At 31.8% G+C, this 112,056-nt stretch overlaps 9 protein-coding genes and 2 long non-coding RNA genes across 22 annotated transcripts; 5 read left to right on the forward strand and 6 right to left on the reverse strand.

Moving 5' to 3' along the window:
• Positions 1-12,644: 12,644 nt before the first annotated feature.
• LOC112788892 (uncharacterized) lies at positions 12,645-16,389 on the reverse strand. Of its 8 annotated transcripts, none has more exons than XM_025830567.3 (7): positions 16,004-16,389; positions 15,547-15,678; positions 15,343-15,414; positions 15,181-15,214; positions 13,489-15,094; positions 13,151-13,235; positions 12,645-12,993 (listed from the first exon to the last, which is right to left on the reverse strand). In XM_025830567.3, exons 2-7 carry the CDS (start codon positions 15,624-15,626, stop codon positions 12,960-12,962), a joined length of 1,911 nt encoding a protein of 636 aa, XP_025686352.1. In that variant the 5' UTR covers positions 15,627-15,678; positions 16,004-16,389; the 3' UTR covers positions 12,645-12,959. The 8 variants fall into 8 exon arrangements, with proteins under 8 accessions (XP_025686352.1, XP_029151185.1, XP_072088349.1 ...); XM_029295352.2 differs by having other exon boundaries at positions 15,547-15,690; positions 16,004-16,388; XM_072232248.1 differs by having other exon boundaries at positions 13,489-15,078; positions 16,004-16,387.
• A 3,157-nt stretch (positions 16,390-19,546) lies between these two features.
• LOC112788894 (uncharacterized) lies at positions 19,547-27,800 on the reverse strand. Its single transcript, XM_025830568.2, is given in 18 exon segments — positions 19,547-20,053; positions 20,550-20,753; positions 20,860-21,129; positions 21,240-21,449; positions 21,569-21,636; positions 21,639-21,807; positions 22,225-22,443; positions 22,518-22,617; positions 23,023-23,372; positions 23,662-23,861; positions 23,988-24,114; positions 24,386-24,813; positions 25,094-25,334; positions 25,952-26,162; positions 26,308-26,498; positions 26,646-26,764; positions 26,903-26,993; positions 27,367-27,800. Coding segments are annotated over 18 exon segments (3,651 nt in total). The 5' UTR covers positions 27,658-27,800; the 3' UTR covers positions 19,547-19,891.
• Positions 27,801-33,657: 5,857 nt separating this feature from the next.
• Positions 33,658-37,802, forward strand: LOC112788895 (uncharacterized). 2 transcript variants are annotated; one of them, XM_025830571.3, is made up of 11 exons: positions 33,658-33,928; positions 34,630-34,786; positions 34,872-35,040; positions 35,287-35,357; positions 35,702-35,839; positions 35,923-36,014; positions 36,097-36,368; positions 36,748-36,833; positions 36,935-37,036; positions 37,358-37,532; positions 37,671-37,802. In XM_025830571.3, exons 1-10 carry the CDS (start codon positions 33,846-33,848, stop codon positions 37,517-37,519), a joined length of 1,332 nt encoding a protein of 443 aa, XP_025686356.1. In that variant the 5' UTR covers positions 33,658-33,845; the 3' UTR covers positions 37,520-37,532; positions 37,671-37,802. The 2 variants fall into 2 exon arrangements, with proteins under 2 accessions (XP_025686356.1, XP_025686355.1); XM_025830570.3 differs by having other exon boundaries at positions 37,358-37,802.
• Positions 37,803-37,989: 187 nt separating this feature from the next.
• Positions 37,990-41,365, reverse strand: LOC112788896 (peptidyl-prolyl cis-trans isomerase FKBP16-3, chloroplastic). The gene is made up of 7 exons (XM_025830572.2): positions 41,184-41,365; positions 40,249-40,529; positions 39,691-39,774; positions 39,319-39,368; positions 38,902-38,950; positions 38,691-38,765; positions 37,990-38,317 (listed from the first exon to the last, which is right to left on the reverse strand). The coding sequence occupies exons 1-7, from the start codon at positions 41,266-41,268 to the stop codon at positions 38,198-38,200; spliced, it is 744 nt and encodes a 247-aa protein (XP_025686357.1). The 5' UTR covers positions 41,269-41,365; the 3' UTR covers positions 37,990-38,197.
• A 638-nt stretch (positions 41,366-42,003) lies between these two features.
• Positions 42,004-44,832, forward strand: LOC112788897 (DNA-directed RNA polymerases II, IV and V subunit 8B). The gene is made up of 4 exons (XM_025830573.2): positions 42,004-42,145; positions 42,472-42,629; positions 43,967-44,055; positions 44,552-44,832. Exons 1-4 carry the CDS (start codon positions 42,070-42,072, stop codon positions 44,661-44,663), a joined length of 435 nt encoding a protein of 144 aa, XP_025686358.1. The 5' UTR covers positions 42,004-42,069; the 3' UTR covers positions 44,664-44,832.
• Positions 44,833-62,894: 18,062 nt separating this feature from the next.
• On the forward strand, positions 62,895-67,884 carry LOC112788898 (membrane-associated protein VIPP1, chloroplastic). 3 transcript variants are annotated; one of them, XM_025830574.2, is made up of 11 exons: positions 62,895-63,176; positions 63,253-63,371; positions 63,484-63,594; positions 63,849-63,913; positions 63,997-64,078; positions 64,631-64,705; positions 65,629-65,699; positions 65,792-65,874; positions 66,458-66,522; positions 67,148-67,222; positions 67,360-67,884. In XM_025830574.2, exons 1-11 carry the CDS (start codon positions 63,056-63,058, stop codon positions 67,477-67,479), a joined length of 987 nt encoding a protein of 328 aa, XP_025686359.1. In that variant the 5' UTR covers positions 62,895-63,055; the 3' UTR covers positions 67,480-67,884. The 3 variants fall into 3 exon arrangements, with proteins under 3 accessions (XP_025686359.1, XP_025686360.1, XP_025686361.1); XM_025830575.3 differs by having other exon boundaries at positions 62,918-63,176; positions 63,476-63,594; XM_025830576.3 differs by lacking the exon at positions 62,895-63,176 and having other exon boundaries at positions 63,461-63,594.
• A 581-nt stretch (positions 67,885-68,465) lies between these two features.
• Positions 68,466-69,607, reverse strand: LOC140183695 (uncharacterized). Its single transcript, XR_011879465.1, has 2 exons — positions 69,552-69,607; positions 68,466-68,852 (listed from the first exon to the last, which is right to left on the reverse strand). It is a non-coding gene; the product is annotated as an uncharacterized lncRNA (long non-coding RNA).
• A 3,851-nt stretch (positions 69,608-73,458) lies between these two features.
• Positions 73,459-75,554, reverse strand: LOC112788899 (endochitinase EP3). Its single transcript, XM_025830577.3, has 2 exons — positions 75,179-75,554; positions 73,459-74,011 (listed from the first exon to the last, which is right to left on the reverse strand). The coding sequence occupies exons 1-2, from the start codon at positions 75,450-75,452 to the stop codon at positions 73,605-73,607; spliced, it is 681 nt and encodes a 226-aa protein (XP_025686362.1). The 5' UTR covers positions 75,453-75,554; the 3' UTR covers positions 73,459-73,604.
• Positions 75,555-77,429: 1,875 nt separating this feature from the next.
• Positions 77,430-79,589, reverse strand: LOC112788906 (uncharacterized). Of its 2 annotated transcripts, XM_072232253.1 has the most exons (4): positions 79,476-79,589; positions 78,667-79,044; positions 78,462-78,569; positions 77,430-77,938 (listed from the first exon to the last, which is right to left on the reverse strand). In XM_072232253.1, exons 2-4 carry the CDS (start codon positions 79,036-79,038, stop codon positions 77,633-77,635), a joined length of 786 nt encoding a protein of 261 aa, XP_072088354.1. In that variant the 5' UTR covers positions 79,039-79,044; positions 79,476-79,589; the 3' UTR covers positions 77,430-77,632. The 2 variants fall into 2 exon arrangements, with proteins under 2 accessions (XP_072088354.1, XP_025686370.1); XM_025830585.3 differs by lacking the exon at positions 79,476-79,589 and having other exon boundaries at positions 78,667-79,241.
• A 10,117-nt stretch (positions 79,590-89,706) lies between these two features.
• Positions 89,707-90,264, forward strand: LOC112769636 (uncharacterized). Its single transcript, XM_025814125.1, has one exon. The coding sequence runs from the start codon at positions 89,707-89,709 to the stop codon at positions 90,262-90,264; it is 558 nt and encodes a 185-aa protein (XP_025669910.1).
• Positions 90,265-96,278: 6,014 nt separating this feature from the next.
• LOC112788909 (uncharacterized) lies at positions 96,279-98,780 on the forward strand. Its single transcript, XR_003196131.3, has 4 exons — positions 96,279-96,474; positions 97,638-97,743; positions 97,898-98,242; positions 98,558-98,780. It is a non-coding gene; the product is annotated as an uncharacterized lncRNA (long non-coding RNA).
• Positions 98,781-112,056: the final 13,276 nt, after the last annotated feature.

A 112,056-nucleotide genomic window follows, 5' to 3' on the forward strand; every position in this document is an offset into this window, starting at 1 on the left:
ATCGGACCGTCCGACCGCTTTCTTGGTGATTCGAATTTTTTTGAACATTAAAATCAGACAGTCCGATTAGTAAACGACCTACCAAAAAATTTGGATACCCAGAAATCGATGGGTCCAATTTCAGTTCCCTGCAAAATTTTTGTCCATAAGCCTTAAAATCGGTGGGTCCGATTTCTTTGGATAAAAAAAAATTTCATCATCCATGCATGAAATCAATGGGTCCGATTTCTTTGCACACAGCCATCCATCAACCACAAATCGAACTACGGTCCGATTTGTGTTCCCTCTCACCTACAAGAAATTGGATCGTTCGATTTTTCTCCGTCACTTAACCGCCATTACAACAGTGTAAAAATCTTTTCTATGTTCCATAACCGGCGTTACACCAAAGTGTGTGTCATATGCAAAAAAATTAGCCGACTTACGTAGCCCATTGATTGATTTTTTATTTTTTTGAAATCGATTATAAAATGAGAGAAAGAAAATAAATGAGAAATGAGTTCTTGATTATTTTTTTAAGATACCTATGTTGTAGCAAAACCTAATTATCTATAAATTTCTATGAGATTCATAAATTTTTTTTTATTAAAGTATATAACTTGTCTTAAGTTTTCAATAGTTAAAAACCTATGAATGATTCATTTTAATTCGAATTTATATGCTTTGATAGAAAAATATTTAAAAATCTATTATTTGTTTTTATATTTAATTATATAATATCATATTAATATAATATCAATATACATAATTATATTAAAAAGAATGATTCAATTAAATAAAAATATAAATATATTTGATACTAAAATAACATAATAAAATTAAACTCATGATATTTGTATGTTTAATTAGACATGTTATGGCAATTAATAAAAAAATAACAATAAAATGATTTTTGAGACTTATTTTGGATTGTATCTTTACATATAAAATAAAAAAAAGGACAAAAAGTACTTAAAATGAGAAACAGAGAGATAAATACATCAAAAAAAGTTTCAAAAAAAATTATCGTTCCAAAAATTAGGACAAAAAACTCAATCAAAAAGAAAAAATTTTTGTTAACTTTTCTTTTTCTTTTGTTCTCATAAAAATTGACAAATTTGTAAATTTTAACTCTCTCTTTTTTTTAAGAAAACAAAAACTGATTTCATGTTTTATTCAAATTGATAGTTAAATAGTTACGGTCAAGAGTGAGATAAATAATTCTAGGTTATTTTTATCCCAATTTTTGTATAAAATCATCAATAATTTAAAATAGATATTGTAAATAAGTTTTCATATAATTTTATTGTTTTTATTTTCACAGGATAATCTAATTAATAATAGAATTGAATACCGTGTATAATAAATATTATTTCTACTATTTTTAGTGTACTATTTATCCAAAAACTTGTACAACACAAAAAAATAATAAATAAAAGCAAAAAAATATAATAGAGATATTTTACTAGGTACAAAGAAAGATTCTTCAGATAATTATATTATCTTCTCAAAATCTATCTATCTATTAGTAATATATTATAATAGAGCTAAAGGTAACTTCTGTATTTATTCTTAACTTTTTAAGTTTTTAACATGATACCATGTCAATTTTAACTGGCTCTAGATTCATTCTTAATTTTCTAGAATTTTATTATTTTTTTCTATGATTCTACAAAACTGATGAGATAATTCAGGATCTGCCATACAACTAATGTAGTTTTTTAAGCATTTGATATTGTCTAAAATTTGTTTCTTTTTCAAAGAAATTTTTGAATTGTTTTAATCTCGATGTGTGTTTCTTTAAAACTGTTATACAACTAATATAGTTTTTTAAGCTTTCAATGCTGTCCAAAAATCTTTTCTTTTTCAAAAAGTTTTTAATTTTTTTTTTGGATCTCGATATGTGTTTTTTGAAACTGCCACACAACTAATATAATTTTTTAAACTTTCAATGTGTCCAAAAACCTTTTTTTTTTCAAAGAGCTTTTTTTTTATTTCAAGGTGTGTTTCTTTAAAACTGCCATATAACTAATATAGTTTTTTAAGTTTTTCCGTTTTTTTTTTTAAACAGTTTTTTGGATCTTTTACAAATTATTACTTAAATTCATCACTTTATTAGATCTAAATGTAAAAATTATAAAAAAATACATTAACTATTCATTTATATCGAAGTTGTTCGATTTATTCAAATTCAGAGATAAAAAAAAAATTTGCTTGAAGACAATTTTACATAGACTCTGAGAAATTCACAATGCATAGATCATATATTCGAAAATCAGTTAACAACTTATTCTATAGTTTTGTGTATGAGAATGAGAAACACCGTGGAATTGGTTATGAGTTGTTAGAGTTTTATGAAAGTGTGATTAGTGGGTTCACTTTGCCATTAAAGGAAGAACACAAGATATTTTTGTGGAGAGTTTTGATCAATAAATTTTCATATAATTTTATTGTTTTTATTCTCATAAAATAATTTAATTAATAATAGAAATTAATATCATTTTTAGTGTTTATTAACTATTATCTCTATTGTTTTTGGTTTACTATTTATCCAAAAATTTAAACAGCAAAAAAAAGTTGATAAAAACAAAAAAAATATAGTAGAGACATTATATGAGATACAAAGAAAGATCTCTGAATAATTAAATTATTTTTTTATAATTTATTTATCTATTAATAATATATTATAATAGAACTAAAGGTAACTTTCGTATTTATTTTTAATTTTTTAAATTTTTAATATAGTGTCTCGTCAGTTTTAAGTAGCTCTAGATTTATTCTTAACTTTTTAGAATTCTACTATTCTTTTCTAAGATTCTACAATACTGACGAAGTGACTCAGGAGGTCAAATTGAGCACTATTACTTAATTATTTCATTGTCATTCTCAATATAATAAAAATGGAATCATACTCGGTAAGATTTTAGAGACTCACGTTCTATCGAATTGGACTAAGAGTGCTTATTATTTATTTTTTTAATAACATAATAATATTATATTAAAAAATATTATTAAATTTTAAGTGACTCCAATACATCTTGTCTGCATATACCATATACTATACATAAATATTGATATATATATATATATATATATATATATATATATATATATATGTATATATGTATGTATGTATGTATCTTCGATTTGAATTGGTCTCAATTGATCCCTTATTACTTCTCCTACGATAAGTATTAGTTCGAGATAAGGATGACAGGATTTAAAATTCATAATTTTATTATTTTTGGATCACCAATTTAGTATTTCATTCAAAAAAAATTTTATTATAAAATAAATAGATTTCAAAATAGATATTTATATGAGTTATAAGTTAAAATTTTATTTAATAGAATTATTTTTATTTAAAGATTCTATTAAAATTAAATAAAAATAATTCTAAAATTTTGTTTTTTTATTTTATTAAAAATATAACTATTTGAAACTATTTTAGTTAATATTATATACAAATTCTATATTTTATTAGAGAATAGAATCCAACTAATTCAGAATATTTCAACATTTATATTTTTATACAATTTTTTTAAAAATTTCTCGTAGAAATTGATTGCGCTAATGAATAAGCCTTCAATGCTGTTTAAAAATATTTTCTTTTCCAAAGAGTTTTTTGGATTTTTTTTGGATCTCGAGGTGCGTTCTTTTGGAACTGTCATGCAACTAATATAGTTTTTTATCGTCCTACAAAAAAGATCGTTTGGATTTAAGAAAGAATTGCTTAAATTTATCCATGATTTGTTTATTCCTATCCCGAGAATTCTATAGTGTCGGTTCTTTTGAGTAAAGGCATGCGTCTTCTCCTTGGCAAAGAGAAATTTTACCATTCGATTATATCCGCATTTTTTAATTGTATTTTATCATGCTCCTCTTCTTTCCATCTCCAAACATTATGAAAAAGTTGTAAACAGGTTGTTCATTTTAAACGTGTAAGCTTCTTCTGCACTCAACACACTATCAAAGGTCAGGAGTGCTTTATATACTCCTAGTTCTCGTACTTACATAACTTGAGGCAAATTCTTCCCAATCATGGACCTTAAAGAATTATAGTCGATAGCCTTTGTCGTCCCGCCTATGATGTTCCTCTGTAACAAATCCAGATTCTCTTTTGCCACAGGAACTTTCATTTTCTTCGTCCACCCATTGCCATGTGGATCTTCTTTTTTCCCCTGTTTCCTCAGCTCTTTCACATTCTTCCCTGACAATCTTGGGTTCTCTTCATGTTGGGGTTGTATCTGAACAATATTCTGAACGTCACGCGCTTCATGATGTCTTTTTACATTCTCTACTTCATTCGTGCGTCGATACCTGACTTCTCTTATTAAAACAATCTTTTCTCGTAACCTCATTTTATTCATCTCCGCAATAGCCTTCACAGCTCCACCCTTCATTGTATACCGGATGAACGTAAAAATGTATATATTACTATTTTTTTATTTTCGTGAGAGATAGATATCATTTATACGTCCAGTCCATTTGAACAAGTGGTATAGTTCCGTCTTTGATATGTCTTCAAGAAGATGATCTACAAAGATAGAAAATAATTCGTTTTTCAATCGACAATACTCTTCTCGATTCCAAACCCTCGGATCTCCACTGAAATGCCTAGTTCTACCTCTCCCAGTATTTCCAAAATATTTGTTTTGACTTCTAAAATTATTGATCTATAAAATTTCAGCCAACCTTTCTATAATTTTTATAGGAGTGTTATTGTTGAAAAATATATAAAATTTATCTAGATTTACCGCTTAATTACTAATTTCACGATAGTTTTGTAGTATGTTCAACATGTTGAAGCATTTTGTCTCCTTACTTTATAAAATAAAATTGAATTATTCGTAAAAAAAAAGTGACTTACCTTCTAACGCTTATAATTCAATCTCATTCGAGTAATCTCTTCTATTCTTTTTAGTATAAAAGATTTATAAATAACTAATCTTATATTATTATATTAGTAAAAATAATTACTTTTCACAATCATTACTAAAAAGACATATAAGTGCATGGATTTAATTATTAGCTAGATAATTATACAAAAGAATATTTTAAAATTAAACTCATATATATGTAATAAATAACAAAATAAAATATAAATATTATTAAGTTTTTACAAAGATCAAAATTGACAAATGTAATATTTATTTAAATTGATAATAATAATAATAATAATTAATTTCAGTCTTATATGAATAAATATTTATTTGATCACTCATTAATTTAAAAACTTAGCTATACACAAATACACATAAACTATATAATAACTAAAAAAAATATCTGACAAAAATCGAATAAAATAAGAGAAAGAAGACAAGAATTTTAATCTTCTCCTTGCTGGGTATCCCTTTTTCAAGATTACAACCTTACCAGATTAATATCCACGCAAAGAATTGCAGTCTTATATGAACAAATATTTTATTTGATCACTCACTAATTTAAAAACTTAGCTATACACAGATACACATAAACTATATAATAACTAAAAAATTATATGACAAAAATCGAATAAAATAAGAAAAAGGAGACAAGAATTTCAATCTTCTCCTTACGGGGCATCCTTTTTTAAGATTACAACCTTATCAGATTAATATCCACACAAAGACAAAACTTACTACGTATCTCACAGATTAATTTTTTGTTTCTTGAAATTGATTATAAAATAGAGAAAGAAAATAAATGAGAAATGAGTTCTTGATTTTTTTAAGGTGCCTATATTCTAGCAAAACTTAATTATCTATAAATCTCTATGAGATTCATAAATTTTCCTATTAAGGTATATAAGTTGTCTTAAGTTTTCAAAATAGTTAAAGACCTATGAATAATTCATTTTAATTCGAATTTATATGTTTTTATAAAAAATAGTTAAAAACCTATTATTTGTTTTTATATTTAATTATATAATATCATATTAATATAATATTAATATACATAATTATATTAAAAAAATGATTTAATTAAATAATAATATAAATATGATACTAAAATAACATAATAAAATTAAACACATGATATTTGTATGTTTAATTAGATGTTATGGTAATTAATAAAAAAATTGTGAAAATGATTTTTAAGATTTTTTTGGACTGCATCTTCAGATATAGATTTAAAAAATGAGACAGAAAGTGCTTAAAGCTATGATATATAGACGTGAACATGGATATGAAATACAATATGAAATAAGACACACAAATTTAAAATTTTTATAAGACATGAGATATAGCATATAATAATAATAATAATAATAATAATAATAATAATAGAAAAATAATCTCAATAACACATCTAAAAAATTCTATAAAAATATCTTCATCTGATTTGTATAATTAAAAAGTAATGGTAATAAAATATTATTGACGGATGAATTCAATGTGTCAACAATATTTTATTAGTATTGTCTTTTAACCACACAAATCAGACTTTTCATTCTATAAATTTTTTTAAATGTGCCATCAAGGTTATTTGAACAAAGATTTTTTATAGTTCAATCTTCAAAGAGGAAAGGACCTTAAAGCATGATCATGCTTTTTCAAAGTGTCTATTTTCAAAAGGTAGGATAATAAAATCACAAGTAAGCACTAAAATGTTAAATACATATATAGTTCTATACATGATAGATGCAATTTATAGAGTTTTAAAGTTAAATAGTTATAATCAAGAGTGAGATAAATAACTTTAGATTGCTTTTATCCCAATATTTATATAAAATCATCAATAATTTAGGATAAATATTATAAATAAGTTTTTCTATAATTTTTTTGATTTTATTCTCATAGGATAATCTAATTAATAATAGAAATTAATATCGTTTTCAGTGCATAATAACTATTATCTTTACTATTTTTGGTGTACTATTTATCCAAAAAATTACACAACAAAAAAAGGTAACAAATAAAAGTAAGAAAATATAATAGACATTTTACTAGATACAAAGAAAGATTTTTTGGATAATTACATTATCTTTTCATAATTTATCTATTTATTAGTAATATATTATAATAGAGCTAAAAGTAACTTCTGTATTTATTTTTAACTTCTTAGGCTTTTAACGTGATGCCACGTCAATTTTAAGTGGCTCTAAATTCATTCTTAACTTTTTAGAATTTCACAATTCTTTTTTAGAATTCTATAATATTGACGAGATGATTCAAGAACTGCCATACAACTAATATAATTTTTTAAGCATTCAATATTCTCCAAAAGCCTTTCCTTTTTCAAAGAATTTTTTAGATTTTTTGGATCTCAAGGTACGTTTCTTTGAAACTGTCATACAACTAATATAGTTTTTTAAGCTTTCAATGCTGTCCAAAAACCTTTCCTTTTCTAAAGAGTTTTTTGGATTTTTTTTATCTCCAAGTACATTTCTTTGGAACCGCCATACAACTAATATAATTTTTTAAGCTTTTAATGCTGTCCAAAAACCTTTCCTTTTCTAAAGAATTTTTTAGTTTTTTTTATTTTCAGTTGCGTTTCTTTGCAATTGCCATACAATTTTTTTGATCTCAAGGTGCATTTTTTTGGAACTGTTATACAATTAATATAGTTTTTTTGGACGGATAGTGGAATCAAACCCGTGTCTTCTCCTTGACAAAGAGAAATTTTACCCTAGGACATTTGGACTATATCCGCATTTTTTAATTGTATTTGATATGTAATATATTAATTTTATTTGTGTTTTAATTTTATATAGATTACTCTATACTTTCAATGTTAATAGGATTTTTAAATATTATTTTTTATATTTTCTTATTTTTTAATTTTATATAGATTACTATATCCTTTCAAGGTTAATAAATTTTTTTAATAGGTATAAATTGAGATAATTCTAATTCATTCTCACATTTTATATTTACTCTTTGTTATATCACTATATAAATCAACATTTACTTTTTTTTTAAACAAAAAAAGCTCAACACAGTAAAGTGGAAAAACACATAACAAAAAAAGAAACAAAAGGATCAACTCCTATCATCTCCGACATTACCATCAACAACCAAAATAATTAACACATGTTCACTCTTTGTAGCTCAAAAATGTCCTTCCTTAAATGTCCTCAACACTTGCTTTTTTATTGTTAAAAATTCTGACATTTCGTTCTAATCAGATATTTCAGATCACTACAAAAAATTCAGTTAGTAATATTTTCTATTCCTCTCTACTTTATACAATTTTTTTATTCCTCCTCACATAATCTCATATCTCTTTTTTTTTTGTTCCCTATACACTTTTGCTAAATATATGAAAACTATCATCCTTGCCATGCGTGGAATGTTTGCCATAAACCTATTTAGGGTTTTTCCACCGAATTATAATGACGAACCTATATTTGATTTAGCCTGATCTCATCTCCAATTTGTTTATGAATTATTGTTTAAATTTATTACTTCACCGGGTCTAGATGTAAAAATTGCAAAAAAGTACATTGATTATTCGTTTATATCGAAGTTGCTTAATTTATTCGAATTCGGAGATCTAAGAGAAAGAGATTGTTTGAAGACAATTCTACATAAGCTTTATAGAAAATTCACAATGCATAAATCATATATTCGAAAATCAGTTAACAACTTATTTTACAGTTTTGTGTATGAGAATGAGAAACACCGTAGGATTGGTGAGTTGTTAAGAGTTTTATGGAAGTGTGATTAGTGGGTTCACTTTGCCATTGAAGGAGGAACACAAGATATTTTTGTGGAGAGTTTTGATCAATAAGTTTTCATATGATTTTGTTGTTTTATTTTCACTAGATAATCTAATTAATAATAGAAATTAATACTTTTTTTAGTGCATATTAATTATTATCTCTACTATTTTTGATGTACTATTTATCCAAAAATTTGCATAACAAAAAAAGTTGATAAAAACAAGAAAATATAGTAAAAATATTTTACTAGATATAAAGAAAGATCTCTCAAATAATTACATTATTTTCTCACAATTTATTTATCTATTAATAATATATTATAATAGAATTAAAGATAACTTTTATATTTATTCTTAACTTCTTAATTTTTTAATATGATGTCACGTTAGTTTTAAATGGCTCTAGATAGTTCTAGATTTATTCTTAATTTTTTAAAATTTTACTATTCACTATTTTCTAAAATTCTACAATACTAAGAAGTGATTCAAGAGGTTAAATTCAGCACTATTACTTAATTATTTCATTGTAATTCTCAATAAAACAAGAATAAAATCACTCTTGGTAAAATTTTGGAGACCCACGTTCTACCAAGCTGAACTAAAAGCGCTTATTATTTATTTTTTTAATAACATAATAATATTATATTAATAAAATATTATTAAATTTTAAGTGACACCAATACATCTTTTATATATATATATATATATATATATATATATATATATATAGTATCTCCGATTTGAATATGTCTCAATTGATCCCTTATTACGTCTCTTATGATAAGTATTAGTTCAAGATATAGATGACATGATTTAAAATTAAAAAATTTACTATTTTTGGATCACCAATTTAATATTCTATTCAAAATATTTTTTCTCTATAAAAAAAATAAATTCCAAAATAAATATTTAGATGAGTTATAAGTAAAAGTTTTTATTTAATAGAATTATTTTTATTTAAAGATTCTATTAAAATTAAATAAAAAAATTCTAAAATTTGATTTCTTTGATTTTATTAAAAAATATAACTATTTGAAACTATTTTAGTTAATATTATATACAAATTCTATATTCTATTAGAGAATGAAATCCAACTAATTCAGAGTATTTCAACGTTTGTATCTTTTATACAATTTTTTTTAAAAATTTTTCGTAGAAATTGATTGCGCTAATGAATAAACTTTTAATGTTGTCCAAAAACCTTTCCTTTTTCAAAGGATTTTTCGAATTTTTTATTTATTTCGAAGTACATGTCTTTAGAACTAATATAGTTTTTTATTGCCCTACGAAAAAATCGTTTGGGTTTAAGAAAGAGTCCGTTTGAATTTTTTTTATGTATACTTATACAATGAAATTTAAATAAGATTATATATAAATTAGAAAATGGATTTTTATGTATTGCATGGATTCTCCTTAACAAAGAGAAATTTTACCATTCGACTATATCCGTATTTTTGAATTGTATTTGATACGTAATATATCAATTTTATTTGTGTTTTAATTTTATATAGATTACTCTATATACTTTCAATGTTAATAGAATTTTTTAAATATTATTTTTCATATTTTTTTATTTTTTAATTTTATATCGGTTACTATATCTTTTCAATGTTAATAAATTCTTTTTAATAGGTATAAATTGAGTTAAATTTTAATTTATTCTCACATTTTATATTTACTCTTTGTTATATCACTATATAAATCAACATTCATTTTTCTCAATTTTTTTATCCCTCCTCACATAATCTCATATCTCTTTTTTTTTCTTACCACTTTTGCTAAATATATGTAGTAAGTGACTATGTAATTGTATTTATTAGGAAGAAAGTAAAAAAGAAAATAATAGTAACTCAACCAACCATAAAAAAAAGACTTGACTTAAATTATTTTTTAATCCTTTTATTTTTAATTGAATTACTTTTAACTATTTTATTTTTACTTCTCATGTGCCTTATTATTATAGCTTAAAATTTTTTTTTCTTCTCATGACATTTATTTTTCTTTAAATTACTCTATAATTTTATATTCTCCTATTCTCTACTTTTATTTAAGATAATATATATCTTCAATATTAATATTATTTCTCTTTATTAGCTATAAACATAATTCATCCTCTTTTATGCTCCTCTTTCTTATGATTATTATATAGTATTACAACTTAGGATTCTTCTTTATTTTTCTTCTCACTCTTATGTCATTTATTTTCTTTTAGGTTACTTTATACTTTTTATAGTGTCTTACTATTTATTTTTATATAAGATATTATATAGTTTTAATGTTAATGTTATTTCTCTTTAATAGATATAAATTGAGTAATAAAACATAATTCCTCCTCTTCATTCATACTTACTTGTTCTTATGTTTTCTATATAAATCAACATTTATTTGTCACCTCTTCTTTATCTTCTCTTTTCACATAATATTATGCCACTTATTCTTTTTCCTCCATTCTTACTAAATATTTTACACAAGTATTTGAAAATTTTGATTGATGGCCACAACTCTTTTTTTTTTAGTTTGATAAAAATATGTATTTAGATAATAAATTCTTAAAATACTAGATCTTTACAAAATTTTTTTATTTTTGGTATAATTGTATTTACTAGTTATCTCATCCATATATTATTTCATTTTCTTTCAATAATTTATATTTTTTAATATCATTTAATTTTAATATGTTAAAATATATAGTATTATCGTGCATCATGGAAAATAAAATTAAAAAATTAAATGTTAATTTTAATTATATATAATGTCTTTTACAATTTTTTTTAGTTTTTCTATTTTTAATTTAATTATATTCATTAATTATATTATTCATGTATTACGTCTTTTTTCTTTCAACCATTTACATCTTATAATATCATTTAGTTTTAACATTATTAAAAATATATAGTATTATCGTGAGTCATAAAAAAAATTAAAAAATTTATTTATTACTTATCTAATTGAATTACTTTTTAATTTTTTTTATTTCTAATTGAATTACTTTTAAATATTGTATTTCTACTTCTCATTTGCCTTATTATTATAGTTTAGGATTTTTTTCATTTTTCTTCCCACTCTCATGATATTTATTTTTCTTTAAGTTATTCTATAATTTTTATATTCTCTTACTTTTTCCTCTTATATGGATACTATATGCCTTCAATGTTAATATATTTTTTCTTTATTAGGTATAAACATAATTCATCCTCTTTTATACTCACTCTTTCTTATGATTATTATATAGCATTACAACACATTTTTCTTCATTTTTTTTCTCATTCTTATATCATTTATTTTTTTTAGGTTATTTTATACTTTTATATTCTCTTACTCTTTAATTTTATATAAGATACTAGATGATTTCAATGTTAATATTATTTCTCTTTAATATGTATAAATTAAATAATAAAACATAATTTATCATCTTCTTTCATACTTATTCTTTTTTATGTTTCCATATAAATCAATTTCACTTCACATCTCTTTTTTATCTCCTCTTTTTATATAATATCATGCTATTTATTCTTTTTCCTTCATTCTTACTAATATTTGACACAAGTACTGAAAAAATTCGGTTGTTGACCATAACTCCTTTTTTAGTTTGCTAAACATATATTAGGTAATAAATTCCTAAAATTCTATACTTTTATAATTTATTAAGTTTTTTTTTTAATTTTTAGTCTAATTATATTCATTAGTTATATCTATATATCATTTTTTTTCTTTCAACAATTTAATTAGATTTTTTTAATATCATTTAACTATGATATGTTTAAAATATATGGTACTATTGTGACTCGGGAAAAAAAAATTAAAAAATTAAATGTTAATTTTAATTATATATCATATCCTTTATAATTTCTTTTTAATTTTTCTTTTTTTAGTCTAATTATATTCATTAATTATATTATCCATATATCACTTCTTTTTCCTTTCAACCATTTACATTTTTAATATCATTTCGTTCTAATATTATTGAAAATGCATAGTCTTATTGTGAATCATGAAAAATAAAATAAAAAAATTGAATGTTAATTTCAACCATTGCAATATTATATTTAAAATTATATTTCATCTATCAGTTTTATATTTGTACTATAATACTTAAATATAATTAAAAAAATAAAAATTACTACTTAAGTGAATAAAAATAAAAATAATATAAAATCAAATAAATATGCTGCTTGCAGTTAATTGCAGGGCCATATGTAGAAAACACTAGACAAAGTGGTAAATCTCATGCTAAACAAACTCAGAAGTTGAGTTATTGAGTAAAGCTTGATCCAAATGAGAAACCATTTCAGAATGCTTTTGTTGAGTAGAAGCTTTTAGTCTGTGAAACAGTATCAGCTCATCAATATCTTCAGTTTTTCCATGGCACTGCAGTTCACATATCATTAGTTAACAAAAAATACACAAATTCGGCTTGTTAGAAGTTTGCAACAAGAGGATCGTCTAGGTGAAAAATATCACATTGTTTACAACACTTAAAATAATGCCATCAATACATCATAAACGAGGGACGGAAAAAAAATACCTATCTGGAAGGGCTGGAACCAGCTCTTTAACTACTTGAATGACAGCTAAACTTTCTGTGTTCCGAGATGAGGAATGTTCCGTTTCTGTATGAAACAGAAAAGAGAAAATCAATATTGACTACACAATTCCCACAGCAGGATGCAAACACTAATCAAATGTGTTAGATAGTAATGGATGAAAAATTGAAAATTACATATTCTAAAATGGAGTAATATGGTCGCCAAATTAGCAAAAATAATAGCGAAGTTATTTTCATCATCATAACAGGTAAAATGCAGAAGTCTTACTTATTTTTCTTTTCCTCTTAAGAAAAGAAAAAGCAGGCAGTTTTAATACCTTGAACATCTTCAATTGGATTATCACTGCTGAGGTATAATCTCTGGTTTGCTTTTATATCTAGGCCTTCAATTATGGCAAATTCCTTCAATAAATGACCTACAAGATTATATGCAAGCATACTTGTCTTATCACAAGCATCTTGGATGGCTAGGTATTGGTTCCTCTCGATGCTTTGCTTAGTGGAGGTGGGTTCGATGCTTTGCTTAGTGGAGGTGGGTTCTGTTTCCTCACAAGACATGCAAGATGAGTCTCTCATAACTACGTCGGTACCTGATTCATGTAAGGCAGGTTTGTTGACAATATATTCTCTGTCGGGTGAAGCACCACAAAACCTCCCACTGGTTGTAGATGGACAGAATGAAACATCTTCCTCTTTAATGGAAGTAGAGGGTTGAAACAAAACTGGTGCAAAATCCCCAATACTTTCTGCTTCATAGTTTGAATATATTCTATCCTCATTAAGTTTATCATGATCATCATCATCAACACCACTGTCACTATCATCACTTTCTTCCAATTCCTCCCCATATGCATCTTTAAAGTCTTGATCAAATCCATGGTCAGGCAACAAATCCAAAACAATCTGTTTTGTCTGGGCACTTATACCTAGTATGTAGTCAACTTCTTTGTCAATATACTTCCTACTGAATACTACATTGTCTGTGATCTTTGAATTCTTATGAATAACAGCAATGATATGTGATAGAGACTTTGGGATGCTATCCATATCAACACACTCAAATAGAAACTCGGTTAAAAGATTAACAAAAGCTGTCCTTAAGCTCCTATTTGATATTTTGGCCTCGGGTTCTATCAGAAGCTGTAAATTTCTTAGCACTGGTAATGTAACTTCATTTTTAACAGACCATATAGCATTCATTATATTAGTCTGCAATGATTTTATATCAGGTGGGAATTGGTAAAATTCTCTTGCAAATATTTTGTCCCGACCAAGTGTCAGTTTTAGGGATAAGTCTGCTACTGCCATGGCTTTGGCTACTGGCTCTTGTAGATCACCTTTACTATCAAGTTGAAAAAACATCTCCCTACAGGTTTTGTTCACTAGCTTGATAAGTTTTTTTCGTCCCCAACCGTGTTTACAGGGTTGTAACTGATGTGTGCATTTCACTCCCTTAAGTTTGTTATACATTGCAATCAAGGTTTTAGAAGGAAAACTCTCAAGCCGACGCAGTACCTTCACTGCAGCAGCATAACAAGATTCAGATTTTAACACAGAAAAAGGTTCACACCTATTTCGGAATTGCTGTGGATTGCTGAGAAGATGAAAAATCTGTTTACGACTTTCCAGCTGACGGTGATTAAGCCTTTTGCTACCAAGAGCACTTGAGAGAGAACCCTTGACAGTTTGCTTCAAATTGTGACGAGTTTTCTCACACTTGACTGAGCCATCCGCAACAATCTTTGCAAGAAGGTATAGTCCCTTGGTGGACAAATTATCAAGGACCGATAATATCAACCTTTTCAGTTTCACTTTGGGCATGTTAATCAAATGCATATCGTCCAAAAGAATATCATCATCTATTCCGACATCGGATACTCCAAAGGCACTTTCAACACGAGCTCTTACTGTATCATAAAATAACTGAAATTGACATTAAAATGTCAATTCATCATTCAAATAGCAATGCAAGTAAGCTGTAAACAATAGATAACCGAGGGCACACTTACATCATCTTCCCTGAGTAAAGACTCGGACAAAAACCTGCAGACAAAATGATAATAATAATAATAATAATAATAATAATAATAATAATAAAAATAAATTATTAAAACCTACAATTGAACCTGATACTGTAAAAAAGAAGTAATTAATAAAATAGAGGCACTCACTCCTTTTGGAAAAATTCGGACTTCTTCAATTTTCTTCTCTCAGATTTGGTGGGTGGAAAGGCCAACAAAAACCTGCAATATTTTTATATTAATTTAACTAATATTAACATTAACAAAGCTGAATTCAATCTAATTGGAAACTAAAATCACAATTAACACGGGAAGGATGAAGGGAGGGGGAAGTTGAGAAATTAATGTAACTACCTCCTCTTAAGCTTAATATGCTTGTGTTGCTTCTTAATTTCAGAAAAAATTGAGAGTGCGTCGGTTTTATCAAACTTCATTGTTGTATTAGCAGTAATCACTGCTCCAATATGCCGTCGCTGCTTTTGAACCCTAACAAGAAAACTTCAGCAGAAATTTTACAAACCGAGAATACGGGATCCGAATATGGATAATTTTTACACCATTTAAAAAAATAAAGAAAAAGAAGAACGAAAGAGAACAAAAATACAGCAACTTTATTGAATTTTTGTGGTTGCAGCAGCTATCTTAATTAACAAAAGGAAACAGCACAGCACATCACTATGCAAAAATCAAATAATCAATTAATCATTAAATAAAATCACAAAACATTCAATAATCAACATCCTGCGATTTGATTTCCAGAGCATTAAAAAAAATTAAAAAAACGAAGAACAAGTGAGCAGTCAGCACTGACCTTCGGTCTGAGACGGCGAGCACGAGGGCGAGCGGAGTCAGCAGACAAAGACGACGGCGAGAAGAGAGCAGACGAAGACGACGGCGAGCAGACGAAGAAGCTGCGCGCTTGCGATTGGTGAGTCGGAGAGCTAACAGGGGTTGGAGACTTCGAGAACGCCGACAGGAGGAAGAGAGAAGCCCCTGAGTGGGACTCCCTGCAGCAATGGATCACTCCCTGCGGCGGCGGTGGAGGCTAGGGTTGCAGGGGCACAGGCTCACTCCGCCGAGTGCTTTCTGAAATCTGAAGGAAGGGGCTAGGGGCGGGGGTACAACTGCTAAAGGCTGTTTTTTTTTTTTCTTGTTTTTTCGGAAAAGAATCGAAACAGCATCGTTTTAGTTAGGGCTGGACAAAAATATTCAGATTTTGGATTTTAAACCAAATCCAATCCAAATCATTTATAAAAATCGATTTTAAATAAAAAATTTTTAGATTTTTTTTATAATTTGATTTTCTAATCCAAAGCATCGTTTTAGTTAGGGCTGGACAGATTTTAGATTTTAAACTAAATCCAATCCAAATCATTTATAAAAGTTGATTTTAAATAAAAAATTCAAACCAAATTAAATTTTTTTTATAATTTAATTTTTTAATCTAAACCATTTAAATAGTTTAAATTCATATTTAAATTCATATCCAAATTAAAATTTAAATTAAAAAAAATCCTAATCTAAGACTAAATTGATTTGGATTTAAATATTAAAATCGACTTAAAATCAGTTTTTATTTTTTCAAATCAACTTAGAATCGATTTCTCTTTTTAATCTAGTTCTAATTTAATTTCTTGAACCATAATACTGATTTTAAAGTAGATGTAGTTTGAATTTTTTATTTTAAAGTAGATGTAGTTTGAATTTTTGAAAATCCAAACTATACGTACCCCTACGTTTTAGTAAAATCGGCTGATTTCAAATCCGATTCAACCCGCCAATTCATAAGCTCACATCTGATTTTCAATTGAATGGTTTAAAACGATAAACCAAACCATTAATACTACTGGTTCAGGGTTGGACCGGTCCAGTTTTCTGTGAAGGGGACGCGTACGGGTGTGTTTACAAGCTAGGAAGACGCGAGGGAACAAATTTGTATAACTACCAACAACCACACATTTTACAACACGCTTTAATTCACTAGAACAAGTGTTTGGATTACAATTTTTAAATTGGAGTTTGAATAAAATTGATTTTACAAATTTGATTATGATGAAAAGTAAATACATGTTTGGATTCCACTATTTTGTTAAAAATTTTGTTTTTAATAAAAAAATATCTTTTTTAATTTTTTTAACGTATTTGGCAAATTTTTAGTAGTAAAAGTAAAAGCACTAGTAAAATAAAAAAAATTAAAAAGTGATAATTTACATTTTTTTTAAAAGATCTTTTTTTCTTAAAAAAAATGTTTTTCATGTAATAAATAAACAAAAAAGTACTTTTATATTATTATATCCAAACATAATTGATAGATAAAAAAATCTTTTTACATGAGATATCCAAACATAAAATTACTTTTACTTCTCTATAAGATCTTTTAAAAAAAGATAACTCGAAAAAATATCTTGTTAAAGTGATTTATGTTTGGCAATCTTTGCATCAAAATGAATTATAGCAAAATAAATGTTGTTTGGATTATACTACTCAAAATCACTTCTAGATAAAAATTTACTAAAATAGACACCAACTTAAATAATTTTTGTATATTATCTTATCATTTTAATTAGATATTTGAATAGATCTTATTAATTAATTCTATAATAAAATTAATATTTATACACTAAAATAAAAATAATATATAAAAATTGGCAAAATATATTTTTAATTAAAACTAACAAAATATAAATTTACTAAGAATAATAAAAAAATTAAATATTTATCTTTGTAGTAATTGAAATAAATCAAAAAAAATTATGATATTTTTTATATAGTATATTTGTAGTACTCTTAGTGCTCTTTTTTATTATGCTATAATTTATTATTGTTATTTACAATTAATTTTTTGTTTAATTTACTTTATCTAGTAGAATCAATAAATCATATTATAAAAATATAATAAAAATAATACAAAAAATTACAATTATAAAAATGTATAATATCAAATAAATAATTAATAAAAAATAAAAATAATAATTAATAGAAAAAGAGAGTTCATTTAAACAAAAATTATAAAAATTCTATAAATAATATAGTAATATGCATAAAGGATAAAGTTGGTAAAAAGTAAATAAAGATAGAGTATTGATGGCTAAAAACCCGTTAGTAAAACGTAGAAGCTCAAAAGTGTAGCTTCTTGTAAACGTGATTTTGAAAACAAAATCACTTCTGCGTTCATGAATCAAAAATTTGGTAAACCAAAAATTAAAACTTTCAAAAAGGATAAATGTACTTCTTCTCTTATAACGCGTTTGCCAAACACACCCGCATCAACTATAGAAAGCACTACGAAACATTCTTGCCATCAGAAACTGATCTTCGGTACTAAAAATGCTTTAGAGTTTATCTTCTCCCATGCATGCAATATGACCGCATCAAGCCCCTAGATTGGAAACCATAACTTCAGCTACTTGGGGATCTGACTTTTTTGGAAACTCACTTTGAGACGTTGGAATATTAAAGAAAATGAAAAGAGAGAATAAACACCCAACCCAACCTTTTTTCATTTTTACTGGGAGACAAAGTGATTATTGTCTAAAAAAAATGTTTGGCTTTTAACCTTTTCATTTTAGAACAAAAATAAAAATTAATTTTTATTATTATTTAACAGATTTTTTAACAAAATAATAGTATTATCTTAAAATAAAAAATTGAGAATTGAAGTGTTCTTTTTTTAGACAAAAGAATTGGATCTTTAAAAAAAAAAGAAACAAGATAATATTAAAAATAATAATTGCTAGTGAGTTAAGTGTTATGTTGGCAGCATACACTACATTTTGTAAACAGATTTGTATCCTAAAGGAAGCCAAATCACAATGTGATTTTTTTTTGTGATTACCGCCATACAAGGCTATATATATATATATATATATATATATATATATATATATATATATATATATATATATATATATACAAGTGTTTTGCTTGAAATTTAGGATGTCAAAAGAAGAGTAGCAAGAATCAAATATAATTAATGAGTGTGGCAAGTGTAATTAGAGAGAGAAAAACTTAGGTATCTTCTTATTTGGTTTTGTTATTATGCGTATAATTCACAGAATAAACAAATATTAAGATTTTCTCTTTGTAATGAGAGTTTGTAATTTTTTCACTTAGTCATATTATTCTTATTATTGCCTAAAAATAAATTATCGTGTATAGTTTTACTTTTTTTCTTCTTCACCTAGACGATTCTCTTATTGGAAACTTCTAACGAGGGTTAATATGGGTTAATTTTCTCGTAATAACAAGTTAAAGCATCAAGTATGACTACGTGATTATAAGTTTATAACAATGCAATATAAAGTATAAACAGAACCATAAAATTAAACCGCTTAAACAGCTCGTTAACAAAACATTCAGGTAAAAATAATAATTCCATTTAGATAACAAATAATAAATTTCCTTTTCAATATTTTTTACACTGTAATTGCATAAGCAAAGTTGGGGATCAAAATTGATATCATGTAAAAATTGAGTAGTACAAGCTGCACCATATAAATAATGTGATCTAGACCAAGCTTAACTATCAGCAGGTTGATTTTAGAACCATTTTTACGGACCAAAAAGCTGCTTCTCCTTTGACTAATCAGTAACACCACTTCCAACACAATCTCCGTGATGCTGAAATTGTCAATTCTTTTGGAGATGGCTTTCCATGAACACTCGTTAACCTTGACAAGGCAGAATCAACTTCATCTTATCAGGCTTCGGCTCTCCGCATTCTCTTGTTCTGCTTGTCTTGTGCACGGTATCTCACTCGTCTTTCCTCTCTCTGGCGCTTTCTCGTCAGAAGTTCATCCTTCGCTCTCTCCTTCTCGAGCTCTTTCCTCTTCTTTTCTGCATTAATCTTTCGCTTCTTTTCCTGGATGAGGTTCAGACAAAACACGGGAAGAAAAGACACAAATGAGTTTGACATAATGTAAGAAAAAGAAAAGAAAGAAACTATAGCATGATTTTAAATATATTCAAATTACAGAATAATTCAAAGCTTTCCTTTTTGGTTATGATAAGGTTCCATCTAAGACCTTATAAATGCAGAGGAGAAACACATGACTAAATGTGAACCCTGACACTGAGATTAAAATTGTAGTATTGGACAGAAGATCAAATGCTTCCTGATGCCACTGGCAAGGCCATGGTGCTCTTTGAAAAGGTCGGAGCAGAAATAGAAGGCAAAAATTGTGTTGAAGCTAAGCTGTACTAATTTTTAGAAAACCTATAGAAAACCTATGCAGTGGAGCGGCTGGGAAATATGAGATGCAACAAAACCCCTACCAATTTCTTAATAAGTATGAAATTTTTGGATATAGATTCATAAGAACATGTCAAGCAAACCAACTATTAGCTGAGGTGCATACCGAATTATTTGCGATAAGTCGATAATGCTGATAAAGACGACAAATTTTACGTTCAGCACTTTCCATGACGACAGCCCTTTTCTGATCAAGTGACTTCCTCTTCTGCTTAGGTGTATTCTTGGGTTTTGATTCAAAGGGAAGCTTTTCCTGTAGAGACTTCGGAATCACCAGTGGATTATACTTCTTTCTTTTTCTTTCAACTTTCTGCCAAAGAAAAAGGAAATAGGCATAAACATGACTGAAAATAAGGATTAAATCTCAGTGAATTAGGGGAAGTCTACGACAACAGAACCATTAAACCATTGCATACCTTGTAAAATGAATCTTTATTTAAAGGTATAGGAAGGTTGTGTTCTCTTCTCAATTCTGCAACAGTGCGCATTCCTAACCAGGTCTTGTCACGAGGCTGCAATGCTGTTGTCAATGGATTATAAAAATCTGGGACTTCAACTTGAGTCCATGCACGCAGGAAAACAATGTCACTCATCAGAATCTTGTCTTCAAATGTGCACCGAGCAATTCCTTCTTTGGTTTGCCCACCCTTCCTTTTTGGTTGGTTACCTATCTCTTCTTTTGCAGCCTGACAATTGACAAATAGTATAAACTCAGCACAAAATATACAGCAAACAGCTCAAACCAACGGCAAATCAATTCTCATGAAGAATGCAATAATCTACCAGACCCACATACCTTCTTGACCTGCCCCCTGATCCCACTGACAGTTCGAATGGCTGCACCTTCGAACCGAGCTACTTCAAGATCTGAAGTAAACATATCCTTGATAAATGCTGTTTTCTTGAATATCTTGCATGGGTAACCAACCAATTTGATTTTCTTCACTATCCTAGCTGCATGATTATATTCGAGTACAACGGCAGTTGCAGTAATCCTAAACGTTGCCTGATAAATAGCCAGATGGAATGTAAATAGAAGGATGAAAGTGCAACATTAGCATTCAGCCATGTGTAAAAATCTTTAAGGAAAACCATTCAGCAAAAGTAAAGAATGCCTGCACAGACCTGATTGTTTGATAAATTCTGAACAGCCACTATCCCAGTGTTGGGAGGGGCAAGAGGCCCCCAAAAAAGGCAAAGCAATGTGCATGTTCTGGAGTATATTTTAGCATTCGCAGTCTTCCATTGAGATCCTCAGTAGCATATACTGGTGTTGTTTGGTAACGCCTCCATCCAACGGAAACTATAATTGGATCTCTGGTCTTCAGCACTTTCTTATGGAACCTGTGCCTCTTTAGCTTAGCCTGGAAGGATAAAGAAAGTGAAAAGAGGAATATATGCAAAAAGAAATGACAAAATAAACCAGGCAGCAAGAAAGATTAAACTAGGAATTTAGAAAGATGAAATGTCCAAGAAAGTTTCATTCTCATCACACTAATTAGTACTACTACTAAGCATGTCATAATATGTTTTTGAACCAAGTGTTTTCATCATGTATACAAGCTGCTCAATATGTTTTTTTACTTCCATGTTGATGGTCCATGTCACATTGACACCATTCATAAAACAAAGATGGAAGTTATTCCATATCTGCAACATCAAAAGGAAGTACTACCCTATACATCCTAGTATATAGCTCAAAGCAGTATTCCAAACCATATTAATAGATATAATTCTTTTAAATTTATACGGAACTATGCTTTTTAAAAAAACACACCAACCTGCATGTATCCAACATTTTCCTCCCCTAGACCGATCCCTCCCACCAATATGGGATGGTAGGGATCAAAGTACTCAACCATCTCACAAGGAACGTCATGAACCTCTAATCTTAGGTATGTCCCAGTTCGGAAGCCTTCTATCTCTAACCTGGTATCTTCATCGAGATCATTGAGTTCCGCTATATTCATTTGTTTCCGAAGCTCAATTTCTTCTTTCAACTAGCAAAGCACAAGAGTCAGCAACAGTTGTATAGCATCGTACGAAATATTAAATGATAGCCAAGCAGTTTTACCTTATCAAAATAACTACTTTCATTGGCTTGACCATGAGGTTTGGACTTCTCATCATTGCCCGCATCTTTCTCTGGTGTCTCAACTTCGTCGTCATCATACGTGGATCAAAATTAAGGTCAAACAGAATGCCATATTACGTCCCCAAAGGAAAACTAAAAATAAAAAGAAAACAATATTACACCCTTTTTCCCTCCCTTAACCCCCATCTCCAAACCCAATAGAATTTGTTTTAACTGAAACCATTCAGACCCAAAATAAATGAATAAATAAATGGTTTCTTTCCACATTGATATCATACCCAAAAGACTGATGAGAACAAGGTCATAGACTAAGAAGATAGCATCAGAAAACATATTGTAGGGAAATGAGATTTGAGAATCTAGCAATACCATGTTGGAAACTTGGTATCATCTGTTTTTACTCTTATAAACGATAATTTGAAATATAGGGAGGGAGTACCCCGACTTAATAATAATGGTGGCCAAAGAGGGGGAAAAAGGATATTGTGAATCAAATTTTGCACGTAGGGCAAGTTTCTTGAGCCTCCTCTGCTCAGCCTCCGCATCGTCTCCTTTGTGTACTGTTGTGGCAACTGCATCATCTGTCTGGTAATTGTCATATTTCTCTCCTGTTTCTAGATCTTCAAAATCTCCGTAGACTTCATCATTTTCCTCTTTAGTATTACCATTTGACAGAGAATTTCTGAGAGCAGCTTTTGCCAAATTTCCAGTGACAAAACGATTGCGGATTCCCTCGTTATCTTTCTCATCCCATCTCTGATCCACAGAAGGTTCACACTTGGAACAATCCTCAGTGTTGACCATTCCATCATTCAGTCCATTTTTCATGCTTTGCTAGAATTCAAAATATGGAAGCAAACCATCAAAATAATTAGGTTATAAAGTAAACAAACATATTCTGAAGGCAAACAAATATAAAAGGTGATATCTGCAATATGCTAACATGTAAATTTCAGAAGTTTCTTTATAATTTGTCAATGATAAAAGAAAGCATCATTGCAAAGCAATAATTACGATTCATTTCATAGAACTTCACACAAAAAAAGGAATTGTAATCATTAAGCAAGCAAATGCAATAAATTAAGTAATGAAAAAATAAGTTACAAGTACTGCAAGAACCAACCTTTTTTACTTCTTCAATAGGCTTAAAAAAGTCATCGTCACTTTCCTCATCCTCACTACTATCATTCTTTTTGTTTATAGGGATCATATTAACAGTAGATTCACCATACACAAGTTGCATCAAACTAGGAGTTTTCCGTGAGAGTGTCCTTTCCGCTAAAGATTCTTTCCACTTTGAAACATTCCCCATGTCGTCATCATCTGTTTAAAAAAAGAGGTAAAAAATTACCTCAAGCTTCGAGTATCAAGCCAAGTCCCATTTAAAGCAATTAGAAATAAGAACAGACAAGATACAAGTCTTAAGAATCAAGAGAGAAAAAACTGCACCATCTGTGTCATCCTCATTGTCGTCATCATTGTCCTCATCATCATCATCATCATCGTCCTCTTTAAAAGATTCTGAATCAGAAGAAGCCGCATCATCACTAGCAGCATCATTCTCCTCTTTTGAATCCTACAAATGAAACGTCAAGAACTTATAAGCATTTTATACACAAACTGATCCACATATCGTATGGAGCAAACATATTCACGTTGAGTCAGTAACTTCAGTGAAGCATGGATAACAATTCAAAGATCACCATGTTTTGCAGCTAGCTTGCTTTGGTCATGCCTTCAAATACGTTCAGATCCTTAATCCTATATAAACTTAATTCCTGAACATATTTGAAGGGATGGCCACAAAGAAAGCTAGCTTCTTTTCTATATGGTAACTCAAAGCTCACCATCATATCACTTTGATCAACATCATTTCCAAATATTGCTTTCCTCCTTCGTCTCCCGTCTTTAAATTCAACATGTTCTTTCAAGTCTCCAGGAATGGCTTTCATATCAGTTGCATCATCATCTCTGTCATCAGAAGAACTGGCTTCACCCATCATGGCACCAGCTTCATCCTGATCAGACGATTCTGAACCATCACTATCTTCACCAGTTTCAGTAGCCTTCCCATGCTGATCTCTATCTGAAGCATCTTCTTCGCTATCATGCTTGTTATCTTTGTGTGTAGCCAATGCATCAGCTACAGCTTCTGATGACATTTCCGGCTTTTGACCAAAAATATTGATAAAGCTATTTTCTAGCTTTTCATTGATCGAGTATTTGGTATTTTGAAGAGATTTCACCAAAACCTCCCCCACATCTCTGTCCTTACCTGTCAAAAGCATGAGAATGCAAATTTTAATGGAGGAGCATATTGGAATGAGAAATAAATACGGAAAGTCATTACAGTAAGCATGATCTAACCTGAAACCTGGTATATACTGCAATTATACAGGTAACATAAAGAAGTAGCAAAGAGAACTCATAGTATTTCTAGGAAAACATAACCAACAGATTTTACTTAAAAAACAACCATAATGTCACCATATGATCATAATATGATTTCACAATAAAATAAAATAAAACAGAATGCAAGAAAATGGGGAAACAACCTTTGCTTGCCATGGCTGAGTTTTCATCATCAACTTTTGAAAACTGCACAAGGTGATCATTAATATTTATGTATACAGCATCTTTGTCATACAAAAGATCCCCGACGCCAGACATGGGAGCATAGAACAACTTTTCCTTATCACGCAGTCCTTTCTTTTTAGCAGCAGATGGAAGAGGACAAGGATCAGGTAAAGCAGTAACAGCAGTTAAACTATAATCACCCACCCCAGCAATATGTACCTGATTTCAAAATACAGGTTAGATAATCATCATGTGGTGGAAAAAAGACAAAGACAGAGCACAAAGTATCACTGATCACCATTATCACTCAAAGCAGATAGTCAAAGCTACACCCTTTGCCAAGCATCAAGCTAAAACAGTGGAACAAACCATAACTAAATTCGTTTCATCCAATATACCACAAATCCTTAAGTATAACGAAATAGTTCTTCCATCCTTGGACAATTAAGAGGGAAATGGTTATTTGAATGTATAGAATATAAGTAGTTAAGTACAGAGTACACTCAGAGTTGATAAACATACAATTCATACATATAAACATGGAACAATTTTTTGGAATTAAGTTTAGGCAGAAATCTTATGCGAATCCAAATTAGAAAATATCAACATTTGAGATTCAAATTGCAATTATCTCTGAAGCGGGTTAGAAACATATATACTTTAAATTATAAGTACAAGTATCGCAGAAGAGTGAGGAAGACAAAGTTCTCCTATCCATTTCAAGTATCAAATTGTACTACACCTTATTTACTCCACCAACAAGCTCTACAGGATGAATTTTCAGGTAATTTAATTCAGATAAAGACACTCATATACAAAGGAATTGCTGAACAAACCTTATTTCCCTTTTTTAAATTACACCCTCTAAGATAACCATAAAGTGTGATTTTTCTGTCACACTTGTTATTTGCATGCACTTTTTCAGGAGGTGTGATATCTTCAAAACGATCCACCAAAACATACGGATGAGAAGTTCGCCAAGATAGAGGATGAAACTTCATGACGGAAATAAACCGCGCGAGATTGTGAACTTCACGCTTGACATACCTGTTCAATCAGGAAAAGCAATATATTTAACCATTAAGGACAACTTACAAGCAGAAGCACAGACATAAAACACTTGCCAAACACTAGTAACCAAGTGTAGAAGAACAAAATTTAAAACCATAACACATTTCTAGTAGTTCCTTACTTTCCATGAATAAGACCTGATAAATAAAACAATTTAGCTCCGTCATATATTTCAGTCCAAAATCTGCGTTTTAATTCTTGTTTTCTTTTCCTCAACTTTTTAGCATCCTTGAATTTGTCAAGATGAGTAAGAACACCCATGACCTTTGGAAACCCATGTGTTTGCAATATATTAAGGAATTCAAATGTTTCCTGCAAGCAAAGAAAAACATGAGGAAACAGGGATTTTATTTTGTATGATCAAAACTGAAAACTTTAGCTAATTATTATATAGTATCCCTGTGACATAATACATAAACTAATACACACAAAACCCTATCTTATTCGTTAATGACTGACCATTTCAAAACCATAGGATCCATCTATAAGCAGCAGCGCTAGATCAGCAAACTTTGCCGCATCTATCATACCATTAATATCATTTGGGCATTCAACAAACTGAACCCTCCTTTGCTTTCCTGACATGCAATCAAAGAATTATTCATCAACAAAAGCTCAATTCAAAGCCAAAGCACCAAAAGAATATTTTCAAAATTGAAATAAGCAAACTAAACACACACACAAGGAACTTGATGTGGTAACAAAATAAAAAGCACCTGAAACGATAGTAATTGGGCCTCGTACATCAGGCAAATTATGCTTTGTGTAATGCTTGACCAAAGACTTTATCAACAGGGACTTCCCAACCTGAAATTACAGCTTGCAAAGATTACTCCACACTTCCTAAATCGCATTCGAATATTCGATCATGTACCCAAGTAGTTACTTAGAAAGTAAGTGATATTAATTATTCCACTACTGATGAATGTGAATGTGCAAATAAGCTCTGCAACTTTTCAATACAAAATCCAATCATTTTTCACTGGTCAATAGCCAACAGGACATTCGCTCAAATAGGAAGCAAACCCAGTATATGCAAACACCCACTAAGTAATCAGCTAGAATAGTTTGGAATTATACTAAATTTTATAGTTCTATTATAAGCTGTGAATTAACTAGAATAGTTTTAACCCAGATCCCAAAAGTTGAATCTTGGAAGAGAAACTAAGGGAAGACGAACCTGCGGTGGACCTTGCACAACGACGACATAAGGTGGGGGCTCGCCATAGGAGCGGTCGACGATGGGAACATGGAGGCGGCGCTGCTCCTTCTCGACGGAGCGTGATTGCAAGCGCTTGGCCTTGTTGGTGGAAGAGAACGCGAACGCCTTAGGGTTTTGCCTCTTCTCATCTCCTCCATCGTCGTTTTGGCGCTGCTGCTTCTTCTTCTTCTTGTCGGATTTGGCCTTCTTGGCACCGGAATGGCGCGACCTGTGAGGCCTGTTTGATTGGTCAGCATCGTTGACGGCCATTGACGACGACGATGGATAACAAAAGAAGCTCAACTCAGCTTAGTGTAGTTGGTTGTAAAGGGTTTAGGGTTTCGTTAGGTTTACAGTTTCAGAAGCGGCTATGGCGGTTACAATTTTTCAATAGAAAGTTAAAAAGGTTCCAAGCAATCGGCTAATTACAAAAAAAGACATTATTAACGTGCTATAGTAAAAATAATACTTTTTATTAACGTGCTATAGTAAAAATTATCTTTTTAATTATAATAAAATAAACTGTGAAGTCACCAAAAAAAAAATCAAATAAAATAAACTGTGTTGATTTAATGGTTAATTCATTAGTTCGTTTAAATAAGTGTAACAAAAAAATTAAACATTAAATTTAAATTTTAAAATTTTAATAAATTTAAATTAGATCTCAAAAGTTATAATTATAACTCAAATATCTATTAATTTTATGTGATCAAAATTTATTAAAATTTTAGAAATTTAATTATTATTTTTAGAGTCACAAAATTTTTAAATTACACTTATTATTTATCTTATTTATAAAAATATTGAAGAGCTAATCAAATTTTAAAAAATTTAGTAAATTTTAATTACGTAAAATTTAAGTAAAAAATTCAAATTTTGGTAAATTAACTTATAAAATTAACATATTATTTATGAAAATCAGTTCAAAAGTTAATATAAATTATTATTATAAATTTTAAAGTCGAACTAAGTCAATTATGATTTTAAAAATTAATTTATATTTAATTTTAAATTTCAAATATTAAATTGAATGTTAATCCAGTATAACCTAAAAAAAGTAAATTAAGAAACAATATTCTTGGACTTTCTTCAGGGCTTTGTGGGCATCCAAAGGCTTCGGCCTCATGGGCAATATAAAAATATAAATTTTTTTTTAAGCATGATCAATATAAAAATATGTTTACGTAAATAATCAAATTTATTTATCATAATTAGTGAATTAATTGACACGTTTCTTTATATATTGATTCACTTATATTTTATAAGGGTGTTCATGGATCGAATTCGATTCTTAGTGACGGGCAAAAAATTTTGATAGTGGAGATAAAATATATATATATATATATAATATAATATAATAATAATTTTACAATAAAAATATTATGTATACATAAAAATTAGTTATCAAATTATTTATTAATTATTATGTATTCGTATATAAATATATGTATTATTTAATTTATTTTTAATGTGTATTATACAGATAGTTATTTTTGATGTAAATATAACATGATTAGTTTTTATAATATCTCATTATACAGATTAAAACACTATAATAATCATTTATAAATAGGGTAAAGTATATTTTTTGTCCTTAAAGTTTGACAAAAGTTTCAAAAATATCCCTAAGTTTTATTTTGTTTCAATTTTTTCTCAAAAATTTTCGATTTGTATCAAATATACCCCTGACAACTAATTATTCAAAAAATGTAAGATCGATTCAACAACAATTTCATAAGAACAACTCCTCAACACGAGTAAATCAAGCATAATTTTTATGCATTGTTGTTATATTGGTCTTAAATTTTTTGAAAATTTAGCTTCCGATGGTATATTTGATACAAATTGAAAACTTGTGACAAAATTGAAACAAAATAAAACTTAGGGTATTTTTAAAATTTTTGCCAAATTTCGAGGATAAAAATTATACTTTACTCTTATAAATATCTGTCTTTTTATATGGGATAATACTATATATTGATATATTTTTATTAACCAAATCCAATCAAATTTATTTAAAACAACAAAAATCAGTTATGACTAATATTATTTTAAATTTTATTATTTAACTTGGTTATACTTAGTTCATAAAAAGATTTAGATGTGTAGTATTTCTTTTACATATATATAAGTAAATACTTATTTAGAAATTTACTTCTTATACAATTAGAAATAAATTCTTATTGAGATTTATAGTTGAAAAAGTTCTTTAAATTAATGTAGTTGTAACAGAAAAAAATTAAAACTAATATAAAAAAAATAAATAACACTCTTTCAAGTTGATTTCTAAGAAAAAACACAAATTTCATTTATATTGAGAATTGGTCATTCTAATGATATCTAATATAAATTTTTTAAATTGACTATAAAGTACCAAAAATTGAATAAAAAATTATTGTGGAGTCAAATTTAATAATTAAGTGGGAGTAAATAAATATTATTATCATATACTACTCAAAAAAATTTCAAATCGTAGTGGGGCGATTGCCCCCACACTCATGTACATACATCCGTCCCTGATTTATCCGAATTCGATCTAAAAATTGTGGATATGGATCGATTGCATATCGAATCCGCAGACTAATCGGATCGAATTATTGATTTTATGTTGGTATCCGTATATCCGATCCGCGTATCTGCAAAAATAAAGAAATAAATAAGTAAATATTTTTTTATATTTTATTTCAACTAATAATTATCATATATGTTGTATTATTTTAATTTATTATTTAAGAAAAGTATTCTTATTATTATTTTAAGGGTAAACATATTTAAAAGAATAGAAAAAATGAATTTTATTGATATTTTTAATAAAAATAAGCTTTTAAAAATATTTTTGTACTTTGCGGATATATCCGATACCCGATCCAATCTGATCCGCACAACCTTGAAAACTGCAGATATTGGATCCGATCCGATCCGATTATTTTAGTGCAGATCGGATCGAAATTTTGGCCATATCCAATCCGATCTTCACCCCTACTATTTTATTTAAAAAACATATCAAAATAATAAATAATATATTAGTTTAGATGGTAAATATTTTATAATTTAATTAAAAGTTTTAGCTTTAAATTTTAAAAGAGTATTTACCAATTTTGGTTCTCAAAGAATATCGAACTAAACACTTTATTCTTCAACTAAAATTAATTATCGATTGGTCTCTAACAATAATTCCATCAGTCACTTTGGTCCTTAATTCCGTTAACTATAACGGAAGACGAAATGGTTTCTGACAACTCTAAAATAAAACAAAATGATTCCTGACAATTCTAATAGTGGACAAAATTATTCCTGACCCTTTGTTCGAAAGTGACATCGTTCTTCCCCAATTTTCATCATATCTCGCATAACCATAACATTCGTACTCTCCTTCTTCACATTCACAATCTTCTTTTCCATCTTTTTCTTCATCCTCTTCAGTTTTATGATCAAGTCATGGTGTAACTGCCACACGTGTTGGACCTACCTCAACATGTGATGAACCACATATTTTCTAAATCTCTGTTATTGGTACACTCATCTTCTCCGCACTTCACCCATTAAAAGCATCAACTTCCATGTTCTTGATAACAGTATCACCTCCAACCCTAACATCCTCAAGAATAAGTTTCACAACTACCCTAAGGACACGTCTTTCTTCACTCTTTGGCAAGCAATATAAATCGTTGGACATTAGAATATCATGAGAAGATTTTCCTTCGATATCATATGCAAATTCTCATTTGAAATAGACCCCGAGTGCTTTATTCCTTCTTTTCCGTAGTCCAAATTGGCAAACAGTTTCGACCTCGCATCCAAGCTATCAGTACAGCGAACAATGTTGCCGTTGCTGCTCATATGGAAACTAAAGCAATTACTGAACATTGGTTCGAAAAAGAAGTTGAAGGAAGCGATCGGAGTGGTGGACAATGTGGTCATAGAGATGATAGGCAGAGGAAGAGGGAGATGGCAACGACGACGACGATCTTAACAAATAAGACTTGTTGTCTAGATTCATGGGATCCATCGGAGATGACAAGTACTTGAGAGACATAATCATTAGTTTTTTTAGTATAAATTAGTTGAGAACAAGTTGAAGATTTTTTTCTTCTGAACATTGAAGTTGAAGAGTATGCATTGTGTAGGTTGAAGTTACAGTATTAGACTGTTAGCGTTATGCGAGATATAATGAAAATTGGGAGAGAGCAGTATCGTTTTCGAGCAGAGGAGGTCAGGAATCATTTTGTCTCTTGTTAGAATTGTCACGGACTATTTTGTCTTCCGTTAGAGTTGACGGAACAAAAGACCTAAGTGACAAATGAAATTAATTGTTAGAAACCAATTGAGTAATTAATTTTTGATGGGGACTAAAGTGTTTAGTCTAAAATTCTTTGAAGACCAAAATTGGTAAATACTCAAAAAATAACAATTTTTATGAATTATGTATAATAAAAAAATATTTAAAAAAATTAAACATTAATCTTTTTAGTATCTTTATTATATATACTTATATAGTATAAAAGTATGATATAGGATATTTTAAAAATAAAGTTAAACACTAATCTTTTATATATAGTATAAATATAATATAAATATAGATACATAATAAAATAATTAATTTTAAAATTCAATACTTGATAAATTATATAAATACGTAAATCTAATTAAGTAGTCGTATAAAAATTTTTATAAGGTAAATGCATCCAAATTAAATTTTAAAAACTTGTTTGGGTGAGTTTTTAATAAAATATCTTTTTTTGAGTTATCCTTTTGTAAAAGATATTATAAAAAAAAGTAAAGGAAAAACTACCATTTGTACCCATGAATTTTGCGAACGCTGACAAAAGTACCCATCAAACATGAAAACTAACCTTATACCCATGAAAGATGGGTTCCGTGTGACAATAGTACCCAAACCGTGATTTTTCGTTAACTTTTTAATAAAATTCCCAAATTACCCCTTCTATCTTCTTCCCCAAATTCCAAATTTCACAACCCTCACCCCTCGTCTTTCTCCTCTGCTGCTGCCAGCCACCAGGCATGAAGAATATAAAATTAATTTCCTTTCATTTAATTCTTCAGCTATCACACAATTCCCAGTCATCCTCCTTCCAAAGATCCCATTTTCTGAAGTATTAAAATTCATGAGATTTCAAAGACAACACAAACTTAAAAACCCGGAGGACAAAACACAAAATAGATTGAACTTCATCAAAACTCGAATAAACAATAATAGATATTAAAGCTGTCAAACACACCAGAAGATAAGAGAACAACACAATAAAGAACCACCTTTAACAAACCACCACCCCCAGAAAATCTTCTCAATCCAAAGCAACAACATCATCTTTCCGCTGACTCCAAATCTAAAAAGATAAAATTGATAGCTAAGACACAAAGAGAAAAAGGGAGAAACAACACATACGATCGGCTCTGGACAAGGCTGCATGTGTACTGATTGAGAACGATGATAGAATCTCTCTGCAACTTGCCAGAATGAATCAAATCGTTCTTCTGCGTAGCGAGCATGCTTTGCTGGTAATGGGAGCCATAAGAGAAAACCAAACGGAATCTCTTGGTATTGTTCTGTTGCGACTGCATAAGTTTGAAGTCCATTACTTGCAAAATCGGCTTCAGATTGCGTTGAAGCGTTTTGGAGAGAGAGAGAGAGAGAGAGAGAGAGAGAGAGAGAGAGAGAGAGAGAGAGAGGAGAGAGAGAGAGAGAGAGAGAGAGAGAGAGAGAGAGAGAGAGAGAGAGAGAGAGAGAGAGAGAGAGAGAGGTGGTGAGTTGAGAAAAGAAGAGTGAGAAATTTGGAATTTGGGGAAGAAGATAGAAAGGGTAATTTGGGAATTTTATTAAAAAGTCAACGAAAAATCACGGTTTGGGTACTATTGTCACACGGAACCTATCTTTCATGGGTATACCGTTAGTTTTCATGTTTGATGGGTACTTTTGTCAGCGTTCGCAAAATTCATGGGTACAAGTGGTAGTTTTTCCAAAAGTAAAAGTAATTTTATATTTAGATATTCATATAAAAAGATATTTTTATCTATTAATTATGTTTGAGTATAACAATATAAAAATATTTATTTACTTATTTATTATATGAAAACATCTTTTTTTAAGAAAAAAAATCTTTTAAAAAAAGATATAAATTTTAAAAAAAATAATTTTTATTTTTTAAATATTTTTATTTTTACTACTAAAAATTTACTAAACACACTAAAAAATAAAAAAAACTAAATAATAATGTCCAAATAAATACATGTTTCTACTTCTTACAAATTAGTTATCGTTATGTAAAATAATTAAGCACTTGGAGAAGGGTATTATACCATTATTTTGGCGCTAATTAGATCGATGAATCTAAATTTGTTGGTGCATTCATTTGTGATTTTACGTGTCCGTAAGCAAAGAAATCATCTTTGAACTCGGAACTCGGAACTCAGAAGTGGAAGCTAGTAAGAAAGGAAGCATGAGCAACCACCATAACCAACAAGATCAGCGTAACGGCATTCTCGATTCCACCTTCAATCAAACCCTTAGAACTGTTCAAGGGTACATCCTCTCCTCCTTCTTCTTCTTCTTCTTCTTTGCGGTTTTATTCGCCTCAGATTTCATGAAGTTCAACATCCCCATCAATTGCAGTCCCCAGATTTGTCGGATTTTCCGAAAACCCAGTTCTCAAAATCCGACTTTTCTCGATTTTCTATTTTTAAACCTTTTTCTTTTAATTTCCTCTGGGTTGCGTTGATTTGAGATCAGGAATTGTGATGGGTGAAGTTCTATCGCACGAATTGGGTTTATAATAATTGTTTGGAAATGTAATCCGTGCAATCACTTCAGTAGTGTGCTGTTCTCACTGATTCCTGAAAAATTAGAAGAGGGTAATTGGAGCTGCGATGTGGATTATTATTGATTGAGCGAATTTTTTTTTCTTAGATCGTTATGTGTATACTCGCGCCCGATTTGAATGCTGATTTGTTCCAATTGAACATGATGTAGGAACAGAGTCACAGACTTTATATAGTTGATTTTTACCAAATTTCATAGCTAACCTACGCAATTGTGTTTTTCTTCAGAACTACAACTACCCTTTTCAACTGGGAATTTATGATTTATTTGTTGATGGTATTGGTGGATTGATGAATTGACCAATTTCTCTTTGTTCATCTAGTTTTGTATTTGGTGTTACTTATAACTGTAAGCATATAGCTTACTGTCGGAGTTGAGATTTGTAGTATTCTTTTTTGTTTAAGGTTACTTAAAGGTCGTAGCATGCCTGGGAAAATATTATTGAGCCCGAGATCAGACCCAGTAGATGGCTCGAACACGAAGGACTCATCGCCAAGTTACAGGAGGAGCTTCTCACACAATGATGCTGGCACTAGTGACCATACATATGGGGCAGATGAGGTGATTTTAGTATTCATTTACTTATATGCGTCTATGTGATTGATTTGTATCACTTTGTCAAGTGGGACTTGTACTCTCAATACAGGAAGAAGTTCAGAGTCCAACTATTATTGCCAATTTGAATCGGTTATCAATCTCGCATGTAGAGAGATCATCCAAAGAATTCTCCAAGTCTACCATTGGTGCCAGATCTACAGATTCTGCAAGAGTTATGAAGTTCACTAAGGTTCTTTCAGGGACAACAGTTATATTAGGTATTTTGTTTTTTCTATTTCTATTATTTTATTTTATTTTATTTTATTTTTATGATTATAATTTTTTGTATTACTCATTAACTTTTCCATGTTGCTCTATGATGTTGTCCAGTCATTTAAATATCATAAATAAACAATTCTGAACTATATGTTTAGATAAACACACCTATCATGATGTTTACCTTGCTTGTACATATTTTTCGCAGTATCATGAGGTTAACTATTTCCTTGAAATCTATTCTGTAGACAAGTTGCGTGAGCTAGCCTGGAGTGGTGTTCCAGATGACATGCGCCCTACTGTGTGGAGGCTTCTCTTGGTACACTATTTGACCTTACTCTAGCTCTCGGATATGGGAAACATGAGAATATGAAACTTTTAGAGTTCATATTCCGAGTTTTAGGATTTTATTTTTATCAGGTTTCAAAGTTAAGTTTTGTTTGCTTAGGTTGAGCTATGGAATTATTTTAAAGAGATTTCAACGCTGCTTACATGAAAAATGTTCTCCATTGAGACTAAAAGAAGAATTTAGGAATGAAAAATGAAAAGTATTTACACTATAAAGAATCATGTTGAGTAAGGAGTCAATCTTAGTGATCCCCAATCACACATGTTAATGGATAGCTTTATCTTGCTGGAAATTTAAAAATAAACTGACAACAGGGATATGCACCACCTAATTCAGATAGAAGGGAGGTGGTTCTACGAAGAAAGCGCCTCGAGTATCTTGAGTGTATTTCTCAGTATTATGATATTCCTGATACTGATCGTTCCGATGATGAGATCAACATGCGTCGCCAGGTACTCTAGGTTATAATATGTTATCGTCTTGATTTTTGTAGCGATTTTCTGATTGTTGATTATTGTCCTTGTATGTTTGTCAGATTGTTGTTGATTGTCCAAGAACTGTACCTGATGTTCCATTCTACCAGCAACAGCAAGTTCAGAAATCATTGGAGCGCATTCTTTATGCATGGTTAGACAAAACAATTTGTCGTTGTTGACTTGATATTATTCTTAGCTTAGTGATCTTATATGATTTCCAAATATATTCACAGGGCCATTCGACATCCTGCAAGTGGATATGTTCAGGGGATAAATGATCTTGTTACACCATTTTTAGTTGTTTTCCTTTCAGAATACTTAGAAGGGTCTATAGATAATTGGTCAATGTCTGATTTATCCTCAGACCAGATCAACAATGTAGAGGCTGATTGCTATTGGTGCTTGTCGAAGTTGCTTGATGGTATGCAAGATCATTACACATTTGCTCAACCAGGGATTCAGAGGCTTGTTTTTAAGTTGAAGGAATTGGTCAGGAGGATTGATGGTAACCTTCTCAGGCTTTGTTTTCCTTCAAGCATTGCTATATTTATGATCTTAAATGCTTCATCACTTTTTATAGTTTTGATGGCTCCTCTACTACGTAGGCTTGTTTAGTTTAACAAACTGCTCTCTTTTCATTCTTAGTTATAAAGATTCCACAATGTTTTCATCATCTTTTTCTGTTTTCAAGTATGAAAAAGGGGGGCAGGAGAAAAGAAGAATATTTCTGTCAATTTTGCTCCCAAAAACAGGATAAAAGAGATGGTTTATTTTCTTGGCACAAACATGTCGAAATTTCATCCCTTTTTTTCCTGGTAATATGTATTATTATATCTACAAATATAACATGATGTTCCCTAATTGAAAATTGTGTGCTGCCCCAGAACCTGTTTCACGACATGTGGAGGATCAAGGTCTTGAATTTCTTCAATTTGCTTTCCGCTGGTTCAACTGTCTTCTAATCCGCGAGGTCTGCTCAGACATGTTATTTTCCTTATAAGTTGGATAGTTTTCTGAATAAAAGATTGACATAAACGGTCACCAATGCTGATCTCTGATTTTTATGATCAGATACCCTTCCATCTCATCACACGCCTTTGGGACACGTACCTTGCTGAAGGAGATGCTTTACCAGACTTCCTTGTGTATATATTTGCCAGTTTCCTTCTAACAGTAAGCAAGCTTGTTTTGGCCCCTTCACTAATATGATATATTTTAATTTAATTATAATTTTTCCAATGTAAGTAGAAACAATTAATTAGGAATAATTTAGCTTTTGCACCATTTTTGCCATTGAATTACTTAATGAAGAATGCAATTCTAGGATTCCTGGCAATGCTTTGAAGCAACGTTAGACAAATGCAATAGAAAACAAAGGGATGCATACCTATATTATATGCTTCTAATTTGCTTAGATTATATACACATTCTCCTTACTTTTAGCAATGATCAATATAGTAGATAATGAATTTTTTCATGTGCTGCTTTTTTTAGTGGTCAGACAATCTCCAGAAGCTAGATTTCCAAGAATTGGTGATATTCCTTCAACATCTTCCAACTCAGAACTGGACTCACCAAGAGCTGGAAATGGTACTTTCCAGGGCATTTATGTGGCACAGCATGTTCAACAACTCTCCCAGCCATTTAGCCAGCTGAATTGGCAATTCTGGTTTTCTGAATTCAGCTCTTGTTCATTTTCTTTTTTTTTTTTCAAAAACTTTTTCATCAGGCTTTTGGCTACATTATATATGGTGTTGTTTCTTGTGTAAAAGGATTAATTGTTTTTCACAACCATTTTTCCATGTAGGTTACCTTGTAATATTTTGTAAAGGAGAGAGTGAGAGGAAGGGGAGAAAAGAAAAAAACAATACAGACAGAGAGCCTATTTTTATTGTATTAACTTCATAACATTTCAGAATAGCAACAGATGTGTCAGCAAGAGTATTTCTATTTTTCATTCTGCTACAATAGTTAACTTCGTGAGAATAATACTTATACCACAGATAAACATAATGCTGTTGCTAAGAGTGATCCACATTTTCAACATCCCCAAAGTGGAACAAATGAAGATCTTGTATTCCTTATCTAATATAAACTATCAATATGTAGATACAACAAAACACAAATGCAAGGGAGCTTCTTTTAATATATATTGAACATCAAAATATGTAGCTCTGCATAGCTATAAAATTATAGACTTGTTTTTCAAAAGAATTAACAATTGTATACAATGGGGGGAAGTGGAAATAGATAAATAGAAATTGGGTTTGCATAATTCCCAAAAAAAAAAAAAGAGATAAAGAAAATTTGGGTTATTGCATCTAGTTTTATAGTTTATTCCTCATCCACTTCAAGCCCTGGTATATATTCCAAACTAACATCAAATATGACTGGACTATTTGGAGCCACCCTTGGTCTCCCTGGAGCTGATGTAAGGCCTTTTGGGAATGCCAACTGCCAAATAAATAATAAAGAACTTTGTAGCCAACACATTTAGAATTTAATATTCAGTTTTAAGGAAAATTAATCATGATTTAGTCAATGTTCATTAGCATGCATCCTTTTTATGTATTTTCATCATTTTGTGCTCAATATATATATTTTAGGCACAGATGTCCATAGACACTGATAAACCAAGAATATGTCATGGAAGCAGAGTCTATAAAATAGTTATATGATAGATTCACATGATTAAAAGATCACAGTTTCTCTGGTATAAGCTATTAAGGCAAAGCGAGTGGATTCCTCTTAATTGGAAAATCCACATTTGAAATGTTCAAATGAAATTTTCAATTGAGAGGATCCATTCCCGGAGGCAAAAGCTTACTGGTCCAGGTATGTACAGTCGACGCTTCCCTCCTACTTTCATGCTCAGAAGACCTTCATCAAGACCCTTTATCACCTGTTGTACTCATTCGGATTAGTGTCGGACAATCTTTAACACAGTCCCTAAAGCTACTGGTTTTCAATCTTGAACAATGATCACCATGAAGGGAAAGTTCTTGAAAACAACAAAAAAGTTAAAATCCAGAGTGTACCTGACCAGAACCGACACGGAAAATGTAAATCTGGCCTTTCTCCAATGAACTGCATGATTGAAAATGGGGGAAATGAGCAACACATTTGTCTTGGTCATACTAATATACTTGTATATTGATTTATTATCCACAAAAAGAATATCATTGAACATTGTCATCAAGATTTTCTCAAAGAGATCATCCAGAAAACCAAATTGAAAGGAGACAATACAGCTGAAAAAGGAATAAACAGTTTGATATTCTAAAACATTCATGTAACATTTTATTTTAGCTAAAATTGGCCAATATTATTCTGTTAATCACACACTTAGATGAAGTATCTGGTATACACAACAACAAACGTTAAACATCATTCTAAATATTGCAATTCATGAAGATGAGTTGAGATTGATATAGTTTTGTAATCAGTGGATTTACCTATCAAATACTTGTCCGGAAGGAACCATTGCTACATAATTAGCTGCTACCTGTAATTACAATTATAGATACATTACATAAGGTATATTACCAAAGGAGTGCCTATAGAAATGAAGTTGCATTTGGTTAGATACAAATATGTCTGATTACACTGAGACAGAGATATAGAGAGACACGCCGACACGGCATGACCAAACCATTGTCTCCGTGTCCTATCCATTATTCCAAACGCAGCCTTACATGTTGCTTAAAATGTGGAAGTGTTATAGTTTTATATTTCCTTTTTCAACGGTTAACTTCGAGCAGAATAGACATTATCTATCTTGTATTGCATATAGAAAAGAACTGAACAAATTAGAAGAAATTCCACACCTGAAATCCAACTGGGGGACTAGGACCTTGTCCAACTTTAATATCCTTGTATTGCAAACCTGATTCAGTAGTTACCATAGGCACCTTCATTGCATAAAATGTTCAAAGTCAAGATTAGTCATTTAGCTACGGATATTCCAAGTAAATCCATTGATACCGTGGTGGTCATTGATCAAGGGTCTTAAAAATGTGAATATTAAAACTTAAATGCATTCACATAGATTGGTTATTAACAGATTCTTTGCATGGTGCACAAATTCTTTGAAAATATAAGAATGTCTGCTATTTCCTTTAAGAATGATAGATTCTATTATCAGGAAAGAATAGCTTAGATACTAATAATGCTTTGATTTCCCAAAATTTATTTGAAGAATTTCTCTTAAAAAATAACTGACATTTGAGAAAGGTGCTGACTAACATTAGTAGAAACAGGAGATGCAATGCAATTACATCAAATATCAAAGCATTATTAGCAATTTACAACAACCATTTGTAATGTCTTAGCAGAGAAAAACAACGAAAGGAGGCAGAGAAGGGAACAATGTATTCTCACCATACATTTTCAAGCTCCTTCTCACAAGCTTCATCACATAGTTTCGGCTTATCTTCCGGGGGCAAACCAGCTCCTTTGGCTTCCAATGAACCAACAAAGAGGCTTGAGATTCCCAAAGCCAATCCAAGAAAGTCTCTGCGTGAATTGGTATTAACCATAGCAGCACATTCAGTTGTATATGAGGCCTTTGCTTTTACCACGGATCTTCGGTATTGCAGAACCAAGCATCGAAGCCTGTCAGCCGCAATGCCTTGAGGATTGCAGCTCAAACTTTTACAAGTAGAACCTACCCCAAAAACAAAATTATATACTTTAGAAAACAATTGTAACAGTTAAACCCATGAAAATAATTTCTATGCACCAACACTTTAAAAGCAATGTGAAACTTTCAGCCAATATAAATTCAAAAAGGCATGAAGTCATGGTGGATAGTTGTGATGATTTGGCACTTTCTTGAATTTCTATTAGATGACAGGGAGAAATTGTTTTAGCTCACCATCAATGTCTAGAAATCAAATCCTAAATTAGTGAAATTGAAGAATGGAAGCTGGGGGCAGTGATAATAGTTGAGAAATTTCAATTTTGCAGAAACAGAAGTGGATTACAAAGTGACAATGAATTCACCTTTACTATCCTGTAAATACAATGCATGAACTCATTAACTCAACATAATTCGTTATTACTTATTACTTTCCTCTTAGAAAAAAACAACTTTTTGGCACCACTATCATTCATCTAAGAACATGACACAACAGATTATTGAGTTAAACAATAATTAGTAGTGCTCCTCAAACTAAAACCTATGCAAGAGTGGAAGCAATAACAATCTGAAGTTGTGAACAAAACAGAAACAAGAAGCAATGACAATGTAACATTGTTTGAGTTGTGAAATGAAGAAAACAATTGGAAAAGTTAAGGAAGCAGCACATAGAATAGATACCTAGTGGAAGAAGGAGAGAGGAGAGAGAAGCAGCCATTGTTGGCATATCATATCCAAGGTTGAAGGTTGTAATATTAGATGTCATTTGATGTGGATAAACCAAATCCACTTAAACACATCACCTGTCAGAAACTGTCCTTTTATCTTTTTCTTTTCTTTTATTCTTTTTCCTTTTCCTCCCCTACAGATAACATAAAATCTTAATCCTTAATAAATCTTGTAGTAGTATAAAATAATTTATATAACTCAAATTTTTTATTTAATATAAATATATAATTGATATGTCTCATTTATACTAAATAGAATAAAGATTTCATGAAGTTTTATATTTTTATTATTTTAGTTTAAAAACATAAATATATTTCTTTTGAAATACTCTTTATTATATATAATTTATAAAAAAATATATTTTTGCTATTTTAAATAGTCAAACTCAAAATATCTTAATTAAAATATTAAATACTTACCATCTTAAGTAACTTTATTATTATTATTCTTATTCTTATTCTTATTATTATTATACTACACATCTAATTTATATTGTTATGACATTCTTATAATCTTATTATTATGAAATACAATGTAACTTTCATTTAATATATACAAAATGAATTATCTTATAATAATAAATGCATGTAAAGCTAACAATAATTAATCACACAAATATTTAAAAAAAAAATTATCCTGAGAATTTTTATTACATTGATAAAAATTTAGAGACAAAATATTTTAAAATATTCAATTTTTCAATTAAAACTTCTCATTTTGAAACATAAAAACATTTTAGGGTATTAGTAGTTAGTATAAAAGGCCCCAAAATTTTACGTAGCTACAGTACCCAGAAGTTTCTTACTGAGTGCGGTGAAAAGGAAGAAGAAATTGCGAAATGGTGGACGTTCTTTTTGATGATATCTTTAGAGTGGAAAAACTCAACCCCGATGACAAGAAATACTTCGATAAAGGTAGCTTTTTTTCTTTCTCCTCATTTTCTTCATACCCATATATTCAATTATCTCTGTTTATGATCTTTGAAGCTTTTCGCCTTCCTATGATGTTTTTCTTACACTATCTGTAAATGGGTCCTCGTTTTCATTTCAAAGTTAGCTTCTCTCTCTCTCTCTCTCTCTCTCTCTCTCTCTCTCTCTCTCTCTCTCTCTCTGTGTTGCTATATTATGTGCTTTCTGATGAGTGTGCGTTTTCTTGTTTGTTGTTGGAGACATTAAGCTTTGGGTTTTGGCGTGTGTATCTGATTCTGATGGTTCAATGTTTGTTTTTGTGTTAATTGAAGTAACACGCATTGAAGCAAGAAGTGAGAGGTTTGACATGTTCATGCACCTAGACATCAATTCTGAGGTGTATCCTTTGAAGGTTGGACAGAAATGTGCCCTTTTACTTGTTCCAACTCTTAATCTTGATGGAACACCAGACACTGGCTATTATATTGGGGTGATTATATCTCTTTCTCTCTATACAAGATGCCTTTGTTTTCTGATAAATGATTGTTATGATTGTCAAGTGAACCATGGTAAAATAGAACACTTACCCATTTAGAATATGAGTTTTTGCCCCGGTATATTCAATAGTTTGTATGTCAATCTTTGTTCTTTTTTCGCTAGTAACCATTAGTATAAGTTAGTTAAGAGTGTGTTATCTAGTTGGTTAGTTAGAGCTAATTAGTAGAGTGTATAAGGTAGAAATAAAGCATTTAATATGGTTTTTGGGGAGCTTTTGTTCTTCATGTTTTTGGGACTTGAATCATACTTGGGGGGAAGACACATAAACATGTGGATGATGCAGTGAAAGTGGTTTGTTTTCTGCCAAATATTCTGTTGGGAAGGTGTTCCGGTCGCTCAATCTATATAGATTTTTGGATTTGCTAGAATATGTGAAGAATAATCAACGCGATCTGTTGATTAAAAAAAAGGAACCAAGATCAGTTTAGACATAATAATTGCCAGTGATAAAGTTAAGTGTTAAGTTGGAAGCATAAACTACATCTGTCAGCAGATTTGTGTCCTAAAGGAAGCCAAAATCATCATGTATCATAAAGAGTAATAATGTAATGGTCACAATGTGATTTTTTCTGGTCATTACTGCCATATATATATATATAAGAAGTCGAGAGAAGTGTAGGAAGAATCAAATTCAATTGGTGAGTGTAATTATAGAAAGACATTATTAGGTCTCTCCTAATTTGGTTTTGTTAGTATGAGTATAATTTTCACACATTAAAAAGTAGTGTTAATTTTCTCCTTGTATTTGAGAGTGTCTAATTTTTCCACTCAGTCATATTCTCTTCAGTATTGTCTAAAGATAAATGATAGTGTTTAGTTCCACTCTTTTCTCATCTTCAAATTTTAGTTGTTATTCTGTTCCATTTAACTCTGGTATCCAACAGAATATGGGCATGAATATATTATATGATGGAGAATCTTTGAACCTTAGTATTTAGGTACTGTGACTGATGCAAAGAACTTGACCTCAGACATGCAAGGACTTTAAAAGAGTTTCATTGCTCATCTATAACCTGTTAATGATCTAGTGTCACATGACTAATCACATTTTACAAACCTCAAACCACTTTATATCCTTCTTAGAAAACAAATTCTAGCGCTTAGAATGAAGTAAGGTTGTATGAGAAAATTGTTGTCATAAACCAATTTACAACCGTTACTCCCCTTGCCCCTTGTTAGTTTTGTTCTTCTTCCTACTCGTCAATTCGGTAGTCCATAATTTCCCTCACAGAAGTTCTTCATTTTTCTTTTTCCCGTTTCTATTTTCAGGGCAATCGGCACTCACTCGCTGACAATTTTGAATACGTCATGCATGGGAAGCTCTACAAGATAACAGAGGATTCAACACGTGAAAATGTGTATGTCCCTTACCAGTTTTAAAGTATAAGATTATGAAGAAAGGAATTGCTTGTTAACATTTAATTTAGTTTCTATGTAACCTTTGTTAATTGCTAATTAGCCATTTGGATGCTAGTGACCTCTTAACTATAGACACCTCTTCCTTTCGAATTGGGGAGATGAAGAAGCGAACGACTGGAAGAGTAAACTAGAATATACTTAACTCATCAAGCTATTCGGCTATTCGCCTGCCCTCTTCCTTTAAGATCCCAACTCATGATCACAGCGTTACCTGAATTTGTTTTGAAATAGTTAGGAACATGAACTTGTATGATTCCTGATTGACGCATATTGTCTCGATATAACTGCTCGGTAATTGAAAGTTGAAAACCAAATGATTGTGAGATTACTTTTTACCATGAGCATAAATTATTGATATATACATGACTATTAGATTATAATTTAATTGTGGTATTAACAATGGTAATTTGATTTGTTGCATTGTATTATTTGCAGGGAGGTTCTTATTTCATTTGGTGGGCTTCTGATGATGATGAAGGGAGATCCCTCTCATTGCAACAAGTTTGAGCTTGATCAGAAGCTTTATCTTCTCATGAGGAAAGTATGATGAGAACTAGTGAAGGAAAAACAAATTAAGGGATCTGAAAATTTTGGTTATCGGCACCTTTTTGTAATTACATGTTAGAAGAATTCATATACTGTTAATCTTCTTGCAAACTAGATATTAATCTTACTCTAACCAAATTGTTTAAGGAGAGTAAATTTCTTTTAGCTTATTCTTCTTCCTTAATGAAATTCTTAGAAAAATAATTCTTCTACATGTACAAAACTCAACAAAGAATTTTTGTGATAGAAGGGAAGTCACTTTATCATATAAATTTGAAATATATTTATATATTTGAAAATCTCTTTATCATATAAATTATATTTTTATTTTTTAAAACATTTTGTTGGATAACTATTACGTAGTTAATAAAAAATATAGTTATTTTTGCTAATGATAAAATACTATTTTCTTCCTAACATGTGGATCAAATCTTAATTTAGTTTCTAATATTTTAAATATTTAATTTTCGGATCAGTTCAATGTTGTTTTATTATTAAACTTAACATGAATAATTAACGGAAAAAGGCGTCGTGGACGTTTAACATTATTTGTTGATAAGTCATATTTTTTTTTGGTTAGAAAAATAGGGCCAAAATCTTATTGTAATACTATGTTGTCTAATTCTCTTTCTCATACAAAATTTCAAATTTTAGTAATTAATTATTAATGCACCAAAATTAATGAGAAAGCTTTTATATTAGTAGGTTTATTTATGTATTAAAATTAACTGTTTAAAATACTAAATTATTTGTGTCAAATTTAATAATGAGATAATATTGAATCTATTTAAAATATTTTAGAACTAAAATATGAAGTTTGCCACATTAAGAATTAAATTAAGACTAGACTCAAATATTGAAAATCAAAATAATACTTTGGGCTTATTTGAGTAAGCTTTTAAGAAAATATTTTTTTTAAACTATCGTTTTTTAAAAGATTTTATAAAAAAATAAAAATAATTTTTTGTTTGGATATGTGATGCAAAAAGATCTTTTTATTTATCAATTATGTTTGAGAATAACTATATAAAAGTATTTTTTTGTTTATTTATTACGTGAAAAATATCTTTTTTTAAGAAAAAAATATCTTTTAAAAAAAATATAAATTGTAACTTCTCAAAAAAGATATATTTTTATTTTTTTAGTACTTTTACTTTTATTATTAGAAATTTATCAAACACACTAAAATATAAAAAATATATTTTTTATCAATTTAATAGTGTCCAAATAAATACTTTATTTTTTTTGTTAACGTAACAATATATAATTCGATGCATGTGTAAGATCTGCATCATAATTCTTTTTATTCTAATAATATGTTAAAATAAAACTCTGCAACAAAATAATAAAGACATATATATACTCACCAAAAAAAATTATAAAGACATATAATTTGTACGGAACATTTTTTTTTTCCTTTTTCTTGCGGTACATTATTTAAACTCAGTCTATCAAGTTTTAAGTAAGCATTTATTTTAGATAAAATTGATACATTAAAAGTTTAATATATTGAAATATAAGAATTCAAATTAATATTTATAATTGATGGATAAATTAAGTAACATGATATTAGGAATTTAGGATTCAACTCCAACAATTTGAATTCTATTTTCTGTTTTATTAGAAACAAACAATTATTAGAAAATAAAAAAAGTTAAGAGTGAATATTTTAGTTAGCTCTAATTTTTTTATGACTAAAGCTTGGTTTAGTAGAATTTTTTTAAAAAAATGTGCTTTTCAAAAGCACAAATTTATTTGTGTTAGTAAATAGAAAAATTATGTATTTATGTTTATAGTTTTTAAAAATTAAAAGTATTTTTGAAAGTATATAAAGATATACTTTTTAAAATTAATTTGTGTTTATTAAAATTAAAAAAATTAATAAAATTTCATATATTAGATATATGAGATTATAATTTGATTCACTAAAGATAAGTACTATAAAGCAACAATTTTTGAAAAAAAAATTAAAAAATCAACTTTAATAAACTATTTCAAAAAGTAAAAGCTTTATTAAATCGGCCCTAAATATTGGATTGACTAAAAAACATATTTTTGTATGCGTTTAACAGAAAGAATATAAACATTGTTCGTTTCTTAATAAAAAAAATATATTAAAAATCTCAACAATTATTGAAAAACTAACTTTCAGATCATAAATTGTATTTTATGAACTATTGGTTCATTAAGAAAATGGAACCAACACTGTTGGAATTTCTTATTAATAGGAAATTCTAAGAATAGATATCTAATGGATTAGATAATTTTTTAAAAAATAGTTATAATTTTATCGGTAAAATTATTTTAGGATATTGTTAAAATATAATTATTAGAAAATATTAATTTAATTCAAAATTTCTATTATTTATATTATCATCAATTCATGTTATCTTAATTTTTTAACTAAAAAAAGGTTAAGAGTGAGTAATATTTTCCTCATCTCTAAATATTTTACTAAATATATCATCAGTTATTCTTATATTTGACTCTGTCACCAAGTTTAACTAACTTCTCTTCTGATTGGAGGAAAAAGAGCTTTTATTTGCATATAACAGGAAGGAGATAAACATGGTTTGTTTCTTAAAAAAATAGTAAAATAAAAATATTAAAAATGACGATCATTATTGAAAAAAACTAACTTTTTGGATTATAAATGAGGTTTTATAAAAGAGTTAATATTTAAAGTGGTTTTTGAATTTGTAGTAAAGTTTTAGTATCATCTGTGAAATTAAAATCGTCCTAATTTTATTTTTGAACTTAATAATAGCTATTTCTAAAATACTTTTCGATAATAAAATGATGATTTGATTGGACAAAAGTCATGCCAAGATTGAAGTTACGTTAGACTAATAAAATATTGTTGTTTTAAGATATCGTTTATATTCTATTAGGGCACAAAAAATAAAATAATGATATTTTATCAAAATAACAGTTTTTAGCGTGGCCTCTGTCCAACGTCATTGTTGTTAATTTCAAAGACAAATTTAAAATAATTTTAAATTCAGAAACAACATAAAAATTCAAATACAAATTCATAACCACTTTACATATTAACTCTTTATAAACTATTAGTCCATTAATTAACAAACCCAAAATGCTAACACCAATAAAACCCCCACTTTTGGAATTTTCTCTTCAGGGGACTCCAGATCTTTGTATGCAGCAAAGAGCCCAAGCAATTACCAGGAGATGATCTTTTTCACATATATAACAGGAATAAAATCCACATCTACGTTATTAATTTATTCCACATCAAAATAATGCATACTACATAAACTAAAATAATATTCACTAAAAAAATTAATTTATTATTATTTTTTGATATATAAATATATGAACTACATATTTTTTCAATTTTTTTTTCATACAACATCAAAATTAAATTTTAAAATAAAAATTCCAATCAAGCTTCTTATAGCTAATAATCCTAAAAATCAAATCCTCAAAAATCTACCAAATTAAAATGGTAAAAATTTACATACAACTATTTTTATATCAAGTTAATAAATAAATATTTTAAAATAATTATTTAATCAAAATTATTAAATTATTTAATAATTTTTAAATATCAACTTTACATAAATATCACTAATTAAAATATAATTAGTTCCAACCAAATCCAATAAAATCCTCAATCAAATACTAACAAATTCACAAGTCAAACTTTAAAACATTTTATTCGTTCAAACACAACTAAACCACCCATTAAAATCCGGTAAACCCAAAAATCAAGTAAATTCACAAATAAATTTTTTGAAAACCTACCATCAAACTAAGAAATATGTAGATACTAATAACTAATAAGAATTGATAAAAGAAAAAAAAATTAAAGAAGCGTCACACTTAATTATACCTGCAATGAATAAAAATTACATCCATCAATTCGCTCAACCCAGTAAGAACAATGAGAACATTTACGCCATTATTTCTTGCGAACAAGTTTCGCAAACTTTACATCGTTACTGTGCAAACCATAATCGTAACAGCTTTTATTATGATGCCAAAGAATCTGACACTTGAAGCGAAACTCCTTCTTACAATTAGGACACTCTACTCTCCTCACAGGCTTATTTTTACACTCATTGATGACTAAATCGGAGAGAGTGTCGATTTGACTGTTGTATCCAAACATTTATCGAAGATGTCTTCGAAGATGAGAGTCTTGAATGTCATTAAATCTAACTTTACGGTGCAGTTCAAGTCAGGACAAGAAATGTTCTGTGCGGTGAAAAATCGGGCGCGGTAGACGAAGTAGCGGCTGATGCAGTTATGACAGTAATAGAAAGAGTGTATGCAACGGTCGTTGTTGTTGTTGAAGACCTTACCGACGGACACAGGGAGGGTGCATATACTGCATGTTGGTGGTAGTGGCTTCATCTCTTCTTTGTCGTTAACTTTGTTTTCATTAATGCCAATGTTAATGGCATTCGCATTATTATTCTTTCTTTGAGGCCGAAACCTTAATTTCGACTTCAACATTTTGGAGATTGTCATGTTTATGTTTAATCTCTGAACAGATTAACTATATTCACAGAATTTAAGTATAGTGAGGTTTTATATAGAAGATGAGGTGATAATGGATTGGATTTTTTTTGGTGACTCTAATGGATTGGATTTGGATATATTATATTTGGATGGACTTTTATTTTTTAAATATTTTAAAAAAAATAATTATAAAATTTGCGTAAACTACAAAAAAAATACACTCGAATAATTTTTTTGTTGACAAAACATATTCAAATTTTTTTATCGACAAAAATACCTTCAAATAATTTTAAAATGCGATAACATATTCAATATTAAATATGTATTTATTAAAAAATATTTTAATTTAGTTTTTAATATTTTAAATATCTTGGCTAAAAAATTTTCGGATCAGTCCAATATTGTTTTATTATTAAACTTAACATGAATAATTAATGGAAAAACGTGTTATGGACGTTTAACATTATTTGTTATTAAGTCATTTTTTTTTCAGTTAGAAAAATAGGGCCAAAATCTTATTGTAATACTATGTTCGCTGTCTAATTCTCTTTTTCATGCGAAATTTCAAATTTTAGTAATCGAATTATTAATGCACTAAAATTAATGAGAACATTTTTATATTAGTAATCATTAATGGTTCATTTATGTACTAAAATTAATTGTTTAAAATATTAATTATTTGTATCAAATTTAATAGTAAGATAATATTGAATCTATTTAAAATATTTTAGAACTAAAATATGAAGTTTGACATATTAAGAATTAAATTAAGACTAAACTTAAATATTGAGGATTAAAATAATACTTTAGATTTATTTGAGTGAGTTTCTAAGAAAAGATTTTTTTTAATTTATTTTTTAAAAGATCTTATAGAAAAGTAAAAGTAATTTTATGTTTGGATATCTTATGCAAAAAAATCTGTTTATTTATCAATTATGTTTAGGAATAATTATATAAAAATATTTTTATTTATTTATTACATGAAAAATATCTTTTTTTAAGAAAAAAATCTTTTAAAAAAATATAAATTATAGCTTTTTAAAAAAAATATTTCTTTTTATTTTTTTAAAACTTTTATTTTTACTACTAAAAATTTATCAAACATATTAAGAAATAAAAAATATATTTTTTAATTAATTTAATGACGTTTAAATAAGTACTTTATTTTTTTATTAACGTCTGCAATATATAATTCGATACATGCGTAAGATCTGCATCATAATCCTTTTTATTCTAATAATATATTAAAATAAAACTCTGCAATAAAGTAATAAAGACATATATGTTGTGATAAGTTTAAAATTGTGGATGACCATTATGGGCGGCTGTTTTTCATGAAGCCCCCAAGACAAATTGAAATTAAATAAAGTTTGAATTTGTTAATTCTTTACCTTTATAAATAGTGAGGTATGAGAGTATTGACGTATAGCAACACACAATAATAAACAAATACTCTCTCTTTATGTTGCAATCAAATACTCTTCTCCTTATATTTCTTCTACAATTCTTTCTCTTCTTTTATTTTATTAGTATTCTAAATTCTCTTTTCTATTACTCTTTACATATTATATTAATAGCAATATTAATCATCTTTACTATATTGAGATAGTAACAATAAACATATGCGATTCTCTCTCTCTTTATTTTTAATACTTCTATCTATCTTTGTATATATATACACATTACAACATATAATATTATTATATATATATATATATAAATTATTATTGAGCTAATTATTTTAATACTAGAGTCTTCTATTTATACATCTTTATTATATATATATCTTTTATTTTACAACACGTTATCAGCACGAGACTCTGATCAAATTTTTAGGAAGACTCAGGTAACAAATTTTCATTATGTCGAAGCTCTCTCATCTTGAATTCAATGCTCTTGATATATCTGGAAACAATTATTTATCATGGATACTAGATGCTGAAATCCATCTTGATTCAATGGATCTTGGAGATACCATTAAGGCTGAAAATAATGCATCCCAGAAGGATAAAGCTAAAGCCATGATTTTTCTTCGTCGTCATCTTGACGAAGGATTGAAAAATGAATATCTTACATTAAAAGATCCTGCAGATCTTTGGAAAGACCTTGAAGAAAGGTATAATCATCAGAAAACGGTGATACTTCCTCAGGCCCGATATGAATGGACGCATTTGCGTTTACAAGATTTTAAATCTATAAATGAATATAATTCTGCAATGTTTCGAATCACCTCGCGAATGAAATTGTGTGGGGAAAAAATAACTGATCATGATATGTTGGAGAAAACTTTCTCAACCTTCCATGCCTCTAATGTGCTCCTGCAGCAGCAGTATCGAGAGAAAGGGTTTAAAAAATATTATGAGTTAATTTCTTACCTTCTTGTTGCCGAACGCAACAATGAGTTGTTATTAAAAAATCATGAAGCGCGCCCAGCTGGCGCCGCCCCATTTCCTGAAGTAAATGCGGCAAATCATTACCCCAGAAGAGGTAAATGGCAAGCTTTTAATAACAAGAAAAATTATGGAAGGAAAAAGAATTATGTTCAAAAGAGAGGATCTCACCAGAAGTGGGACAAAGAAAGGAATATCGGGCAGAATAAATCAACCGAGGAGAAGTGTTTCCGATGTGGTGGAAAGGGCCATTGGTCACGTACCTGTCGTACTCCAAGGCACCTAGTCGATCTTTACCAGGCATCTTTGAAAAAGAACGACAAAGGAAAGGAAACAAATTTTGTTTCTAATGATGCTGAGAACTCCACCACTCATTATGATGTATCTGATTTCTTTGAGGATCCTGAAGGAAATATTGATCATTTGATCAATGATGGAATAGTTTAATATGTAGGATTGTGATGTATATATGTAAATAAATAATGTAAAGAACTTATTGTTAAGCTTTATTTTCTATGTATTTAAGTTTCAAACGTGATGTACATAAATAATGAAATATTAATGTTTATAAATTTTGAAATTATTAAATGTGTCAAATTTTAAAATAAAATTTTAGTATATAACATTATTTTATGTACAGTATTTCTTAGAAAATAATTCTGATCAAGTATTCAATTTAACTGTGCATACTACTCATTTTATTATTATTTGTTTTTGAAGAGAATGGCAAGGATATATAAAGATGTATGCCTTGCGGATAGTGCAAGTTCGCACACTATTCTCAAAAGTGATATATATTTTACCCATCTTGTGCCAAAAGAGGAATATGTTAACACTATTATTGGCTCAGGTAATGTGATAGAAGGCTCCGGAAGAGCTATAATTTTGTTTCCTGGGGGAACAAAATTTATAATAAATAATGCACTATTATCTACCAAGTCTCTGAGAAACTTGTTGAGTTTCAAAGATATTCGCCGAAATGGATATCATATTGAGACTATGAATGAAGGAAATCATGAGTTCTTATGTATCACAACTCATGATTCAAATAAGAAAGTTATATTAGAAAAATTACCCTCACTTTCATCTGGGTTGTATTATACCAAGATTAGTGCAATTGAATCACATGCCACTGTAAACCAGAAGTTTACTAGCCCAAATGAATTCATAACTTGGCACGACCGTTTGGGTCATCCGGGAACAACCATGATGAGAAGAATTATTGAAAACTCTCGTGGACATTCACTAAAGAACCAGAAGATTCTTAAAACTAGTGAATTTTGTTGTGCTGCATGTTCTCAAGGAAAGTTAATTTTAAGGCCATCACCAGTAAAGATTGGATTTGAGTCTCCTGAATTCCTGGAAAGGATTCAAGGTGATATATGTAGACCTATTCATCCACCATGTGGATCTTTTAGATATTTTATGGTCCTGATAGACGCATCTTCGAGATGGTCACATGTGTGCTTATTATCTTCTCGCAACCTGGCGTTTGCGAGATTATTGGCTCAAATTATTCGATTAAAAGCACAATTTCCAGAAAATCCAATCAAAGCAATTCGTCTTGATAATGCTGGTGAATTTACTTCCCAAGCTTTTGATGCTTATTGTATGGCTAATGGAATAAGTGTTGAACATCCAGTAGCTTATGTTCACACGCAAAATGGGTTAGCAGAATCACTTATTAAGCGCCTCCAATTAATTGCTAGACCCTTGCTTATGAGAATAAATCTCCCAACCTCGGTTTGGGGGCATGCTATTTTACATGCCGCAGCACTTATTCGTTTGAGGCCAACGAGTTATCATCAATTCTCTCCTATGCAATTAGCTTTTGGCCAGCAGCCAAATGTTTCCCATTTACGAATATTTGGGTGTGCGATATATGTTCCTATTGCACCACGTAATCGCACCAAAATGGGACCCCAAAGAAAATTGGGGATATATGTTGGATATGATTCTCCCTCTATAGTGAGGTATCTTGAGATACAAACTGGTGATGTGTTTAAAGCCAGGTTTGCGGATTGTCATTTTGATGAATCAAATTTTCCAACATTAGGGGGAGAGAATAAGCTTCCTGAAAAGGAACTTAATTGGAATGCATCATCGTTGATGCATTTAGATCCTCGATCAGGGCAATGTGAACTAGAAGTTCAAAAGATTATACATTTGCAAAGAATAGCAAATGAATTGCCTGATGCATTTTCCGATACAAAGAGGATTACCAAATCTTATATACCAGCGGAAAATGCCTCAATTCGAATTGACGTCCCAGTAGGACAAGTAGCTACTGAAGCAAATTCACGCCAGAAGCGTGGCAGGGCGGAAAATGTCCCAATTCGAATTGATGTCCCAGTAGGACAAATAGCCACGGAAGCAAATACACGCCAAAAGCGTGGCAGGCCTGTCGGTTCCAAAGATAAAAATCCTTGAAAGAGAAAAGAGGTAAATAATATTCCTGTTGAAAAAGACATAGTAGAGACACCTGCAGTTGTCCAAAATTCTGATATAACGCCAGAAGACGTCAAGGTACCTGAAAATTATAAAAATGACGAGATCTCGATAAATTATGTCTTTACAGGAGAGAAATGAGACCGAAATAAGACAATTGTCAATGAAATATTTGCATATAATGTGGCATTAGATATTATGTATGAAAGTAAGGATCTTGAGCCAAGATCAGTCGAAGAATGTCGACAAAGAAGTGATTGGCCAAAATGGGAAGCAGCCATGAAGGCTGAATTAGACTCACTTGCAAAACGTGAAGTCTTTGGACCTGTAGTCCGTACACCTGCAGATGTAAAACCTGTTGGATACAAATGGGTATTTGTGAGAAAACGAAATGAGAAAAATGAAGTTGTGTGCTATAAAGCCCGACTTGTGGCACAAGGTTTTTCACAAAGACCCGGTATAGATTATGAAGAAACGTATTCCCTTGTAGTGGATGCGATAACATTGCGTTATTTGGTCAGTTTATCTGCATATCATAAACTGCATATGCATTTAATGGATGTGGTAACAGCCTATTTGTACGGCTCATTAGATCGGGATATCTATATGAAAGTCCCTGAAGGACTAAAGATATCTAAACCATCCAATGAATATTCGCAAGAATTATACTCAGTCAAATTGCAAAGATCTTTATATGGTCTAAAGCAATCTGGACGAATGTGGTATAATCGTCTTACTGAGTATCTGGCCAAAAACAGATTCAAGAATGATGATATCTGCCCATGTGTTTTCATAAAGAAATTTGCATCTGGATTCATTATAATTGCTGTGTACGTTGATGATTTAAATATCATTGGGACTCCTGAAGAGATTCCAACAATTATAAAAATTCTAAAAGAAGAGTTTGAGATGAAAGATCTTGGAAAGACTAAATTTTGTCTCGGCCTGCAGATCGAGCATATAAAAAGTGGGATCTTTATTCATCAAACAACATACACAGAAAAGATCTTGAAAAGATTTTATATGGATAAGTCACATCCATTAAGTACCCCAATGATCGTAAGATCTTTGGATGTGAAAAAGGATCAATTCCGCTCTAAAGAAGAAAATGAAGATATCCTTGGTCCTGAAGTACCATATCTTAGTGCCATTGGAGCACTAATGTATCTTGCTAATAATACGCGACCTGACATATCATTCGCGGTGAATTTACTAGCAAGGTATAGTTCCTCTCCAACCAGAAGACATTGGAGTGGAATCAAACAAATTTTTCGATATCTTCATGGAACAGTTGATATGGGATTGTTTTATCTCTATGGATCCAAATCACAACTAGTTGGCTATGCAGATGCCGGATACTTGTCTGATCCACATAAAGGGAAATCTCAAACAGGATACCTATTCACATATGGTGGTACAGCTATATCTTGGAGGTCCACAAAACAAACGATTGCTGCAACATCCTCTAATCATGCTGAAATACTGGCGATTCATGAAGCTAGTCGCGAGTGTTTTTGGTTGAGGAGTCTGATTCAATATATTCTGTCATCATGTGGACTGATTGATCATAAGATAGCTCCAACTGTCCTGTTTGAAGATAATACAGCATGCATTGCTCAACTTAAGGGTGGATACATCAAAGGTGATAGAACAAAGCATATTTCTCCCAAATTCTTCTTCACTCATGACCTTCAAAATCAAGGGACAATTGATGTCCAACAGATCCGTTCAAGTGACAATCTGGCAGATTTATTTACAAAGTCACTCCCAAAATCCTTCTTTGAAAGATTGGTACATAAGATTGGGATGCGCCAATTTCGAGACATTAAATGATGTCGGCAAGAAGGGGAGACTGTACTCTTTTTCCCTTGGTCAAGTTTTTTTCCATTGGGTTTTTCTTGACAAGGTTTTTAATGAGGCAGTCTCTATGATATAGGATTTTGTACTCTTTTTCCTTCACTAAGGTTTTTCCCACTGGGTTTTTCTTTAGTAAGGTTTTAACGAGACATAATCTTAAATGGTCATCCAAGGGAGAGTGTTGTGATAAGTTTAAAATTGTGGATGACCATTATGGGCGGCTGTTTTTCCCTATGAAGAAATGAAGCCCCCAAGACAAATTGAAATTAAATAAAGTTTGAATTTGTCAATTCTTTACCTCTATAAATAGTGAGGTATGAGAGTATTGACGCATAGCAACACACAATAATAAACAAATACTCTCTCTTTATGTTGCAATCAAATACTCTTCTCCTTATATTTCTTCTACAATTCTTTCTCTTCTTTTATTTTATTAGTATTCTAAATTCTCTTTTCTATTACTCTTTACATATTATATTAATAGCAATATTAATCATCTTTATTATATTGAGATAGTAACAATAAACATATGCGATTCTCTCTCTCTTTATTTTTAATACTTCTTTCTATCTTTGTATATATATACACATTACAACATATAATATTATTATATATATAAATTATTATTGAGCTAATTATTTTAATACTAGAGTCTTCTATTTATACATCTTTATTATATATATATCTTTTATTTTACAACAATATAGTCACAAAAGAAAATTATAAAGACATATAATTTGTACAGTACGTTTTTTTTTCTTCTTCTTGCGGAACATTATTTAAACTCAGTCTATTGAGTTTTAAGTAAGTATTTATTTTAGATAAAATCGATACATTAAAAGTTTAATATATTGGAATATAAGAATTCAAATCAATATTTATAATTGATAGATAAATTAAGTAACATGATATTAGGAATTTAGGATTCAACTCCAACTATTTGAATTCTAATAGAAACAAACAATTATTAGAAAATAAAAAAAAGTTAAAAGTGAATATTTTACTCAGCTCTAATTTTTTTATGACTAAAGCTTGATTTAGTAGAATTTTTTGAAAAAAAAAATACTTTTCAAAAGTACAAATATTTCATTTTGTGTTAGTAAATAAAAAATTATGTATTTATATTTGTAGTTTTTAAAATTCAAAAGTATTTTTGAAAGTATAAAAAGTTATACTTTTTAAAATTAACTTATACTTATTAAAATTAAAAAAATCTAATAAAATTTCATATATTAGATATATGAGATTATAATTTGATTCAGCAAAGATAAGTACTATAAATCTACAATTTTTGAAAAAAAATTAAAAATCAATTTTATTAAACTATTTCAAAAAGTAAAAGCTTTATAAATCGGCCCTAAATATTGGATTGGAAAAAAACATATTTTTGTATGCGTTTAACAAAAATAATATAAACATGGTTTGTTTCTTAATAAAAAAATAATATATTAAAAATCTCAACAATTATTGAAAAAACTAACTTTCAGATCATAAATTGTATTTTATGAACTATTGGTTCATTAAGAAAACGGAACCAGCACTGTTGGAATTTCTTATTTATTGGAAATTCCAAGAATAGATATCTAATGGATTAGATCATTTTTTAAAAAATAGTTATAATTTTATTGGTAGAATTATTTTAGGATATTGTTAAAATATAATTATTACAAAATATTAATTTGATTCAAAATTTCTATTATTTATATTATCATCAATTCATGTTATCTTAATTTTTTAACTAGAAAAAGATTAAGAGTGAGTAATATTTTACTCATCTCTAAATATTTTGCTAAATATATCATCAATTATTCTTATATGTGACTGTATCACCCAAATTTAACTAACTTCTCTTTTGATTGGAGGAAAAAGAGTTTTTATTTGCATATAACAGGAAGGAAATAAACATGGTTTGTTTCTTAAAAAAAAAATAAAATAAAATACATTAAAAATGTCAACCATTATTAAAAAAACTAACTTTGAGGTTATAAATGGGGTTTTATAAAGAGTTAATATTTAAAGTGGTTTTTGAATTTGCAGTCAAATTTTAATGTCATTTATAAATTTAAAATTGTCTTAATTTTATTCCTAAACTTAACAATGGTTATTCCTAAAATACTTTTCGGCGATAAAATAATGACTTAGACAAAAATCATGTCAGAAATCACGCTAGACTGATAAAATATTGTTGTTTCAGGATGTCGTTTATGTTCTATTAGATTGCGTTTGCTTCATAAATAGATTAAGACATAGACATAAATACATAAACATTGAAGACATAAACACAATAAGACAAAAAAAAATTAAATTGTTTAGTAATTAAATACAGAGACACAACAATGAATTACAATCATATAAAAATTTCAATATTACTCTTATCACAAATATCACCATCCTATTTTTTCTCCATTACAAAACCACCACCACCACTACTTCTCTGTTACCTTATTAACTCTTAAATTAATCAAAATAGAACGACACATATATAATAAATATCAATCAAAATTCAATTACATAAAAAATTAAATATATAATTTTTTCTGTAAAAAAAAAATAGAAAATCAAGGGAGGAGATGAAGTTGAAAACAGGGGTGGAAGTAGAAAGATAGATCTGACAAGACACAAAGATTGAAGCATTTTTTGCAGAGGCAGCGCACTGATTCTGGCTGAAGTGGCTGCATCGGCAATTCTGCAATTTCAGAAGGTAGCAATGGTGGTTCTGATAAAGTTGGCGACAATAATAGTTCAGGCATAGGCGAAAAGAAGAGTTCTGCGATTCTGGGAGAGGAGCGGTAGCGGATCTCGAAAAGGCATGAACAGTTCGATACGCTGAACTGGGAGAAGAAGCAATGGCAACTCTGACAGAGGCAGTGGTAGGATGGTATAGCGATGACTTTGCGATTTTGAGAGAGGAAGCGGCGGCGGTTCCGGTAGAGGAGGCGGCAACGGTTTTGGAGGAGCGGCAGCAATTTGGCAGAGGAGCAACAATGATTCTTGTAGAGGCATAGATTCAGGAAGATAAAATGGTTTGGAAGAGAAGAAAGATAAAGAAGATGACGGTGTAAAAGTGGGAAAGGGATAAAGTAAGGAAGATGACAGATTTAAAAATTTTTAAATTGACTAAAGATAAAATTGTCCAACATTTTATTATGAATCTGTGTTCACCTTTAAAAATTCGTGTCTCACACTTTTGAAGAGACACAAATTACATGTCTCTAGTGTGTAAGTGTGTGTAACTGTGACCTTCATAAACTTATGTCTTATAAAACAAACCCGATGCGCGTACCACCATGTTCATGTTTTTGGTAGACACGGACAGCAAACAAATGCTGTCTTAGGGCGCAAAAAATGAAATAATGGTATTTTATCAATACAATATGACTTCTAGCATGGCCTCTGTCCAACGACGTCATTGTTATTAACTTCAAAGACAAATTTAAAACAATTTTAAATTCAGAAACAACATAAAAATTTAAATGCAAGTTTATAGAACACTTTAAATATTAACTCTTTATAAATTATTAGTCCATTAATTAACAAACCCAGAATGCTAACGCCAATAGAACCCCACTTTTTGAAATTTTCTCTTCAGAGGTCTCCAGATGATCTTTGTATGCAGCAAAGAGTCATGACAACTACCAGAATGATAATCTTTTTCACATATATAGCAAAAGTAAAACCCACACCTACATTATTAATGTATCACCAACATGATTAATTTATTCCACATCAAAATAATGCATACTACATAAACTAAAATAATATTCATTAAAAAAATTAATTTATTATTTTCTTTTGATATATAAATATATGAACTACATATTTTTTCAAAATTTTCTTCATGCTACGTCAAAATTAAAATTTAAAATTTTAAAATAAAAAATAAAAATTCCAATCAAGTTTTTTATTAGAAGTCAATAACCCTAAAAATAAAAAATATACCATCAAATTAAAATGATAAAAATTTATATACAATTATATTTATGTAAAGTTAATAATTAAAAATTTTAAGATAATTATTTAATCAAAATTATTAAATTATTTAATAAATTTTAAATATCAACTTCACATAAATTTTCACTAATTAAAATATAATTATGTCCACTCAAATCCAATAAAATCCTCCATTAAATACTAACAAATTCACAAGTCAAACCTTAAAACATTTTATCCGTTCAAACCCAACTAAACCATCCGTTAAAATCCAGTAAACCCAAAAATCAAACAAATTCACAAATTAATTTTTTGAAAGGTGAAAACTTAGGTGAAGTCGACTTTATTTGAAGTTGATATCTGAGAGCCGTTAGATAAAAATTTAGTTAAATCAGTCAAATCACCTAAAGGCTCTTAGGTATCAACTTCACGTGAAGTCGACCGTTAGATAAAAATTTAGTTAAATCAGTCAAATCACCTAACGGCTCTTAGGTATCAACTTCACATGAAGTCAACTGCACCTGAATTTACACCTTTTTTAAAACCTACCATCAAAGTTCAAACTAAGAAATATGTAGATACTAATAAGAATTGGTAAAAGAAAAAAGAAAATAAAAAAGCTTCACACTAAATTATACCTGCAATAAATGGAATTACATCAATTAATTCGCTCAATCCAACAAAAATAATGAGGACATTTATGTTATTGTTTCTTGCGAACAAGCTTCGCGAACTTCACATTGTTACCGTGCACACCATGATCATAACAGCTTTTATCATGATGCCAAGGAATTTGACATTTCAAGCAAAACTCCTTCTTACAAATAGGGCATTCTATTTTTCTCATAGACTTATTTCTACACTCATTGATGACCAATTCTGAGCAGAAAAAACAGCAACACTGGCACTCCATCGGAGAAAGTGCCAATTTGACTGTTGTAACAAACCATTTATCGAAGATGTCTTTGGGGATGAAAGTCTTAAATGCCATTGAATCTTAACTTTACGGTGCAGTTCAAGTCAGGACAAGGAACGTTTTGTGCAGTGACGAATCGGGTAGTAGACGAGGTAGCGGCTGATGCAGTTATGGCAGTAATAGGGAGGGTGCATGCAACGGTGGTTGTTGTCGAAGACGTTGCCGACGGATATAGGGAGGGTGCATATACCGCATGTTGGTGGCAGTGGCTGAATCTCTTCGTCGTTAACTTGGTTCTCATCAATGTCATTGTCAATGGCATTCATATTATTATTCTTTATTTGAGACCGAATCTCTAATTTTGACCTCAAGTTTTTGGAGATTGTCGTGTACTCATGTTTATATTTAACAGATTAACCATGTTCTCAGGATTTAAGTATAATGATATTTTATATAGAAGATGAGGTGATCATGCATTGGATTTTTATTTTGGTGACTCTAATGGATTGGATTTGGATATCTTATATTTGGATGAATTTTTATTTTTTAAATATTTTTAAAAAAAAAATTATAAAGTTCGGGTAAACTACCAAAAATGCACTTAAAAATATATTCGAATTTTTTTATCGATAAAAATGTCTTTAAATAATTTAAAAATATGATAAAAATATTTAATATTAATTAAATTTTTATATTTTTTGTAATCACGATTAAAAAAATGAGATATTATTTTTAAAATTTAGTAATTTTTCGTTAAATATATATATATTTTATAATTTTTTTTAGAATACATATTTTCATACTTACCACCTTATTAGTGGTAGTACGGAAGATCACCAAATATCTTTCTAGTATCACATTTTTTTTTTTTGTGTGCCATTTTACTTTGTTGCTTCTACATATAATTTAATTATTTTTATGTTTTAGCTGCGTCCTACTAAGATTGTCGGAGTAGGCTCCGATCCTAAAAAACCTACAGAGAATTCGGATGATTCTGGCATGTTCCTAAAAAATCCAATGCTAAGAAAGGAGGTGGTCGAAGGAGAGGGAAATTCCAGCGATGCCATTCTCTCGTCGAAAAAACGTGAGTTTATTGATGTTCTATATTGAGATCTGGTCCCAGTAAGTCACAAAAAAAATCGTTAGATCTCCCACTTCTACGGTAATATTTTATCTTTCGACATTTTGTGATTTGTATTTATTTTTTATTTTTATGCTCACGTCATCATTTATTGTCACAGTCGAAACCTACTTTTGCATCCTTGACAAATCTTGAAGGGAATGCTTCTTGCAGGGAGCTAGGTCGAATAACCTCTTCCTCAAGGGAGCTAGCTCCATGATAATTTAAGAAGATTTGGCATTCTTTATTTTTAGATATCATATCTTTTAAGATAAAAGTTCAGGTACTACTATTTTGGTATAAAATTAATAGTTGAGAATAGTTAAATAATTTAATATATTTAATTAAATTATTATTTAATAATTTTTAATAATTAATTTTATATAAAATTAATAACTACATAAGTACATATAAATTAATAATTATCTATTATTAATTTTATATAAAAATAATTATATGTAAGTTTTCATCCCTTTTTAATTGTAGTATTTTCTTGATTTTTTGCTTAATAAGATGAGTATTGCTCGTTTTAAAATAATTTCTTTGGGCGTTATTTGTTTATTAACATCAAGGCTGTGTTTATTTTTGAGAATAGAACTGAAAATAAGATAGGATAAAATACTGATGGACAGAGATATAAAATTTTATGTTCTTATATTCTATTTGGTGATAAATTAGAACAAATTATAAAAATCCAATTTATTCTCATTTTTTTATTCAAAAAATTTGAGATGAAAAATATAATAATAAAAAATATAATTATAAAAAATTTAATAAGAATAATGAAAGAAAAATAAAAAATAAGATGTATCCTTTATTAATATTTCATATCCTTCTTGTCAGAATAAACACATTATCTCTGTTTATATCTCTATCAAACACGATTTTATGTCTACGTAAACAAACGCACCAAACATAGTTTTTTCTGTGGTGAGGATTACCTCAGTATTTGGCCAAGAGGACGACCCCCTTTTTTATTGTTTTTGGGTTAACAGATATCCTATTCTATTTTCTCATATTGTTGGCCCAATTACGTTTAGGCCCAGGATCAGGCCCATTAATAAGAAAGTAGCGAGGGTGGTAGCTGTACTGTTATACTGTATGAGGAGTGAGGTTGAGGAGTGTTCCCAAAATTCTCAATATCTTCCGATTCTTATCGTTTTCTTCTTCATCCTCCCACTTCAGCCAAAGCAACACTCCTCTTCTCATCACTCATCACTTTCCAAAATAAAAAAGAAAAGAAAAAAATGGCGTCGAAGCTTCACATATTTACAGGATTACCCCCGGCGCCATTTCATTCTTCTTCTTCGTCGTCTACCTCGCTAACCAAGAAACCTCCTCTCACCACTTCCTTCTTCGGCAACGGAGGTAACACGTGCTTTATTATCCTACGATTCGTTGAAATTAACTTATTCACTAACTTCGATTGTTCTTGTGCTTGAAGTTGTGAAGCTTAGAGGAGTGAGGGTTGTGAAGCCTCTGCGATCTTCCTGTTCCACGAATGGAGGTGGAGCTCTTGGTACTCGAATGAACCTGTTTGATAGATTCGCCAGAGTTGTGAAGGTGAATAACACGAACACTGCGAATTTTTTTATGTGAAAATATTTAGGTTTAGATTTAATATTCTCATTGTTATTTATCGTTATGGTTAGATTTTGTCATCTTAGTAATGCAGTCGTACGCAAATGCAATCATTAGTACATTTGAAGATCCGGAGAAGATATTGGAGCAAGCCGTGCTTGAGATGAACGATGACTTGACCAAAATGCGTCAAGCTACAGCACAAGTCAGTTACTCCGTTTTGTTTCTTCAGAATTATTTGTTTTTGTTGCTTCGTTGTTTTTATTTGCTTGTTTTGAATATTTTTTATGACAAGACATTAGTTTTTTATTTTTATCCCCACAAAAAAAAAGGAGAAAAAAGAAGCTATTGGGAACTATTTGAGGTTGAGCTATAGCAGTTGAAAGCTGAAAAGACGTTAAAAAAAAAAAAAAGAAACAATGCTTATGTGGTTTTATTTACGTCATACTCTATCTTAAGGTGTTGGCATCTCAAAAGCGGTTGGAAAATAAATACAAAGCAGCAGAACAAGCTTCTGAAGAGTGGTAATGTATGAAAGAATTATTATCTTAATTTACTTATGACCTTATGTGTATAAATACCACTTTGTGCTTTAAATATGATGTAGGTACCGTAAAGCACAACTTGCTCTTCAGAAAGGTGAGGAAGATCTTGCCCGTGAAGCACTTAAAAGACGCAAATCTTATGCAGTACGTTCCCTTTTCCTCTGGGGGACTTTTGCTCTTTTGAGTTACTAGTTTTTGGAGAGGATTTTTTTTACATATAGGGATGTGCAAATAATCAAATGAAGTTTTGTTTTTTAATTTCCTTTCCTTGTTAAACGCGGTAGTATTTTTTCCTCCCTTCCTTTGATTAATTGAATTGAAACATTTTTTACTTATACTTGCTATGGTTCCCATTCATACAAGCATGTCTTAAAGCTCGATGGGAACTCCTTTGTCTACCCAAGTGATGTATTGCTGTATCAAATTCTCTTTCCTACAAGCATGCCTAACTCTTCTTTTTGTTGTGTACGCAAGTGATTTATTATAATAGTCAAATGTATATGTCTATGATGTGAATTGACTATTATGGTTGTCATGTCCTGTTATAAGGTTTTGTGATTATCTGATGTTAGTTCAAATTTCTTCAGTAGTGAAAAGACCTTTTAATACTTAATATCTGTGAAGTGATTTTGTTTATATATTTCAATTCATTATTATAATAAGGTTGTCTTATTATATGCTTCTTATATATTGCAGGATAATGCTAGTTCTTTGAAAGCCCAACTTGATCAACAAAAGAGTGTTGTTGACAATCTTGTCTCCAATACACGGGTAAATGTTATTCTTTGTTGGTACATTAAAAGTATTTTTTGAAGCACTTTGATGAATTGCAGTGCTGCCTCTTTGAATGTCACTCTGGATTAGTATTGATTATTGGGATCTATGTTCCTAAAACCTTACTAGATTGTTACACACCTTGGTTTCCTTAGGATGGATAGCTGTTATGTGTGTTTTCTCCAATCCTAGGTGTACCTACCTATAGAGTACCTGTATGTGTGAAGCTTATGTTACCTTCTTGTTTTCTTTCTACCATCTCAATGATGATGTCTAGGAAAACCCTAGTCTTAACCTATTGAGTTGTTGGGCTTCCACTAAGGTTCAACATCCGATTGGATATGAAATTCTCCATTCCTGTGATTGTATGATAAATCTGGGTTAGCTATGAAGTTTCAAGTAAATTATATTGAGTATATTAATATAAAACAGGAAATGGCTGAAAGAAATAGGCATAAGGATATGAATATGAGTGCGAAAGGAAGAGAAGTAATCCACTTGGGTTTTGAATATTAATGTAAATCCTAATGAATGAAAGTGGGCCTATAATGCTAATGTCAATAATGCATTTTAAATTTTGTTGAAAAGAAGAAATTCTTTAATATATTCGAGCTTTGTGTACTAGACCAATAATTTATGGTCCCATCATTTATTGAAGTCTAATTTTATTGCTAGCTAATTATAAGTAGCCCAGTGTTCGAATTGGGTGCATCAGGTTGGTTCAATAATTTATTGATGTTAATTTGTGTGCTGGATGTGGACACAATGCTGTATTTCTGCTGCTTTATAAGAAATTGCATCTTCCCAGAATCCCATAAGCTGTTGAAAATTGTTGGGCTATTTTAATTATAACGCAGGATTTTTTTGTTATAACTAGTGATGTAAGTTTATCCCATTTTTGCTTTGTTAATTGCTTGTAGCTTCTGGAGAGTAAGATACAGGAGGCGAGATCAAAGAAGGATACTCTGAAAGCAAGAGCTCAATCTGCAAAGTTTGTCCAAACCATTTTCTGATTGACTCGCATTTTATTACAGTCTATTCCTAGTCCCTTTTAATCCTGGTTGTTGATTAATGTTCCTTTAGGACTTCAACCAAGGTGAGTGAGATGCTGGGAAATGTCAATACAAGTGGTGCTCTGTCTGCTTTTGAAAAAATGGAAGAGAAAGGTGAATAAAAATTATTGACATTACTCATTAGTTGTTCGGGAATATAAATATATAATAATACTATGCTGGTCTATCCTTGATGTATGCCCTTGCTTAAATTGGATTGACAGAAAGATATTAATGGTTCTATGCTTTGTATCCTGCTCCCCTTTCCTATATATATATATATATAATCTGATATCTTGAAGCTTCTAGTGGTTCAAAATATTTGACATTTGCATTCATTTCAACAATCTGAATAGTTTTATTTGCATATTCACGAGTTATTACGATTATGCTGAACACATACCCTGTGTTTTATAGATTTTATGCCCTTATGTGTGTGCTATTCTTATTTCTTAAATTGTTGTAGTTCATGTAATTGTAGTCAAAATATATGGTAACAGAAGTTTGTGAGTAATTTATGAGTAAAACTGAAGTTGGTATAGTTGGACATGATAAGTGCCTAATCAATATGTGAATAGTAGCTCAATTGGAAATGGCGTGTATGCCAGAGCCATTTGCATGAAATTTCTATGTGCTTTTTATTATATATGAAATATAAGATTATTTTCTTCGTATTTATTTTATGTTATCTTGATAGTGATGGCAATGGAGTCCCAAGCTGAAGCTCTTGGCCAGTTAACAAGTGATGATCTTGAAGGGAAGGTAGGTAACTTTTGTGTACCATGTAACGTTCAAGTTTGTATATATAGTTACATGTTGAGTTTGTGAAAGAAAAAAAAAAATAAAGCCAGCCTAGGTTTATAAAATGTATTGATGTTCTAATAATAATAATGGAAAATATAATCTTCTAAAATATTATCATAGCTATGTTCATTGTGTTTGTCACTGGGTTAGTATATAAATGCCTGCTAATGGGATACCAAAGGTAGTTATGCTAATTTGCCCAGTTCAACTCCCTTGGAAATTTTGAAAATCACCTCTTGAGAAGTTCTTCCTTAGGAAAATTGACACTGGAGTTCCAATGATTATTTTACAAACTTTTCTATTGTAAATATTTTCCTTTGGTTAATTATGATTTGAGCAAGGCTCAGAACCACTAAACCACAGGATAACTCTAATTTCCAAATGTGTTTGGATTGATTGTCTGAGTTGGTGGTGAAATTGATTGATTCTCTTGAGTCTTATCTAGGGCCTCATAATCCCTTGATCTTTAAATTCATGAAATTTGTGAAGTTGAAGTTGCAAAGGCTGTACAATTTATTTTTTGATTTTTTTGGAATTATGAATTCCCCCCCAACATGAACACATCAACTGTTGATTTTTGCAGTTTGCAATGCTAGAGAGCTCATCAGTTGATGATGACCTTGCAAATCTGAAGAAAGAACTCTCTGTTGGCTCGAAGGTATGCTTCGAATGACTGTTATCTTTCTCCAATATCATTATATCAAGATAAACTAAGTGAAGGAAGAGAAATTGTTTAGTTCCCACATGCTATACATCTTTTTAACTATTCATTCTTTAACTGTTTGCTTGAAGCAGAAAGGAGAGCTTCCCCCTGGAAGAAGTAGCACAACTAGCGCCAACACCGGAATCCCATTTCGAGATGTTGAGATAGAAAGGGAGCTTGATCAATTGAGGCAAAGAGCAAAGGATTTTTAAAAGGCATGGAATCTTTTTTTTCGTTTCTTCGTATTTCATGCTTGAATTTCGTATGCTTCAGATATCAAACACTGTACAGTTAAGTGCCAATCGTGATAATATTATTTACAAGCAAATGCTGGATGGAAAATGGAATAGATAAGCTGCATGCTTCTATAGCTCATATGTGACATCTAAGCACACTGATATACTGTAGTATATCTAAGATCCGAAAGGCCTCCCCCCTCCCCTTCTCTCCTCTTTTTCCTCTCTCTGCCTCTTAATTAAACCAAGTAGCGCTTGAAAACTGTTGATTTTGATGTATTAAGCCCCTTCTATTAGATTGATAGATATCTATGTTTGTCTTGTGCTTTTTAAACATTCAGCATCATCCAGATAGCTTGGCAATAATTGTTTTTCGGTGTAGATTTATGCATTTCAGGTTTTTGTTTTTGTTTTATTCATCTTTGGTGACGGAGGGTGTTAAAAATGGGATGACATTTTCATCAGTGGCTTCATGTATAATTCTACATATTAAATTTTATCTATTAGCATTTTTTTTATGCATAAATACTTAAAATGATAAAATTATAAAATAATAAAATAATAATAACTATAAACATTGGTATTAGCTTTTTATATATTGGACATAGATGCGGTAATTCAAATAACTTAGTTAATCAGTCGATGGTGTATTATAAAAACAATGTCCAGATCATTGGTTAAGACGTTCTGATTCTGGATATTTTTAGTTTTTGTAAAACGAATTTGACTAAGTATTCAAGTGATGCCAAGTATACACAAATTTTATGAGATATTATATACTACCTACTATTTTACCTACTACGATACATGAATTAGCATTGTATTATAAAATAGCGAGTTCAATATAATTTCTTGTTTCTATGCTACTTTCTCCGAAAGGACAATGGTATGGGAGAGTGATACAAATTTGTATCAAGAACTAGAGAGAATAGAAGAGAAATTTTTAAAATTAGGGCCAAAGAGAGAAAGTAGAATTTTCAATTATATTATGTCTATCTACATTATTATATCATATTCTTATTTATAATTCTCTAATTGGGCTAGTTCAATACTAATCTTATCATTATTCTACCTTTCAAAATAACCTTGTTTTCAAAGTTGCAGAAAAATATAAATCCTAATGAAAATTGTAAATGCTAATTACAGATAATAAAAAAAATACCAGTAATCCTAAAATAATGCAAGACTCATTAGCTGATTAAAATAATTGGCCTAATTTTTAACACATTTTGCTGAGAATGGATATGGACTTGGTTCTTACTAGAAAGGCCAAACACATCTCCAGTGGCTCCTCCCTTCTCTTTCCTGGGTTTCACTGCTGTCGGGAGAACTACCAATGTCGCGCGTGCCTCTTCCCCTTCTGTTACCACCTCGCTCTTCGTCCTTGCTCTTTCCTCACGCGCCACCCATAGTGGAACGAGCCAACAACCGCGTGTACCACCATCGCTGGAGAACTCGAGGCTTGGCGCCTCTACAACATGATTCTAGGGAAACGATGCCGCCATGAACGGTGGTGGCCTAGCCACTATCGGCGAAGAATGGCGGAGCCAACCATTACGAAGAGCTCGCGGTTTTCCTTTGCTCGGCCCGACAACGTCACAGAATCGCCTCCAAGATAGGATTAGTATTGGGCTAACCCAATTAGAGAATTATATTATAAATAAGGAGGGATTAGGGCGTCCGATTTCGAAGGTGATTCTGTGACGTTGTCGAGTTGTGCGAAGGAGAATCGTAAGCTCTTCGCAAAGGTTGGCTCCGCCGTTCTTCGCCGATATTGGCTAGGCCACCACCGCTCATGGCAGCATTGTTTCCCTAGGATCGTGTTGCAGAGACACCAAACCTCGAGTTCTCTAGCGATGGCGGCACACGCGGTTGTTGGCTCGTTCCACTGTGGGTGGCGCGTGAGGAAGGAGCAAGGACAAAGAACGAGGCAGTGACGGAAGGGGAAGAGGCACGCGCGACGTTGATGGTTCTCCTAGCAGCAGTGAAACCCAGGGCAGAGATAGGAGGAGCCGCTGGGATGCTGCAGAGAAGGGGAGACGCGTTGCAATTCTGAAGCGTGATGGACAAGAGAAAAAGTAGAGTTTCTAATTACATCATGTCTATTCACATTATTACATCATACTCATATTTATAGTATAATTTTCTAATTGGACTAGCCCAATACTAATCCTATCAGAGCTCTCTGTATTTGTAGCCTCTAGGTGTTCATGGGTCGACTTTGGCGTATTTAATTAGATTCGGATTTTATTTTGATTCGACTTGAAATTGATTTGAAATAAATTGGATCGATTTGATATAAAATTAGTATAAGTAAATTTGTAAATTTTATATATTAAAGTAATAAAATTTTATTTTTAAAAATTAAATTTAATAAATATTATATCATATTTATACTAAAACAAATTATTTTAAAACAAAAATAATATCGTATAATATAAAAAATATTAATTAAAATATAAAAATATAATATGATATTATTATTTTTATTTTAAAATATATTTTTTATTATTAAAAAAATAATTTTAGACCGGATCAAATGGCTCCAAGCATAATCCGAAATCGACTCAAAAATAACATGGGATAAAAATAACAAATTAAAATCCGGCAAAATATGCCTTGTATGAACTCTTGAACACCCCTAGACCCTAGTAGCCTCTGACTTGAGTAATTTTGTTGTTTTCTTTAGTTTTCAACCAAGTACATGTGAGCATGAGTCAGCCCTCAAAGGGGGTGGTTGATTTATCAAAAACCGTGTGGGTTGTTGAGTTAGAATTTGGGACTTGCTACAATAAAGTCGTTGAATTGTTGTTAAATTCCCTCACCCAAACTATTGTGCGTTAAAAATTTTCAGCATTAGGTTACGTGTGCCGTACTATGATTTCCATTTTCTCGGGCATAGTCAAATATAACAGAAGTGTAGTTAGTCAAATTCCATTTTTTCCGACCAGGAAACATGATTCACATATATGATAAAACAAAATAATCCCAATATCACATAAATTGTATGTCGACTCTACTTGCCAAAATGTCTTCACTCTTGAGCATGGATGAATTCATAAATAACTAAAATAGGCACATCAAAATTAAAAATATTTTCTTAATATCCAAAGCAATGTATATCTTATATAAAATTATAGGAATAAACTTAAAAGGTAAAATATAAAATAATAATATGGTTTAAATCGTATAATGCTATAATTTGATAAAAATTATTAAAATAAATTTAATTATTTAAAATTATAATATTAAAATATTTAAAGAGTTAAAATTTGTTTTGTGTCAATAAAAAAAAAACACTTGAATCTTTGAAAATATAGTAACATATATAGGGTTTGACATTTTCAAAGAAGAAATTGAAATTATTATTATGTATACATACATACCTGGCAAAGCAAGTACGTCATACATAATTCACATGCATGGCAGCTTCCTCCAATAACATTTCTTGGTCAACACGCAATTAATTAAATCCCTTCAAAACAATGTGTCCACTAAAAAAGTCCAAAAAAACCACCTCAAATTTACCACTATCACTAGCTAGCACTCTCCATTTTGCCACACTATAAAAAGGCACCACTTTCTTCTCTCACTACTCACAAATCATAACAACCTCAAGCTTCAATTCCAATATTAATTTCCACAAACACACGCATAAATATATTATTCAATATATATATATATATAATCTACAAAAATGAGTTCCACTACTACTACCCTTTTAAATTTGGTTACTATTATTGTTATATGTTTGGGTATTTTGATGAGCCATAATAATCAAAGTGGGGTGGAGGCAGGTAGGGTTTTATTAAGGGGTTCTTCAAATTCAGAGGATTTTGCAAGTGCCAACCACCTTCAATCCTATACATTTTCTTCATCTTCATCAGCATATGAACATGCCAAGAACACCATGGCTTTTTGGCTTCAGCGTTTGGCTTCTGGACCAAGTCCTAAAGGCCCTGGTCATTGATATTCATTATATATTCTCCATCAAATTAAATATATATTTACATAGATAGCTAGCTAGCTCAATTATTATTATTTTATTGAATCCCATAATACCCTTTTATCTTATTTATTTATTTATTTATTACTTTAGCTTAAGATGTGTGTGTTAGTTATATATAGATGGAAACTTGTATTCGGATCTACCAAAATGCAGAATATATGATTCACGTATATTCATTTAATAATATATTCTTTTCTTATTTATATTCACGCTAATAGAGTTTATACTTAATTAAATCTCTTACTGCACTAACTATGCTGTTATGCTTACTCTTAATAAGTCTTAATAATTCCTTTCTTATATCGAAAATGTTTAATAAAAAAATTAATGAATGAATGTTAAATAAAATAAATTTTTGTTAATTTTTTTAAATATTATTGTTTTTATATATACGGTAAAGATTTTAGATCTGCGTGCAATACTGTAAGCCTATATTGGTATTCTAAAGTTATTACAAGGTTAAAATTTCATAGTGAATTATGACTATGTTTGTATATTTTTTCTGTTGAAGTCATAAAGCTACATCAAATGTTCAAATATGGGAATTTTTATTTTCCTTTCAGTATAGACATGATGATAATTCAATTCCAACCATAGACAAATTAATCAATGGTAATATTAGAGGACAAAAAAAAAGTCAGAATTTATTTTATTTATTTAATATTAAAAAATAAATATAATAATTAATAAATATTGAATAAGATAAATTTGGATTTTTTTGTTAATTTTTATTATTAAATATTTTTTTAATCAGCTACCATAGATATAGACATCATATTTGGGTGTTATGCATGTACGGATAAGGAGACTTAATGAGAATTGAGAGTATCTCCAATGCTAGATTAAATTTTAATATCATTTTAGGTTTTATAAAATAATACATAAATATTTATGAGATTATATGTGATAAATAGTGATTTAAAATTAAAAATAAAATTTGTTAGTTAGAATTTTATATTATTTTTAATTATTTTATCAACATAATTATATGAGTGATAAAATTTTATTAGCTTTCTATTAAAATGATACTGTATTTTTAAGATGATATTAATTTTATTTCATCAATCAACTTCAATATAAATTTTATTTTTTAATCAATTTATTTTTTAAAAATATTAAAATTGATATTCTAAAAATATTCTATTAGACATGCTTTAATAGTTCATATTAATAATTTAATATTATTGAATTGCTAAAACAGAAAACTACATAGTGTATATATGATATTATGATGAGCACTACAAACATTAATAAATCACTGATTAATAATGTTGACATAGTCTTTTGTTGGGCTTGGTCATTATATATATCATTATCCATTTGGTATTTTTTTATTTTTTATGTATTAGGCTTTGCTTTCTTCTTCTAATTGGCTTTGATTTCTTGTATACCCTAATTAAAAGTTAACTCGTGGCTGCTTAGCTTCGTGCAAACAAAGTAACAAACACATTAGTTATTTTGATTAATATATATTGGTCCTCACCAAACTCAAAGGATTAAGCAGCTGACATTAAACTAGTAAAGAAAAACATTTTTCTCTTAATAATTTCCAAAATAAAAAAAATAGACGTTATTTGTATATGTAACAGTTTAATTTTTAAACGTCTAATTCACATCTAGTGTTTAAAGTAACTATATTTTTTACCAATTTTTATTTATCACAATTTCTTAATCTTTAAATATACCTTGATATCTATCTCAAATGGACATCAATTTAAATGAAAGAAAACATTGTTAGTTTAAAAATGATCACTATCATCTTATGGGGTAAAAATATCAAACTGAAACAGCCGTAATACTAGAAAAACAAAAAGAACAGTCAGAATTTATTTTATTTAGTATTTATTAATTGTTGTAATAATTAATAAATATTAAATAAAATAAGTTTGGTCTATTTTTTGACTTAATTTTTTTTATTACTAAATATTTTTGTGAAAACAGGCACATTAAAACTTGTATATGTAACTTTACTCAATTTGCTAAATAGGATCTCATTCACAAGTGAGATCTTTATTGACATAAATGTATGTATGACATGATATCCAATTTTATAACCCTAAATAATGATGAGTTTAGAAGTAGTCACAAGCAACTAGCAAGTAAGATTATCACCAGGGTCAACACCTAATTGTGAACAATATTGTTTGTAATAATTAACCCTAGCCTGAACAGTGGTAGGGTTAGCACCATCACACTCAAGTTGACCATTGATGGCTCGAATGGTTGCACCAAAGCCTTGGCTAACCACAGGTCTCACATTCTCCATCCAATACCATAGTCCAGTCTTGAAGGCCACAACAGGGTCATTGGCCACAGTCTCAGGTGCATTAAGCCCATCAAACCCAATGTTCTTCCCTGCAGGCCCATAGTTGAAGTTCCATGATATTTGAATTGGGCCACGCCCATAATACCCTTTGTTTGGGTTGCATGGATATTCTGTGTTTGTTTCATCACAGTAGTCCCTTGATGCACCATCTATCTCTTCTATGTAGCAAAAATCTACATCCACATTTACATCTTGCAATAATTATTTTGGATAATATTTTTGAAATAAATAAAAGACAAAAAATTTTTAAATAGAGTTTAAATTCTTGACAGATTAATTATTGATATGTCAGATTAAAAGATACTGTAGACAACAACAAACAAAAAGGATATCATACAGATATAAAAGTTTCTTTTTTTGTTTTGGTATTTTTTATTAAAAAAAAATTTCAGTTTTTTTTAAAGTTTATTGAAGAAGAAACTGAAAATAAGTAAAAACAGTAAATGAGATTTTATTATTTTTAGTACTTTCTATTTTTTCTATTACAAAATCTTAAATAAAATTAAAAGTATAATTTAAGAGTATATTTAGTTTGTATTTTTATTTTTAATATTTTTAAGTTTAAAAATTTTGTGAAAAAGGGATGACAAAAATGAAAAAGTAATATTTTTATATTTTTTAACAAATTCATGAAAATAGAAAAATGCTAAAATGGAAACGTCAAATCAAATGCACTATAATTGGTTTTAGTGTTAGTTTATAGTTATTCATTAAATTTTAATTATTGTAGAATATATAATTAACAGTAAAAACTACTTTCTTTAAAAAATCATAATTATATAGGCTTATATTTATGAAGCAGTCGACTTCACGTGAAGTTGATAGTTGAGAGCCGTTAAATGATTTGATTAAATTTTTATCTAACGGCTCTCAGCTATCAACTTCACTTCACGTGAAGTCGACTGTACTACCTTATAAAAAACTACCTAAACCTAATTCGATCGGCCAAACCGAAGGCAAGTATGACCGACACCATTCAAACCGAGCCAATCTCGGTCTATTTTGGCCGGTCGAACAACAATGCAAGTATGTTTGACTCTTATCAACTAAAATTTATCCAGATCGACCCAGAATGTTTTTTATTTTCAGAATAAAAAAAATAAAATTCTTAGTTTTGTTTTAATTATTGTTTTTTTACTTCACAAAATTTTAAAATAAAAATACTAAAAAAAACAAAAATCAACCAAACTCATATACAGCATATGTAAAATTAATAGTTAATAATTATTAGATGATAATTTAATTAAATCTATTAAATAGTTTAACATTATTAAGTATCAAATTCACGTGAAAATAAAGAATGATAAAAGAATGCAAATAAATGAGACAGAATAACGTACGTCCAGTTTCGTGGGTGAAATGAGCAAAAGCAGCAGCAATCTCGCGCTTGGAGTCATCAAGAGTATCAAGGTTACCAAACTGATCATAGGAATTGAGGGCACTCAGGAATCCATCTCTGGAGTAGAACTTCTTCCCAGCACAGCTATCATCAGCTTCATCAATAATACCATTGAAGAATTCTTGTGTCACTATGTCACCAACAGAACCATTACTTTTGACCATGCCCATCATTACCCATATTCCCATAAGTAACAACCTTTTCTCCATCCTCATATTATCTTTCAAGATGTGTGATATGGTTAGTTATATGAACATAAAGCTAAGGGAGGTGTATTTATATTGATTAGGAGGTGCTGCATTGGCCACGCTATCTATACACAATATTTGTGGATGGTTGACATTTTAGTGTGAAAATTATTGGGAGAATAGTATGTGTTTGTGGAAAATTTTGACTTTGACTTTGATATTTCTCCCTCTTTTTGTAGTGGTGTGCGCTGTTCAGTGTCCACTACTCTAGCAAGATAGATAAATTAGTTAAAACATTTGACAAATTTTAGTTGGATGATAGGATGATCTATCGATTCATTTGTCTCTTTAAATAAATTTTAAATGTTTAAAAAAAAAGGAGGAATAGATTTTTTTTCGCTTTTGGTATAGCGGGCCTCAACGAAATTTCTAATCATATTAAAAAGTCATGAAATTTTGATACATTTATCTCTTACTTTATATATAATGAATTTAGCTGAATCATTTGAATCGAGATGCATAACATTGTTTTCTAATAACAGTCTGTCTACCAATTTCATCGTAGCGATTTATCCAAAATCATAATAATATATTTTAGTTTGTGTATATAATAATTTATTAGTCAATGATATTTTATTAAATGAAGTTTAAATTTATTAAAATAAGAAATAATGTGAAAAAAATTAAAACATTTAGTGTTTTAAAGTTTTTATAATAATTCATTATTTAAAATAATATATATGTAATTTAAAAAAATAACAATTATGAAAACATACAAGTATTTGTCGGATTGAATTGGTCTTGGTCTAAGGCTATTAAATTAAATAATGGCGATTGGCAGTGGTGTCGCTGGTTGAATGAGTCCTCTTTTCTGACTAAACATGATTGGAGACTGTTTTTTAGTGCCTTATATGTTCATCATGTTATATCTTGAGACGAAATTAAAGAACTGATATAATAAGCTAATATCATTGTTACATGACAAGTAATTGAATAGAAGCACCAAAATTATATCACTGAAGAATTTTATAAAGAGTAATATTATATGGTAAGTAAATATTATTATTATTTTTTGACAGTATTTATGCAATAATAATTTATATATATATATATATATATATTTATTTATTAAGATTTTGTGCACAATAAATATATAGTTTGTATATTTATTTATTAAAGTTTATACACATAAATTAATATAGTTTGTATCCATATTTTTTAAAAATTGTATACATGAATTAGATAATAAAATTTATTTATTAAAAATAATAAATATTTATACTAATTAAATAATAACAAAAATACTAAAAATTACTAATCCAAAATATTTTTTTTCTATAATTAATTGCCAAAGTAAACCAACTTGTGAATAATAATCAAATTAAATCCAAATGAACCATTTGTAAAATGGGTACAAAAATTCGACAAAATTTTTATATTGACTGTCTAATATTTAATAATCCTTTTTTTTAACTAAAAAATAATATATATATTATTAATTTTATTATTTTTTTATGTTTCTAATTACGAAAGCAGACTATAATCTTTCATAAGAATAATTAAATTATTTTAAAGTAATATTTTTCATTTAATTTTTTATTGACTTTGAAGTTTTTTCTTTTATTTTTTATGATATTTTCTGGCTCAATAAGGCAGAGATATAATTCTAACTCCCATATTTATTTAAACGAATAAGTAAACTAACCATTCGACCGATCCAAATTAGTTTTCAGAAAATTTAAAGTTAATGTTATGAATTATTATAAGCTTATTCACACTCTATGAGCAGCATAACAAGCAAGCAAGCAATTCTGCAGCTTCATTCATACACTAATTATTGTTATCTTCTTTTGGTCTTCATAAATATTCCCTCATTCTTCTGTGATTCTTTTCCAATAACATCAACATATAACTAAAACAAACATGAGCATGCATTTCTTACTTGAAAAGGCCATTAATTAGTCTTTGAACGCAACAGAACATCCACAGATTATTATAAATGAATTCTAAACCAGGAAAAGAATTAGCCTTTAATCTTATAATTGAGCCTGAAACTCTAGTTGTTGAGTTTAACCAAACTGAACTTCAATGAAGCAACAAGATTTAACGTGTAGCACAAGAAACAGTTATTTAGTATTTAAGGAACCAATTTGGTCTAGACTCATAACAATTTCATCAAGAGAGTAATTAATTACATGTTTAGGAGTTTAGAAAAACTTTTCATACGGCGTGACGATGGTGTCGCGCAGATTGGAGTATAGAGTGTAGAGAGAGTACTGTCTAAGATTCTTGACTTCATACCAAGAATTAAGAACATCAAGATTCTTGTCTGTCCCTGAGAATGCCAATTGTATGCCTATGTTGCAGCCACTACCTCCATTTTCTTGACACTTTGAGTTTGGAACTGCACAATCTGTATTGTTCAGACAAATGTTTCCTCCTCCGGAGCACGAATTGCAGCCGTAACTCTTCCAGAACAAGTTTTGAAGGGTTCCTCCACTAAATTCAAGAACCTGTGTGATATTAATCAATCAATCAAGACTATTATTGTTAAATGTGTTTACTGTAATGAAATTACTTATCCTAAAAGTTTAAATTTAACAGAAATCTGCACATGCATGATTATATTTCTAACACGTCTTACTGAAATTCTTTCTTTTAGGTCAACAAAAAATCGAATTCTAAATCTTTGGCTATAAGAACTCTGATATCATATCATAAAACTATTTATTTCAAAAGTTCAAACTAACGTAAGAAGATACATAAATAATTATATCTCTGATTTACTAGAATGAAGCTAGTAATTATGTGCGATATTAATCAATCAATCAACATCCAAATTTTAGAATTACAACTTCTCCAAGAGACTTATTGTTAAATGTGTTTACTGTTACGAACATTTTCAAAAAGTTTAAGTTGATAGAAAGAAGTACATGAATGATTATATCTGTCTTGGAATTAATAAGAATCAAATTCTAAATCTTTTGGTTATAAAAATTCTAATATCATATCATGAAACTACACAAGTAAATTTACCAGGGTGAAGCTAGTAATTGTGTGTGTGTTATCAGCAAACATGATTGGAAGTGATCTTGCCGCATACTTCTGTCCAGCAAATGCAACCATATATCCACTACCCGAAGCCTGATCATTTCGAATTCATGAAAACTTCTTAGATACTTTTATGAGATCAGTTAATTCTAAAAACTTAAGCTGATAGAAAGAAATACAAGAACGATACCGTGTCGTTTCTGTTAACGGTGAGTAAGGAGATCTCATCAACTTTTGGCCTAAAGACAGCAACGGATGCACCGTTGCTGGCGAGGCCGAGGCGGTGGTCGCAAGGGGAAAGCTGAGGACCACCATTGTCCTGTAAGAAAGATTGTTTGTTTGATGCAAAAGCAATTCCAAAGGTGAAACCATCTCCTGTCTGAACCTTAGCATCAAGACATGGACTATAAACATTATTTGTGTCACCTGCTGCATATGTTGTTGTAACAAACATGCCCATCATCATTATCATAATCAAACATGTTTTCCTCCTTATCATCTTGGTCATGGAAAAAACTTGATCATCATCTTCCATCGTCCCCTTCAAAAGGGTGATGATCATTCTCTTCTGTGTTGAAACCATAAATCAATGGGGTTAAGACAATTGTCACAACTCACAACAATGTTGTATATAAATTAATGATTCTGTGATCTACATGTGTATGAAGAACAGAACAGAACAAGGTTTTTGGTGATAGAAACAAAGTAATGTTAACGTTTGCACTTTGCATGATTTAATAGCATACACGTTGCACATTGATTAAGCCTATGATATATTATAATTAAACAAGAACAATTAAAAACTACAAAGAATTGAATAAGTTGAAGGCTTTGCGTGTCTGTGATTCCAAGACATTGAAAAAGGAAGATTTTTTAAAAGATGGGTGGTGGTAACCTTAATTCAGAAGCAATTTTATACGGATGTTGACTTTTTCCTGGAAATTTCAAATTGATAGTAACAAAACAAAAGAAGATAAAAAACATGACGATGAACAATACCTTGTTCTATCCACAGGTTCAGGAACATGGACCAAATGAGATACTACATAAATTTTAACCTGCTAAAAAAAAAAAAAATCTGTGTAACCGGATCACAGGTTTAGTTTCCAAAAGTCGTGCAAATGTGGATTAATAAAAATTAGTCATGCATAATGATGATAATGAAATGTAAATGTTTTCTTCTGTTAAAAATATTTAATTTTGTAAGATAGACTTAAACATAAAGTTTATAATATGAAAATTTTAAATTTACTAATTATTTTGCACATAAATCAAATAAACACACATATATTTAAAAAAATACTACTTTGAATTACTATATATATATTTACACACTATTATTTAGTATTATTAATTTATTATAGATTGAAAAATTGTTAAGAATTTATAAGATAGTAATAACTTTAAATAAAAGTAAATATTTTTTAAGAATTTATTTAATATTTTATTTAATCATATTAACTATAACTAATTAATTATATTAATTATTAAATTTGAATGAAATAAATAAATAAATTTTATTTTAATTTGTATTAATTTTTAGTCTTATGTATTTTGATTAATAATTTTTAAAAATGTTAAAATTTTGCATAACATATTTATAAGGTCTTTTTTATTTATTTAACTTACTTTGTTGAGTGAAATAATTGTAACTAATTTATTATATTAATTATTTAATTTAATTAATTTGAATATATGTTATTTAATTTAATTTATTATCACGTTAATAATTGAGTCATTATTTACTAAAAGTTTTTTTAGATATATTTTAACAAAAATAATTTTTCATAATTTTTTTTGCTATGACAATAAAAAAGATAATTGACAAATTTTATCCTTTATTAGATTGAACTTGCTCAAATTTTATCTACAAATTCAATCACTAATATTATTTAAAAAAAATCTTTGAAAAGATTGAATTCCAATGTAAATGTCTTAATTTAATCATAAAGTATATATTACTATTAATGAAAAATTATTATATTTTAAAAATAAATCAAATTATTACTCATTGATTTTATTATTTTCAGTATTGAAAATAGTTAAACTCTAAATTTAATTAACTTTATAAAATTTTTATAACAAAAACTAGTATGCGTATTTTTATTTAAAAATAAAAAAATATTATATATATTTTCGTATATTATCCATATATACATGGATACATATACTAATTTAATTATCGGGCCTGCTGATGAGATATTTTGGTGGAAAAATGAATTTCTCCCAAAACACACAAATCTAACCGGCAAGTACACCGGGTCGCATCAAGTAATAATAACTCACGGGAGTGAGGTCGATCCCACAGGGATTGAAGGATTGAGCAATTTTAGTTTAGTGGTTGATTTAGTCAAGCGAATCAAGATTTGGTTGAGTGATTTGTGATTTGCAGAATTTAAATTGCATAGAAAGTAAAGAGAATGGGTAATTGACATGAATTTAAAGAGAACAGAAGTTAAAGTGCTGAATCTTAAGGAACAAGAAATTAAATGGCAGAAACTTAGAATGCAAGAAATGTAAATTGCAAAATCTTAAAGTGCTGGAAATGTAAATGGCTTGAATTGTAAAGGGAATTGGGAGTTGGATTTGCAGAAATTAAACAAGGAAAAGTAAAATTGCAACAAGCAGAAAAGTAGAGAATGACTTAGATCAAACCGAATCTTAAACAGAAAAGTAAATGAGCATGGAAACAGTAAACAGGGAATTGAAGTGAGAAATTCAGATCTCAGGGGTCCAGAGACTAGAAACCAAGTCTAGATCTCACTACCTTCCTTGATCCAACAAGAACAATTGCAAGGGAAATATAAATTGCAAAGAAATTAGATGAAGAGCAATTAACAGAAAATTAAATTCAAGTAAGCAGTAAAGAAACAGAGAGATCCAAGGATGAGATTGAAACAGAATTCCTTCAATTCTCCAACCCAAGATCCAAGATAGTTGTAATTGAAATTGAAAGCAATAAAACTAAGAGGAAGAGAATGGAATTCTCCTTCCCCAAACTAAGAAATTAAAGATCGCTCAATAACTAAAACTCTCTGAAAATTCAAAAAGAAAGCTCTATGAAAACTAAGAAAAGGAAGCTCTCCGAATGACTTGAATTCTAGCCTATTTATACACTTTCTTCAAATGATCTTCAAGCCTTGAGTTGGGCCTTTGCTCTTGGTGGAATTGGGTTGAAAGAGGCCTTGGTTGATTGCTCTTGGAGTTTGGAGAGGAACCAAAGTGAACCAATTGAACCGGATTGGATTTTTGTAGAAGTTGGAGTAAAAGTTTGAGCAAAAGTTAGGGGTCTAACTTTTGCTCCAACTTTTCATATCAGATAGCCAAATTTACTGATGCCAACGTTGGTGCAAAAGTTAGGGGTCCAACTTTTGCTCCAACGTTGGCCCTTCCTAATGCACCAATGGCGCCAACGTTAGCCCAAAAGTTAGGGGGCTAACGTTGGCGCAAACTTTTGCCCCTAGCCTTACAACTTCATGTGCCAACGTTAGCCCAAAAGTTAGGGGGCTAACGTTGGCGCAAACGTGAGGAGCCCATGGACAAATTTTTCATGCCAACGTTAGCCTCCAAGTTAGGGGGCTAACGTTGGCGCAAACGTTGAGTAGCCCTGGGGTGATTTTCCAATTCTCACGTTAGCCTCCAAGTTAGGGGGCTAACTTTGAGGCTAACTTTTCACCCAAAAGTTTGTGCAAAAGTTTGAGGGCTAACTTCAAGTCCAACTTTATGCTTCCTGGTTCAATTTCACTTGTTTCATTGTCCTCTCTTTGCTTCTAGCCATTCCTTCTTACTTCAACCTTTCTCCAAGCTTTCTTCACCTATCATTCATCAACCAAACACATCAAAGCTATGCTCAAAATCATGAGATATTCATTCTATCCTAATATGCAACCATTATGGCATCAAATCTCATGAAATAGCATGAATTTATCTATGGTTGATTCAATCAAAGGAAGCATGAAAATCTACCCAAATTAGCTTGCTTAGGCCTCAAGAAAGTGCATAATTCAATTAAAAACAAAAGAAAGAGACTAGTGAAACTAGGCTAAGATGACTTGTCATCACCTGCTACACATACAAGCAAAAAGGTCCTACAAGTTTTACAAGTTCCCAACCCACACATCATTCACACGCGCACTCATCTCACTTTGAATGGAGCGTAAATTACACGCGTCCCACTCAAACGGTTTCTCTTCGCAAATAGCGCTCCTTAATGGCGCACTCTTCCACTTCTCCAACCCGTTCAAAGAAAATACAAACCGTCCATTTTCGAGCAACATTCCAAACTGCAGAGATAGCACTTGTCGCGAAGATCAGAACTCTTCATCAACACAACGTAGAACTCTCGATCAAGAATCTCAAGAAAAAAACGAAGTTATAATACTCAAGATACGTTATGTTACTATTTCACTCATATTCTATATTTTTCAGATTTCGAAAACGAAGAACTAGGTTTTACTGTTCTTCTACATTCTTCTAGATTTTACTGTTCTTGTTCTAAGTCTCATTTTACAATTTTTAATATTCTACTTGTTCTACGTTTTACTGTTATTCTTGGTTCTAGGTTATAGTGTTCTTCTTAGTTGTTCTAGGTATTACTGTAGTTGTTTTTCTAGTTCTTCTGGTAATTGATTGTTTGGAATATAATGCGTAATTTGTTGGGTGCATATGGAGTAACTTGTTGGGTGTATATCACATACTTTGTTGGGTGAATATTTCTGAATTGATATACTGTAATATATTCAACAGTTGCACTGTTCTAATATTTGATTGTTCATGGGTGTATATTACTTGACCTTGTAATGTTGCTTGTCCTTGTATATTAATGCTTGTTTGAGTGATATCTGACTGATATCTATGGGTGTATCTGACTCATATCTATGGGTGTATCTTATTTATATCCTTGGGTGTATCTTACTGATATCAATGGGTGTATTTTTCTGAACTAATATACTGTAATATATATTCAACAGTTGCACTGTTCTAATATTTGATTGTCCATGGGTGTATATTACTTGACATTGTAATGTTGCTTGCCCTTGTATATTAATGCATGTTTGAATGATATCTGACTGATATCTATGTGTGTATCTGACTCATATCTATGGGTGTATCTTATTTATATCCTTGGGTGTATCTTGCTGATATCTATGGGTATATTTTTTCTGAACTGATATACTGTAATATATATTCAACAGTTTCACTGTTCTAATATTTGATTGTCCATGGGTGTATATTGCCTGAACTTGTAATGTTGCTTGCCCTTGTATATTAATGCATGTTTGAGTGATATCTGACTGATATTTATGGGTATATCTGACTCATATCTATAGGTGTATCTTATTTATATCCTTGGGTGTATCCTGCTGATATATATGAGTGTATTTTTTATTTCAGAAAAAATGGAAGCCAGAAACCAAGTTGAAAGAAATGTAAGTGTGCTTAGATGAAATAAATGTCAGCTAGGTAAATGTATTTAAAAAGTAAATAACTCTGTATTACATTTCTCAATTAACATGGTTGATTAAACAGAATATTCTTTTTAACTGTAGGACGAGGTGGACCACTTTAGAGTGGAATATGCTTCCAGGATTCTATTCCATGACATGAATCTAAACAAAGCTGAAGCCATTAGGAAAAGTAATGCAATAAGACTGTCCAAGCCATCCTCGTTTTTATTAAGTCCATATTGTCAGATAGATTCTGAGGATATTGACACTGTTTAATGTAAATGTTATATAGTCCTGTAACAAATTGAACACATGCTGTAAAAAATTTTCAATTATAGTTTTGTTTATTGTAAAATTTCTTTCAATAATTAAAATCTCTCTGCTGTATTCAAAATGTATGAATTACAGGTACTATAATATGAAGGAAAAAATCAAACTAAATATACATCCATAACTTGCCATTTTTTACACCCAAAGAACGTTGAATATACACCAAAAAATCTATCCCCCTGATGCTTTATCCCTAAAACCCTAAACACGAAACACTTAAAACCTAAACCCTAACCCGTACCCCGTAAACCATAAAACCTTAAACCCTAATACCCAAAACCCTTAAACCATTGTAAAAAAAAAATAAACAGTATTTTATAACATAGAGATCCTTTGCGTGCTTCTCATCCCTGTCCAGAAGTGGTGATCCAGATAGATTGGAACCCATATATGACGGTCTTCATAGAGATCTGTAGAATACACCCAAACACAGACTATAAATACACCCGAAGAAAATTAAATTTACACCTCTGCTGCAGATTTTAAACAAACATTACCTGAAAGCCACTTGTTGTCCACAAGACCAAAATTCAGCAGAAATTCATTCCAATTCCTATCAAATGAGTCTTTACTATGAGAGTTCCAAACAACTTCGCTCATTTCTTGTTCAATTTCTGCATGTCCCTTGTATCCGTTTAATTTGTTTGGAATCTTTTTCATGATGTGCCAAATACACCAACGGTGAATTGTTGTTGGCATACAGGCCTCTAAAGCCCTTTTCATTGATGCGCATTGATCGGCGAAAAATCCTTTCGGAGCATTTCCTCCCATGCAACGAAACTAACATTGAAATAACCATTTGAATGATTCAATTTCTTTGTTTTTCATCAAAGAGCATCCGAGAAGTGTTGACTGACCGTGGTGATTCACCCCGACAAAAGAACCACAAACCAAATTATACCTGAAACAATTACCATAGTGCAGAATGGAAAATCATTACGTACACCCAACAAATGCTTTGTATACACCCAAAAAACACCCAATATACACCTCTGTGGCAGATTCATAAAACACATTAATTTAGAATCATAAAAAGGGACAGTTTATTACCTGTTTGTATTGTATGTGGTGTCAAATGAAATAACATCTCCGAAATACTAGCATCTTCAAGAGTGGTAAAGGTCATTCCAACCTTCGGAATAAACTGGTCATCAACAACAGAGAGAGGCTGCAGAATACACCATGTCAAAAACTAATGGCTTGTATGTAGAGCTTTTCTGTTTAATTATTTAAATTCGACTTGAGTCGTACACTTAATTATTGTAGTGTGTGGTGAATCTCTCAACAGTAATAGTTGTATTCACAAATCTTAGCTTGAATCTAAAATCTTGATTAAACGTTGTTGAGTTAGTAATTACTCTAACCAGGCCAATTGGTTATGTTTAATTATAGGGTAGTGCTAGGGAGTCAATGGCCTAAGTGTACAATGTGTACAATGGGCTAAACCTTTGTTCTATGAATAAAATGAACATCACCCACACTATCCAGAATAACCATCAAAATACCAGGGATAATAAACATCTCATGTCATAAAATCACTCATCCTAAAAACTTAAGTTAATTTTGGAATTCACCAAGGATCGAACCCTTGACCTTTCGGATCTAGAACTCTAATACCATGTCATGAACCCACTCATCCCAAAAGCGTAACCTGACAGGACAATGTAACACTAATGATCATATCTCTAATACTTCCTAAACCTCCATTGTACACATTGTACGCTTAGACCATTAGCTCCCTATACTTTTCCTTAATTATAAATACTAGTGACTTAACATACACCAACTTAATAAAAAGAAATGGAGATAGAAAAAAAAATCGAAAACAAAACCTAAGAGATGCATGCATATTATGAATTTTGAAAGTAATTTGATATGGTGATTTGTGATGGGTAGACTTGAAGAGAAAATAGTTGATAAAATTGTGAAAGAATAAGAAAAGACAAGAATGCGAATTTTTATTGATTGTTGATTGATTGAATTGTATTGAATTGTGTTGTAAATTATGAGAGTAAAACTAAATATATATACACTACCACAAAAACGGTGTTTAGCCACCAAATTTTAACTACGAACACTAAATCGTGATAAAAATAAATGAGCGTGTCTTCTATTTATCACGAAACATTACGACAGTGGCTAAAATTTAATCTTTTGCTACAAACAATATTTTTCGTAGCTGTATTTCTTGCTTACATTAACGTACCATGGCTATTCTGTCTTGAATAAATTAATTTTTTTAAATAAATTTATTAATGTATAGTATCATTTTTTTAATATTCTAACATTAACACATATTTATGAAATTAAATCTAAAAATATAAAAAAATGAATTTAGATAAAATAAAAAATTATAAAAATAAAGATAATATTCTAATATTTTAGTTAATTATAAAAATAAAATTTATTTAACTAAAATAATATAATTTGAATAGATAATAAAAAATTCAATAATTTGTAAGTATAAAATTTTTTTTGGTTTTTATTAAAAATAAATTATTTATCATTTTTTGAATTTAAAAAAATGAGAATAAGTTAAAAAAAATTAGTCTTTATTTATATGGTTTAGTACATACTATATATTTTTGTGAGTACTGTATTCTTGTTATATGTATAATTATCTTTTTAAAAATTATTTTGTGAAATTATGAATTAAATTTTTTATTTTTACTATTATTTAATTGGTATATTCCATTAATTAATTATTTTACAATTATTTTCAGTTATAAAAAAATTAATACTAATTAATTTATGAGTCACTTGTATAAAAGTTTGAAATTTTATTAAATAACAAAGAAATTAATTTATAAAATTTCTTATAACAATTTTATCTGATAATTAATTTGTCTAATGTAATAAAATTTTAGTAACTAATTTAGTAATTAAAATTTATTAAACATTAAAATTTGTAGGTAAAAATATTTACAAAATTTACTTAATGTATAACTCTTGTTTTTAGGTAAAATGTTATATCGTTTCCATGTGAGGAGAAGCTTTACCTAAATCCGCCAAACTGAATTTCGATACAGCATTCAACCAAAACGAAATTTTCATATAATTCAAATCTATATGATTCGAATTATACTTGTATGTAGTTCGAATTGAGTAAACTCGAATTACATGTAGTAAGGCAATCCAAGTAATTCGAAACAAGTAGTTTCGAATTAGAGAATAATAATTCGAACAATATCAATTCGAATTAAGTTGAAAGTGTGACGCTAGGTATAGTTCGAGACATATTGACTCGAATTACGTACACAGGATAATTCGAATTTAGTTAATTCGAATTATATATGTATGGTGCGAATGGAGTTGATTCGAATTAGTGGGAAGCGGAGCTCTATATATATGCTGTGAACTCATGTTGTGCTCAACAAAAAGGCGAGATGGCTAGTGAAGATAGTTTTCTAGTGCTAGTACACCACAGAGGATCGATTAATAGAAAAACTCGGTCTGGGGTGAAGTTCACGGATAAGGATCCTCTATGTATTATCATGAGCCCCGCGACCAGTTACGATGGTCTCGTGAGCTCTGTGCTTGGCAAACTTGGTCTGGAAGGAGTGAAGAGAGTTAAGAAGTTTTTCTATCGCATTCCAATCACGGTGCTCCACGATACGTTGAAGTATGATTGTTTCACGATCGGGAGTGATGAGGACTTGTAGGTCATGTTTCTTTCTCGTAGGCAGTTTCCGGAGGTGAGGACACTGGAGCTGTTGGCTAAGTTCGTCGACGTGGTATCTAGCTCTGGTGGGTCGAACCGGAATGCCAACACTATAGCCACGGCGGCCGGTTCGAGCTCGAGACCTGCGGTTGCTTCTTCCTCCGTTCCAGTGTATGAGGCAGCGGTCCAGCCTGCCGCCTCCCCATCGTTTGCTGTTGATCTCGCCGGCAATGTTGGAGACGAGGTTGGATATGATGAACATCATCCGATTAAAGTACAGTGTCCTCCTCCGGCTGGTGTTGGCGAGGGATTGTGTGATGATCCAGATGATGATGAAGTCGAGCCGGATATTATCGCTGATGAAAGCGGTGATGATGTTGGAGCGAGTGATCCGATAAGGCCTACTGGTGGTTCTAGTTCTGGCACCAATCAGTACCCACCCCATTTTTCATCTTTGGATCTGGATGTCATGAGGCAGGACGGACATCTTGGGCAGCTAGCTGGATTTGGCGCTAGAGATACCGACGGCTCTGCCGGTATGACAGAGTTCCAAGTTGGTCAACAGTTCCAGGATAAAGATGAGGCCCTGTTGAGTGTCAAGACGTATAGCATCTGCCGAGGGGTACAGTACAAGGTGGTTGAGTCTGACTATCGCCGGTACGTGGGAAAGTGTTCTGAGTTTGGGAATGGATGCACATGGTTGATTAGGCTGAGCCTCCGACAGCGCAAGGGCATCTGGGAAGTCAAGCAGTACAACGGGCCGCATACCTGTCTCGCCACCTCCATCTCCAGCAACCATAGGAGCTTGGACTACCATGTGATAGCGACATTCATCATGCCAATGGTTAGGGCTGACGCATCCATGAACATCAAGGTGCTTCTAAATGCAACGGCAGCACACTTTGGCTTTAGGCCTACATACCGGAGGGTGTGGATGGCCAAGCAGAAGGCGGTAGCAATCATCTACGGGGACTGGGATGAGTCGTACAACGAGCTCCCTCGGTGGGTCTTAGGAGTTCAGTTGACTATGCCTGGCACTGTAGCAGTCCTCAGGACCTGCCCTGTTCGAGTTGGTGGACAGGTGGATGAGTCTCAGGCTTATTTTCATAGGATGTTCTGGACTTTTTCCCCTTGTATCGAAGCATTTCGTCATTGCAAGCCGTTGGTGAGTATTGATGGCACCCATCTATATGGCAAGTAAGGGGGAACGTTGCTCGTGGTGATTGCACAGGACGGGAATTCCAACATACTCCCTGTGGCATTCGCACTAGTTAAGGGTGAGAATGCTGAGTCATGGTCCTTCTTTCTCTCCCACCTCCGTCAGCACGTGACACCTCAGCCAGGTCTGTTAGTTATTTCAGATAGGCATAACGGCATCAAGGCAGCACTTGAAGCACCTGATGGGGGATGGCTACCTCCGTCTGCATACCGGGCATTCTGCATTCGACACGTTGCAGCGAATTTCGCCCTCACCTTCAAGGGCAAAGATGCCCGGAGGCTTCTTGTGAACGCCGCATATGCGAAGACCGAGGTGGAGTTTGACTACTGGTTCGACATCCTGCGCTCTGAGAATCCGGCAATGTGTGACTGGGCGAACCGAATTGAGTACTCGTTGTGGACACAGTACTGTGATGAGGGCCGGAGATTCGGGCACATGACGACCAATATATCAGAGTGTGTCAATTCAATCCTAAAGGGGGTAAGGAACCTCCCTGTTTGCTCGCTGGTTAAGGCCACATACTGAAGGCTGGCTGAGCTATTCGAGCGTAAGGGTAGGGAGGCCGAGGCTCAGATGGGTACTGGACAACAATTCAGTCAATACCTAGTAAAGTGTATCGAGGCCAACCTGAAGACAGCCAGGTGCTTCACGGTAACTGTTTATGACAGGGATAACTCGGAGTACACCGTGGCTGAGACGACTCCGACAGGTTCATTCTCACTAGGTACGTACAGGGTCTCATTAGGTTCCAAGACTTGTGATTGTGGATACTTCCAAGCACTTCATTTCTCGTGTCCTCACGCCCTGGCCTGCTGTGCTTATTCACGTCTGACATGGCAGCCTTACGTCCACGAGGTCTATCGCGTTAGTTCCGTTTTTGGTGTCTATCAGATGGGATTTACACCACCCATTCCGGAGGGTTTCTGGCCACCATATGCCGGGCCTACCGTTATACCGGATCCGAACATGAGGCGTGCGAGGGAGGGTCGTCCTAGGTCCACACGCATTCGCACCAACATGGATGATGCAGATCCGAACCGGCCAAAGAGATGTGGCCTCTGCAGGCAGCCAGGACACACCCGTCGTAGTTGTCCACAAGCCGCAGGACCCAGCGGGAATGCTGGGAATTAATAGGAGATATGGTTTGTCTGTTTATATTTTTTACTATATCAGCAGATGTATTTTATTTCAGTTAGCGACCATTGTTTACGTGGAACTAAGTTGTATTCTATAAGTGTTGAAACTTGTAATTCGTACCACATATGTATGTTGAATGTCTTTCTAATTTTGGAATTTAGTGACTAAAACAAACTACACTATCTGGTGGGATGACTGATAATATGTAACATAACACCAAAGTATATAACATAACATCAAAGTACATAACATAACATAACATCGAAGTACATAACATGAAAGTACATAACATAACATCAAAGTACATAACATCAAAGTACATTATATAACACTGATAACCAACAAAGAAGGTACATAACATAAACATAATAACACGACATACACCACAATCCATAAATCATCTAAATAGGTGCGACCCCGTGCCACATCGGCGTGGCACCCGTGTCCTGTAACCCCTACGTATAAGTGGCTCCTCATCCTCAATCGAGTCATCGCTGTCATCCGGAACTGCGTCGGTCGGGGTCCTGGGCGGAACATGCACGGGTCTGGATGATGACGGGCCGGCAACTGAATGTGACCCCAGAGTATGGGCCGATGCTGGCGTCCCACCCATGGCAAAAGTATGCGCAGGAGGAACCGTGGCAGGCTCGTTCAGATCTACATCTAGAGGTGCCTGTGTCGCTGTCGTGTGAACCCGTCCTCGTGCAGCCTCATCCTCCTGCATAATGGTCCGGATATCCTCAAGAAAATGCGGTCCACCGAACTCGGCGACAATGCCATCACCAGCAAGGAAGTCTGGAAACATGGAGCCCAGACTCACCCATGGAGTACTCTCCTGAAGGGTCTGATCGTCACCGGGAACACCGACGAAATAATCTCCAAGTGGTCCACCCCCAAGCCCAGCCTCAGTGTGACTCGTCGGATCTCCCATGCCAGATCCATACCACTCACCATCATGCCCCCCCTGATGGGGCCTATCAACCCCCACTGCAGCACCTCCTCCAGCTACATCCCCGCCAGCCTGATGGGCACCCTCTCTAGCAGCAGCACCCCTCCTCCTGCCTCCACGACCACGTCGTCTCCCGCCACCCCTAACTGCATCCTCGACGTCATCCATAGCATGATCAACCCAATTCCACTCACGCTGGCTACGACGTGTCCCGACCCGTGCTCTCCTCTCAGTACGACGTCTGTTAGGAACATCGTCGACTCGGGCCATATCTGGAACTCGCCCTGCACCCCTCTGCGTCGCCTCATCCGGAATAGGAATACCTCTCGGATCCCCCAATAACATCTCCGGCGACAGGAATCTCTTTCTGTGCTGATGCCACCATGTCAAGAAATCATGAGAAGGACCGGGGTCGGGCACGATGTCGAACTGTAAAATGTGCTCCACACGCTCCTACCAGTAAAGATGCCAGTCAGCTAAGTGCGCCGGGAACCAACAGTCACCTCCTCTCCCGTCCTTCGACATCAAGAAGTCGATGTTCAGGGCGGGACGCGGGCGGGGCTGAACGCCGCCAAACTGCGGTAAAACTCTATCAACATGATGCCACTCTACCACAGTAAAATAAATCAACGACGTCACACACCGCCATAACATCGTATGCCGCGGCTCCAACACCTCCGGGTGGACAACCTGGATGACGTCGAGTGCGCTATACGGCATCCATATGAACTGAAAAAAGCAATCAATAACAGTTTAACACTTCTGTTAGATGATATAAACTGAAATAACGACTGGAGCTAAGTATGGTTTCAACGTACTTACATCCCGAGGCTGTAACAAGTCGATCTTCAGGCGACCCATCTGTACCCGAGGTCCCTTGTTGCTAATCCCAGGATTGTAACCAGACCATTTGCAAAAGAGGTTAAACATTCTACTTCATTCATCACTCACTCTACAATGCATGAAATTGCTTCCATAATCGAAAATAAATACAATAATGATACATAGCAGAAAACAATAACGGTACCTCGAGGAAAGGGGCCAGCTAATCTCATCATACCCAGTAGGCCTAATGAAGGAGACCTCCAGAAGATCCAAGACTGCAGTAACTGTAAAGGCCCAGCTAACTTCACGACATGTCTGTTGGCGACTCGGCACATGCACCGGTACAACCATGCTAGTGCCGCCGACCCCCAACTGTAGCCACCCATATCCTCAAGCCGAGCAACATAGGGTAGCCATCTGATATGTATACGATTGCTGGACTTGTCGGCAAACAGCTGCGTGCCCAATAACATCATGATATAGGCACGGGCAAAGTGCCTAACTATCTCCTCATCAGCCCCGTCGGGACACTCTCCAAATGTCTCTTGGAACCAGGTGTAGTTGACTGCGAATTTCTGAACCTGGTTCTCGGGAGGTAAAACCCCGAGCAACTCATGGAACTACTGCCAAGTTGGCCTCCCACCCTCAATGTACAGGTGGAAGTCCGTCAGGCAACCACTAACGTAATGTCCGTCCACTGGCAACCCCAGCTGGTATGCAACGTCCTGAAGCGTGATGGTGCACTCCCCGAACGGCATGTGGAAGGTGTGCGTCTCAGGTCGCCACCTCTCGACGAATGCGCTGACTAGGGGCTCGTCTAGTCGGAACCATCTGTCGTTCAGTCTCGCAAGATGGTACAATCCGGCCATCTGCAAGTACGGAACGTACCTCTCATCAAGACGCATCCCCTGCTGCCGCCTAACGCTGGATATGCAACGACGAGACTGGCCAGTACATAAACCGCATAATTAGAACAGATCCACAAACCACTAACATATACAATTTATTTTGTAAAGAACCAAAAAATAAATGGTGCAACACAACATACATGAAACAGGCAACCAACATTGTATACACAAACCGCTAACATGAACCACGTGCAAAAACTATTAACAAATACAACAATCACTAACAAGTAAAACCGTTAACAAAAACCACTAGCATACACCTCTATCATAAACCACAACCTTAAACCACTAACCGTCACTAAAACCACTATCCAAAAACCATTAACAAAAACCGCTAACAAAACACAATAAAAAAAACCTCTAACAAAAACCACTGGCCTAAACCACTACCTTAAACCGCTAACACTAACATAAACCGCTATAAAAAATCATTAACAAAAACCACTTGCCTACACCACTATCCTAAACCACTAAATGTTACATAAACCACTAACAAAAAACACTATCAACAGCGCAACATCATAAACCACTAACCTCATCGTTGATCACCCCGGCGATATGAGCAACTCCATCCAAACGATAAAGTCTCCCCGGATCGTCCCCCATCCCCTGAATATGCCTATCTTCTCTTACTCGGCCCGAATGTTGGTCGTTTTCTCTGGGATTTGGTGGGGTATGAGAATGACAAAGTGATTCGAATGAACTTGGTTCGAACTCCTTATATAGCCGAAACCCTTGTAATTCGAATCAACTAGATTCGAATTACTTATGTTCACAAAGCCCTACTAATTCGAGTCAATATGATTCGAACCCCACTCATGTATCCTTCTCAATGTAATTCGAATTGATTTATTTCGAACTACACTTTTATAATTCGAACCTAGTCGTTTCGAATTACTAAGGACTTTTGCATGATAATTCGAATCTTATTGATTCGAATTACATTGGAACATAGCTTGGAAGTAATTCGAATTGATTCAACTCGAATTACGTGGAAACCTAATTCGAATTCTATTGATTCGAATTATATAAAAATGAGTTCTGGTGGATTGAGGTATCAAACTTTGATTTGGCTGATTTCGGTAAAAATGAGCTCTCCTTGGCTCAATTAGGTTTTTTACCCTAATTAAATAATAGTATATTGTTTAAATCATCAACTATCAACTGCATCAAACGAGAGATTGTGAGGGTCATATATTTATTAAAGTAGTTTTTTGGTTATTTATTGTTATTGTAATAAAAATTAAAGATAAAAATATTACAAAATCAAAATTTAAATTTAAATTTTTTATTATATTTGACCATTAAAAAAAATAAATAACTATTGTATTAAAAATAAAATAATTTAAGGTATATTTAGTAGATAATAAACAGTAGGATGAAAGAAATATCTTAAGATTAAAGAAAGTTAAAAGACAATTTAAACAACATTGGTCAAACTGAATTTTTAAAATTTAAAATTTTAATGTGCGCTTAACTTTTGAAGTAGTTTTTGGCGGAAAGTTAAAATAATCACGGACAAATTTTAATATAACTTCCCATCATTCACGTTGTCTTTTAACTCCTACTTTTTTGCAGTACCTTAAAAGCACTCTCTTTAACCACTATCCTCCAAACTCAAAATACCGATTTTTTCTTTGTTATTTGTTAGTTTTTTTAGTAGATTTTTTCGTGAAACAAAAACATAATAACTCAGAAGAGACCCTTTTAGCAGAATTACGATAACACATAATATCAACAACAATGAAGAATTTGTAGAAGGTTTGGGTGAAATAAGTCTCAACCAGTACCCACCAGAAAAGATTATAATGACCCTTTAGTTGTGAATGTCAAAGGTATATGAAATTTCAATTTTTTTTACGTGATTTTTTGAATTCTAATATTTAGTTTATTTTTTTTATTCAATTTTATATTCATTGCAGACACTTTTATGGGAGAAATTACAACTGGCAAAAGGACGACAATTCAAGTTTGGCATTTGAAAATGGATGAAAAAGATATTATGGAACTTGATGGGCATGGACAAAGTCGAGATAATGACGTAAATTTATTGATACGATTTTTGGGTGTAATGGCTCGTAGAGCAACGCTGTAAATTGGAAAGGTTTTTGGTGTTGAAAATGTATGATGTGTGATAAATTTAGAGAAACTGGATGAAACTTTAGAGAAAAAGCTATGAATATAGCAGCTCTGTACAAATTTTTGTTATCAAAATACAGTAATAAAGTGCCTAGTTTATCCAGTGATATGTTAGACATTTAATTGATATATTTAATAAGTAATAGTTGAAATTTTAAATATATTTAATCTAGAAGGGATTAGAATTTATTTTATTTATGTTAATTTTTTTTTATTTCTTATTATATATAAGTTTAGACTTGTATTATTATTATTATTATTATTATTATTATTATTATTATTATTATTATTATTATTATTATTATTATACTGAATTCTTATTAGTATTTTTTTATGGAAAAATGTTAGATATTATATATTTAAAAGTTTGATTTTTGTTATTAATGTAATATATATAAATATAATTTTAATTTAATAAAATTGTTCAATTAGAGCAAATTAGCACAAATTAACCCTGAATTGTATGTGAAAAATATAGTGAGTTAGCCACAAAAATAGTGTGATTAAATAATCCAATATTAGCCACACAAAAAATGTGGTTGAAAAATCCGGCCTGCACAAATTAACTACGGATGAAGTGTAGTAGAATTATACTTTTTTATTTAATTATTTTTATTTAGCCACGGCATTATGCGTGGACAATGATATACAAATCGTGGCTCTTTGAAGGTCTCCACGATGTTTAAAATTGTGACTAATAACGTTAAAATTGTGGCAAATTGAAAATGCAACCCCCCGATTAGCCACAAATATTTTTTCGTGGCCAATGTATAGTTGCTACGGTTATCTTAGAGTTAGCCACAATTTTTTTCGTGGCTAAACCCCTCATTTCTTGTAGTGATAGAGTATTGTCTTATGAAAGATAAAAGCAAATAAAGATAAGATAAGAACAACTAAAGATAAGATAAAGATAAAATAATAAAGACTAAAATTGTAATTGAATTGATGTGTTCTATTAGGTTGAATTTGTAGGTAACAAAATTTTTTTATTATTGTTATAGACTAAGATAGAAGAATAATTTAATAATAATCGTCTCACACCAATGGAAGGAAATAGAAATGAAATTAAGCATCTACATGACTCATATACATGTATGCATGTATTATTTACACATACATAAGCTTCATACAAATAAAATGGGAAAAAAGTAATGTCTCAATCAAGGATACAAAAAATGGGAAGGGAATATTAGTTGTATATGTTGCTCCTAAAGAGTTGAGTTGAGACTCATGGAATGCAAATTAATTAACCTTAATAATATTAATAATCAATAATAATGGAATACAGCACCTACTAGAATTTCCTATTTATAGAGTTGCTTTAATTTGTATTCATCTCTTCAAACTAAACCACAAACTCAATCACTTCTTCATTCAACACAGGTTAGCTTCTTTTTTATTTTCTTTATTTTATTTTATTTTTTTGAAAGAAGTTTAGTAGAGCTTAGCCAGTTAGCTAGCCTCCCTTTTCTCTTTTTCCTCTCTATGTCTAACTGATGAAATATTTATATCTCGTTCCGATTTAAATCCTTTATTAATAATCTATTTTTCAAATGTTTTTGTTTTTATTTTATTTTTTAAACATTATTTTATTCCTTTTTAATTTGCAGCATATTCTAATTCGCTACTGGTTGATTGATGAATTTCTTTAATTTCTGGTCATTATTTTCTTTTCTTCCCCTATTCTTACCCTTTCTTGTATATATATTACTTTTTAATTAAAAGAATTGTAAATTTGTGCCTTAAAAGCTTGGACAAATATGTTTTAACTTTATTTTTTCATTGATTTATTCACAATTATTTTAAGTACATTTAATGAAGAAGAGAAAAGGCAAGGATTCATCACATTACTGTGGATTAATATTCTATTCATCACTAATCCATATCTTCTTAAGTTCTTATCTTATATGAAATATTAACTTTGAAAGAAAAAACAGGCGAGTCATGAAGTGCAATATGCTGTAAATGGGGGAATTTTTTTAAAATAAATAATTTTATTATTTTAATTACTGAAATATATGTAATTTATAGTATATTTATCGATTTACATTGTATTAATTTATCTCATTTACACTATAAAAACGAGATACGATATATTTATAATGTAAACGAAATATGTGTATTTTTTTAAATTCCATATATCTCGTTTATTTATACTATACAGTGTAAACGGGATACATTTATAATTATTTTGTTTACAGTATAAACGAGATAAATCAATGCAATGTAAATTGATAAATACACTACAAATTACACATATTTCAGTAATTAAAATAATTAAATTATTTATTTAAAAAAAATCCCCCCTGGCTAGTTTTTTCTTTTATTTAAAATTTTTAGTATACTTTTATTTGGTGCTGCTCTATATAGTAAAAGGAAGAACTTTAATGACAAAAGGAAGAAATAACAAAAAATAGTATCCATATAGTGACACACTCTACCTTATTTATTCCACAATACAATGACATCAAAGTGACAGTGAATTAATGAAGCAATTAATTATCTTATATATACATTGTTAATATTCTGCAATCCTATGAAATCAGACCACAAGGGAAGAAAAGGAGGATATACATGATGCATCATCATCAGCAGAACAAGCCTAATTCTTTCTGTGCAATCATCATGAATGGCCTCAACACCCATCACTTGGTGAGAATAGTGTTTATATATATTAATTTGTTTTATATAATTATTATTATTTACAATGTAATGAGTTTATGATATAAATACTTGCTTTTCTTTATATATAATATATAGTTTTATTATTAGTTGTAAGTGTCCTTGTTTGGCTTTAATTTTTCAGAAAATACCAACCAAGTTTCTGAATTATTTGGACAAAAAATTGATGAGCAATGCAACTCTAATAAGCCCTTGTGGGGGCAAGTGGCAAGTGACCATAATCAAGAGAGAAAATGGAGTTTACATGGACCATGGTTGGTCAAAGTTTCTACAAGAAAACCTAGTCAAGCATGAGGATTTCTTGGTTTTCACATATGATGGAAATAATAACCATTTCAAGGTCCAAATATTTTGTAAAAATGGATGTGAAGCTCCAAAACCTAATGTGGGAAATGGTACAAAGAAGAGTAGACCAACAACTTCATGCCCTCAGATTTCACCTGAAAATGAAAGATCATAAAAAGAATCGGTAACTTTTTTTATCAATCACTACCATTATTGCTTGACTTGATTATTTCACATTTCTAAGGTTCTAGGTTTATGTCTTTCAATCATTTGAGATATAAAATATACTAAGATATTAATGCAGAGACAAAATATAAAAATTGTATTTAGAAAATGAACAAATTTTATTTATAAAATAAAAATAGTTTTTTTTTTTTTGTTGTTGTATAAGTCTTCTTTAATTAATTAAATTGTATTTTTCTAATGTCTTCATATTTATTTTCTGAGATATATATACAAATGCTATGGTAATATACTTTGGCATCACATTATTTTGCAGAATATTGGTATTGAGTTTGTCAGAGATTATGCTACTTTTGCTCAATTGCTCCTGCTGTGAAGATCGTCTTCACCCTTGAAAGTTTCTTAATTAGTCTCTTATTAGGAAAGTGTTGAGAAGTGAGTGTGCATTCTTATTTAATTAATTAGCTTTAATCAAGTGTTTAACATAGGAACTTTATGTGATGCAGTGTGTTTCCTATGCAAGTTTTCTAATTTTTATACTTAGAGTTTAATTTTAATCCAATCATATCCGTCGTTTTGTATGATTATTCACATAGTTAATAAAAATAATAGTTATTTTTGATAATGTGGCATTACGTAATTAGATATATATACAAAAATAACTTAATTCCAGTTGCAAAAAATATAATTGATTATTGAAAGAAAAATATAATATTTTTTCTTATATAATATTAGTATTTTAATTGGTATTGATATTTTTATTAGTTTATTTTTTTATTTAATTAATTTAGATTGATCCAATAATCCATTTATTAGTCTGTTTAGACAAATATATTACACAATAACCTACAAATTATTAAATAAAATTTAAATTTACGATAAATTGTTATTGATATACGATTAGAGAAAAATATCATAAAAAAACTAAAATAAATATATAAAATAACTGTAAATATGAGATTTATTTAGATGATAAATATTTTAAACTCAAACTAATTGATCTGGTGTTCAAATTTTAAAAATAGCAAAATATATTATACTCTATTTTTTTGGTGACTATACTCTCTTTCATAATACATTAGTTTGATGATAAATATTTAACAATACTAACACCTAGCATTTATTTAGTATGATAGCATTGTAAATATATTAAGTTTTTAAAATATAATAATATTAGTCAACAAACAATAATTTAAATAATATAATTTTTTTATACTTATCTAAAAGATTACGGATTTAAATCTTATTCTTAACTAAAAAAAAATAAAAAATATAATAATATTAATAAGTTCAAGATTAGTGACTTATGCTTATTTTTGTTCATGGTATCCATAAATCAAATGAGGGTCCACTTGTATGAACATAGTTTGAAATCAATGAATCCACAAAAATTGATCAAGATAGAAAATGAATTCTGATCTTTTATTTTTTAATTATTTGATAAAAAGTAATTTTTTATTATTTAATATTTTAAATAAAGTGACAATTAGATCTCTAAAAATTTTGTGTTTGAATAATTTAATTCCTGAAAAAATGATAAATACATCTTTTAAAAAAATAGATGATAAATACATTACATCCTTTTGTCAGTTCATATAATAAAACAAAACGAAATTAATTTGTTATTCCGTTATGTGAATTCATATATTCGTTTCTGTCACATCTGCAGTTGGACGATGTCGTTTTGAAATTTCTTTCCTTCATATTTGTTTCACTCTGGCTCTTAACTTCTTCAGTTATCCTTTGTTTTACCCATTAAGCCTAAGGGAGAAGTTGAAGTAAAAAAATCTCGGCTGAATGCAGCAACAAAAATAACAATTTTTCCTTCAATGTACCAACAAGAAAGAAGATGTCGTCTTAGCGAAGACATTCTCAACATATTGATGCTTTTGTCGGTTAATGTGTGTCTCTTTGTCAGCTCCCTTGGTTCCATTGTTTGAAACAAATTATGTAATCTTCTGGAAAGCATAGTTTTCAGTCTATTTTATTGAATATGACATATTTTATCGTATTAAGAATTGTTTATGCATTTGTTGTTACTTTTTAGGACTTCCACTTATTTATTTATGATTACTGAAAGTAGTTATTAGCACAAAGACTAGTATCACTTTTAGTATTATTTATGTCATAATAAAAAAATAAATATGTTCCTGATTCTTGAGTTAACTATTGTTCCAATATTCAAATGATGATTGTATTTCTACTTAGCGAATAAAGAAATTTGCTGTTTCTGTGTTCTACAATGAAAAAATTTGGTGAGGAATAAATGGAGAGAGTTGAGTTACTGTGATGAGTTAGTTGAGAGGTTTTCAAAGATAGATCTAGACTTTATCAACTTCTTTAACTTGAAGGAACTGTTAAGAGCTTGTTAAGAGCTTGGGATACGATGATTACAAAATAATGATGTGATTTGATTCGAATACTACTAATTTAGAAATGGATTTGCATCCTATTTTAGAGATTCATAGATCAATGCTTTAAGAGAACACAAAATACAAAACAAAGAGTGTAAGAAATTTTATGTATATTTTGAGCATTATATTCTTAGTAGTGAAGATGTTATAGGCTGTGATGAAGTAGGCGATCCTCCTACTTCTGATGATGATGGTTACAAGAGCACTGAAAATAAACTGTACAAAGCCCCCACTTTCTGGTTTTAGAGAATTAGACATTGATATCGAAGAGGAGCTTGCAAGAGAGATAAAAAAAAAAAGACCGCAAAGAGTAACCATTTTTCAAAAGAAAAAAAAGTTACTAATGAAGAGAGTTTTGAACTAGTGAATCTCCAAAATGTCAACAGAAAAAGGAATATAAGAAGGTGAGGAGGAGTTTAAGACTGTGACAAGGGGCTATACAGCATGTGGCAGGGACAGATCTATATACATTATAGTGGGATAAATGCTCCACTATAATTTGAAATTTTTTAAATAGTATTTGATAATAATATTTATTTGTTCCTATTAAATTATTGAATTTGACCCCATAATAATTTTTTTATTCAATTTTTAGTACTTAATAGTCAGTTTAAGAATTTCATATTAGATGTTTATTAGAATGATCAATTCTCAATTTAAATAAGATTAATGTTCTTTCTTAAAAATGAACTACTCAAAAGATATTATTTATCGTTTTTTAAAATTAATTTTAATTTTTCCTGTAGCAATTATATTAATTGAAAGAATTTTTTCAACTATGAATATCACTGGGAGTTGGCATTTGATTATATAAGAAGTGAATTTTTAAATAATTATTTAGTGATATATATCTATATATAAAAGAGACATTTCGATTGTATTGTTAAAAAAAATATTACTTCATTTTTTTAAAAATACGAAACCTAAAAAATAGAATTATAATTATATATTATTATTTAAATTATTATTTAGTGTTTTAATTTGTAAATTATATATGTTGAAGACTAATCATATTTTACAATAACAAAATATAATTATAACAATAATTATATTATATGTACATAAAAAGTAACTATCCGTATAGAATATATATTGAAATACAAAATACATATTAAAAATAAATTAAACAATAAATATATTTATACACAAATACATAATGGTTAATGAACAATTTTATAGCTGATTTTTTTTATGTAATATAATATTTTATTATAAAAATTATTAGAGTTTATTTATCTTGTGTTCTAAAGGTACATATTAAGATTATAAATTGAGAATATTTTTGTTAGAAATACAAAAAACTTAATTTTTAATTATTTATTTTGCAGTTATTAAATAAAAAAAAATTAAAACCTTCCACTAATATTAAGGTTTGGTTTGATAAAATTTTTATTTTTTAAAAGTGGTGGCATTTATGTTTGGTAAATCAAATTAAAAATAACTTTAATAAACACAAGCAACAACAATTACGTTTGGTAAAATTAGTTAACATATGAAGTTATACTAGACTTTTAAATTTTGAAAAGCACAAGCTAACTTTAAAAAGATCTATCTTATATGCTTTCAAAAGTACTCGGATCTTTTAAAAGCTGTAAGCACAAACACATGATCTTTTTGATTTAACAAACATAAAATAAGGAGTTTAAACTTTTAAAAAGCATAAGCACCTCTTCGAAAAATTTTACCAAACAAAGCCTAAGTTTGTATGTGTCTTTAGGACACATATTAGCTAAACCCAAATTATTATTATGTTATATATATTTTGCCCCCACTATTAAAATTTTCTAGATCCATCACTCGCATGTGAAAAATTCTAATTCAAGCGAGCACCCAATTGAAATTGAAGATGATGGAGACGAAGAACATCATGAATATCTGAAAAATGTTGAAGAGGCTGAAAATGACCCATTTGTTGGGTCCTTTTTAGGAAAAACACGCGCTTATAAAGAGTCAGATGATGAGAAAGTGTTTGACTATGAATTCAAGACTTTGCACATTTGTACAAATTTGCACATTTGTACACTCCTATTTTAAATTAGGCACAATATATTATGCAGTTATAATAACATTTTACTATAGATTTTCTTTTGATTTAGTAACACAAAATTCAAGTGTTCAGTCTCTTTTTGAATTAAGCCTTGTTCTCTTTTTGGATTAAGCCTTGTAATTGAAAACAATAGTTTGGAAGCTTTGATAGTATAATATAACAATGTTCTTATGAAATATGGTTATGTGATTTCTTTATTTTATTTTATCATTCTAAATATCATATTCATTAACACCAACATCCATGATAAAGCATACAATGATTCAAAAATACTTGTTTCTTACTGAATTTATAATAATACAATTATAATGTTACTACATTCATGTATCAGCTATTTAATTTGAATCACCTAAAATTCTTACTTCACCACATTCACAATAATTATAATTAAAATACCAGTCATAAAATACATAACATTTCTAAATTTATTATCAGTAATTTTACTTAGAGTTTTTTTATTTCTTCAATCCATCTCCAATCTTCACAATTATCTCCTTCAAATCAAATAATCTATTCTTAGAACTTTAAATCTCTACATCTTCAATAATATCATCCAACCATTTAAGTGTGTGTTTGGATTATTCATTTGCAAACGAAAGTTTGTACAAAATTAATTTTGATTAAAAGTGAGTTAGTATTCATGTGGTTTATATTTCGTAATTTTTATTTAAAATATATTATAGTAAACTAAATATTGTTTGGACTACATTATTCAAAATCACTTTTAGATAAAAAATTACAGAAAAATAACATGAATTTAAATAATTATTTTATGTTATCTTATAAATTTATTTTAAATATTTAAATAAATTTTAATATTTTTTTTAGTACCCTCATTATTCTTTAGTACTCTAATAGAATTATAATACAAAATAAAAAAATATTCTATAAAAAAAATAACAATAATAGTAAAAGAACTCATGTAAACAAAAAATAATAGAAATTATATAAAAAATAATAATATGTACAAGAGAGTATTAGACAACAAACATATGAATAATGAAGGATATTATTGGTGTATAAAACATAAATTTAAATCAACGTGAAAAAGTAAATAAAAAGCTAGAATTTATAACTTTTGATAAACGTGAGTTGAAGATAAAAATCACTTCTGCGTTTAGACTTTAGAGGATAAGAACGTTGCCAAACATGAAGATGAAGCGTTCAAGGAATTCAAATGCGCTTCTCTCTTCTCCAACGTAAAACCAAACACACGCTAACAACTTGCAATATGACAAATTGTCCTGTAATAAGAATAAAAGACATACATGAATGACAAATATGAATTTCAATTCAATGTAATACTCAAAACTCAAAAAATAAAATGAATTAATAATTATCTTGTAGTTTGGACACCCTAAGAACAACCTATCTAGATTCTTCGCTATTCCAGACTTGTATATTGTTATATAGTTGGCAATTATACTTGGAAACAATTTTATTGTTAAACCCTTTTCTATGTGTTGAGTCACTCCTATAATTCCAGCTGCTCCCTGCATTCTTTTCCCTTTTGGCGCCTGGTGTTTCTAGAGCTTCTAGTGTTATTTATTATGCGTTGTGCTAGGATTTTGTTTTAGAGTGAATAATTGAAGATTCTCCATAATTAGAGTTTGGGACATATTAAAATTAAACATTAAAAGATTAATTTATTCTCATCATTTAGAATAAATTTAATGTGATATTTAACGGACATTTAATCATTTTAACAGTCTATGTCAAAGATGCCGTTAGTCTTACTAACAAAAAGCCATAATGTTTTCACGTTTCATTTTTTGGGAAATGTATTTATCATTTTTTTTTAAGATCAATTGTTGGAACGCAAAATTCTTAAAGACTTAATTTTTATTTTATTTTAATATTTTTTATTTTTTTTCATTCTATATTTATCCACCTGTATGCGAAAGACAATTGGTTATTGTCTCCATTAGCCCTTGACAATTTACAAGATCACCATTTATTACCATGTAACCAATTGAACTCTGCAGATAAATCAAGGTATACCACAACATCCCTAGTCCAACACAAATATAGCTTGATGAATATATATTTCTTTGGTTGGTAACAATTTGGATGAATTTAATATAGGTCAGCTCATCATCATCAAGTTTATGATAATATATTTAATAAATTTAATGAATATTTATAAAAATAATTCTGGTATGGTTAAAAAATGACTTAAGTCCTATTTTAAGACATTTTTAATTACTAGTGGTGACAATAATATTTTACTGCTCGAAGATTATATTAAAGTAGGTTCAATCTACTTATAAAGTTATTAAAAAATATTCACAAACAATGTGGTTTACTTTAATTCAATTGTTTCGAATTGTTTCTTGTAACGGCCTGGCCCAGGTCACTTACGGGTCAACCCGACCCACTGAACAACCGACCCGAGCGGTCGGTCATATGCAGCTCACTACGCAACCCGGACACGCGTCCCTGACAGCTCTCCACTGAAGCTGTAAAGAAGCTTCGAGGAAGGTGGGCCTGTCCTCGTAGGGCCCACCTCTGACACAGTATAAATGGGGAAGGACCTGCCCTTCCCCCAAGGTACGTCACACTTTTCCACCTAACCATTTTCCCGCCTGCACACTAGCTGACTAGAGCATCGGAGTGTCTTTGCAGGTGGCACCCCCTCACTCTCCTTCCACGACAAGTGCTCGGCTACTCGGCAAGCCCAAATCTAGCCCGACCGCGATCGAGGCATCCTCACTCCCTCTAATTACCACCCGATTTGTCCGGAAACCGACGACCGAACATTGGCGCCGTCTGTGGGGAACGCCTAAATGGAAGTCGCGCTGGGTCCCGGAGACCAAGCCCGAGGAGCCGGAGCGGAGGGGGCAGCCTCCGTAGCCTCGCTAAGGGGGCGGCGGAGGTCCCCCCGACAACACACAGAACAGCACACGAGGACACGACCCTTCGGGGGAACGGGCGGCGACAGCGCCATAATAATGCAGGAGCTACGCCACAGGGTCCAGAACCTAGAGCGACAGTTGGCCGACTGGGAGCGGGGCGGATGGACCACCGATCCCAGCTACACCCCATCCCCCGAAAGCGAAGAGGAAGACTCCCACCGAAGCCGCCCGCGGCGTACCTCCGCATCCCGAACGGAAGCGGAGAGCACGCGCGAGGAGTCTCCGATCCCGAGAAGACAAAATGACACGATCATCTACTCCCGGGGCAGGTTAACCCGCCGAGCGGCAAGAGATCGCGAAGACGGGGACGGGAGATCCGAGAGGACACGACAACCAGTGATAATGGGCGCCACCCCATTCCACCGATCTATCCTCGAAGTCCGGTTGCCGAAACATTTCGACAAACCAACGGACATGAGGTACGATGGAACTCAAGACCCTCTAGAACACCTCACGGCCTTTGAGGCCAGGATGAATCTGGAGGGAGTGGGGGACGAGGTAAGATGCCGTGCCTTCCCGGTAACCTTAGCGGGACCCGCGATCAGGTGGTTTAACGGCCTCCCGCAGGGATCCATCTACAGTTTTTCGGACATCAGCCGCGCATTCCTGGCCCAATTTACAACACGGATAGCGAAGGCAAAGCACCCGATCAACCTTCTGGGGGTAACCCAGAGACAAGGAGAACCGACCAGGAGGTACCTAGATCGGTTCAACGATGAATGCTTAGAAATCGATGGCCTAACCGATTCGGTGGCCAGTCTTTGCTTGACGAACGGCCTCCTCAACGAGAACTTCCGGAAACATCTTACCACAAGACCGGTTTGGACGATGCACGAGATCCAGACGGTAGCCAAAGAGTACATAAATGATGAGGAAGTCAGCCGAGTTGTGGCTGCCAACAAACGGCAGTCCAGCTACAATCAACCCCGGCAACAGGGCAACGGGGAAAGGCCAAAGGAACAAACCAGGGAAGAGGCGCCAAACAAGGCACCAAGGACATTCCCCCGAGTCGGAAAATTCACCAACTACACTCCACTCACCCTTCCCATCGTGGAAGTTTACCAACAAATAGCCGAGAAAGGAATCCTGCCGAAGCCCCGACCACTCAAGGACCGCACAGGAGGGAACAAAAACCTTTATTGTGATTACCACAAAGGTTACGGTCACCTAACGCAGGACTGTTTTGACCTAAAAGATGCACTGGAACAAGCGATAAGGGAAGGTAAACTAGCAGCGTTCTCCCACCTAATCAGGGAGCCAAGGAGACGCTACCGCGACCAAGACGAAGAAGGAAAAACCCGTTCGGCAAAGCGGCGACAAGAGCCAGAAGGCGGAGATCACGGCCTCACTGTGATAAACGTGGTGACGGCCAAAAACGCCGCACCAAGATCCAAATCGGCACACAAGAAAGACGCAAAGATATTGTCGATCTCCTTCTCGTCGACGCGAAACTCTAAAAAGCCTCCATTCATTTCTTTTGGCCCAGAAGACCAATGGTTCGACGACGCCCCGGAAAATCCACCCATGGTCATCACGGCCAGAGTGGGGACCGGTCTCGTCAAACGTATCCTTGTTGACACGGGGGCGGATTCGAACATCATGTTCCGCAACGTATTCGACGCACTGGGACTAAGGGATGCCGATCTGACGACTCACCAACACGGGGTCATTGGGTTGGGCGACCATTTCATCAAACCAGACGGAGTAATATCCCTGCCGATCTCAGTGGGACTATCCCAGGGCCGAAGATTGGCGATGGCCGAGTTCGTGATCCTCCGAGACTCCACCGCCTATAATATCATTCTGGGAAGGAAGACGATCAACGATTTCGAGGCCATAATCAACACAAAGCTGCTAGTCATGAAGTTCGTTACCGATGACGGATCTATAGGGTCCATAAGAGGAGACCTTGAGACGGCGGTCGCTTGTGACAATGCCAGCCTCTCCCTAAGAAAGAAGTCCAAGGAGGCGTCCGGTGTGTTCCTAGCCGACCTAGATGCCAGAGTAGACGACAAACCCAGACCGGAACCAGAAGGGGATCTGGAGAAGTTCATGATCGGCGACGAGGAGGAAAGATTCACGTTCGTTAACAAGAACCTCCCGCACGAGTTGAAGGAGCCCTTGGTCGAAATGATAAGAGCCAATAGGGACTTGTTTGCCTGGACGCCTGCCGACATGCCGGGCATAGACCCAAAAATCATCTCGCATCATTTAGCCGTCAGGGCGGAAGCACGTCCAGTAGCCCAACGGAGGAGAAAAATGTCGGCGGAAAGAGCGGAGGAGGTGGCCAAGCAGACGGCCAGCCTCCTAGAAGCAGGTTTTATACGAGAAGTAGACTATTCGACATAGCTCTCGAATGTAGTTTTGGTGAAAAAGCACAACGGCAAGTGGAGAATGTGCGTAGACTACTCTGACCTCAACAAAGCGTGTCCCAAGGATTGCTTCCCCTCCCTAACATAGACGCACTCGTCGATGCTGCGGCGGGGTACCGGTATCTAAGTTTCATGGACGCCTACTCCGGCTACAACCAGATACCGATGCACCGTCCAGACGAAGACAAGACGGCGTTCATAACGCCAGGAGGAACTTTCTGCTATAAGGTGATGCCATTCGGCCTAAAAAATGCGGGGGCAACATACCAAAGGCTAATGAATAGGATATTCCACGACCTCATAGGGAAGACAGTTGAAGTCTCTGTGGACGACATCCTTGCGAAAACAACACGACCTGACGACCTCCTGAACGATCTGGCGAGTGTATTCGCGTCCCTCCGGCAACATGGCATGAGGCTGAATCCCCTCAAGTGTGCTTTCGCCATGGAAGCTGGAAAGTTCCTCGGATTCATGATAACCCAAAGAGGGGTAGAAGCCAACCCGGAGAAGTGCCAGGCGATACTCCAAATGAAGAGCCCAGGCAGTATCAAGGACGTCCAAAGGTTGGCAGGACGGCTGGCCTCATTATCACATTTTCTCGGAGCGTCGGCAACAAAGGCCTTACCATTCTTTAACCTCATGAAGAGAGGAATGGCGTTCGAATGGACGCCCGCATGCGAGGAAGCCTTTCGACACTTTCAGGAAATCCTGGCGGCACCCCCTGTCCTCGGGAAGCCAAAAGACGGGGAGCCATTATACCTGTACCTCGCCATAACAGGATAAGCTTTGGCCGCAGTTTTGGTACGAGAAGAAGGAAGGGTGCAACAACCAGTCTATTTTGTCAGCAGGGCCCTACAACGGGGCAGAGTTGAGGTATAACAAATTGGAAAAGTTAGCTCTGGCACTCCTGACCTCTTCGTGGAGGTTAAAGCAATACTTCCAAAGTCACCAGATTGTCGTAAGAACGAACCAGGGGATCCGGCAAGTGCTCCAAAAACCCGACTTGGCGGGAAGAATGATGACCTGGTCCATTGAACTTTCTCAATACGACATACGATACGAACCTCGGCAAGCCATCAAAGCGCAGGCGATGGCAGATTTTCTAGTGGAAGTAGCGGGGGATCCGGTCGAAGACACGAACACACGGTGGAAGCTCCATGTAGACGGAGCCTCCAACCAAACGTTCGGGGGCGCCGGGATCATCCTGGAAAGCCCGGCTGGAGTCGTATACGAACAGTCAATTAAGTTTGAATTCCCCGTTTCAAATAACCAAGCAGAGTACGAAGCCCTTATAGGAGGCTTAACCTTAGCAGCAGAAGTCGGGGCAACGAGGTTAGAGATATGCAGCGATTCGCAAATCGTCACCTCCCAAGTGAACGGGAGCTATCAAGCTAGGGACTCACTGCTACAGAAATACTTGCAAAAAGTCAAAGACTTGAGCCGAAAGTTTGAAGAAGTCACGATCCAGCATGTCCCGAGAGAAAGGAACACACGGGCAGACCTCTTGTCAAAGTTAGCTAGCACCAAACCGGGAGAGGGTAACCGGTCTCTAATCCAAGGAAAGATGAAAGAGCTGGCAGTCACACTACACCTCTCGAAGCTAAACCCCTCCTGGTTAGATCCCATTATCGACTTCTTAGAAAATGGCAAGCTCCCCGACAACAAAAAAGATGCCAAAAAGCTAAGAAGGGAAGCCGCCAAATATGCCATCATCCAGGGTCAGCTTTTCAGGAAGGGATTCAATCATCCCCTACTGAAGTGTTGCACCCCGACCAGACGGATTACGTCCTCAGGGAAGTCCATGAAGGATGCTGCGGCCACCATATAGGAGGCAAAGCCCTAGCGAGGAAGTTAATCCGAGCTGGATATTACTGGCCATCGATGATGGCCGACTCCAAGGAATTCGTTAAGAAGTGTGTCAAGTGCCAAGAAAACGCCAACTTCCACCGTGCACCAGCCTCTGAGCTCAGCTTGCTAACGTCCTCTCGACCGTTCTCGCAATGGGGAGTCGACCTCTTAGGACCTTTTTCCGTCGGCCCGGGGCAAGTCAAGTACCTCATAGTCGCTATCGACTACTACACAAAATGGATAGAGGCCGAACCACTGGCCAGCATATCCTCGTCCAATTGCAGGAAATTCATGTGGAGACAAGTCATAACACGATTTGGTATCCCGGAAGTCGTCATCTCGGACAATGGGACACAGTTCACCGACAAGAAGTTCACAGAATTCCTCACCGGCCTGGGCATAAAGCAGAGATTCTCCTCGGTGGAACACCCACAGACAAACGGGCAGGTCGAGTCCGCAAATAAGATCATCCTGCTAGGGCTCAAGAAGCGGCTGGATAACAAGAAAGGCGCTTGGGCCGACGAGCTAGCCTCGGTCCTCTGGTCCTACCGAACAACCGAGCAATCCTCCACTAAAGAGACACCCTTTCGACTAACCTACGGGTCAGATGCAGTGATACCCGTAGAGATCGGAGAGCCGAGCCCACGATTACTCCTGAAGGGAGTAGAGGAAACTGTCGAGAAAGACCTGATAGAAGAAACCAGGGAAATGGCCCATCTGGCTGAAGCGGCGCTAAAACAAAGAATGGCCTTACGCTACAATGCCAAAGTGCTCAAAAAAAAAGTTCGAAGAAAATGACCTCGTCCTGAGGTGTAACGACATCGGCCCATCCGCCCCGGGAGAAGGCAAACTAGCAGCGAACTGGGAAGGACCATACCGAATCAAAGAGGTAATCGGTAGAGGAGCATACAAGCTAGAAAGACTCAACGGCAAGGAAGTCCCGAGGACATGGAATGCAGATAACTTGAGGAGGTTTTATTCCTAAGCTATTTATTTTGTAATAGCACTTCAATGTCTTTGTTACAATGATTGAACCTGCCCAATTGCCACATGCTATATTTGCCTATGTTATCTCATTATTTCTAATGCTATATTTGCCTATGTTATCTCATCATTTCTAACCTTTTGAGCGACCACTATAAAAACAAGGATACGCGGCCTCGGGACTGATCACCCCGGGAGCCCCTCAGGTCAAAAACACGATAAACGACCATAACAAGAACGCACGCCATAAACGGCCAACGCGAGTAAACGGAAACGCGAAGTAAATCAACAGCGAGTAAAACAAGAATTAAACGTGCGGGCAAACGATCCCATAAACCCACTAACGGGCACCAAAAGTCACAGAACAAAGGTTCGACAAAAAGAATTCGATAATACAAACACTATTTCTTCGGCATATCAACAATCTTCCCATCCTTGATGGTCTTGAAAATGCCAATTGCTGACACGTCGAAGTCCGGAGAAACAATTATTCACTTGAGCCTTGAGGGCATCTTCAGTCACGAAAATTGCATTCTTGCCCTGCTCCTTAACCTCCTTGTGCTTCCGCTTGAACAACTCGGCCTCCTCTCGAGCAGCCTTGGCGGCCGCCACCGCTTCGTCCCGCTCTTTCTCCAGAGCGGACACCCGACTTTGCGCGGCACTCAATTGGCTCTTCAAGGTCATCTCCTGCTCCGTTAGACGAGATACAGAGGTGTCGGCAGTTTTCAATTTCTCCTCTGCCGAAGTAGTCTTTTTCTCGGCAGCATCAAGCTTATTCCCCGCTTCAACCAACTAATCCTGAAGCGTTTTAACTTGGGTTTTGTACTTGTTGTTGGCATCAACGGCAGATTCAAGCTTCCGACGAAGCGAGGCCATACCAGAAAGTTCAAACTCAGCCTTTCGGGCTATGGCCGTGCCGCGAAGGAGGGTGCGGTACATCCACCGAGCCTACCCCGAGAGATCGGTGCCATGGAAATGATCCTCTGTGCCCGGAAGTAGCTGGGCGTCTATGAACGTCCCAGCGTCAAAATTCCTTTCCATGACAGTCAAAACTCCCTCGGGACTAGACTGGGACCTCTGTCTCTTGGGAGTGGGGATGACGGACAGCTCTTCCTCCTCCTCCCGACGAGAGGAAGACGAGTGCCCAGGAATAGGAACTTCTGGAGGAATCGGGGTTGCGGAAGTCGGGGTGGCGGCTTTTGCGGACGCGTCGACATCGGGAGGAGGCACTTCTG

This window comes from Arachis hypogaea, chromosome 3 (assembly GCF_003086295.3).
Source record: "Arachis hypogaea cultivar Tifrunner chromosome 3, arahy.Tifrunner.gnm2.J5K5, whole genome shotgun sequence".
Taxonomy (NCBI): Eukaryota; Viridiplantae; Streptophyta; class Magnoliopsida; order Fabales; family Fabaceae; genus Arachis; species Arachis hypogaea.

Excerpts from the sequence above, each read along its gene's own strand:
- LOC112788892 (XM_025830567.3), bottom strand. The coding sequence starts at position 15,626 with ATGAAGTTTGATAAAACCGACGCACTCTCAATTTTTTCTGAAATTAAG. Across the intron at positions 15,095-15,180 it reads CTTTACTCAGGGAAGATGAT|TTATTTTATGATACAGTAAG; the intron begins GTAAGTGTGCCC and ends TGTCAATTTCAG. Across the intron at positions 13,236-13,488 it reads TCCAATTGAAGATGTTCAAG|AAACGGAACATTCCTCATCT; the intron begins GTATTAAAACTG and ends TGTTTCATACAG.
- LOC112788895 (XM_025830570.3), top strand. The coding sequence starts at position 33,846 with ATGAGCAACCACCATAACCAACAAGATCAGCGTAACGGCATTCTCGAT. Across the intron at positions 33,929-34,629 it reads ACCCTTAGAACTGTTCAAGG|GTTACTTAAAGGTCGTAGCA; the intron begins GTACATCCTCTC and ends TTTTTGTTTAAG. Across the intron at positions 36,015-36,096 it reads GAGCGCATTCTTTATGCATG|GGCCATTCGACATCCTGCAA; the intron begins GTTAGACAAAAC and ends ATATATTCACAG.
- LOC112788896 (XM_025830572.2), bottom strand. The coding sequence starts at position 41,268 with ATGACATCTAATATTACAACCTTCAACCTTGGATATGATATGCCAACA. Across the intron at positions 40,530-41,183 it reads CTCTCTCCTTCTTCCACTAG|GTTCTACTTGTAAAAGTTTG; the intron begins GTATCTATTCTA and ends TTTTTGGGGTAG. Across the intron at positions 39,369-39,690 it reads GTCCCCCAGTTGGATTTCAG|GTAGCAGCTAATTATGTAGC; the intron begins GTGTGGAATTTC and ends TTGTAATTACAG.
- LOC112788897 (XM_025830573.2), top strand. The coding sequence starts at position 42,070 with ATGGTGGACGTTCTTTTTGATGATATCTTTAGAGTGGAAAAACTCAAC. Across the intron at positions 42,146-42,471 it reads CAAGAAATACTTCGATAAAG|TAACACGCATTGAAGCAAGA; the intron begins GTAGCTTTTTTT and ends TGTTAATTGAAG. Across the intron at positions 42,630-43,966 it reads ACACTGGCTATTATATTGGG|GGCAATCGGCACTCACTCGC; the intron begins GTGATTATATCT and ends TTCTATTTTCAG.
- LOC112788898 (XM_025830574.2), top strand. The coding sequence starts at position 63,056 with ATGGCGTCGAAGCTTCACATATTTACAGGATTACCCCCGGCGCCATTT. Across the intron at positions 64,706-65,628 it reads ATCTTGTCTCCAATACACGG|CTTCTGGAGAGTAAGATACA; the intron begins GTAAATGTTATT and ends AATTGCTTGTAG. Across the intron at positions 65,700-65,791 it reads GCAAGAGCTCAATCTGCAAA|GACTTCAACCAAGGTGAGTG; the intron begins GTTTGTCCAAAC and ends ATGTTCCTTTAG.
- LOC112788899 (XM_025830577.3), bottom strand. The coding sequence starts at position 75,452 with ATGAGGATGGAGAAAAGGTTGTTACTTATGGGAATATGGGTAATGATG. Across the intron at positions 74,012-75,178 it reads TTTCACCCACGAAACTGGAC|ATTTTTGCTACATAGAAGAG; the intron begins GTACGTTATTCT and ends ATGTGGATGTAG.
- LOC112788906 (XM_025830585.3), bottom strand. The coding sequence starts at position 79,059 with ATGGTTTCAACACAGAAGAGAATGATCATCACCCTTTTGAAGGGGACG. Across the intron at positions 78,570-78,666 it reads CCGTTAACAGAAACGACACG|GCTTCGGGTAGTGGATATAT; the intron begins GTATCGTTCTTG and ends CGAAATGATCAG. Across the intron at positions 77,939-78,461 it reads CAATTACTAGCTTCACCCTG|GTTCTTGAATTTAGTGGAGG; the intron begins GTAAATTTACTT and ends AATATCACACAG.
- LOC112769636 (XM_025814125.1), top strand. The coding sequence starts at position 89,707 with ATGGGTACTGGACAACAATTCAGTCAATACCTAGTAAAGTGTATCGAG.